This window comes from Hevea brasiliensis, chromosome 11, assembly GCF_030052815.1.
Source record: "Hevea brasiliensis isolate MT/VB/25A 57/8 chromosome 11, ASM3005281v1, whole genome shotgun sequence".
Classification (NCBI taxonomy): domain Eukaryota; kingdom Viridiplantae; phylum Streptophyta; class Magnoliopsida; order Malpighiales; family Euphorbiaceae; genus Hevea; species Hevea brasiliensis.
Window position 1 is genome coordinate 26284931 of NC_079503.1, and position 144179 is coordinate 26429109.

At 35.8% G+C, this 144179-nt stretch overlaps 1 non-coding gene across 1 annotated transcript; it reads left to right on the forward strand.

Moving 5' to 3' along the window:
• The first annotated feature begins 137354 nt into the window (after window positions 1-137354).
• LOC131170831 (small nucleolar RNA R71) lies at window positions 137355-137461 on the forward strand. Its single transcript, XR_009141598.1, has one exon. It is a non-coding gene; the product is annotated as a small nucleolar RNA R71 (small nucleolar RNA).
• Window positions 137462-144179: the final 6718 nt, after the last annotated feature.

Consider the following 144179-nt stretch of genomic DNA (forward strand, 5'->3'; position numbering starts at 1 on the left):
TAGGGATTTGCATTAGAATCAGCTTTGTATATTCTGAATAGGATTCCATCAAAATCAGTTTCTTCCACACCTTATGAGATATGGCATGAAAGAAAACCAAGTCTTAAGCATGTTAAGATTTGGGGTTGTCCTTATATCAAAATCTTTGAACAACGATAAATTGGAGACGGATCGAGAAAAGGGTCGATTTGTTGGATATCCAAAAGATAGTTTTGGATATTATTTTTATTTGCCTACTTCACAAAAGGTTGAGATAAGTAGAGATGCCACATTTCTTGAACAACAGTTTATTCAAGAAGGACGCAAAGGAAGGCAGATAGAGTTGGAATTGGAGAATTCTGACCAATCAACAGATCATATGGATATAGATCCATCTAGTCATCTTACACCCATTAATGAAACATCTACAGCTGTTCCTCATAGAACAACCAGGGTATCTCACCCACCAGTGAGATATGGTTTCCTTCATGAAGAAGAACAAGAGTTGTCTACTCATAAAGAATTAGATCACGGAGATGATCCACTTACCTATGAAGAAGCTATATCAGATATAGACTCTTCAAAATGGATTGATGCTATGAAATCAAAGATTGATTCCATGTATAAGAATCAAGTTTGGGATCTTCTTGACCCACCTGAAGGTATTGTACCTATAGGGAATAAATGGGTTTTCAAGAAGAAAATTGGTTCTGATGGAAAGGTAGAGACCTATAAGGCAAGGCTAGTAGCGAAAGGGTTTCGCCAAAGGCAAGGAATCGACTAAGAGGAGACTTTCTCGCTTGTTGCCATGCTTAAATCAATTAAGATTCTATTAGCAATAGCTGCATACTATGATTATGAGATTTGGCATATGGATGTCAAAACTTTTCTCAATGGATACATTGAAGAAAACATTTTCATGGAACAACCTAGGGGTTTTAAATTCCAAGATGGTTCCTAAGTATGCAAGCTAAAGCGATCCATTTGTGGGTTGAAGCAAGCTTCGAGGAGTTGGAACATCCGTTTTGATAAAGCCATTAAATCCTTTGGTTTTATCAATAATAAGGATGAGCCATATGTATATAAGAAGGTTAGTGATAGTGCTATCACTTTCCTTATTTTATATGTGGATGACATACTGTTAATGGGTAATGACACAGGTATGTTGACAACTATAAAGGCTTAGTTGTCAAATACATTCTCCATAAAAGACTTAGGGGAGGCAACCTATATTCTTGGGATTTGCATCTATAGAGATAGAGCGAAAAGAATAATTGGTTTATCCCAAAGTGCATGAAAACAGGAGTTAAAGAGGTTTAACATGCTTGATTCCAAGAGAGGATTGTTACCAGTGAGACATGGTATCCATCTTTCTAAAGAGATGTCTCCAAAGACACCTGAAGAAAGAGATAAAATGGCCAGGATTCCATAGGCTTCGGCTATTGGAAGTTTAATGTATACAATGTTGTGTACTTGGCCGGATATTGCATATCTTTATTAGTTTGACTAGTAGGTATCTATCCAATCTAGGTTTGGAACACTGGATAGCTGTCAAGAATATCCTTAAGTACTTGAGAAGAACTAAGGATTTATTCTTGATTTATGGAGGTGGAGAGTTGCAATTGGATGGTTATACTGATTTTGATTTCCAATCAGATATCGATGATAAAAAGTGTACCTCTGGATAGGTGTTCATTTTTAATGGATGTGCGGGTTGGAAGAGTTCCAAGCGAGCACGCATTGCAGATTCCACTCTGAGGTGAGTATATTCTTGCATCGAGATCTTGCAAAGGAAACTGTTTGGATAAAGAAGTTCGTGGCAGAACTTGCAGTAGTTCCTTCCATTGAGTCAACAGTTCCACTACACTGTGACAACAATGGAGTAATCATACAGGCTAAGGAACTAAGGTCTCACCAAAAATCCAAACACATAGAAAGGCGCTACCACATTATTAGAGAAATAGTTAGGCGAGGCGATGTAGCCATGCAGAAAATAGCATCAGCTGAAAATCCAGCTGACCCATTCACTAAGCCTATGTCACAGACTTCCTAGGCCGACATCTTGAGAAGATGGGTCTAAGATATTATAATGAATGGCTCTAGTGCTAGTGGGAGATTGTTAGTAGTATGCCCTAGAGCATATCATTTAGTATGTATCTTGTACATATTTTTATTAATAAAAGGCATTTCCACTTTTCCATTTACATAAGATATTTATGTGTAATAGAAAAGGTCCATTGATATTTTGTTAGAAATTCTATTCTTAAGTTGTTAAGAATATGAGTGATAGTATTTCTAGTACAAAGTATCATAAATAGGTTCACAATCGAGGATACTTCATAATAAGGACATGACTTATCGGAAAAATTGTATTCATGTTTGTTCCCAAGTTATTTATATGAGATATAAATAAGATGGAATGGTGAATCTCATGTCATATGCAAACATGATAGGCACTTATACATGATAAGTAGGCCAAACCAGTGACGCTTATGACAAGCACATAGAGTTTACTCTTGTCAATGTTTTGTCATAAATCATATCAGTGCATATAATCTTTAGACCTGAGATAGCACAGTTATCTTGTATATAGGTAGTTTGAGTTTGATACTGCTTTCATATTTATACTGTGTATGGGTATATGGGCATGTGTTGGCTCCTACTAGTTATATATGGAGGTAGGTGTTGATCAAGATGGAATCTGTTCCTCTAAGTAAATAGAGATAAAATCCTATGTTCATTTAATTATTCTTGATGTTTCAAGTTCCTGGTCAGGACAGATAAGATTTATTCAGAAAAGAGTTTCTAATGAGAAAATCTTTTTAATCAAGAACTGGAATTAAAAAAGAACATAATATTCATAGCAAATGGAGTTTGACATAAACCATGACTCCAGCTTGACTTGGGATTTTGTAATAGAGAGATTCCAATGCATGGTAACATATGATTATAGGTTCATTTAAGGTAAACCTTATTACTAATTGGGTGACAATGCCATGCTATGCTAGGTGTTAACCATGGTCTATGAGGTGCATTAAATGATTTAGTGAAATCATTTATAATAAGAAAGAGTTTTGATGATATTAAGAGTTGATATCATATCTCATTGCCAATTAGTGATGAGCCTAGTAAGTCACACATATACACAAGTTATCAACTAATTAAATATGATTTAATTAATTAATTAAGAGTTTAATTGATTAATTAAATAGGTTTGGTTTGCAATTGGATTGCAAAGTCCCTAGCATGACTTGAAACCAAATCTAGATTATTGGACGTACAGTATAAGTTAAATTTATATTTAAAGTGTTTAAATATGAATTTAATTAATGAGAAATTAATTAATAGAGACTAATCAATTAATTTGTATTTCATATAAATTAATTAGAAGAAGAGAAATACTTATTTTGGGTTAAGAACTTACAATTAAGACACAGGGGCATTTTGGTCATTTCACAGTGTGACATGTGGCACCATGAGATGGTGATACATGGCATTACACATAAGCCTTCCAAATGTCTTTTAATCATGTAAGATGATTAAAATTAAGATTAAATATAGGTTTGACACTTGGCACAATGTGATTAGGTCACTTAAACCTAGAGCTAATCAAAGGGTGACATGTGGCAAGGGTTTAATGTGTTAACCTAGCTATATAAGTGTTGTTATGAGAAAAAATAAAACATAAGCAGCAGTCACTCCTTTGTGCCACCACCTTGGTGTGCAATTCTCTCCTCTTCTCTTCTTCTCTCATCAATCTAAGAGATTAGAAAAATAATCTCTTGAATTAAGAACACCAGAAATTATTTCTAGTGTCCTGTTAACATCTCTAATCCTTTAAAAGACAGAACTTGATTTTCTAATTAATAAAAAAAGCTTTAGAAGCTGTTCAAGGACTGCCATAGGTGTTCTTGGTGTGGACAAACTAGAGGGACAACATTTGGTGTCCTGAAGACGAATCTCAAAAGCGCAAATACACTGCAGTGCATCAAGAGGTTTGTGTGTTTGTTCTTCATTTAATCTATGATTCTAAAATTAATCTGTCACACCCTACCCGTCTGTAAGGCATAACATGGTCCCGTAGTATACCTAATGAATTACCAACTCCGTCTACTGTAACATCCTCCCGGTAGCAATTCCGTATATTCTACTGTTCCGGTGACCAGTGTCGGTCCGGACAGCTAGACCTTTTGGAAAAATATTTAAACTAAAGTCAGGAATCATAATTAACTCAAATATTAATAAGAAACACTTAGTAAAAATTTTAGAAATAAAATACAACCAAGTTAAGCAGGGGTGCCTAGCGAGGTAACCAGAGGAAAGTTGCGGTTCGCAGCGAGGAGCCCTAGACCCGGGGTAAAAATTATAAAATAATTTTTGGGACTCCAGAGAAGGTTCATTGAGGTTCCTATGGCATTAGAATGCCAAGAAAATATTTAGAAAAATTTTTCAATCGGTACAGACAATTTTGACCCGTTAAGCCAAACGGAGGGCATTTTGGTCATTTCGCCTTCAGAGGTGATATTTGGCCGACTTGTCTAGTTAAGTAAATAATTATTATGATCTTAAATATGAATAAATATTGCTAAAAATTAAATTGAAATGTGGTAGAAAAAAAAAGAAAAGAAAAATCAAAAATTAAGCAAATAATGACATCACATGATGTCACTCACTTACTCCCACCCAATCACCACTTGACAAAACTAATAAAAGAGATAAAATGAACTTAAAATGAGATAAAAAAAGCAAAAGAACCAGCAGTTTCCTTCTTCATACGGGCTGGAATAAGAGAGAAAGAGAGAGAAAAGGAAAAGAAAGAAAGAAAGAAAGGAAGAAGGAGAAGGAGAAGTAGCAGAAATAGGGGTTCAGCAGGGCAGCATATTTCTTTTCCGTCCAGGTGAGTTTGGCTCAACATCTAAGGCTGATTTTTGGATATGTTTAAGCTATGTATGTGTGTAAGTTATGGTAAAAATTTGGTGATTGTTCAACGGTTGGATTTGGAGAAACATATTGTTGAACACAGGCTGTCTGTAGGTTGAATTCTGAATTTTGGCTACTGAAATTTGAGAAAAATAAATAGTTAGGATGCTTATAAAATTATGAAATTTGGTACGAATGATATTTGGGATGTTGAGGCTGTTGTGTTAAAATTTGGTGAATTTTAGACTTGTAGTTTATGAGATATAAATTGTTTTGCATGAGCTGTCTGAGTAAGACTGATTTCTGCAAAAATTCAGATTGTGAAGGGTTGGATGAATGTTTTGATATCTCATGATATAGAGACGATTTGATGCTGAAATTTTTACTGATATTGTATAGGGATGTCTTGAATATATGGTATAAATTTGGGATTTATCTAACGGTTAGATCATTATATATAAATTTGAATGCACAAGCTGCCAGATTGGGTATTAATGGGTTAATGGATTTAAGATTTATGATGGGAGTTTAGTCAATTTAAGGGAAATGCTATTGAATTTTTATTGGATATTTAATTTAGGAAAGTGAAGTTATAATTGATTACGATTATTATGATTCTAGAAATCTTGAAGAAAAACAAGCTCAATGATGGTTTCAAAAAGGTTAGTGCCTATTATGCATACATCTTTCTCTTTCCATGATTAGAGACCTAAAATAAGCAAGAATTTGTGAATAAAATGAATGGAATTTATGTGTATGTATACAATGAATTTTGGCAGCCCTAGGGAGGAACAAGATTAAGTGTTTTTGATGGACTTAGAGTGGACTAAAGATGATGTTTAAGGTATATATATATATATATATATATATATATATGTATGATGAATTGGTGTGCTAACTAAGGTAATTGGTGTAATCCTTGAAAATGAGCTAGGGTTTGGGAGTGAAACTTGGATTTAGCTTATGAAATTGTGAAAGAACATTTTAATGGTCAATTAGTGACCATTTGAGGCAAGTTCGCCATAATTTGAAGAGATTTAGAGTGATGCAAAGTGAATGTGTAGGCTGCCTAGGGATAGCAGCAGGGTGACTAAAATTTCAGTCCACTTGGACAGCCATAACTTTGGCTGTGTAAGTTCAATTGGTTTTTGGCCAATTGGACATGAAACTAGGCTTATAATGGCACATTTTTGCTGAAGAAACCATGCCCAAAAGACCAAAGCAAGAGGACCAAAAATTGGCCCCAATCCGGATACCCTGCAAACAGCCCCTGCAGAATGACCAAATGAACAGTAACTGTTCATTTGGCCATAACTCACTGTAGAATGGTCAAATTGACCTGAAATTTTTACAGCAACAAGATATGATATAGACAAACAACTTTCATGAAGAACATTACCCCAAATTATGCCATTAACCCATTCAAATTATTGGGCAAAGTTAAGTTATCAAACCTGCAACTCTGCAGATTTTCACTTGAGCAGTAATGTTTGGATGGCTATAACTCTCTCTAGAAAACTCGGATTTAGGCGATTCTTGAACCGATGGAAACCTAAGGTATGGTAGAACATTTCATATGAAGAAAGTTAGACCAAATTATGAACCTAACTTGATCAAATTATTGACCAAAGTTGGACCAAAAATCTGCCAGACCCAAAATCTCAGCATGAACAGTGCACGTGAACAGTAAACTTATTTTGGCCATAACTTGAGCTACAAAACTCCGATTGAGGTGATCCAAAAGTGAGAATACACTTAAGACAATAAGGAACATTTTCTATGAAGGAAGTTTTGTCAAATTCCAACAGTAAATCGACCAATGGAACAGTGCAACTTGAGCACTAAAGCGCAAATTGGCAATTTTGCCAAAATGACCTAAGCTTTGAGAAAGTGACCAAAACCAACAAGTTTTAAATGCAAAATGTGGTACATTGGGAGTGTTAAAACCAATGCACCTATTGTCTATGCAAAAGTCAACATTTTAGTTTACTAATGAAGTGAATAGTGACATGAAAACTTGAAATTCAAAAATGTGAAACTTAAAAATGCAAAATGCCCTAGTAGGCCTAATGTGATTGGTTTGGATAGTTTGGCATGCCAATAGGGTATTATTTTAGCAGTACTGCGAAAGGCTTTATGCTGTGTTCATGGCTTTATGCGTATTCATGGCTTTTATGCGTATTTATGGCTTTTATGCCCGATTATGTGATATCATGGCTTTTTAGCCATCATTGCATCGTGGTAGGCGTTACTGCGTCCCATGGTATGACGCCCGAGGCACGCGGTGTCAATGCCAACGACCCGTTATCCAGTCCAGTCATCCAGTATAGGTTACTTGGGCATGGAAAAGTATAACTGTGGTTGCACTGATTATTAAAGAAAATACGAAAATTAAGTATCAGGAATGATTACAAAAATACAAAGAAGCTCAAGATCACGAAGAAAATAATTAATGAAATGCATGAAGAAGTTAATATCATAAAACATGATTAGCCCTCGACTAAACAATAAGTTAGTAATTAGTCAATTCTTATGAACGCAATAGCAAGGAAATTATTATTTTTATTTGCATATTATATTTTCTTGTATTATTGGCACCACTAAGCTTTATGCTTAGCGTCGCTTGCAACAGCGTAAGTCTGAAGATTTGGACAGAGGGCCCAGTAGACCACAGATTCGGTAAGGCAGTTCACAGTTCTGCATAGTGTCCGTGTCACCTCACCTTCCACAGTGCATTGGTAGGACACTAGATTTCATTTTGATATTTTGTAACTAATTTCTATTTTCTCATATGTATTTGAACTTATGTAATGAATTTTGATATTCATGTAAATAATGAAAATTGTATTTGTGAATGGAAGAGTGAATGTCTATTTATGACTTGTACATGATTAATAAATGAGATGAATGATTGAAAGCGAATGGTTGAAAAATATTGAGATTTTGATATTGGAGTTTGTGAATGGATGAATATGATTATTAGAAGTGTTTTCACAGTTCGAAGAAGCTGTTTTCTCCATTTTAGCAGGTACTCTGCGGATTTTCTTTAAAATTTTCGGAACCTCAAATAAATAATAATTTCGATAAATGGTTTAAATAAATTATATTTCATAAATTATATTCAAAACTACGATAAAAATGAATTAAGATAAAATAGAGTGCTCCGGCACACTGAGTGGCATAACTTGCTCGGCTACACTGTAGGCGGGTAAGGGGTGTCACATTTAGTGGTATCAGAGCGCGGTTTAGGCGTTTCTGGACCTAGATAGATTGCATATCATGCATTGCATTCATAAGAGTCGAGGTGACACAATTGCAGATCTGTATTTCCTGTTTATTTTAGGTTAAGGTATGAAATAAGAGAGTGAAGAGACAATGAGATAGCGAATGGAGATGAGAAGGAGACTATATTTAAGATGAAAAAGGATGAGTACATAACTGTTTGAGGATAGGATTGAGACTAGGAGAAAGTGAAGTATGATAACACAGAAAGGTGAAGAAACAAGGAGGTAGCAACTCCCCGATTACTTAAGTCAGGTAAATTTCGAGGACGAAATTTAAATAAGAGGGGAAGAGTTGTAACATCCTCCGTGTAACAATTAGTACATTCTCTTTATTAGGTGACCAGTGTCGGTCCGGACAGCTAGACCTTCTGGAAAAATATTTAAACTAAAGTCAGAAATCATAATTAACTCAAATATTAAGAAGAAACACTTAGTAAAAATTTTAGAAATAAAATACAACCAAGTTAAACGAGCCGGTGCCCTAGCGAGGGGTAACCCAGAGGAAAGTTGCGGTTCTAGCGAGGAGCCCTAGACAGGGAAAAAATTATAAAATAATTTTGGGACTCTAGAGAAGGTTCATTGAGGTTCCTATGGCATTAGAATGCCAAGAAAATATTTAGAAAAATTTTTCAATCAGTGCACAATTTTGACCGTTAAGCCAAGCGGAGGGCATTTTGGTCATTTCGCCTTGAGGTGATATTTGGCCGACTTGTCTAGTTAAGTAAATAATTATTATGATCTTAAATATGAATAAATATTGCTAAAAATTAAATTGAAATGTGGTAGAAAAAAAAAGAAAAGAAAAATCAAAAATTAAGCAAATAATGACATCACATGATGTCACTCACTTACTCCCACCCAATCACCACTTGACAAAACTAATAAAAAGAGATAAAATGAACTTAAAATGAGATAAAAAAAAGCAAAAGAACCAGCAGTTTCCTTCTTCATACGGGCTGGAATAAGAGAGAAAGAGAGAGAAAAGGAAAAGAAAGAAAGAAAGAAAGGAAGAAGGAGAAGGAGAAGTAGCAGAAATAGGGGTTCAGCAGGGCAGCATATTTCTTTTCCGTCCAGGTGAGTTTGGCTCAACATCTAAGGCTGATTTTTGGATATGTTTAAGCTATGTATGTGTGTAAGTTATGGTAAAAATTTGGTGATTGTTCAACGGTTGGATTTGGAGAAACTTATTGTTGAACACAGGCTGTCTGTAGGTTGAATTCTGAATTTTGGCTACTGAAATTTGAGAAAAATAAATAGTTAGGATGCTTATAAAATTATGAAATTTGGTACGAATGATATTTGGGATGTTGAGGCTGTTGTGTTAAAATTTGGTGAATTTTAGACTTGTGGTTTATGAGATATAAATTGTTTTGCATGAGCTGTCTGAGTAAGACTGATTTCTGCAAAAATTCAGATTGTGAAGGGTTGGATGAATGTTTTGATATCTCATGATATAGAGACGATTTGATGCTGAAATTTTTACTGATATTGTATAGGGATGTCTTGAATATATGGTATAAATTTGGGATTTATCTAATGGTTAGATCATTATATATAAATTTGAATGCACAAGCTGCCAGATTGGGTATTAATGGGTTGTGGATTTAAGATTTATGATGGGAGTTTAGTCCAATTTAAGGGGAAATGCTATTGAATTTTTATTGGATATTTAATTTAGGAAAGTGAAGTTATAATTGATTACGATTATTATGATTCTAGGGGAAATCTTGAAGAATAACAAGCTCAAGGTTGGTTTCAAAAAGGTTAGTGCCTATTATGCATACATCTTTCTCTTTCCATGATTAGAGACCTAAAATAAGCAAGAATTTGTGAATAAAATGAATGGAATTTATGTGTATGTATACAATGAATTTTGGCAGCCCTAGGGAGGAACAAGATTAAGTGTTTTTGATGGACTTAGAGTGGACTAAAGATGATGTTTAAGGTATATATATATATATATATATATGTATGATGAATTGGTGTGCTAACTAAGGTAATTGGTGTAATCCTTGAAAATGAGCTAGGGTTTGGGAGTGAAACTTGGATTTAGCTTATGAAATTGTGAAAGAACATTTTAATGGTCAATTAGTGACCATTTGAGGCAAGTTCGCCATAATTTGAAGAGATTTAGAGTGATGCAAAGTGAATGTGTAGGCTGCCTAGGGATAGCAGCAGGGTGACTAAAATTTCAGTCCACTTGGACAGCCATAACTTTGGCTGTGTAAGTTCAATTGGTTTTTGGCCAATTGGACATGAAACTAGGCTTACAATGGCACATTTTTTCTGAAGAAACCATGCCCAAAAGACCAAATTAAGAGGACCAAAAATTGGCCCCAATCCGGATACCCTGCAAACAGCCCCTGCAGAATGACCAAATGAACAGTAACTGTTCATTTGGCCATAACTCACTGTAGAATGGTCAAATTGACCTGAAAATTTTACAGCAACAATATATGATATAGACAAACAACTTTCATGAAGAACATTACCCCAAATTATGCCATTAACCCATTCAAATTATTGGGCAAAGTTAAGTTATCAAACCTGCAACTCTACAGATTTTCACTTGAGCAGTAATGTTTGGATGGCTATAACTCTCTCTAGAAAACTCGGATTTAGGCGATTCTTGAACCGATGGAAACCTAAGGTATGGTAGAACATTTCATATGAAGAAAGTTAGACCAAATTATGAACCTAACTTGATCAAATTATTGACCAAAGTTGGACCAAAAATCTGCGGACCAAAATCTCGGCATGAGCGATTGCGTGAGCGATAAACTTATTTTGGCCATAACTTGAGCGACAAAACTCCGATTGAGGTGATCCAAAAGTGAGAATACACTTAAGACAAGAAGGAACATTTTCTATGAAGGAAGTTTTGTCAAATTCCAACAGTAAATCGACCAATGGAACAGTGCAACTTCGGAGCACTAAAGCGCAAATTGGCAATTTTGCCAAAATGACCTAAGCTTTGAGAAAGTGACCAAAACCAACAAGTTTTAAATGCAAAATGTGGTACATTGGGAGTGTTAAAACCAATGCACCTATTGTCTATGCAAAAGTCAACATTTTAGTTTACTAATGAAGTGAATAGTGACATGAAAACTTGAAATTCAAAAATGTGAAACTTAAAAATGCAAAATGCCCTAGTAGGCCTAATGTGATTGGTTTGGATAGTTTGGCATGCCAAGAGGGTATTATTTTAGCGATCTTGCGAAAGGCTTTATGCTGTGTTCATGGCTTTATGCGTATTCATGGCTTTTATGCGTATTTATGGCTTTTATGCGATTATGTGATATCATGGCTTTTTAGCCATCTTATTGCATCACGTGGTAGGCGTTCTGCGTCCCATGGTATAATGACCGAGGCACGCGGTGTCAATGCCAACAACCCGTTATCGATCCGGTCATCGATTATAGGTTACTTGGGCATGGAAAAGTATAAGCGTGGTTGCTTGATTATTAAAGAAAATACGAAAATTAAGTATCAGGAATGATTACAAAAATACAAAGAAGCTCAAGATCACGAAGAAAATAATTAATGAAATGCATGAAGAAGTTAATATCATAAAACATGATTAGCCCTCGACTAAACAATAAGTTAGTAATTAGTCAATTCTTATGAACGCAATAGCAAGGAAATTATTATTTTTATTTGTATATTATATTTTCTTGTATTATTGGCACCACTAAGCTTTATGCTTTGCGCGTCGCTTTGCAGCGTGAGGTAAAAGATTTGGACAGAGGGCCCAGTAGACCACAGATTCGGTAAGGCAGTTCACAGTTCTGCATAGTATCCGTGTCACCTCACCTTCCACAGTGCATTGGTAGGACACTAGATTTCATTTTGATATTTTGTAACTAATTTCTATTTTCTCATATGTATTTGAACTTATGTAATAAATTTTGATATTCATGTAAATAATGAAAATTGTATTTGTGAATGGAAGAGTGAATGTCTATTTATGACTTGTACATGATTAATAAATGAGATGAATGATTGAAAGCGAATGGTTGAAAAATATTGAGATTTTGATATTGGAGTTTGTGAATGGATGAATATGATTATTAGAAGTGTTTTTCACAGTTAGAAGAAGCTGTTTTCTATTTTTAGTACGGTACTCTGCCGGATTTTCTTTAAAATTTTCGGAACCTCAAATAAATAATAATTTCGATAAATGGTTTAAATAAATTATATTTCATAAATTATATTCAAAACTACGATAAAAATGAATTAAGATAAAATAGAGTGCTCCGGCACACTGAGTGTCATAACTTGCTCGGCTGCTTGTGGCGGGTAAGGGGTGTCACATTTAGTGGTATCAGAGCGCGGTTTAGGCGTTTCTGGACCTAGATAGATTGCATATCATGCATTGCATTTATAAGAGTCGAGGTGACACAATTGCAGATCTGTATTTCCTGTTTATTTTAGGTTAAGGTATGAAATAAGAGAGTGAAGAGACAATGAGATAGCGAATGGAGATGAGAAGGAGACTATATTTAAGATGAAAAAGGATGAGTACATAACTGTTTGAGGATAGGATTGAGACTAGGAGAAAGTGAAGTATGATAACACAGAAAGGTGAAGAAACAAGGAGGTAGCAACTCCCCGATTACTTAAGTCAGGTAAATTTCGAGGACGAAATTTAAATAAGAGGGGAAGAGTTGTAACATCCTCCGTAACAATTCAGTACATTCTCATTCGGTGACGATGTCGGTCGGACAGCTAGACCTTCTGGAAAAATATTTAAACTAAAGTCAGGAATCATAATTAACTCAAATATTAAGAAGAAACACTTAGTAAAAATTTTAAAAATAAAATACAACCAAGTTAAACGAGCCGGTGCCCTAGCGAGGGGTAACCCAGAGGAAAGTTGCGGTTCTCGCAACGAGGAGCCCTAGACCCGGGGAAAAAATTATAAAATAATTTTTGGGACTCTAGAGAAGGTTCATTGAGGTTCCTATGGCATTATAATGCCAAGAAAATATTTAGAAAAATTTTTCAATCGGTACAGACAATTTTGACCCGTTAAGCCAAACGGAGGGCATTTTGGTCATTTCGCCTTGAGGTGATTTTTGGCGACTTGTCCAGTTAAGTAAATAATTATTATGATCTTAAATATGAATAAATATTGCTAAAAATTAAATTGAAATGTGGTAGAAAAGAAAAGAAAAGAAAAATAAAAAATTAAGCAAATAATGACATCACATGATGTCACTCACTTACTCCCACCCAATCACCACTTGACAAAACAAATAAAAAGAGATAAAATGAACTTAAAATGAGATAAAAAAACAAAAGAACCAGCAGTTTCCTTCTTCATACGGGCTGGAATAAGAGAGAAAGAGAGAGAAAAGGAAAAGAAAGAAAGAAAGAAAGGAAGAAGGAGAAGGAGAAGTAGCAGAAATAGGGGTTCAGCAGGGCAGCATATTTCTTTTCCGTCCAGGTGAGTTTGGCTCAACATCTAAGGCTGATTTTTGGATATGTTTAAGCTATGTATGTGTGGAAGTTATGGTAAAAATTTGGTGATTGTTCAACAGTTGGATTTGGAGAAACATATTGTTGAACACAGGCTGTCTGTAGGTTGAATTCTGAATTTTGGCTACTGAAATTTGAGAAAAATAAATAGTTAGGATGCTTATAAAATTATGAAATTTGGTACGAATGATATTTGGGATGTTGAGGCTGTTGTGTTAAAATTTGGTGAATTTTAGACTTGTGGTTTATGAGATATAAATTGTTTTGCATGAGCTGTCTGAGTAAGACTGATTTCTGCAAAAATTCAGATTGTGAAGGGTTGGATGAATGTTTTGATATCTCATGATATAGAGATGATTTGATGCTGAAATTTTTACTGATATTGTATAGGGATGTCTTGAATATATGGTATAAATTTGGGATTTATCTAACGGTTAGATCATTATATATAAATTTGAATGCACAAGCTGCCAGATTGGGTATTAATGGGTTGTGGATTTAAGATTTATGATGGGAGTTTAGTCCAATTTAAGGGGAAATGCTATTGAATTTTTATTGGATATTTAATTTAGGAAAGTGAAGTTATAATTGATTACGATTATTATGATTCTGGGGGAAATCTTGAAGAATAACAAGCTCAAGGTTGGTTTCAAAAAGGTTAGTGCCTATTATGCATACATCTTTCTCTTTCCATGATTAGAGACCTAAAATAAGCAAGAATTTGTGAATAAAATGAATGGAATTTATGTGTATGTATACAATGAATTTTGGCAGACCTAGGGAGGAACAAGATTAAGTGTTTTTGATGGACTTAGAGTGGACTAAAGATGATGTTTAAGGTATATATATATATATGTATGATGAATTGGTGTGCTAACTAAGGTAATTGGTGTAATCCTTGAAAATGAGCTAGGGTTTGGGAGTGAAACTTGGATTTAGCTTATGAAATTGTGAAAGAACATTTTAATGGTCAATTAGTGACCATTTGAGGCAAGTTCGCCATAATTTGAAGAGATTTAGAGTGATGCAAAGTGAATGTGTAGGCTGCCTAGGGATAGCAGCAGGGTGACTGAAATTTCAGTCCACTTGGACAGCCATAACTTTGGCTGTGTAAGTTCAATTGGTTTTTGGCCAATTGGACATGAAACTAGGCTTATAATGGCACATTTTTGCTGAAGAAACCATGCCCAAAAGACCAAATTAAGAGGACCAAAAATTGGCCCCAATCCGGATACCCTGCAAACAGCCCCTGCAGAATGACCAAATGAACAGTAACTGTTCATTTGGCCATAACTCACTGTAGAATGGTCAAATTGACCTGAAAATTTTACAGCAACAAGATATGATATAGACAAACAACTTTCATGAAGAACATTACCCCAAATTATGCCATTAACCCATTCAAATTATTGGGCAAAGTTAAGTTATCAAACCTGCAACTCTGCAGATTTTCACTTGAGCAGTAATGTTTGGATGGTTATAACTCTCTCTAGAAAACTCGGATTTAGGCGATTCTTGAACCGATGGAAACCTAAGGTATGGTAGAACATTTCATATGAAGAAAGTTAGACCAAATTATGAACCTAACTTGATCAAATTATTGACCAAAGTTGGACCAAAAATCTGCCAGACCCAAAATCTCAGCATGAATAGTGCACGTGAACAGTAAACTTATTTTGACCATAACTTGAGCTACAAAACTCCGATTGAGGTGATCCAAAAGTGAGAATACACTTAAGAAAATAAGGAACATTTTCTATGAAGGAAGTTTTGTCAAATTCCAACAGTAAATCGACCAATGGAACAGTGCAACTTCGGAGCACTAAAACCGCAAATTGGCAATTTTGCCAAAATGACCTAAGCTTTGAGAAAGTGACCAAAACCAACAAGTTTTAAATGCAAAATGTGGTACATTGGGAGTGTTAAAACCAATGCACCTATTGTCTATGCAAAAGTCAACATTTTAGTTTACTAATGAAGTGAATAGTGACATGAAAACTTGAAATTCAAAAATGTGAAACTTAAAAATGCAAAATGCCCTAGTAGGCCTAATGTGATTGGTTTGGATTGTTTGGCATGCCAATAGGGTATTATTTTAGCAGTACTGCGAAAGGCTTTATGCCTGTGTTCATGGCTTTATGCCCGTATTCATGGCTTTTATGCCCGTATTTATGGCTTTTATGCCCGATTATGTGATATCATGGCTTTTTAGCCATACTGACTGCATACGTGGTAGACGTTCTGCGTCCCATGGTATGACGGCCCGAGGCACCGCGGTGTCCAGTGCCAACGACCCGTTATCGATCGAGTCATCGATAGGTTACTTGGGCATGGAAAAGTATAACTGTGGTTGCACTGATTATTAAAGAAAATACGAAAATTAAGTATCAGGAATGATTACAAAAATACAAAGAAGCTCAAGATCATGAAGAAAATAATTAATGAAATGCATGAAGAAGTTAATATCATAAAACATGATTAGCCCTCGACTAAACAATAAGTTAGTAATTAGTCAATTCTTATGAACACAATAGCAAGGAAATTATTATTTTTATTTGCATATTATATTTTCTTGTATTATTGGCACCACTAAGCTTTATGCTTAGCGCGTCGCTTTGCACTTGGCGTAGTGCTTGAATATTTGGACAGAGGGCCTAGTAGACCACAGATTCGGTAAGGCAGTTCACAGTTCTGCATAGTGTCCGTGTCACCTCACCTTCCACAGTGCATTGGTAGGACACTAGATTTCATTTTGATATTTTGTAACTAATTTCTATTTTCTCATATGTATTTGAACTTATGTAATGAATTTTGATATTCATGTAAATAATGAAAATTGTATTTGTGAATGGAAGAGTGAATGTCTATTTATGACTTGTACATGATTAATAAATGAGATGAATGATTGAGAAACGAATGGTTGAAAAATATTGAGATTTTGATATTGGAGTTTGTGAATGGATGAATATGATTATTAGAAGTGTTTTTCACAGGTTCCGAAGAACTGTTTTCTCCATTTTTAGCCGGTACTCTGCCGGATTTTCTTTAAAATTTTCGGAACCTCAAATAAATAATAATTTCGATAAATGGTTTAAATAAATTATATTTCATAAATTATATTCAAAACTACGATAAAAATGAATTAAGATAAAATAGAGTGCTCCGGCACACTGAGTGGCATAACTTGCTCGGCTACACTGTAGGCGGGTAAGGGGTGTCACATTTAGTGGTATCAGAGCGCGGTTTAGGCGTGAGTTATGGCCTAAGACTTGTAGGTATGGGTCTTAACTATTCATGGTTAAAATTTCAGGTCAATTGGACCTGTTTTGAGTGAGTTATGGCCTAAACACTAACTGCTGCCCAAATGGTCAGTTTTTAGGTCTCAATTGCATCTAATCCGAATTGGTCATTTTTTTATGTCACCTTGCAAGCAGAATTTTGGTATGCTTTCTCAATGAAAGTTGGCACATTTTGTGCCTAGTTTCACCTCCAATTGGTCTCATACCAATTGAGGTTACACATCTAAAGTTATTGACTAAAATGCATACTGCCCTTAACTACCATGCTTAAACACACATCAATTACACATGTACCTTACTATATGTTCACTTCCCTTACCATTTCTATTTTGGTTCATTACTAAAACCATATCCCACTTTACATTAACATCACTTTGGGCAGATTATAAACATCCTTAATACACCAATTAAAGCTCACATTTACAAAGTCTAATTACAATCACATACACACCTAAACATCACTAATTCTTACATACACTTTACACAATCAATCTTTACACATATCCATAAATTCTCAAGGTCAATATTCTGCCAACACCTTCATGAACACACACATTTATCCAAGTGTCCCAAGGCTGCCGAAAATGTTTCTCAATACCAAAGTGCCCTACAAATCATTAATTTCCATCCAAGTGCAAAAATCACTATATACATATGAAGCAATTTACTAGGATATTAAATCACCATAACTAACCTCATTTCTCATCAAATATATGCACAATTATTTCATCAATTACATGACTCCATGGCTGTCCAAAATGAATATCTCAATAACTCTTCAAACCTAAAAATTTTCTTCACAAAACCAACACCCATAACATGAACACAAAGTTTAACAAAGCTATCTTCAAAAATGCTAACTTACCTTATGGTTGGAACTTGCTAAACCTTCACCAAACTTCTTGAATTTGGTATCAAACTCTTCCTTGTGATGTGTAGACAATTTTTCATGAAGGAACCTAAGTGTTTAGAGGTGAAATGAGGGAGTGGATGAAGGTTGCATGAAAACGCCCATGGAGGTTTTCTCCTTTCCTTCAATTCGGCAATGTTGAATTCAAGTGAGAAAGATGAATTGCAGATGATAAAATGAGTGTACACCTGCCCCATTATCTTTAATTTATTCCTTTAGTGGTCCACTTACTTAGGTTAAATCATATTTTATGTTTAACTTTCACTTATTCCACATTAATCCTTAATTCTTGCTATTCACTTTAGGTACCACCAATTTAATTTTTCATTTCATTTTCTAAGTGTAATATTATTTATTTTTAATGGACATTTAGGTCAAAAGACAATTCGGGATGTCAAATGACCATAATGCCCATGTTCGGGTTGCATTCAGATTTTTAATATCTAAGGTTTTGTCTGTTTTTCGATTTCTCACTTTTCTTTGTACTAATTATTTAATTTTTCTTTGATCTTTCTATTGATATTTATTCTTTAATAAGGGTCTATTTAAGTCCTAAAAATATTTTCTAGGGTTCCCCGTAGTCCAGGGCTAGTCAACAGTCCACGCCGTGACTTCCCGGTGCGGTCTCCCATCGCTAGGGTTCCCGGCTCGCTTAACTTGGTTACATTTCTTTGCTATTATTTTTCCTTTGTTTTTTCTTGTATTTTCTTTTCTTGTATTTCATTATTTTATGTCTCCTCACTCATATTGAAGTGTAGTTCTAGGCATCCTAGCTGTCCGGACAACACTGGTCACCAGAACAGCAGAACGCACTATCGAACTTTGGGGTGTTACATAATCTGATTAATTTGAAAATCTTAAATGGCAAATACAGATCCAAAAAACATATTAAAAGAGTTTTAATATGTTGTTTATCATTGAAATCAAATAGATAAAAATAAATCTTGCATTATGTATATGACCCTAGGTGAAAATTTTTGAATTCAATGGTATAAACTTGTGTTTTTCACGCTTCCGTTCCTTCAGTGATTATGTTCATAAAAAAAAGAATAATTACTAACTTATTGTTTAGTTGAGGGCTAATTACATTTTATGATATTAACTCCTTCTAGCATTGTCGACACCATATTTTGGCCGATCCCCAGAATTAATAAACTTTGAAATCGATCCCCAGTACTAAATCTCTCTGTGCTAGATAACCACATTTCCGATCTCTCCTCACAAGGAATTGAATCAATGCTAAGTCCTCACATCAGTCAAAGCCTTACCGGTCTATTAAATCACTCACCGATCTCTCAAACCCATTGTCGAATCTCCTGACCAGTCAAGTATATTCCTGATCTCTGTTGACAAACGAAATTGAACTGACACTAGATCTTTGTTACCATTTTTGTTGCCAATCTCCCTTTCAAAAGTTTAAGAATAATCAAAGGTTCCGTTCCGGTTTAATGATGATCCCGATCTTAAATGTTCAAGCCCAAATTTCTAATTTTAATCAAGTCCCGTTTAGCGTTGGTTCCCTACCGATCTCATGCTCATTGTGTTTTCCGATCTCTCACACTTAGGTTAATAATCACTTTCAGTTATTTCAACATACTCAGACAATCAAGTGTTTAAATAATTTAGAAATTTTCTGATCACAACCATTCATCGAACAAAAGAGGCATTCCATTTCATTTCATTTCAAGAATTTGTACAAGTTATTGGTGTGGAGGATCGCTTCACTGATCTACATCTTGTCCGTCCCCTATCTCACCCTCAGCCTCCTCCTCACTCTCCTCACCTTCATCATCGAGAGCCAGGTTGGCCATCCAGGAGAAGTCCTCCTCAGGGTAACGCTTCTTGAGCTCAGCCAAGAGATCTCTGTGAGCATTCACATAAGTGCCGGCCACTCCAGTCACTATCTCTTCTTCTTTCACCTTGAGTTCCTCAGCAAGGTGAGCGAGTTGAGCAGCTTCATCGGCCTAGAGCACTTGCACTTCTTCAAAAGCGTGAGCTTGCTCAACCAGCTTGTCCTCATAGAACTTCATTCGCCCCTCAATTTGAGATATGTAGCCCTGAGCGGATGAAAGTTGAGATCGGAGGGAGGCTGCCTCATGACCCATCCTCTCGACCTCTTTACCCAGGCGATGCGCCTTCTCCCGTATGATGTGCTGGTTCACCAGGCACTCCACGTTCAAGCTCATGGATCGGGTCAAGATATCATCAAGGTTATCCGGAGACAGCCTATCCCAATCTTCTCGAAGACAGATAGAGGACGCCAAGACCTTAGCGAAACCAGGGTTTTCTCGAACCGTATGATTCTTCTCCAGTGAGTGGACTAAGACTTAGGCACCGCGGGAGATAGTCCTCACATTAGGTTGAGAAGAACCCTCTTCTGCATTCGAAGCAACTGGAGGAGGTGGAGGCGGCTCTTCCCGACGAGGAGGGGATCGGACCACTTCTGCGATCACCGGTCCCGAAGGTTGAGATGAGCCTTCTTGTATTTCCCCGGGCTCATGCCTGGGTGTCTGCATTTCCTCAACTCGTTTCATCTCCCGTACCTTCCGGGAGATCTCCCTCTTTCACTTCCGGCTCTCCTTGGAGGCTTCGCCGCTGGCCATACCTGCACAAAGAAGAGGTCAGTGAGATCGCTAAGGTCCTGAGATCTGAGATGTAGAAAATACCGATGCCGAGGTCAGAGAGCTGGAGTCCGCGATCTTTGCCGGTGATCAATTCCATAGTCCAATGGTGCAGCTCGGCGGTCACTACATCCAAGCAAGAGAACTTCTCTCTGGACGCCTGCTCCTTCAACTCCATCACCATGGCGCCCTCTTCCCTATTCAACAGGAGACGCTTCGGAATTAAAGGGCCTTGGTGTAGCCAGCTATGAGGGAAACCCTCAAAGCCATTCGGAATTTTGCTCCTTAGAATGAAAAAGCGGTTCTTCCAATTTTTTAGGGAGGAGGGCAGATCGATGAAGAGCCCGCAATGTGGCTTCGCCTGGAAAAACCAGTACTCGTCGTCCTTTCGACGAGTTAACCTATGCAGTTCGACGAATACCTTAGGCATAGGACGGAATCCCTTAGCTCGGCAGAGGCCTCGAAAGGCTAATAAGATCCACCACGAGTTCGAGTGAACTTGAGCTATGCACACTTGGAAAAATTTTAAGACTTCCTTAAAGAAGTCGTCAAGAGGGAACCGCAGCTCGGCTTTCAACTATTCTTCGTATACCATAATCATGTCGTTCTCTTTGAAGAAATGATCGGCCCGGAGATCGCTGTGACACCGGATAAGTTCATATGAATCGGGCTCAATGTTATACTCCTGGCTGAATGACTGCAAATCGGTTTCTTGAAGGACTGATGGTAGCTCATCCATGGGAAGATTCTCTCTCCCTGAAGAAGGCGCATGCCTTGATGACGTCACTTGTTCCCGAGCTGGGACGGAGACTCTAGGAGGTTCAGGTCACGCCCTTGGCCGGACCACCTCTACTTCATCAGATGACCACGAGAACTGGATGGAAGGAGGACTCGCCACTCTCTGACCTTCGGCGCCGCTCATTTTCAAAGGAAATAAAGAATTTAAACTAAAAGAAGGATCTGAACCCTTACCGGAGCTTGATCGGAGTCGGAAGAGCTTGAGAAAACGAGATAATTTCAAAGTTGTTCACGAGAAACTAAAAATGACACAAGAGAGCAAATGGCTAACCCCCACCCCTATTTATACTCGTTCGAGCATTTAATGCTCACGGCATCCCAAGCGGTGCATCGGTCAGCGAGATCTGCCAGCTGTTTCTGACACATCTCATAAATATTCTGGAAATTCCATAAAGAGATCGGCTGACTAGAGATCGACAGATTAAGATAAATATTTTGAATTGCGGATCATTTAGGGTCATTTAAATTAAAGGTCAGATGGGTAAATACTTCAGAGATCGAAAAATAATTAATGCAATAATAATAAGATGATAATTGACAAAATAAAATCTTTATTTCCAGAAGATCGGATTACATCATTTGGGCGATCTCTAGAGATCAGATTGCATTAAAATTGGACTACATCATTTCTGTGATCTCTAGAGAGCAGATTACATTGAAAATAAAATACATCATTTGGGCGATCTCAGAGACCGGTGGAACATCCCATCTAAAGGGCTTATGTCAAAGCCCACATTGTGACTGATCCAAAGGATGTCATTGACGGGAACCGAGCCGCTGTCGGAACACCCAATGTGGAGGAAAGCCGCTGTCGGAACACCCAGTGTGGTGAGAAGTCGAATAAACTTGGAAGAGCAACCGCCAAGGGTCTGCGGAACATTAGCAGTCTTCTCGGCCGAAATTGGTTCATCGATTATACCGATCGAACGACTCGAGATCGGCACGATCGAGGTCCGCGATCTAGATCGGTTAATTGTTCCAGTTCTCTCACCATCATCAGACAAGGTTATCACGATTATTCGAGCACCGGGGTCGTAAATTTTCAGTTGGGGAATAAAGAGGTCCATCAGAAAGGGATCAACAGCCACAATCATGGCCGGAACTTCTGCCGGAGCAGCTAGAACTGAAAAGTAAGAAGGAAGAGAGGAAAATTGAATAAAGAAAGTCTCTTTTGTCAGGGGTATATATAGGGGAAAATCGGGCATTTATTGCTAAGCAGAAAATGAAGCGGACGCTTCGGGAATTGAGGGGAATTAATGCCTTGACCGGACCGGGCCTGGTTAAGGGAAATATTGGAATAATAGAGATCGGAAGAGGAGAGACCGGTATGAAAGATCGGAGAAGGATCATGTTAAGAAGATCGGAAAGGAAGAGAGAGCAGAAAACAAAAAGAATAAGGCGCCTACCGCCATCACCATAATCAGAGCCGAGGTAGTTAAAGCGTTCCAGGTAAAATCTCAACCGCACGCCCCAGAATCGCCCGCATTTCTGACATGCGTATGTCAGGACAGCGCTGTACATTCTAATCTCCACCGTTGATCTTACTTGTAAGGATGAGCTTGGAGCCCTTGGATCGAGAAAGAAAACGACAAGATCAACGCCTTTCATTCCCAGCCCTCGGATCACCCCGGATAAGAGAATTTGGGACCGTCAGATTAGAAGAAGAAAATGACAAATATTCTAAAGGGGATCTCAGTCGTCCGTTCTGATCCTCTTTAATTCCTGAGCCTCAGATCATGTCCTTCGAAATCCTGACCCTCCATCTCCCTCAAAATAGATCCTGACCCTTCATGGGGAGCACCCGGTTCCTATAAATACCTGCATAAAAACTATTCATAGAAAGGGAACGAAAAAGAAGGAAGTTACGATAGCGGAAGAACTCTGAAATTTAATTCAGATCATTACTTAGCTTTCATAAGAAGAACTTTTGAAACTAGTTTTCTGAAGTATTTTCTTAAAAAGATTTTGAACACTGAAACTTTCCATTTTCAGCTCGTTTATCATCCCGCAGCGTTCAAATTTTGCAGTTCCTTGTTATCTTTATATTCACTTCCACCGTCCATGTTCGATCTCGTTTAAACTCGGGTATAATTCTGACTCGATAGCATTTAGTGAAGCACTCTTTGTTCTAAGGCGAATCTTATTCTACTGGCTATCAACTTGCAATCTTATTGCATTTTGTGATTCTCGGTTAGTTCACTAGAATCGACTCCTTACAGGTCAGTATTTATGTTGCCATTTTATTAAGTTTAGTTCTTGTTTTACGCATTTCCATTTTTCTTTCTTTACGTATGTTATTTTCTTTAAGTTCATATCACGCTAGAAAGATACAGAGAAAGGTTGTGCTCTAGTTTATATCCGTGTCGATACCTTTGTTAATCTTTATTATTTCTAAGCGTAAGTCATCTAGTTCCAAGCGATACATAAGTGGTTGGATGAGATGTGGGTAACGGCAACTTAAGAGTCCTTTTGAAATAATGAAAGGTCTGAATAATAAGCCTGGAAAATGGTAAAGCTGAGTCACTAGAATGACTCAGTAGGTCATAGGGCAAGACGTCATAAGACAGAGTAAAACCAAACCCTGGATAACTAAATGGAATAGATCGGCTACCAAAAATGCTGGTGAGGCGACCATATAGGAAGGTCGGAGGATTCGTTTTGGAATCCCCTGCCCAGTCCTAAGGTACCAATAAGTTAAAGAAATCTTGCGCAGACCCCCTGACACCTTTGAACGTCAGAACCCTTAGCCTTAGGTCCTCTCGATAGGTAAAATTTAGAGAGATCGGAAAGACCCTTATCTGACTACCGTTTAAATAGAAGAGATCAGAAAGGAGTCTTTATCCGATCCTCAACCAGAATTTCAGCAAATATTTAAAAGAGATCGGAGGAGAGTTTTTATCCGATTCTCAAGCTTAAAAATTTTAAAGAGATCGGAGGAGAGTTCTTATCCGTTTCTCAAGCTTAAAAATTTTAATAAATATTAAAGAGATCGGACGAGAGTTCTTATCCGTTTCTCAAGCTTAAAAATTTTAATAAATATTAAAAGAGATCGGAGGAGAGTTCTTATCCGGTTCTCAATCTAAAATTCAAATAAATATTAAAAGAGATCGGAGGAGAGTTCTTATCCGGTTCTCAATCTAAAATTTAAATAAATATTCAAAAGAGATTGGAGGAGAGTTCTCATCCAATTTCAAAAATTGGATTCTAATAAAATAGCCCTTCAAACAAAGCTAATATACAACAGTAACTCACTAAGGTTATCTCATTTACTTATGTATCTGGGTAATCCAAACTTAGTGAAAAATTAAATATTTCTTTTTGTTAAAAGGATTAACATTTCCAATTCAAGCCCTCCTAACTAATTTATAAAAAAATGCGAAGTTAAATCTACTTACCCTTATTAAGGGACGAGGTGGGGTGCCTAACACCTTCCCCACCTGTTTACGGACCCCGAACTTAGAATCTCTGTTTTGAAGTGGTTTTCTTTCAATTTGTCTTCACAAATGGTTTTCTTTAGTTTCCCTCAAAACTAAAGTGGCGACTCCTCATTCTTTTCCACTTCGGTGAGGGTTCGTTCAGGCGACCGCAAAATCCCTTGCGACAGCTTGGCGACTCCACTGGGGAGTTTTGACTTGACCCCGGTCCAGAGGTCCAAGAGTAGATCTAATTTCTCAATCAAATTATAGTTAGGTGGGCTCACCCGGTAATATTTTATGAGTTAATTTTTATTTATTCCTACTAACTGTTTTGCTTGTTTTGCTTGTTTTACTCCTTGCAGTACTCTTTGTTTGAAAAAAAAAAGAAAAAAATAAAAAAAGAAAATAAAATCCCCCTGAATTGGGAAGAGGTAAAGATGTCCCTTCACACACTGAACACTCACACAATGTCCTCACACACTTCAGCCCTATACCTGGGCTTTCTTACCTTTTTAGGAAAGTAGGAGGGGGTCATGTAGCGGTACCCGTGGGTTCTACCCCGTTAGTATCTGTGAAGGCTTCTGCTCAAATTGAAACTCGTTCTATTCACTGTGATATCCATGGAATTTTCCCGACAATATCATGGGGATAGAATGAGGCTCTACTGTTTACAGTAGGGACAATTTGGGAACCTGTGGCTCTTAGAAAACTAGATCCTGAGCTAAACTATCACGATAGCTGAAAGCTGTAGTAAGATACCTTATAAGATAGAACTATCCAATTAGGTAGCACTCATCCGGTATCAGGAGTCTCCCTATCCTAGGACAAAAGGGGCATACTTACTCTTACCCTATTCTGTTAATTTTATTTTGTTCTTATTTTTAAAGGTAATCTTGAATCATATTGTTAAGAAAACCTACACATTTTCCTACTTTGATGAATGTGTAGGTACTACTCTGCCAACAATATAATACAAGATTACCTGAATTTATCCTGCTAACGAGTTTTTCCACAGGCATCACCAAACCAAAAGTCTGTAAAAAGGATAGGCATCATTTTTATCATGGCATCCTTGAGTCAGTCGGCAGAAGAAGTTCAGAATGCTAAACTTTGGTCCAAATCAGCTCATACTCCAGTACCCCCGCAAAATGATGTTTCCAAGTCACATGCTAGCTTGTTACCTTCATTGGATCTGAATAAAATTGAGGTCAGAATGAACAGCCTCGAGGGTCTGTCTAACGGTTGGAGGTCGCTTCCCTATCAGGTTAAGGCACGATTTGAGAAGAAGTACGGGAGGATTGCAACCCTAATGCGAGTCAATGTCCAAATCCCGGCATTAAAGGCCATGTTGTCAGTTTGGAGTCCTAAGTACGGAGTATTCTCTTTCAATGATATTGATACAGTTCCCACTATGGAAGAATATCAGACATTACTAGAGATTCCTTACCTGACGCAAAATCGGATTTACCTTCATCTAGAGCATAGGCAGGCTTGGAAACGATTGACACATATGATTGGTATTTCCCCAGAAGAAGTAAAGTCAAAAGAAACCGTCAAAGGAAACACGCATGGTTGGTATTGGACACATCTCAAGAAATGGTTAGATCAATACATCCAAGAGAAACAGTGGGATCGAGCTTCAATGACACTCGCCTTGGGAATCTATGGCCTGATTTTGTTCCCGGGACCATCGGGAATCATAACCCGCAAAGACGGTGGAAGTATTGCAGGCGTAGAAAGCGGAGGTCAATCCGATATCGGCAATTCTTGCGGAGACCTTATTAACCCTTACCTACTACAGACAACAGGGCAAAGGGTCCATTAAGTGTTGTTCTCAATTGTTGTACCTCTGGATTATCAGTCACATGTGTCCTGTGGAGATAGAAGGATTGACTTGGTACCTTGACCAGCCTCCCATCGAGAAGATGACCCGGTTGTTAATCAGTCCGAAGAATGAACAGCAGTGGCGGGAACGGATTTTGAGTTTCAATAGCCATGATTACTGTTGGAGGAAACTATGGGCGTCAGGCCAATCCATTTTGATCAGCACGGGAGGTAATCAGTCGGTATCCCTAATCGGAGTGACCGGATACACAAGTTACACTCCGGCATTGGTAATTAGGCAGTTTGGCTCAACACAGTCCAAAATCAACATTGAAGAATACCACCAAGGTCATTTCTACCATGAGATCAAGGAAGAGGAAGGGTTGAAAATGGCTCACAGATCTTGGGAAAACATCTCTCTGATGGAAAGGTCGCCTAAAGGTCCAAGTGCCACACACGATTATCTTGAATGGAGGGCTGACCGAGACCGAGAACACTCAACTGCAGAATTCGAAGACAGTGACCCTCGCCGAAACGTCCTATTAGAAGAAGCTGATAATCGTCTGGCTGACTCACTACAAAAAGCAAATACCGAGAACTCACAATTGCAAGAACAAATGAAACCGTTGGAGAACCAACAGCGGAACCTTAAAAGAAAGGTGAGAAGACTCAGGGAAGAGGCAAGGGCCGAAAAGATAGGGTTCGAAGAGCAAGAGGAACAATGGGAAAAGGAAAAAGACTCTCTCCAAGCTATGGTAAAAGAAGTAGAAATACAAAATAGTAAGCTTCAGAAAAAAATAAAATACCAAGAAATACTCGTTGAGGAGTATAAACAAGAAAACAAAAAGAAGAAGCTCGAATTGAAAGAACAGGCACTACTCATCAAAGATATCTTGAAAGAATGCGCTAAGGAAAGGAAGGAGAAAGAAAGACAAGCTGCTCCTTATCAAGAGCTGAAAGAGAATGTTGACCAGCTGGAGAGAACAATAGCACAGGGAAAACAAGAACTATTACCTGAATCCGAGTATGCTCTGAAAGCTTTTGACCCTGCCAAACAAGAAGAAAGGTTATATGAGTATCTCAGAAAATGTCATCTCATTATAAAGAACCTCCCAGAGCCTAGGCCGATGTAAAGAATACGGTGTACAAATTATTCAGTTAATGAAATAATTTTTGAACCATTGTTTAGCAAATTTGTGAATGAATAATATGACTCCCGTAGGAACTCCCTCGCTAGGGTTATATGAAAATTGAATGGGCTATATGGACAGGTATCATAAATGCGCATTCAATCCAGTCATTCACAGTCAGACTATCGAATGATGCCATGATAAAGTTGATGCAACCATCCTTTCGCGGATTTTATTCTGGCTCCCAAATGCCACTGTATCCTTCGTCCGGACCAGGACTTTTAGTTTTTTTTTTACGAAATTCTAAATTTGTTAAAACCTTTTTTTTTTTTTTTTGACTCCTTACAGAAAATCAACATTGCTTCAAACAAGGCAAGCCTGACCAAGCACACGGTTCAACCCAAGCGAGTGTACTTAACAAGATCCCGAACAAAGAAGATAATGGAAGATCAGGAACAAGTACAGAACCTACAAGGGCAGGTTTTTGAATTGAAGGATCAGGTCTCAGAACTTATGAGACTAATGAGGGAAATGTCCCAGAATAAACCTGCTTCAGAACCTAACTTACCACTACCTCCTCCACCTCCTACAACAATGGATCCCTTTCAGTCGCCTATCCCGGACCATGAATAATGACCTACCTTACTCTCATTACCCAACCGTTTCAAACACCGACCCATACCCTTCAATTCTAATCCCTCCAGTTCACTCCACCCCTCACCTCCCAACTGGGGGAGCATTTCATGCAGTGGGAAGAGAAAATATAACGAGAGAAAACGAGAAACTATTTGCTCTAGAAGAGAGATTGAGAGCGATCGAAGGACTGAATATGTATGGTTCAGTCGATGTGGCATCGCTCAGATTGGTTCCTGATGTGGTGGTGCCGCCCAAGTTCAAAGTCCCTGATTTCGACAAGTACACTGGGAATTCTGACCCTCGCATTCACTTGGCCACCTATATCGCCAAGATGTCCACTCTGATAGATGATGACAGACTGCTAGTCCACTTCTTTCATGAGAGCCTCTCCGGGGCAGCCCTGAGGTGGTGCATTCTGTTGGACGGGAGCAAACTGCGCTCCTGGAAGGATTTAGCTGATGCCTTCTTAAGACAGTACAAATTTAATTGTGATGTGGCCCCTACAAGAAGGGACCTCCAGAACCTGGTGTAGAAAGACAGGGAAAGCTTCAAGGAGTATGCCCAGAGATGGAGAGAAAAGGCGGCAGAAGTACACCCCCCTGTGATCGATAATGAGCTATGCTCTCTGTTCATCGAGACTTTGAAAGCTCCTTACTTCAACTTGATGATTGGAAACACTTCCAACAGCTTCTCCGACATCATCCAGGCCGGTGAAAGAATAGAGGCCAATTTAAGAATGGGACGACTGCAGGAGTTGGCTGAGAACCCTGCAAAGAAGACTGCCAATTTTGGCAAGAAAAAGGAGGGTGATGTGCATTCCATCACCCGGCAGAATAATTACTCTCCACTTCCCCAAAATAACTACCGGCCATATCCTTCCCCTCATGGCCAAACCGTCGCGAACATTCCACCTCCTTTCCCAAATTATCCACACCCGCGCCCACAATACCCACCACTTGCAAATTATTAACCTAGACCACCTCCTCCACCTACCCAACCCAGACCGCCTCAAAATAACCCCAGACCCCTAAGAAATCCGGATCCACCCCTTCCCTTCCCACTCAGTGAAATATACCGATACCTCGTCGGTATAAACCAGATAGTACCCGTTCCCCTAGACCCAATTCAGCCACCCTACCCCAGGTGGTATGATGCCACTGCCCGTTGTGAATATCATGGAGGCGCACAAGGGCATTCGACTGACAACTGCGGGGCACTCAGAGGGAGAGTGCACGCTTTAATCCGGAACGGGTGGTTGAAGATTGAGGGAAATGGTTCCCTCCCCAATGTTACCTCAAACCCGTTGCCCAATCATAATGCGGGCAATGGAGTAAATATGATAGAACCTGGGGAGGAATGCAAAGGGTCTCCTCTAGAACCATCCATTGATGTCATCCACCTGGATTCCTTGTATGAGGCTCTGGTCTCGCCAATAGCTAAGGGGCAAGAACTAGACAACTGGACACCAGAGGACATCCCTGTACTCAATCTCGAGTAAAGTACCTTTGGTTATCTACACTTGATCATTTTGTCCATGGTGGCAAGTGTAACTCTGTAAATGGACCTTTTTCTTATGGCATAAATATTAATGAATTAATAGCGCATTTTAAATCCAATTCTCTCTTTCTTTCCTTTTGAATTCCATCCTTATAATATGTTCTATTTTCATTCATTCAGGACCATTCATCAATTAACACCTAATAATTCAATAGACTCAGAAATTCCTCTGGTTAATTTTGAAATCCCCATGACTGCCATTACTTCAAGTGAATCTGAGGAAGATCTTACAGAAGAAAGAGGTGAAAAGGATGAACCTTCCCTATTGCCTTGTGGAGACAAAACACGCACCATGAACTTAGGTACTGAAGAAGTAAAAAGGGAGCTTAAGATAGTGGAGAGTGAAGAATCGGGAGACATGATCAGTTTTCTTAGAGAATTCCTGGATGTATTTTCCTGGACCTATGATGATATGGTTGGTTTAGACCCCCAGATAGTGACGCACAAAATTCCCCTTATTTCGGGGACAATCCCAGTGAAACAGAAACTAAGAAGAATGAATCCCGACACACTGCTCAAAGTTCGGGATGAAGTCAAGAAACAGTATGATGCTGGGTTCCTGGAAGTAGTCAAATATCCCCAATGGATAGCTAACGTTGTCCCGGTTATGAAGAAGGACGGGAGAGTTAGGGTGTGCATTGATTACAGGGATCTTAATAGAGCAAGCTTAAAGGATGATTTCCCTCTCCCCCACATTGATGTGTTAGTAGACAATGCTGCGGGATTGGTCAGATGTTCATGCATTGATGGGGCATCTGGGTACAATCAAATCCCAATGGATGAGGAAGACAAAGAGAAAACCGCTTTCATCACTCAATGGGGAGTATTTTGCTATCGGGTCATGCCTTTCGGGTTGAAGAATGCCGGTGCTACCTATCAACGCGCTATGGTCACATTATTCCACGATATGATGCACAAAGAAGTGGAGGTATACGTGGATGATATGATCATCAAATCTAGGGGAGAAGAGAGCCACGTACAGGTGGTAAGGAAAGTATTTGAGAGACTCAGAAAATATCAGTTGAAACTGAATCCCACCAAATGCATATTCGGAGCTAGGTCAGGGAAATTATTGGGATTCATAGTGAGCGAGAAGGGAATAGAGGTAGATCCCGATAAAGTTCGAGCTATTCAAGAGATGCCATCCCCAAGAACAGAAAGGGAGGTGCGCAGCTTCCTGGGAAAATTGAACTATATATCAAGGTTTATTTCCAATCTCACCGCTAAGGCCGAGCCTATTTTCAGACTGCTCCGAAAGAACAACACCACTCAATGGGATTCAGTTTGTCAAGAGGCTTTCGAGACAATCAAGCAGTATCTGTCAAGCCCACCAGTATTGGTTCCACCCGTGGCGGGGAGGCCTCTGATCTTGTATATGGCAGTCCAACAGAACTCGATGGGATGTGTTTTGGGACAACATGATGACACTGGCAAAAAAGAGAGGGCCATCTATTACTTAAGTAAAAAGTTCAATGATTGTGATTCGAGGTACTCTTTCTTAGAGAAGACTTACTGCGCGTTAGCCTGGACAGCAAACCGCCTCAAGCACTACATGTTGAATCACAAGACATGGCTCATCTCCAGGATGGATCATATCAAATATGTATTCGAAAGCCCATTCGTACCAGGCAGGATAGCCAAGTGGCAGGTCATACTCTCCCAATATGACATAGTCTATATTACCAGGAAGGCGGTGAAAGGTAGCGTGATCGCTGACCTTCTAATAAAAAATCCTATCCAGGATTATGAAGCCCTGGATTTTGAGTTCCCTGATGAGCATATTAATGAAGTAGACTGCGAAGAAGAGAGGCCAGCCGATGTATGGGAAATGTATTTCGACGGAGCTGTCAATTTGTCCGGTAATGGAATTGGAGCTGTGTTAATATCCCCGGATGGAAAACACTTTCTGATAGCTATCAAGTTGAGATTTGACTGCACCAACAACGTCGCAGAATACGAAGCTTGTGTGATGGGTCTACAGGCTGCCATTGAAATGAAAATCAGGAAGTTAAAGGTATATGGAGACTCAGCCCTGATCATCTATCAAGTCAAGGGAGAATGGCAAACTAAGGATCCTAAACTAATCCCGTATCAGAAGTACTTACTGGAGCTGATTAAGAAATTCGAAGAAAACTCTCTTTCACTCATCTTGGCAGAGATAAGAATCAATTTGCTGATGCCTTAGCTACTCTAGCTGTTATGGCTCAAATCGAAGAAGGGCAGATGACTCAGATACTGAAGATTAAGACAAGGAATGAGCCAGCTTATTGCTTCGTGATTGAAGAAGAACCTGATGATGAACCTTGGTATCATGACATCTTGGTCTACTGAAAAACCAGAGAATTCCCTTCGGGAGCAAGCAAAAATGAAAAGACGATGATTCGGAGATTAGCATTGGGATACTTCCCCAGTGGAGAGAGCCTATACAAGAGGAGCTCCAACGGCGAATTGTTGAGATGTGTGGATGCAAAAGAGGCGAAGAGAATCCTTTTTGAGACTCATGAGGGAAACTGTGCCACCCATACTAATGGACATATGATGGCTAAGCAAATCATGCGACGGATATTTACGACCACCATGGAAAAGGACTGCATCGAATATTTCCGAAAATGCCATAAGTGTCAGATCTACGCAGATCCGATAAATGTTCCACCTCACAAATTGTTCAACCTCGTTTCGCCATGGCCTTTCGAAATGTGGGGCATTGACGTGATTGGTCCCATCAACCCTAAGGCATCCAATGGGCACAGATTTATCCTGGTAGCAATCGACTATTTTTCTAAATGGGTCAAAGCCACATCATACGCCCATATTACACAGAACACGTTTCTCAAATTCCTCAGAAACAATATCATATGCCAGCATGGTCTCCCCAATGAAATCGTCACTAATAACACCAAGAATCTGAATGGTCCTAAGATTCAGAAATTGTGTGATCAATACAAGATCCGACATCTCAATTCCTCCCCATACCGTCCCCAGATGAATGGAGTGGTGGAAGCCGCAAACAAAAATCTCAAAAAAATAATTCGGAAAATGACAGTCACATATAGGGATTGGCATGATATGCTTCCCTATGCTCTACACGCATACCGGACTTCTGTAAGAACCTCAACCGGGGCAACTCCATACTCACTGGTTTAAGGGATGGAAGTAGTATTACCTATTGAAGTTGAAATTCCTTCCTTAAGGATTCTGAAGGAATCGGGGATTGATGAGTCAGAATGGATCCAGTCAAGGTTGGATCAATTAAACTTGCTGGACGAGAAAAGGTTAGCAGCAGCATGTCATGGACAATTGTACCAGAAGAGAATGGCTAGGGCATTTGACAAAAGCATTCGCCCACGCGAATTCCAACCCGGGGACCTAGTTCTGAAGAAAATGCTGCCAAATCAAAGCGATCCCCAGGGCAAATGGTCACCAACCTACGAGGGACCCTATGTGGTTAAAAAGGCATTTTCTGGAGGAGCCTTGATCTTGACCCACATGGACGGTGAAGAATTGCCAAGACCTGTGAATGCTGACACCGTCAAGAGATACTATGCCTAAAAAAAAAAAAAAAAAAAAAGGGTAGGAGTGAAAACCCGAAAGGGCGCTCCCAGCAAAATGTGTGAAAGAAGGCGAAAACCCCAAAGGGGCGCTTTCTGTAAAATGAGTGAAGGATGAAAACCCGAAAGGGCGTCTTGAAAGAGTGAGCAAAAAAAAAAAAACAAAAAAAAAGGGGCGCCCCTGGAACCAAAAAATGGAGAAATAAGGGAGAAGCACGAAACCGAGAAAGGAAATGAATCATCACGACATGAAACTTCAGAAATGTTTGAAATAATGGCAGTTAAGGGATTTCAAAGCCAGCCACAAGGAATATGTGATATCTATCCTTGTACCCTTTTCCTTTGAAATTCTATCTTTGTTTTTATTAAAGCTATAATAAAGTCATATTTCGTTCCCTATGCTTTTATCTTCCCTTTACACTCACTCTTTAACATTATCTCTCTGCAATCTCGTTATTTAATGCGCTATTAATCTGTTAAAATTTTTTGCCATAAGATTAGGATTTGACAATTGATAACCCCACGTACTCTACTATGAGATTTGCAGGGAATGACTTGGAGAAAAGGGGGTAGGGGTGAAAACCCGAAAGGGCATCCTAAAAAAAAAAAAAAAAAAAATACGGGTGAAAACTCGGAAGGGCGCTTCTAGTCATATAGACGAAGGGGAAGTGAAAACCCGCAAGGGCACTTTTCGGGAGAAAGTCGAAAAAAAAACAGAAATGAGGCATTGGAAGAAATGAGGCCATAGGTCAAGTCTTGCAACTCGTCCTCCATTCATCATCGGCCTTAAGGATTCTGTTAAGTACACTTCATTGGGTAAGAACTTCTTGTGTCCGGATTAGGCTTGCTTTGTAAGTGCAATTTACATTTCCTGTTATCAACCTCTGGTTACTTGATCTAAGTTGATTTTAATTTTCTGCAATTTACATTTCCTGTTATCAACCTCTGGTTCCTTGATCTAAGTTGATTTTAATTTCCTGCAATTTACATTTCCTGTTATCAACCTCTGGTTCCTTGATCTAAGTTGATTTTAATTTCATGCAATTTAAATTTCCTGTTATCAACTTCTGGTTCCTTGATCTAAGTTGATTTTAATTTCCTGCAATTTACATTTCCTGTTATCAACCTCTGGTTCCTTGATCTAAGTTGATTTTAATTTTCTGCAATTTACATTTCCTGTTATCAACCTCTGGTTCCTTGATCTAAGTTGATTTTAATTTCCTGCAATCTACATTTCCTGTTATCAACCTCTGGTTCCTTGATCTAAGTTGATTTTAATTTCCTGCAATCTACATTTCCTGTTATCAACCTCTGGTTCCTTGATCTAAGTTGATTTTAATTTCCTGCAATCTATATTTCCTGTTATCAACCTCTGGTTCCTTGATCTAAGTTGATTTTAATTTCCTGTAATCTACATTTTCTGTTATCAACCTCTGGTTCCTTGATCTAAGTTGATTTTAATTTCATGCATTTAAATTTCCTGTTATTAACCTCTGGTTCCTTGATCTAAGTTGATTTTAATTTCATGCAATTTAAATTTCCTGTTATCAACCTCTGGTTCCTTGATCTAAGTTGATTTTAATTTTCTAGTGTTTTAACTTCTGTTGCCGATCTCTAGGTCACTAACTTAGGTATGCCTTAGTTCCCAAACTTCGAACACCTAATCGTCCAAAATATGGGTCTGAATCTTTACATAATTCCTACACGGGAAAATTTTTCCCTTTAATAGAAATTATGTAAAGAGGGGCAGCTGTCGACACCATATTTTGGCTGATCCCCAGAATTAATAAACTTTGAAACCGATCCCCAGTACTAAATCTCTCTGTGCTAGATAACCACATTTCCGATCTCTCCTCACAAGGAATTGAATCAATGCTAAGTCCTCACATCAGTCAAAGCCTTACCGGTCTATTAAATCACTCACCGATCTCTCAAACCCATTGTCGAATCTCCGACTACCAAGTATATTCCTGATCTCTGTTGACAAACGAAATTGAACTGACACTAGATCTTTGTTACCATTTTTGTTGCCAATCTCCCTTTCAAAAGTTTAAGAATAATCAAAGGTTCCGTTCCGGTTTAATGATGATCCCGATCTTAAATGTTCAAGCCCAAATTTCTAATTTTAATCAAGTCCCGTTTAGCGTTGGTTCCCTACCGATCTCATGCTCATTGTGTTTTCCGATCTCTCACACTTAGGTTAATAATCACTTTCAGTTATTTCAACATACTCAGACAATCAAGTGTTTAAATAATTTAGAAATTTTCCGATCACAACCATTCATCGAACAAAAGAGGCATTCCATTTCATTTCATTTCAAGAATTTGTACAAGTTATTTAGCTGGAGGATCGCCCCCAGACTGATCTACATCTTGTCTGTCCCCTCTCTCACCCTCAGCCTCCTCCTCACTCTCCTCACCTTCATCATCGGGAGCCAGGTTGGCCATCCAGGAGAAGTCCTCCTCAGGGTAACGCTTCTTGAGCTCAGCCAAGAGATCTCTGTGAGCATTCACATAAGTGCCGGCCACTCCAGTCACTATCTCTTTTTCTTTCACCTTGAGTTCCTCAGCAAGGTGAGCGAGTTGAGCAGCTTCATCGGCCCGGAGCGCTTGCACTTCTTCAAAAGCGTGAGCTTGCTCAGCCAGCTTGTCCTCATAGAACTTCATTCGCCCCTCAATTTGAGATATGTAGCCCTGAGCGGATGAAAGTTGAGATTGGAGGGAGGCTGCCTCATGACCCATCCTCTCGACCTCTTTACCCAGGCGATGCGCCTTCTCCCGTATGATGTGCTGGTTCACCAGGCACTCCACGTTCAAGCTCATGGATCGGGTCAAGATATCATCAAGGTTATCCGGAGACAGCCTATCCCGATCTTCTCGAAGACAGATAGAGAACGCCAAGACCTTAGCGAAACCAGGGTTTTCTCGAACCGTACGATTCTTCTCCAGTGAGTGGACTAAGACTTGGGCACCGCGGGAGATAGTCCTCACATTAGGTTGAGAAGAACCCTCTTCTGCATTCGGAGCAACTGGAGGAGGTGGAGGCGGCTCTTCCCGGCAAGGAGGGGATCGGACTACTTCTGCGATCACCAGTCCCGAAGGTTGAGATGAGCCTTCTTGTATTTCCCCGAGCTCATACCTGGGTGTCTGCATTTCCTCAACTCGCTTCATCTCCCGTACCTTCCGGGAGATCTCCCTCTTTCACTTCCGGCTCTCCTTGGAGGCTTCGCCGCTGGCCATACCTGCACAAAGAAGAGGTCAGTTTGATCGCTAAGGTCCTGAGATCTGAGATGTAGAAAATACCGATGCCGAGGTCAGAGAGCTGGAGTCCTCGATCTTTGCCGGTGATCAATTCCATAGTCAAATGGTGCATTTCGTGATCCATCTTGCATCCAAGCAAGAGAACTTCTTTCTGGACGCCTGCTCCTTCAACTCCATCACCATGGCGCCCTCTTCCCTATTCAACAGGAGACGCTTCGGGATTAAAGGGCCTTGGTGTAGCCAGCTACGAGGGAAACCCTCAAAGCCGTTCGGAATTTTGCTCCTTAGAATGAAAAAGCGGTTCTTCCAGTTTTTCAGGGAGGAGGGCAGATCGATGAAGAGCCCGCAATGTGGCTTCGCCTGGAAAAACCAGTACTCGTCGTCCTTTCGACGAGTTAACCTATGCAGTTCGACGAATACCTTAGGCGTAGGACAGAATCCCTTAGCTCGGCAGAGGCCTCGGAAGGCTAATAAGATCCGCCACGAGTTCGAGTGAACTTGAGCTATGCACACTTGGAAAAATTTTAAGACTTCCTTAAAGAAGTCGTCAAGAGGGAACCGCAGCCCTACTTTCAACTGTTCTTCGTATACCATAATCATGTCGTTCTCTTCGAAGAAATGATCGGCCCGGAGATCGCCGTGACACCGGATAAGTTCATATGAATCGGGCTCAATGTTATACTCCTGGCTGAATGACTGCAAATCGGTTTCTTGAAGGACTGATGGCAGCTCATCCATGGGAAGATTCTCTCTCCCTGAAGAAGGCGCATGCCTTGATGACGTCACTTGTTCCCGAGCTGGGACGGAGACTCAAGGAGGTTCAGGTCGCGCCCTTGGCCGGACCACCTCTACTTCATCAGATGACCACGAGAACTGGATGGAAGGAGGACTCGCCGCTCTCTGACCTTCAGCGCCGCTCATTTTCAAAGGAAATAAAGAATTTAAACTAAAAGAAGGATCTAAACCCTTACCGGAGCTTGATCGGAGTCGGAAGAGCTTGAGAAAACGAGAGAATTTCGAAGTTGTTCACGAGAAACTGAAAATGACACAAGAGTGCAAATGGCTAACCCCCACCCCTATTTATACTTGTCCGAGCATTCAATGCTCACGGCATCCCAAGCGGTGCATCGGTCAGCGAGATCTGCCAGCTGTTTCTGACACATCTCATAAATATTCCGAAAATTCCATAAAGAGATCGGCTGACTAGAGATCGGCAGATTAAGATAAATCTTTTGAATTGCGGATCATTTAGGGTCATTTAAATTAAAGGTCAGATCGGGTAAATACTTCAGAGATCAAAAAATAATTAATGCAATAATAATAAGATGATAATTGACAAAATAAAATCTTTATTTCCAAAAGATCGGATTACATCATTTGGGCTATCTCTAGAGATCAGATTGCATTAAAATTGGACTACATCATTTCTGTGATCTCTAGAGAGCATATTACATTGAAAATAAAATACATCATTTGGGCGATCTCAGAGACCGGTGGAACATCCCATCTAAAGGGCTTATGTCAAAGCCCACATTGTGACTGATACAAAGGATGTCATCGACGGGAACCGAGCCGCTGTCGGAACACCCAATGTGGAGGAAAGCCGCTGTCGAAACACCCAGTGTGGTGAGAAGTCGAATAAACTTGGAAGAGCAACCGCCAAGGGTCTACGGAACATTAGCAGTCTTCTCGGCCGAAATTGGTTCGCCGATTATACCGGTCGAACGACTCGAGATCGGCACGATCGAGGTCCGCGATCTAGATCGATTAATTGTTCCAGTTCTCTCACCATCATCAGACAAGGTTATCACGATTATTCGAGCACCGGGGTCGTAAATTTTCAGTTGGGGAATAAAGAGGTCCATCGGAAAGGGATCAACAGCCACAATCATGGCCGGAACTTCTGCCGGAGCAGCTAGAACTGGAAAGTAAGAAGGAAGAGAGGAAAATTGAATGAAGAAAGTCTCTTCTGTCAGGGGTATATATAGGGGAAAATCGGGCATTTATTGCTAAGCAGAAAATGAAGCGGACGCTTCGGGAATCGAGGGGAATTAATGCCTTGACCGGACCGGGCCTGGTTAAGGGAAATATTGGAATAATAGAGATCAGAAGAGGAGAGACCGGTATGAAAGATCGGAGAAGGATCATGTTAAGAAGATCGGAAAGGAAGAGAGAGCAGAAAACAAAGAGAATAAGGCGCCTACCGCCGTCACCATAATCAGAGCCGAGGTAGTTAAAGCGTTCCAGGTAAAATACCCAAAATCACCCACATTTCTGACATGCGTATGTCAGGACAGCGCTGTACATTCTAATCTCCACCGTTGATCTTACTTGTAAGGATGAGCTTGGAGCCCTCGAATCGAGGAAGAAAACGACAAGATCAGCGCCTTTCATTCCCAGCCCTCGGATCACCCCGGACAAGAGAATTTGGGATCGTCAGATTAGAAGAAGAAAATGACAAATATTCTGAAGGGGATCTCAGCCGTCCGTTCTGATCCTCTTTAATTCCTGAGCCTCAGATCATGTCCTTCGAAATCCTGACCCTCCATCTCCCTCAAAATAGATCCTGACCCTTCATGGGGAGCACCCGGTTCCTATAAATACCTGCATAAAAACTATTCAAAGAAAGGGAACGAAAAAGAAGGAAGTTACGATAGCGAAAGAACTCTGAAATTTAATTCAGATCGTTACTTAGCTTTCATAAGAAGAACTTTTGAAACTAGTTTTCTGAAGTATTTTCTTAAAAAGATTTTGAACACTGAAAGTTTCCATTTTTAGCTCGTTCATCATCCCGCAGCGTTCACATTTTGCAGTTCCTTGTTATCTTTATATTCACTTCCACCGTCCATGTTCGATCTCGTTTAAACTCGGGTATAAATCTGACTCGATAGCATTTAGTGAAGCACTCTTTGTTCTAAGGCGAATCTTATTCTACTGGCTATCAACTTGCAATCATATTGCGTTTTGCGATTCTCGGTTAGTTCACTAGAATCGACTCCTTACAGGTCAGTATTTATGCTGCCATTTTATTAAGTTTAGTTCTTGTTTTACGCATTTCCATTTTTCTTTCTTTACGTATGTTATTTTCTTTAAGTTCATATCACGCTAGAAAGATACAGAGAAAGGTTGTGCTCTAGTTTATATCCGTGTCGATACCTTTGTTAATCTTTATTATTTCTGAGCGTAAGTCATCTAGTTCCAAGCGATACATAAGTGGTTGGATGAGATGTGGGTAACGGCAACTTAAGAGTCCTTTTGAAATAATGAAAGGTCTAAATAATAAGCCTGAAAAATGGTAAAGCTGAGTCACTAGAATGACTCAGTAGGTCATAGGGCAAGACGTCATAAGACAGAGTAAAACCAAACCCTAGATAACTAAATGGAATAGATCGGCTACCAAAAATGCTGGTGAGGCGACCATATAGGAAGGTCGGAGGATTCGTTTTGGAATCCCCTGCCCAGTCCTAAGGTACCAATAAGTTAAAGAAGTCTTGCGCAGACCCCCTGACACCTTTGAACGTCAGAACCCTTAGCCTTAGGTCCTCTCGATAGGTAAAATTTAGAGAGATCGGAAAGACCCTTATCTGACTATCGTTTAAATAGAAGAGATCAGAAAGGAGTCTTTATCCGATCCTCAACCAGAATTTCAGCAAATATTTAAAAGAGATCGGAGGAGAGTTTTTATCCGGTTCTCAAGCTTAAAAATTTTAAAGAGATCAGAGGAGAGTTCTTATCCGTTTCTCAAGCTTAAAAATTTTAATAAATATTAAAGAGATCGAACGAGAGTTCTTATCCGTTTCTCAAGCTTAAAAATTTTAATAAATATTAAAAGAGATCGGAGGAGAGTTCTTATCCGGTTCTCAATCTAAAATTCAAATAAATATTAAAAGAGATCGGATGAGAGTTCTTATCCGGTTCTCAATCTAAAATTTAAATAAATATTCAAAAGAGATTGGAGGAGAGTTCTCATCCAATTTCAAAAATTGGATTCTAATAAAATAGCCCTTCAAACAAAACTAATATACAACAGTAACTCACTAAGGTTATCTCATTTACTTATGTATCTGGGTAATCCAAACTTAGTGAAAATTTAAATATTTCTTTTTGTTAAAAGGATTAACATTTCCAATTCAAGCCCTCCTAACTAATTTATAAAAAAATGCGAAGTTAAATCTACTTACCCTTATTAAGGGACGAGGTGGGGTGCTTAACACCTTCCCCACCTGTTTACGGACCCCGAACTTAGAATCTCTTTTTTGAAGTGGTTTTCTTTCAATTTGTCTTCACAAATGGTTTTCTTTAGTTTCCCTCAAAACTAAAGTGGCGACTCCTCATTCTTTTCCACTTCGGTGAGGGTTCGTTCAGGCGACCGCAAAATCCCTTGCGACAGCTTGGCGACTCCACTGGGGAGTTTTGACTTGACCCCGGTCCAGAGGTCCAAGAGTAGATCTAATTTCTCAATCAAATTATAGTTAGGTGGGCTCACCCGGTAATATTTTATGTGTTAATTTTTGTTTATTCCTACTAACTGTTTTGCTTGTTTTGCTTGTTTTACTCCTTGCAGTACTCTTTGTTTGAAAAAAAAAAAAGAAAAAAAGAAAAAAAGAAAATAAAATCCCCCTGAATTGGGAAGAGGTAAAGATGTCCCTTCACACACTGAACACTCACACAATGTCCTCAGACACTTCAGCCCTATACTCGGGCTTTCTTACCTTTTTAGGAAAGTAGGAGGGGGTCATGTAGCGGTACCCGTGGGTTCTACCCCGTTAGTATCCGTGAAGGCTTCTGCTCAAATTGAAACTCGTTCTATTCACTGTGATATCCGTGGAATTTTCCCGACAATATCATGGGGATAGAATGAGGCTCTACTGTTTACAGTAGGGACAATTTGGGAACCTGTGGCTCTTAGAAAACTAGATCCTGAGCTAAACTATCACGATAGCTGAAAGCCATAGTAAGCTACCTTATAAGATAGAACTATCCAATTAGGTAGCACTCATTCGGTATCAGGAGTCTCCCTATCCTAGGACAAAAAGGGCATACTTACTCTTACCCTATTCTGTTAATTTTATTTTGTTCTTATTTTTAAAGGTAATCTTGAATCATATTGTTAAGAAAACCTACACATTTTCCTACTTTGATGAATGTGTAGGCACCACTCTGCCAACAATATAATACAAGACTACCTAAATTTATCCTGCTAACGAGTTTTTCCACAGGCATCACCAAACCAAAAGTCTGTAAAAAGGATAGGCATCATTTTTATCATGGCATCCTCGAGTCAGTCGGCAGAAGAAGTTTAGAATGCTAAACTTTGGTCCAAATCAGCTCATACTCCAGTACCCCCACAAAATGATGTTTCCAAGTCACATGCTAGCTTGTTACTTTCATTGGATCTGGATAAAATTGAGGTCAGAATGAACAGCCTCGACGGTCTGTCTAACGGTTGGAGGTCGCTTCCCGATCAGGTTAAGGCACGATTTGAGAAGAAGTACGGGAGGATTGCAACCCTAATGCGAGTCAATGTCCAAATCCCGGCATTAAAAGCCATGTTGTCAGTTTGGAGTCCTAAGTACGGAGTATTCTCTTTCAATGATATTGATACAGTTCCCACTATGGAAGAATATCAGACATTACTAGAGATTCCTTGCCTGACGCAAAATCGGATTTACCTTCATCTCGAGCATAGGCAGGCTTTGAAACGATTGACACATATGATTGGTATTTCCCCAGAAGAAGTAAAGTCAAAAGAAACCGTCAAAGGAAACACGCATGGTTGGTATTGGACACATCTCAAGAAATGGTTAGATCAATACATCCAAGAGAAACAGTGGGATCGAGCTTCAATGACACTCGCCTTGGGAATCTATGGCCTGATTTTGTTCCCGGGACCATCGGGAATCATAACCCGCAGCACGGTGGAAGTATTCTGGGCGGTAGAAAAGCAGGAGGTCAATCCGATACTGGCAATTCTTGCGGAGACCTTATTAACCCTTACCTACTGCAGACAACAGGGCAAAGGGTCCATTAAGTGTTGTTCTCAATTGTTGTACCTCTGGATTATCAGTCACATGTGTCCTGTGGAGACAAAAGGATTGACTTGGTACCTTGACCAGCCTCCCATCGAGAAGATGACCCGATTGGTAATCAGTCCGAAGAATGAACAGCAGTGGCGGGAACGGATTTTGAGTTTCAATAGCCATGATTACTGTTGGAGGAAACTATGGGCGTCAGGCCAATCCATTTTGATCAGCACGGGAGGTAATCAGTCGGTATCCCTAATCGGAGTGACCGGATACACAAGTTACACTCCGGCATTGGTAATTAGGCAGTTTGGCTCAACACAGTCCAAAATCAACATTGAAGAATACCACCAAGGTCATTTCTACCATGAGATCAAGGAAGAGGAAGGGTTGAAAATGGCTCACAGATCTTGGGAAAACATCTCTCTGATGGAAAGGACGCCTAAAGGTCCAAGTGCCACACACGATTATCTTGAATGGAGGGCTGACCGGGGCCGAGAACACTCAACTGCAGAATTCGAAGACAGCAACCCTCGCCGAAACGTCCTATTAGAAGAAGCTGATAATCGTCTGGCTGACTCACTACAAAAAGCAAATACCGAGAACTCACAATTGCAAGAACAAATGAAACAGTTGGAGAACCAACAGCGGAACCTTAAAAGAAAGGTGAGAAGACTCAGGGAAGAGGCAAGGGCCGAAAAGATAGGGTTCGAAGAGCAAGAGGAACAATGGGAAAAGGAAAAAGACTCTCTCCAAGCTATGGTAAAAGAAGTAGAAATACAAAATAGTAAGCTTCAGAAAAAAATAAAATACCAAGAAATACTCGTTGAGGAGTATAAACAAGAAAACAAAAAGAAGAAGCTCGAATTGAAAGAACAGGCACTACTCATCAAAGATATCTTGAAAGAATGCGCTAAGGAAAGGAAGGAGAAAGAAAGACAAGCTGCTCCTTATTAAGAGCTGAAAGAGAATGTTGACCAGCTGGAGAGAACAATAGCACAGGGAAAACAAGAACTATTACCTGAATCCGAGTATGCTCTGAATGGTTTTGACCCTGCCAAACAAGAAGAAAGGTTATATGAGTATCTCAGAAAATGTCATCTCATTATAAAGAACCTCCCAGAGCCTAGGCCGATGTAAAGAATACGGTGTACAAATTATTCAGTTAATGAAATGATTTTTGGACCATTGTTTAGCAAATTTGTGAATGAATAATATGACTCCCGTAGGAACTCCCTCGCTAGGGTTATATGAAAATTGAATGGGCTATATGGACAGGTATGATAAATGCGCAGTCAATCCAGTCATTCACAGTCAGACTATCGAATGATGCCATGATAAAGTTGATGCAACCATCCTTTCGCGGATTTCATTCTGGTTCCCAAATGCCACTGTATCCTTCGTCCGGACCAGGACTTTTAGTTTTTTTTTTACGAAATTCTAAATTTGTTAAAACCTTTTTTTTTTTTTTGACTTCTTACAGAAAATCAACATTGCTTCAAACAAGGCAAGCCTGACCAAGCACACGGTTCAACCCAAGCGAGTGTACTTAACAAGATCCCGAACAAAGAAGATAATGGAAGATCAGGAACAAGTACAGAACCTACAAGGGCAGGTTTTCAAATTGAAGGATCAGGTCTCAGAACTTATGAGACTAATGAGGGAAATGTCCCAGAATAAACCTGCTTCAGAACCTAACTTGCCACTACCTCCTCCACCTCCTACAACAATGGATCCCTTTCAATCGCCTATCCCGGACCCGACAATCACTGTCAATCCGGTTACCATGAATAATGACCTACCTTACTCTCATTACCCAACTGTTTCAAACACCGACCCATACCCTTCAATTCTAATCCCTCCAGTTCACTCCACCCCTCACCTCCCAACTGGGGGAGCATTTCATGCAGTGGGAAGAGAAAATAAGACGAGAGAAAACAAGAAACTATTTGCTCTAGAAGAGAGATTGAGAGCGATCGAAGGACTGAATATGTATGGTTCAGTCGATGTGGCATCGCTCAGATTGGTTCCTGATGTGGTGGTGCCGCCCAAGTTCAAAGTCCCTAATTTCGACAAGTACACTGGGAATTCTGACCCTCGCATTCACTTGGCCACCTATATCGCCAAGATGTCCACTCTGATAGATGATGACAGACTGCTAGTCCACTTCTTTCATGAGAGCCTCTCCGGGGCAGCCCTGAGGTGGTGCATTTAGTTGGACAGGAGCAAACTGCGCTCCTGGAAGGATTTAGCTGATGCCTTCTTAAGACAGTACAAATTTAATTGTGATGTGGCCCCTACAAGAAGGGACCTCTAGAACCTGGTGTAGAAAGACAGGGAAAGCTTCAAGGAGTATGCCCAGAGATGGAGACAAAAGGCGGCAGAAGTACACCCCCCGGTGACCGACAATGAGCTATGCTCTCTGTTCATCGAGACTTTGAAAGCTCCTTACTTCAACTTGATGATTGGAAACACTTCCAACAGCTTCTCTGACATCATCCAGGCCGGTGAAAGAATAGAGGCCAATTTAAGAATGGGACAACTGCAGGAGTTGGCTGAGAACCCTGCAAAGAAGACTGCCAATTTTGGCAAGAAAAAGGAGGGTGATGTGCATTCCATCACCCGGCAGAATAATTACTCCCCACTTCCCCAAAATAACTACTGGCCATATCCTTCCCCTCATGGCCAAACCGTCGCGAACATTCCACCTCCTTTCCCAAATTATCCACACCCGCGCCCACAATACCCACCACTTGCAAATTATCAACCTAGACCACCTCCTCCACCTCCCAACCCAGACCGCCTCAAAATAACCCCAGACCCCCAAGAAATCCGGATCCACCCCTTCCCTTCCCACTCAGTGAAATATACTGATACCTCGTCGGTATAAACCAGATAGTACCCGTTCCCCTAGACCCAATTCAGCCACCCTACCCCAGGTGGTATTATGCTACTGCCCGTTGTGAATATCATGGAGGGGCACAAGGGCATTCAACTGACAACTGCGGGGCACTCAGAGGGAGAGTGCACGCTTTAATTCGGAACGGGTGGTTGAAGATTGAGGGAAATGGTTCCCTCCCCAATGTTACCTCAAACCCGTTGCCCAATCATAATGCGAGCAATGGAGTAAATATGATAGAACCTGGGGAGGAATGCAAAGGGTCTCCTCTAGAACCATCCATTGATGTCGTCCACCTGGATTCCTTGTATGAGGCTCTGGTCTCGCCAATAGCTAAGGGGCAAGAACTAGACAACTGGACACCAGAGGACATCCCTGTACTCAATCTCGAGTAAAGTACCTTTGGTTATCTACACTTGATCATTTTGTCCATGGTGGCAAGTGTAACTCTGTAAATGGACCTTTTTCTTATGGCATAAATATTAATGAATTAATAGCGCATTTTAAATCCAATTCTCTCTTTCTTTCCTTTTGAATTCCATCCTTATAATATGTTCTATTTTCATTCATTCAGGACCATTCATCAATTAACACCTAATAATTCAATAGACTCAGAAATTCCTCTGGTTAATTTTGAAATCCCCATGACTGCCATTACTTCAAGTGAATCTGAGGAAGATCTTACAGAAGAAAGAGGTGAAAAGGATGAACCTTCCCTAGTGCCTTGTGGAGACAAAACACGCACCATGAACTTAGGTACTGAAGAAGTAAAAAGGGAGCTTAAGATAGTGGAGAGTGAAGAATCGGGAGACATGATCAGTTTGCTTAGAGAATTCCTGGACGTATTTTCCTGGAGCTATGATGATATGGTTGGTTTAGACCCCCAGATAGTGACGCACAAAATTCCCCTTATTCCGGGGACAATCCCGGTGAAACAGAAACTAAGAAGAATGAATCTAAACACACTGCTCAAAGTTCGGGATGAAGTCAAGAAACAGTATGATGCTGGGTTCCTGGTAGTCAAATATCCCCAATGGATAGCTAACGTTGTCCCGGTTATGAAGAAGGACGGGAGAGTTAGGGTGTGCATTGATTACAGGGATCTTAATAGAGCAAGCTTAAAGGATGATTTACCTCTCCCCCACATTGATGTGTTAGTAGACAATGCTGCGGGATTGGTCAGATGTTCATGCATTGATGGGCATCTGGGTACAATCAAATCCCAATGGATGAGGAAGACAAAGAGAAAACCGCTTTTACACTCAATGGGGAGTATTTTGCTATCGGGTCATGCCTTTCGAGTTGAAGAATGCCGGTGCTACCTATCAACGCGCTATGGTCACATTATTCCACGATATGATGCACAAAGAAGTGGAGGTATACGTGGATGATATGATCATCAAATCTAGGGGAGAAGAGAGCCACGTACAGGTGGTAAGGAAAGTATTTGAGAGACTCAGAAAATATCAGTTGAAACTGAATCCCGCCAAATGCATATTCGGAGCTAGGTCAGGGAAATTGTTGGGATTCATAGTGAGCGAGAAGGGAATAGAGGTAGATCCCGATAAAGTTCGAGCTATTCAAGAGATGCCATCCCCAAGAACAGAAAGGGAGGTGCGCAGCTTCCTGGGAAAATTGAACTATATATCAAGGTTTATTTCCAATCTCACCGCTAAGGCCGAGCCTATTTTCAGACTGCTCCGAAAGAAAGGGAGGTGCGCAGTATTTATGTTGCCATTTTATTAAGTTTAGTTCTTGTTTTACGCATTTCCATTTTTCTTTCTTTACGTATGTTATTTTCTTTAAGTTCATATCACGCTAGAAAGATACAGAGAAAGGTTGTGCTCTAGTTTATTTCCGTGTCGATACCTTTGTTAATCTTTATTATTTCTGAGCGTAAGTCATCTAGTTCCAAGCGATACATAAGTGGTTGGATGAGATGTGGGTAACGGCAACTTAAGAGTCCTTTTGAAATAATGAAAGGTCTGAATAATAAGCCTGGAAAATGGTAAAGCTGAGTCACTAGAATGACTCAGTAGGTCATAGGGCAAGACGTCATAAGACAGAGTAAAACTAAACCCTGGATAACTAAATGGAATAGATCGGCTATCAAAAATGCTGGTGAGGCGACCATATAGGAAGGTCGGAGGATTCGGTTTGGAATCCCCTGCCCAGTCCTAAGGTACCAATAAGTTAAAGAAGTCTTGCGCAGACCCCCTGACACCTTTGAACGTCAGAACCCTTAGCCTTAGGTCCTCTCGATAGGTAAAATTTAGAGAGATCGGAAAGACCCTTATCTGACTACCGTTTAAATAGAAGAGATCAGAAAGGAGTCTTTATCCGATCCTCAACCAGAATTTCAGCAAATATTTAAAAGAGATCGGAGGAGAGTTTTTATCCGGTTCTCAAGCTTAAAAATTTTAAAGAGATCGGAGGAGAGTTCTTATCCGTTTCTCAAGCTTAAAAATTTTAATAAATATTAAAGAGATCGGACGAGAGTTCATATCCGTTTCTCAAGCTTAAAAATTTTAATAAATATTAAAAGAGATCGGAGGAGAGTTCTTATCCGGTTCTCAATCTAAAATTCAAATAAATATTAAAAGAGATCGGAGGAGAATTCTTATCCAGTTCTCAATCTAAAATTTAAATAAATATTCAAAAGAGATTGGAGGAGAGTTCTCATCCAATTTCAAAAATTGGATTCTAATAAAATAGCCCTTCAAACAAAACTAATATACAACAGTAACTCACTAAGGTTATCTCATTTACTTATGTATCTGGGTAATCCAAACTTAGTGAAAAATTAAATATTCCTTTTTGTTAAAAGGATTAACATTTCCATTCAAGCCCTCCTAACTAATTTATAAAAAAATGCGAAGTTAAATCTACTTACCCTTATTAAGGGACGAGGTGGGGTGCCTAACACCTTCCCCACCCGTTTACGAACCCTAAACTTAGAATCTCTGTTTTGAAGTGGTTTTCTTTCAATTTTTCTTCACAAATGGTTTTCTTTAGTTTCCCTCAAAACTAAGGTGGCGACTCCTCATTCTTTTCCACTTCGGTGAGGGTTCATTCAGGCGACTGCAAAATCCCTTGCGACAAGCATTTTGTTAGTCGTTTTCTTGATGATTTTGAGCTTGTTTATTTTATTGTAATCATTCTTGATCTTTATCTTAATATTTAATTTCTGTATTTTCTTTAATAATCAGTTCAATTACAATTATACTTTTCCATGCCCAAGTAACCTATACAAATTGACCGGACTGGATAAATGGGTAAACTAGCACTGGATACCAGGTACCTCGAGCCGTCACACCATCAGTCACAATGTGTCTCCCGGTGTGCAAACAGAATGGCTAATAAGCCATAAAAGCAATAAGGCATAAAGCCAAGTTAACATCATAATCAGTATAGCCATAGACTATCACTTCACAGAATGGCATGAAGCCATACATCATACGCAGTACTGCTATCAGAACCCTATTGGTATGCCAACCTATCCAAACCAATCACAATAGGTCTACTAGGGCATATTACAAAGTCATTTCTTGAATATTTGTACTTTACATGTAGGATTACTATTCATTTCATTAGTCAACTAAAATGTTGACTTTTTCATAGATAATAGGCATATTGGTTTAAATATCACCAACATACCACATTTTGTATTCTAAAGTTGTTGGCATTGGTTGCCAATTTCATTTCAAAGCTTAGTGTTAGTTATTCACAATTTTCAGATTTAAAGCATTAAGTTTACTGTTCTATTGGTCATTTGTACAGTAGGAATTTGCAAAATTGTCTTCATGAAAGTTGTTTCTTATTGTGTCTAGTTACATTTTTTTTTTGAATCACTGCATTTGGAGTTTTGTAGCTCAAGTTATGGCCTAAATACCATAACTGGCCGAATTACAAATTTTCCAGATTTTCTAGACAGAACCAAATTTATAGTGTTTTGTACACTGACTGCAGGTCCATTTTTGAATATGTTATGATTAAAATTTGGGTTTGGCTTCTTCATAAAAGTTGTAGGTCTATGTCTCAGCTTTATTCTGGTAAACTTTCAAGTTAATTGGACCTTTCTGCACTGAGTTATGACCAAATGAGTAGATACTATTTATTTGGTCATTTTGCCTAGGCACAATGCAAGTCGTCCAGATTAGGGAAATTTTTAGGTCAACTTGGTTTGGTTTTCTGGGCAGGATTTCTTCACCAAAGTTGTGCCATTATGTGTCTAGTTTCACGTCCAATTGGCTTTGCACCAATTGAACCTATACAACTCCATTTATACCCACCCAAACCTGCTAGACTCACAACCAGTCCTGCAGGTCACCAAGGGCAGCATGCCTAAGTTCCACTCCAACATCCTTACTCACTTCAATTCCTTCTCATACACATTCAAATGGTCACTACTTAACCATTACAAGGTTAACATACCATTACATGAGCAAACCCTAATGTTATTCAAATGTCCAAGTTCTCAAGTTCATTCATGCACTATACTTGCATTTCACTTACACAATCATGTTCCAGCACTCATCTCATGCTATGGGAAGCTCATAAACACTTTACTTCAATTAAATTCATCAAACCCTAACCACCCCTAGGCTGCTGAAATTTATAGGGATGGATACACATAATTTTTATTTTGTTTTTCTTACATTTTCTACTTATCTCATGGCATTAAGCATGAATCAAGTAAAAGTGCTAAGAGATTGGACACTAACCTTGTTGGAGCTACTCCCAAGCTTGCCAAAACCTTTCTTTTTCCTCTTCAAATTGCTATCTAAGGCTTGCTCTAGTGGTAGGGACAATTTTTCAGAAAGAGAAGTTAGGGTTTAGAGGTGATTTGGTGGGTTGTCTCAAGCTTGCCTTAAGCTTTCATGGAGGAATGGGTTAGGGAGAGGAAAGATGAGAGAGTCACGGCTGGAATTGGGAAAGGGAAGAAATAGATTGGTTTCTTTAATTTTTCTACCCATTTTATGCTTTTTAAGTGGTTTATGGACATGTGTGACAATGTGATTGGGTGGGAGTGCTTTAGTAACATCATGTGATGTCATAATTTCAAATTTCCTTCATTTTCTTTCCTTTTCTTTTCTACTCATTTTCAATTTAATTTTTGGCAATATTTATTCACATTTCATTTCATAATAATTATTTACTTAAATGGACAAGTCAGCCAAAAATCACCTCTAAAGGCGAAATGATCAAAATGCCCTCCGTTTGGCTTAACAGACTAAAATTGTCTATACTGATTGAAAAATTTTTCTAAGTATTTTCTTGGCATTCTAATACTATAAAACCCTCAATGACTCTTCTCTGGAATCTCAAAAATTATTTTATGAATTTTCTCCTGGGTCTAGGGCTCCTAGTTGTGAGGATCGTAACTTCCCACTGGGTTACCCATCGCTAGGGCACCGACTCACTTAACTTGGTTGTATTTTATTTCTAAAATTTTTCCTACATTTTTCTTATTAATCTTTGAGTTAATTATAGTTCCTCACTTTAGTTTAAATATTTTTTTCTAGACGTTCTAGCTGTCCGAACCGACACCAGTCATCGAAACAGTAGAATATATGGAATGGTTCCAGTGAGTGTGTTACATATTAAATACCCCAAAACTCAAACTTTTGCTTGTCCTCAAGCAAATCAAAACTATTTTGAAACACTTTTTAGGGAAAACTTAGAAACATAACCAAAATTTCAATATGCAAACAATTGAAATCCTCCCATCGAAATCATACCAATTTTGTCACACCCTACACCTCCGTAAGGCATAACATGATCCCGTAGTATACCTAATGAATTACCAACTTCATCTACTGATAACCCATTAAATACACTACAAGGGATTTTAAAACTTTCTTACTTCTTTTTACAGTGGTGAGCACTATTGACAGGTGTTAAAAATTTTCGTTTACTAAAGTGAAACCAAATAATACATTTGAAGTATTAAAAATTTCTATAAAAATTTTGACAGAGTGTCATCTGTATTTTGAATAAACTGTTCTTCAAAAACCTATAAAAAGCACTTCAAATATATAATTCCTTAATCCCAAACTCCAATAATTTGTTTAACACAATAAATTTCTCAACATTATCAACTCAGTTCAACAATCAATCTTCCAGTGTTTCAAAAAAAAAAAAAAAAAAAAACTGAGATAAGATAAATTTATCACAATACTTTTACAGGCCAAATAGTTTACAATTTTAGTTTACAACTGCTCAAGGCCAAGTACAATATATACATACAGTGCACATACATTACAACAAAAATTACAAAATATGGTATACTCAATATACCCAGCGAATCTCAAAATGTGGTACAAGCAACCTACTCTGCTGCTCTGTCCGTCTGTCTACCTGTGACAGCAATGAAAAAGCTATCGCTGAGTAAAATTTACTCAGTGGTACACAATAACAATTTAAAATGCCGTATGTAAAACTTATATTGACAATTTACAATCCAAACAATTCACAATTTTTCAAAGCTCATATAACACAAATTTGATCAACAACTGAATAACACAGTGTTGCCAATCAATAACACAATTTGATCAAATAACTGAATAACACAGTGTTGCCAATCAATAATGCAATTTAGGCCATGACACAAATTTTTTCGAACATGCCGTGTACATCACGACAAGGCACACTCACCCCACTAATCGAAATCAATGAGGGTGGAAGCTAGCTAGATAATGAGTACTCATCCACACTCACCTCAGACTGGCAAGTCAAAGAGGGAGGAATATAATCACACTCACCCCATAAATAGAGGAGAAACATAGTAATTGTCATGCCAAGTGTGAATCAAAACAATTTCAAATCACAATATTTCATACCAAACACAAATCACATTTTATCTCAAAATTTCCATTTGCAAAGTAGGCAACACAATAATTTCCAAATAATATTCCCAAAGCTAAAATAATTAAAAATTATTCATAACTCATTTCTCCAAATAAATTTTCTGGTAAAAGCAGTGAATATAAAAAGTATTGTGCACAGACCTCTAATATATGCCTCTTGGCCCTGACTCAGTGTTCCTTATGCTTATCAATATCCTTTTCAGCTGACACACACAATTTAAATTGTTTTAGTACTCAATGAATTTGTTTCTAACAATAAAATCTAATATTTAAATTTTCTTGGTACTATTCCCTTCAATTCATTTCATTAGTCAACCTATAATGTTGACCCTTAATGCACTCTAAGTGAATTAGGTTTAATGTTACCAATATATCACATTTTATAGCCTTTCAGTGTTGGTACATGTTACCAAATTCATTTTCAAGTATATTGCATTTTATTGCAATTTGCCAGATTTCGGTATACTGATTTGACCTAGTCGGATGACTTAGTTCCCTCGATTTTCGGGTTTTGGTCGAAACTACAAACTTGTATGTCTATGTCTTATTGTAAGCGAGGCAAAATTTTAGGTCATTTTGAGTTGTGAAGACCAAGTTATGGTCAATTTACCAATGCTGGATAGAATGCACTAAAATGGTAACTTTAGGTCATTTTTAGTTCACTTTTGGTTCAGCTAGTTTTGGTACCTGAATTTGTGCAAGCTATTTGGCTTGGTTCTGGCTATTTATGGGCTCTAGTGTCTTCATAAGAATTGTAGATATATTTCTAAAATATTCATGGTAAAAATTTCAGGTCAATTGGACTTATTTTGAGTAAGTTATGGTCAAAATACTAAATACTGCCCAAATGGTCAATTTTCAGGCTTTCGAGCCACTAATCCGGATTTAGTTATTTTGCAAGTCACCTTCTAGGCAGAATTTTGGTAAGCTTCCTTCATGAAAGTTGGCACATTTTGTGCCTAGTTTCACCTCCAATTGGTCTCATACCAATTGGAGTCACACACTAAAGGTTCTAAGCCAAAACACACACTGCCCTACTACACACTTCTCATCACTTACCAATTACATATTCAACATTTACCAAACTACTTCCTTCATGCCAATTCTGGTTTGTACCTTACCATTAACACATTTAACAACACATTTTGGTCATTTTGGACAGCTTGTAACCATTCTCAATATGCACACTATAATATAAAATTTTCCAAAGTCCATTTACACCATTTAACCACATGAACATACCCCATTTACATACCCAATTCCAAACCACTATACACATATCCATGCTACCATCAATAACAACATCTTAAACAACTATAAACAAGTAAAAACAAGCTACATATACTGAATTTCCATGGCTGCCAAAATGTACATCTCCATTAAAACATCAAACTTCAAAAATTCTTCCATAAATCAACTACCCACAACCTTGGTTACACTTTTAATGAAACAAGAATTAAAAACACTCACTTACCACTTTTTGAAGCTTGATCAAAACCTCACTAAACTTCTTAAAATTGCTACCAAACTCTTTCTTGCAAGGTGAGGAGCAAAGTTAATGAAGGAACCTAGTGGAAAAAGTGGCTAGAACATGCTTGCATGGAGCTCTCATCATGGACGGCCATGGAGTTTTCTCTCAATATTGATTTCTGCTGGTTCTCTTCCTAAGGTTGAAGATGACAGAATTTTCTATCCAAAGGCTGATTCAAGGTCCACTTTGAAGATGTTAGTGGAGCACTAAATCAATTAAAAGGTTTGTTTATTCCAACATTTCCAATTTCCCACATTTTCCTCCTATCTTTTGCTATTTAGATTATGTGCCACTATTTTAACTTTTCATGACATTTTCCAAGTGTAATATCATTTTTTTTTAATGGATATTTAGGTCAAAAGGCATCTTGGGATGTCAAATGACCACAATGTCCCTATTCGGATTGCATTCCCAATTTTTCGGTAACACCGAGTTTTATCGTTTTCTCGATTTCTCGTTTTTCTTTGTACTAATTAATTAATTTTTCTTTAATATTTCTATGGACATTTATACTTCAATAGATATTTATTTAAATCTTAAAAATATTTTCCAGGGTTTCCCGCGGTCCAGGGCTAGTCAACGGTCCACTCCGTAACTTCCCGGTGCGGTCACCCATCGCTAAAGTTTTCGGCTCGTTTAACTTGGTTTCATTTCATTGCTATTATTTTTCCTTTGTTTTTCTTGTATTTTCCTTTCTTGTATTTTATTATTTTATGTCTCCTCACTACTTTTAAATGTAGTTCTAGGCATCCTAGCTGTCCGGACAACACTGGTCACCGGAACAGTAGAACGCACTACCGAACATAGGGGTGTTACAAATTTTCCTCTTTCAAGGCATAGAGAACTCAACAGCTGACTGTTTAGAGCTTCACCCCCTTCAAGCTTCATATGGAGGCATCCCAATGCTTGATTGGTAGCTGTTATTGTAAGCAAACTCAATCAAAGGCAAGTGTGTATCCCAACTGCCCTCAAACTCAATCACGAAAGCCCGTAGCATGTCCTCCAAGATCTGAATTACTTTCTCAGACTGGCCATCTGTCTGTGGGTGGAATGCAGTACTGAAGTTCAATCTAGTTCCTAGGGCTCTCTGAAGACTACCCCAGAATCTAGAAGTGAACCTAGGATCTCTGTCTGATACAATAGATACTGGCACTCCATGAAGTCTCACAATCTCATAGATGTACAACCTGGCCAATCTGTCTAAACTTGAGTCCATTCAGACTGGCAAGAAATGAGCAGACTTAGTCAGTCTGTCGATAATGACCCATACTGCATCAAGACTCTTCTGTGTCTTTGGAAGTCCCATCACAAAATCCATTGTTATTCTCTCCCATTTCCATTCTGGCACTGGTAGTGGATGTAACAACTCAGTGGGTACTTGATGCTCTGCCTTTACTTGCTGACAAGTTAGGCATTTGGAAACAAACTCTGCCACATCTCTTTTCATACCCATCCACCAGTAATGCTCCTTTAGCCCTCTATACATTTTTGTACCACCAGGGTGCATGGCAAAAAGAGACTCATGTGCTTCTTTCAAAATGATCTGCCTCAAATCAACATCATTAGGAATACACATTTTGCCCTGGTGTAGCAATAGACCATCATCTCTTATTGAGAATTTTAGTTCTTACCCTGCTGGACTTCTTCCAATAGTCTTTGATACTTCTGATCATTCTGAGCAGCCATTCTAATCTGATCAATCAATACTGGCTGTACATGCCATGCAACTGTTGTCTGCCCCTCATCATTAATCTCTAAACTGGCATTTAATGATCTCAACTCATGTACCATAGACAAAGGAGTAACCCGTAGACTTGCCATAGTCTTGCGACTTAAGGCATCAGCCACAATATTAGCTTTCCCTGGCTGATAGTCTATCAGACAATCATAGTCTTTTATCAACTCTAACCATCTTCTCTGTCTTGAGTTGAACTCTTTCTGGGTGCCCAAATACTTCAAACTCTTATGATCTGTGTAGATGTAACACTTTTCCCCATACAAATAGTGTCTCTAGATCTTAAGAGCAAACACAATAGCTGCAAGCTCCAAATCATGTGTTGGATAATTCTTCTCATGCGGTTTTAGCTGGCGTGATGCATAGGCAATGACATTTCAATCTTGCATCAATACACAGCCTAACCCATTGTGAGAAGCATCACTATAAACTATGTATTCTTTACCCGGGGTAGGTAAAATCAGGACTGGAGCTTCAGTCAAACATTTCTTCAATTCATCAAAACTCTGTTGGCATTTATCCGTCCACTGAAATTTCACATCTTTTCTAAGTAGCTTGGTCAATAGAGATGCCAACATGGAGAATCCCTTCACAAATCTACGGTAGTATCCAGCTAAATCCAGAAAACTGCGAATCTCTATGATATTTTGGGGTGGCCTCCAATTAAGGACAACTTCAATCTTACTTGGATCTACCTTAATGCCCTCTTCTGATACTACATGCCCCAAGAAAGATATTTCCTTCAGCCAAAATTCACATTTCGATAATTTGGCGTATAGTTGTTTCTCCCTCAAAATCTGTAGTACAATCCGCAGATGTCTATCATGCTCTTCTGCATTCCTCGAATAGACCAATATATCATCTATGAATACCACAACAAACTGGTCAAGGTATGGTCTGAAGATAGTGTTCATCAGATCCATAAAAGCAGCCGGAGCATTAGTCAACCCGAATAGCATGACCAAGAACTCATAATGGCCATAGCGGGTTCTGAAGGCAGTTTTAGGGATACTCTGCTCTTGTACTTTCAGCTGATAATAACCTGATCTCATATCAATTTTGGAGAACACAGCTGCACCCCTTAATTGATCAAAGAAGTCATCAATGCGGGGTAATGGATATCAATTCTTTATTGTCACCTTATTCAACTATCGATAATCAATACACAAATGGAGAGTTCCATCCTTCTTCTTAACAAACAATACTGGCGCTCCCCAAGGTGACACACTAGGGCAGATAAAGCCCTTATCAAGCAGCTCTTGCAACTGCACTTTCAACTCTTTTAGTTCTACAGGTGCCATTCTATATGGTGTTATGGGGATTGGGTCCACACTAGGCATAACATCAATCTCAAACTGCACCTCTCTTTCTGGAGGTAATCCTGGCAACTCATCAGGAAACACATTCAAAAAGTCACATACAGTAGGGATGTCCCTTAGTGCTGGACTCCCCACTTGGGTGTCTATCACATGTGCCAAGTATACTTCACACCCCTTTCTGATCATCCTTCTGGCTAGTGCAGCCGAAATGATGTTTGATGGCAGTAAATGCCTCTCCCCATGTATTACCACACCACCGTACAGAGGGAGACCAAAAGTGACAGTCTTCAGTCTACAGTCAATCGTGGCATGATGCCTAGCTAGCCAATCCATGCCCAAGATGATATCATAATCTCTGAAGGGCATTTCAATCAAATCTGATAGAAAAACATGTCCTTGGATCACCAAAGGACAGTCCCTATAAATTCTGTTGACCCGGACCTCTTGTCCTAACGGACTAGTTACTAGCACTTCAAAACCCATTTGCACACATGGAACAGCAAGTGAATTGACTATGCTAGCACTAACATATGAATGGGCTGAACCCAGATCAAACAACACAAATACTTATTGATCAGAGATAGAAAATGTACAAGCTACCACATCAAAAGTCTCAGCCTCTTCTCGCTGTCTCATTATGTAGACTCTAGCTGAAGCACTCCCTTGTGCCGACTGACCAACCGTGCCTTGACTGCCAGAAGCAGTGCCTCTACCTCTGCCTCTTCCTCTACCAACTGATTGTGAACCTCTGGGAGTAGGACTCTGAGTAGATCCCTCAGCAGTAGTAGGAGCTAGACCATATCTCGAAGACGGAGCACTAGTGCAGTCTCTTGCTAAATGACCCTTGCCTCCACAGTTAAAGCAGGCTCCAGTGGCCCAATAACACTCCCCCCCATGAATTTTGCCACAAGTCTCACAGGGGGGAGCAGAATGTGAACCCCTGCTCGACTGCAGACTAGACCTAGGGGGTCTCTGTCCAGAGAATCGGCCCCTACCAAATCTTCCACCTCGACCCCTGCTGGGTCCACTAAATTTCTTCTTGTTCCTAGAAGTCCCACCAGAACTCAGCTGTACTGATTTTTTCCCCCTTGTCTTTCTCTGATTTCTCAGCTTTCTCTAATTTTTCTTTCACTGGGGTTGCTTCTGATTCAATCCTTTCTAGCTCAAGTGCTTGAGACATGAGTTCTGAGAAGTTACTATGTTAGAATCCTACAACTTGCATCCTTATACTGGGCTTCAAACCCGTATCAAATCTCTTGCACCTTGCCTTACTGGTGGAAAGGAGACTCCCAGCATAATGACTTAAGCAGGAGAACTCCCTCTCATACTCTACCACTGTTCTGTTGCCTTGTTTTAGACTCAGAAACTCTTGTAACTTCTGATCAACATATGCATCTGGGATGTATTTCTGTCTGAACTCTCTGATGAAGTCATCCCATGTCAACACTGGTGGTTCAGCCAAGCTGTGGGGGATGGTCTTCCACCAATCATACGCATCCCCTTGCAGTAGAGACACAGAGTACTCAAACTTCAGTTCATCTTGGCAGTGCAGCTTCTTAAATACTATGTCCATTCTTTCAAGCCATTGCTCTGCCTCTAAAGGGTCCACTGTACCTTTAAATTCTGCAGCCCCATACTTCAGTAATTTATCACATTATCTGGCTGGAGGCAGTGGTTGTGCCACAGGTGTCTGGGGTGGAGCTTGAACAGGCATACCCCCAGCCATTTGTTGAAACATCACAGCCATCTACTATGCAAACTGTGTAGGAAACTGTGGCATTTGTGGGGCTGGTGCTACTGACCCACTGACATTCGGTAAAGCTGGGACTTCCCCTTGTGCCTCAGCTTCAACAGATTGCTCGACTGAGTGATCCCCTTCTTCCATTTTAGTCTGAAGTCAGGGTATCTCCTGAATAAATAACACGTGGAGATTTCCCTCCGTTAGTTCATATTTATGATGTAATGCACTGTATGTAACAAATATGGACATTGAGCAGTTGTACTTAACAAGGAAAGACACAAATTCTCAAGTCAAAACATGCTTAAAAAATTTTGCTCTGATACCACTAAAACATGTCACGCCTTAGCCCTCTGTAAGGCATAACATTATCCCGTAGAATACCTAATGAACTACCGCACTTCACCTACCGATAACTCATTAAGTACCCTACAAGGGATTTTAAAACAATTTTCTTATTTTTGATAAGTGGTGAGCATTTTCTAATAGGTATTTAAAACATTTAGTTAAAATTAAAACTAGTTAATATTTTTGGCCCATTTTATTTTTCTGCAAGTTTTATAAAAATTTTGATAGAGTTCCATCTGTATTTTGAGAAAACAACTCTTCAAATACCTGTAAAAAAGCATTTCTAAAAATTATTCTCAACCACTACTTCAAATTCTCAATCAATCTCAAATTTCAAGATTTCACAATCAACATTTCTCAATTTCCAAAATTCAATAATCCTCAAAATACTAGCAATTCATCTCATTCAAATTAAATAAAATAGTTCCACTCATATTTCATTAGAGACAAAAAAAATTTATATATATACATCATTACAAAATTTACATAAAAGGAAATTCAAACTAAATTTTTATTACAAACTTCATACAAACTTTTTACAAGCTGCTCAAGACCCATTTTACATATCTATACATTTATGTGCAATACATACATCAAAAGAAATATTTACAGTTAGGGTATAAATTATACCCGATGACCTCAAGCTGATAGCTCCTCACACTTCAGCAGCTCAGTCTGCTGCTCCTGTAATCTCTAAATCTGCGATAGCAATAAAAGCTATCGCTGAGTACTAGGACTCAGTGGTGCACAACATACTAAAATAATCTTTATATAGAATTTAAATCATATTTATTCAAAAATTTGACTGAACATGAGAATTAAATACAATCATGCATCATGAGATTTTAATCCCAAATAATTTCATTTTGAAGTACCAAATCACATTTCATAAAACCCATAGTTAGATCATGCCATTCGAAACAAACAGAATCTCAATAGCCAGAGGCTAAAGAGAAATCACATCACAAGGCTAGCTAGCTCAAATATATGGATATCCATTCAAATCCTCTTCTACTGGCACACCTCAACACTTCTCCAGAGAAGGAATCAAAATTCGAAACTAATTACCCCCCACTAGTCGTGCTAGTGGGGTGTTCAAATATATGGTCATGACACTGTGGTTTCAAAACTTATCTTAACAATTTGCTAAACATTGTCATTTTAAATATACATAATAACTTTCAACAATTTAAATCAAACATAATAAGAATGCCATAATCCAATATTTCACATTATTCAAAATAGTACGCAAAAGATAATTTACAAAAAGTATACGTTGTGCACAAACCTCAAGCGAGTCACCTCTTGGCCTTGAATTTTTAAGATCGGTACAGTCAGTTTTGGCTTCTTAAGCCAAACGGAGGGCATTTTGGTCATTTCAACTTCAGAGACGATTTTTGACCAACTTGTCCAATTAAGTAAATAAATTATATGACATAAAATATAAATAAAAAAAGTGATAAAAAATTAAATTAAAAATGAATAGAAAAGAAAAGAAATTGAAATAAAAATTTGACTTATGACATAAGCCATGATGTCATAAAGCTTAAATTAAAATTTACAATAAATTAAATTGCCAACCAATGGGAGTTTGACAAGAATTTTAAAAGGATTAAAAACTAAAGGAAATGAAAAATTTTCTGCTCATCTTCTCCTCCAATTTCGGTAGCCCTATTCCTCTCAACCTCCATTAGAGTTTTCTTATTTCTCTCTCTTCATAACCTTAATTTCACACCATAAAACCCATTTCTATCTTCACTAAAATTGATCCTTACCACTAGAGCAAGCTTGAGGCAGCAATTTGAAGAAGAAATTGAGAAGAATTACAAGCTCAAGTTAGCTCATCAAAAGGTTAGTGCTATATTTCTTCATTTTTCTCTTTAAATTTGAAGTTAGGTGTATGGATTTAGTTAGAAATTCATGAAATTAAAAGAACATATCCATGTATGGACCATGTCACACCTTAACCCTCTGCAAGGCATAGCATAATCTCGTAGAATACTTAATGAACTATCAAACTTCACCTACCGATAACTCATTAAGTACCCTACAAGGGATTTTAAAATCATTTTCTTACTTTTTAGAAGTGGTGAGCATTTTCTAATAGGTATTAAAACATTTTATTAGAGTTTGAAAATTAGTTAAATTTTTGTCCCTCTTTATTTTTCAGCAAATTTTAAAAAAATTTTAGCATAGTGCCGTCTGTATTTTGATAAAACAGTTCTTCAAATACCTGTGAAAAGCACTTCCAATGATTTATCTCATCAACTTCATCAAATCAACCTCCATCACAACCAATTTCAACATCATTTCTCAAATTCCAAAAATTCAAAACAGTAATTTCCAATTCAAATAACATCCTAAATAATACTAAGTAATTTCATTCAAATTAAAATAAAATACTTTCATTCATACTTCATTAAAATTAAAACAAATTACATTCATCCAAAATTTACATTAGAAAAATCTAAACTAATATTATTACAAACTTTATATAACTACTCTTAACAATTTTCTACATTTACATACATTTACATACATCAACATAATTTTTACAATCAGGGTATAAAATATACCTGATAAAACTTCAGGGAAGGTGGCTTCACAATCCTTAGCAGATCACTCTGCTGCTCCTCTAGTCTCTATATCTGCGACAGCAATAACAGCCACCGCTGAGTACTATGACTCAATGGTGCACAACATACTAAAATAATATTTATGCAGAATTTAAAATCATATTTATTCAAAAATTAAACTGAACATGAGATATAAATTGAAAACATGACTTATAAAATTTTAATCCAAACAATTTCATTTCGAAAGTCTCAAAACAAATTTCATAAAAACACATAGTTATATCATGCCATTCGAAACAATAATCATCTCAATAGCCAGAGGCTTATGAGAAGTCACATCACAAGGCTAGCTAGCTCAAATATATAGATATCTATTCAATTTCTTCTACTAGCACACATCTCAACTGTGACACCCCTTACCCGTCTACAGTATAGCCGAGCAAGATATGCTACACAGTGTACCGAAACACCATAACTTATCTCATTGATATATATCAGTTCTTAATTTATTTATTATAGTTATTAAGTGAAATTTATGAAATTGATCTCATTTAGATCATTTATTGAAATTATAAATTAATTTGGACTCCAAAAATTTTATAGAAAATAAGGCAGAGTGCCGGCTAAAAATTGGAGAAAACAGTTCTTCAGAACCGGTGAAAAACACTTCCAATATTTTTCAATCATTCTTAAACTCCATTTGTATCACATCAATTCACAACAATTTCTTAACAATTCCTCCATTTGTCATTCATTCATTTCACATCATCATTAGGCTCAAATCATAAATAAATTCTCATATGTTATTTATAATCACAAGTTACAAGTACTTACATTAATACAAAATCATATTACACTTGTTTCAAATACACATGATAAAATACGAGTTTAATTACAAAATTTACAAAAATCACAAAATACAAAATGGGACCTAGTGTCCTACCAATGCACTGTAGTCTGTGAGGTGACACAGACACTATGCAGAACTGTGAACGGCCTTATCCAATCTGTGGTCTACTGGGCCCTCAGTCCAAATCTTCAGTACCTACACATTGCAAAAGCGATGCGCTAAGCATAAAGCTTAGTGGTGCCAATAATACAAAAAAAATATAATATGCAAATAAAAATAATAATTTCCTAGTTATTATGTTCATAAAAAAAAATAATTACTAACTTTTTATTTAGTCGAAGGCTAATTATATTTTATGATATTAACTTCTTCATGCATTTTGTTAATTGTTTTCTTGATGATTTTGAGCTTCTTTGTATTTATTGTAATCATTCTTGATATTTAATTTTTGTATTTTCTTTAATAATCAGTTCAATTACAATTATACTTTTTCATGCCCAAGTAACCTATACAAATCGACCGGACTGGATAAACGGGTAAACTAGCACTGGGTACCAGGTACCTCGGGCCGTCACACCATCGGTCACAATGTGTCTCTCGGTGTGCAAATAGAATGGCTAATAAGCCATAAAAGCAATAAGGCATAAAGCCAAGTAAAACATCATAACCAGTATAGCCATAGGCTATCACATCACAGAATGGCAATGAAGCCATACATCATACGCAGTACTGTTATCAAAACCCTATTGGCATGCCAACCTATCCAAACCATTCACATTAGGCCTACTAGGGCATTTGCACTTTTAAGTTTCACAATTTTTGAAATTCAAGTTTGAATGTTACTATTCATTTCATTAGTCAACTAAAATATTGACTTTTGTATAAATAATAGGTACATTAGTTTTAATACTCCCAACATACCACATTTTGCATTCAAAATTTGTTAGTATTGGTTTCCAATACCATTTCTAAGCTTAATGTTAACTGGGCAGAATTTTCAGTTTTCATGCTTTGTTTTTACTATTTCATTATTCATTTTTACAATGGGAATTTGGCAAAATGATCAATATGAAAGTTGTCCCTTATTTTATCTAGTTGCATCCTTTTTTTAATCACTCCATTAGGAGTTTTTTAGCTCAAGTTATAGCTCAAAAACCACAACTGGCTGGATTGAAATTTTGTCCAGAATTTCTGGACTGACCAAATCAACAGTACTTGGAACAACAACTGCAACTCACTTTTTGAATATGTTCTGGTCATAATTTGGGTCAGGTTTCTTCATGAAATTTGTAGATCTATATCTCAGCTCGTTGCTGGTAAAATTTCAGGTCAATTGGACCTTTCTACACTGAGTTATGGCCAAATGACAAAACACTATTCATTTGGTCATTTTGCCCAGGCAGAATGCTGGTCACCCGGATTTGGGCAATCTTTTGGTCCACTAAACTTGGTTTTCTGGGCATGGTTTCTTCACCAAAGTCGTGCCATTATGTGTCTAGTTTCATGTCCAATTAGCCTTGCACCAATTGAACCTCTACAATTCAAGTTATTGCTGCACAAACCTACTGGACTCATGACCAGTCTTGCAGGTCACCAAGGGCAGCCTATTCACTAAATTTCCTCATGTCACTCATTTCTGGACCTGAAATGGGACTCCACCTTATTAATTTCTACATGTAACTTCATTAAATCAAAGCATGCTTAATCATTTTTCCTCTAAAATATCTAGCTCATGCAATATACATGTTACTAGAATGAATAGTGCACTCAGTGCACAATCCGCATGCAGAAACAAGGTGCAAAAATAATCACCATAATTTATAGAAACAATATTTCAATACCACATTTTCTAGAAAACAACCGTCATATGTTTATCTCAATCTCCAACTGGAATCACATCAAAATCAGATCGGAAATTGTAGAACTAATTAAAAAGGTGCAACCTGTCTAGAATCCAGTACATGCAGGATAGTAGTAAGGAAATGCAAAAATATCAACTAGCAGCTACCACAATTAGCTCTTGGCCATAACTACAAGGTTTTAGAGCATTCAATAAGCGTTTCAAGGACTCAAGAATCACATCATTTCGAGTTTTTTGGCTCCAGTTATGACTTATTGAATGTGGCTGTCCTGTTGCAGGAAATCAGCAGAACAAAGTCCACATCTGAGCAATAAAATGTTTTGTCCTCAAACCCTAACCTAACATTAGAATCAGGTCTTCCATAAAACTACAAAGTTTTAGAACATTTCTTAAGGTTTCTTTTGACATAAAAATCACCTTGATCCAAAATCCCTAACTCCAGTTATGAATTTTTAAAATTTACTGTTCACTCATATACTATACAGTTTCCAGATTTTCACTCATCTATAATTTCCTATGGCATCATTAGGCTCAAATCATAAATAAATTCTCATATGTTATTTATAATCACAAGTTACAAGTACTTACATTAATACAAAATCATATTACACTTGTTTCAAATACACATGATAAAATAAGAGTTTAATTACAAAATTTACAAAAATCACAAAATACAAAATGGGACCTAGTGTCCTACCAATGCACTGTAGTCTGTGAGGTGACATGGACACTATGCAGAATTGTGAACGGCCTTATCCAATCTGTGGTCTACTGGGCCCTCTATCCAAATCTTCAGTACTTACGCATTGCAAAAGCGATGCGCTAAGCATAAAGCTTAGTGGTGCCAATAATACAAGAAAATATAATATGCAAATAAAAATAATAATTTCCTAGTTATTGTGTTCATAAAAAAAAAATAATTACTAACTTTTTATTTTAAAATTTACTGTTCACGCATATACTATACAGTTTCCAGATTTTCACTCATCTATAATTTCCTATGGCATCATTAGGCTCAAATCATAAATAAATTCTCATATGTTATTTATAATCACAAGTTACAAGTACTTACATTAATACAAAATCATATTACACTTGTTTCAAATACACATGATAAAATAAGAGTTTAATTACAAAATTTACAAAAATCACAAAATACAAAATGGGACCTAGTGTCCTACCAATGCACTATAGTCTGTGAGGTGACACGGACACTATGCAGAACTGTGAACGGCCTTATCCAATCTGTGGTCTACTGGGCCCTCTATCCAAATCTTCAGTACTTACGCATTGCAAAAGCGATGCGCTAAGCATAAAGCTTAGTGGTGCCAATAATACAAGAAAATATAATATGCAAATAAAAATAATAATTTCCTAGTTATTGTGTTCATAAAAAAAAATAATTACTAACTTTTTATTTAGTCGAAGGCTAATTATATTTTATGATATTAACTTCTTCATGCATTTTGTTAATTGTTTTCTTGATGATTTTGAGCTTCTCTGTATTTTATTGTAATCATTCTTGATATTTAATTTCCGTATTTTCTTTAATAATCAGTTCAATTATAATTATACTTTTCCATGCCCAAGTAACCTATACAAATTGACCGAACTAGATAAACGGGTAAACTAGTACTGGGTACCAGGTACCTCGGGCCGTCACACCATCGGTCACAATGTGTCTCCCGGTGTGCAAACAGAATGGCTAATAAGCCATAAAAGCAATAAGGCATAAAGCCAAGTAAAACATCATAATTAGTATAGCCATAGGCTATCACATCACAGAATGGCAATGAAGCCATACATCATACGCAGTACTGCTATCAAAACCCTATTGGCATGCCAACCTATCCAAACCAATCATATTAGGCCTACTAGGGCATTTTGCACTTTTAAGTTTCATAATTTTTGAATTTCAAGTTTGAATGTTACTATTCATTTCATTAGTCAACTAAAATGTTGACTTTTGCATAGACAATAGGTACATTGGTTTTCATACTCCCAACATACCACATTTTGCATTCAAAATTTATTGGTATTGGTTGCCAATACCATTTCTAAGCTTAATGCTAATTGGGCAGAATTTTCAGTTTTCATGCTTTGTTTTACTGTTCCATTATTCATTTTTGCAGTAGGAATTTGGCAAAATGATCAACATAAAAGTTGTTCCTTATTTTGTCTAGTTGCATTTTCTTTTTTTAATCACTCCATTTGGAGTTTTTTAGCCCAAGTTACGGCTCAAAAACCACAACTGGCCAGATTAAAATTTTGTCCAGAATTTCTGGACTGACCAAATCTATAGTACTTGGAATAGTGATTACAACTCACTTTTGAATATGTTCTGGTCATAATTTGGGTTAGATTTCTTCATGAAAGTTGTATATCTATACCTCAGCTTGTTGCTGGTAAAATTTCAGGTCAATTGGACCTTTCTACACTGAGTTATGGCCAAATTACCAAACACTATTCATTTGGTCATTTTGCCCAGGCAGAATGCAGGTCACTCGGATTAGGGCAATCTTTTGGTCCACTAAACTTGGTTTTCTGGGCATGGTTTCTTCACCAAAGTCGTGCCATTATGTGTCTAGTTTCATGTACAATTAGCCTTGCACCAATTGAACCTCTACAATTCAAGTTATTGCTGCCCAAACCTGCTGGACTCATGACCAGTCTTGCAGGTCAACAAGGGCAGCCTATTCACTAAATTTCCTCATTTCACTCATTTCTGGACCTGAAATGGGCCTCCACCTTATTAATTTCTACATGTAACTTCATTAAATCAAAGCATGCTTAATCGTTTTTCCTCTAAACTTTCTAGCTCATGCAATATACATGTTACTAGAATGAATAGTGCACTCAGTGCACAATCCACATGCAGAAACAAGGTGCAAAAATAATCACCATAATTTATAGAAACAAGATTTCAATACCATATTTTCTAGAAATCAACCGTCATATGTTTATCTCAATCTCCAATTGGAATCACATCAAGATCAGATCGGAAATCGCATAACTAATTAAAAAGGTGCAACCTGTCCAGAATCTAGTACACGCAGGATAGTAGTAAGGAAATGCAAAAATATCAACCAGCAGCTACCACAATTAGCTCTTGGCCATAACTACAAGGTTTTAGAGCATTCAATAAGCATTTCAAGGACTTAAGAATCACATCATTTCGATTTTTTGGCTCCAGTTATGATTTATTGAAGGTGGCTGTCCTGTTGCAGGAAATCAGCAGAACATAGTCCATATCTGAGCAATAAAATGTTTTGTCCTCAAACCCTAACCTGACAATAGAATCAGGTCTGCCATAAAACCACAAAGTTTTAGAACATTCCTTTAGGTTTCTTTTGACATAAAAATCACCCTAATCTGAAATCCCTAACTCCAGTTATGAATTTTTAAAATTTACTATTCACGCATATACTGTACAGATTCCATATTTTCACTCATCTATAATTTCCTATGGCACCTAGTTGTAGGATTTACTAATTTTTTTTCATAAAACACAGAAATAAATATAAGTTAAAGCACTAACCTTTGTGTGTGTCAACCCAAGCTTGAAGAAAAATCTTTCTCTCCTCTTTTTTTGCTGCCTTAGGCTTGTTCTAGTTGCAAGGAGCAATTTTTGTGTAATCAACAAGTGATTTTATGGTGTGTTTACAAGGAACTATTAGAGAGAAGTAAAGGCATCCATGGAGAATAGAGAGGGAGAGAGTTTTAGCTGGTTGAAGAAGATGGGCAGCAGATTGTTGTTTTTCATTTTATCCCTTTTTAATTAGTTTATAAGGTGTGTGTTGCAATATGATTGGTGGAAGACTTTTAATGACACAATAATGATGCCATAATTTATATTTTATTTCATTTTCTTATCTACTCATTTTCAATTAAATTTTTAACAATATTTATTCACATTTTATGTCATATAAATTATTTACTTAACTGGACAAGTTGGCCAAAAATCATCTCTGAAAATGAAATGACCAAAATGCCCTCCATTTGGCTTAACGAGCCAAAATTATCTGTACCGATTGAAAAATTTTCTAAGCATTTCCTTGGCATTCTAATACCATAAGAACCTCAATGACCCTTCTCTGGAGTCCCAAAAATTATTTTATAATTTTTCCCCCGGGTCTAGGGCTACTAGTTGCGAGAACCGCAACTTCTTACTAGGTTACTCATCGCTAGGGCACCGGCTCATTTAACTTGGTTGTATTTTATTTTTAAAATTTTTTTCTAAATTTTTCTTATTAATATTTGAGTTAATTATGGTTCCTCACTTTATTTTAAATATTTTTCCGGACGTTCTAGCTGTCCGGATCGACACTGGTCACCGAAACAGTAGACTGTACGGACTACCTAAAGTGAGAATGTTACAAATCTTCCCCTCTAATAAAAATTTCTTCCTCGAAATTTACTTAACTTAAGTAATCGTGGAGTTGCTACCTCCTTGTTTCTTCACTTCCTTGTATCGCCTCATCAGTGTCTGGGTTTGGCTCTTCCTGAGCTTCCATAGCATATACTTATGGTGCCACCCTGACTTCGGGCTTTTCAACTCTCAGAAACAATCTTCTGTGAAATGTCAGCCGTTTCTGCTCTACCCGATCTTTTACCCCTTTGAACTGTAGGGGAAGGTCTATCAACTTGTACTGCAGCTATTGAACCACTCATCTGAGGGCAATCTCTTATGAAATGATCCGTAGCCCCACACTTGAAACACTCTCCAGTTAATAGTCGACACTCCCCTCTGTGTCTCCTACCACAATGCATACATTCAGGCACTGGGGCTGATCCCCTTGTTATTGTGCCCAGGGAGCTAGCTATAGATATTTCAATCTGGCCTCTATGGCCCTCTGTCTGATCTTGTGAACCAGAACCCTTAAACTTCTTACTATCAGTCGGTATACTTGACTGTCCTGGTCCAAATTCCCTTACGTTGCCTATCTTTCCTATTTTGTTCATTTATTCGGACCCTTTCCACTTTTGATGCAGCATCAACTAGTTTAGCAAAATCTGTGATCTCCAATGCTGTTATCATAACTTTGATATTATCATTGAGCCCTTCTTCAAACCTTCTGCACCTCTCTGCCTTTGTAGGTACTATCTCCCTCCCATATCTACTCAGTCTGACAAACTCACGCTCATATTCTACCACTGATAATTGCCTTTATCTCAGACTGATAAATTATCTTCTTCGCTCTTCTAAATACACTTTGCTAACATATTTCTTTCTGAACTCTGTGAGGAAGAATTCCCAGGTGATCCATTCAGGTTGCACCTTACTAGTTACTGTGTCCCACCACTGATATGCATCATCCTGAAATAGGGACATAGCACCTTCCAGGTTCTGCTCGGGGGTGCGGTTAAGCTGTTTCAACACTCTGATGGTTCTATCCAGCCAGTTTTCTATGGTCATGGGATCATCCTTCCTCTTCCCAAAGAAGTCCACAGCCCCATGCTTTCGCAGTTTCTCCATATGGAACTTCTGTGGTGCTGGTGGAGGTTGTGGTGGTGGAATTGCCCCCATCATTTGCCGGTAAAATTCAGTCATTTGATGAAATTGTGCAAATTGAGGTTGGGCAGGTGCCTCAGCTGCTGGTGGAGCAGATTCTCCACTGCCCCCAAATTCAGCCCTTGCTGGAGCATGACTCTCCACCTCTTCATCAACTGCTCTTTGCGAAGCAGGATCCATATCCTAATCAAAATAAGAAAACAACCAGATCTGCATCAGTGTCACCTCAACTCTTACAAATGCAATGCATGGTATGGACTCGATCTAGACCCAGAAATGCCTAAATCGTGCTCTGATACCACTAAATGTGACACCCTTTACCCGTCCACAATTTAGCCGAGCAAGATATGCTACACAGTGTACCGGAACACCATAACTTATCTCATTGATATATATCAATTCTTAATTTATTTATTATAGTTATTAAGTGAAATTTATGAAATTGATCTCATTTAGATCATTTATTGAAATTATAAATTAATTTAGACTCCAAAAATTTTATAGAAAATCCGGCAGAGTGCCGGCTAAAAATTGGTGAAAACAGTTCTTCAGAACCTGTGAAAAACACTTCCAATAATTTCTAATCATTCTCAAACTCCATTTGTATCACATCAATTTACAACAATTTCTTAACAATTCTTCCATTTGTCATTCATTCATTTCACATCATCATTAGGCTCAAATCATAAATAAATTCTCATATGTTATTTATAATCACAAGTTACAAGTACTTACATTAATACAAAATCATATTACACTTGTTTCAAATACACATGATAAAATAAGAGTTTAATTACAAAATTTACAAAAATCACAAAATACAAAATGGGACCTAGTGTCCTACCAATGCACTGTAGTCTGTGAGGTGACACGAATACTATGCAGAACTGTGAACGGCCTTATCCAATCTGTGGTCTACTGGGCCCTTAGTCCAAATCTTCAGTACCTATGCGTTGCAAAAGATATGCACTAAGCATAAAGCTTAGTGGTGCCGATAATATAAGAAAATATAATATGCAAATAAAAATAATAATTTCCTAGTTATTATGTTCATAAAAAAATTATAATTACTAACCTTTATTTAGTCGAAGGCTAATTATATTTTATGATATTAACTTCTTCATGCTTTTTATTAATTATTTTCTTGATGATTTTGAGCTTCTTTGTATTTTATTGTAATCATTCTTGATATTTAATTTTCGTATTTTCTTTAATAATCAGTTCAATTACAATTATACTGTCAAAGACTAATTATATTTTATGATATTAACTTCTTCATGCATTTTGTTAATTGTTTTCTTAATGATTTTGAGCTTCTTTGTATTTTGTTGTAATCATTCTTGATATTTAATTTTCGTATTTTCTTTAATAATCAGTTCAATTACAATTATAATTTTCCATGCCCAAGTAACCTATACAAATTGACCGGACTGGATAAACGGGTAAACTAGCACTGGGTACCAGGTACCTCGGGCTGTCACACCATCGGCCACAATGTCTCCCGGTGTGCAAACAGAATGGATAATAAGCCATAAAAGCAATAAGGCATAAAGCCAAGTAAAACATCATAATCAGTATAGCCATAGGCTATCACATCATAGAATGGCAATGAAGCCATACATCATACGCAGTACTGCTATCAAAACCCTATTGGCATGCCAACCTATCCAAACCAATCACATTAGGCCTCCTAGGGCATTTTGCGCTTTTAAGTTTCACAATTTTTGAATTTCAAGTTTGAATGTTACTATTCATTTGATTAGTCAACTAAAATGTTGACTTTTGCATAGACAATAGGTACATTGGTTTTAATACTCCCAACATACCACATTTTACATTCAAAATTTGTTGGTATTGGTTGCCAATACCATTTCTAAGCTTAATGTTAATTGGGCATAATTTTCAGTTTTTATGCTTTGTTTTTACTGTTCCATTATTCATTTTTGCAGTGGCAATTTGGCAAAATGATCAATATAAAAGTTGTTCCTTATTTTGTCTATTTGCATTTCATTTTTTAATTCACTCCATTTGGAGTTTTTTAGCTCAAGTTATGGCTCAAAAACCACAACTAGCCGGATTGAAATTTTGTCCAGAATTTCTAGACTGACCAAATCTATAGTACTTGGAATAGTGACTGCAACTCACTTTTTGAATATGTTCTGGTCATAATTTGGGTTAGGTTTCTTATGAAATTTGTAGATCTAAATCTCAGCTTGTTGCTGGTAAAATTCCAGGTCAATTGGACCTTTCTACACTGAGTTATAGCCAAATGACCAAATACTATTCATTTGGTCATTTTGCCCAGGTAGAATGCAAGTCACCCAGATTAGGGCAATCATTTGTTCCACTAAACTTGGTTTTCTGGGCATGTTTTCTTCACTAAAGTCATGCCATTATGTGTCTAATTTTATGTCCAATTGGCCTTGCACCAATTGAACCTCTACAATTCAAGTTATTGCTGCCCAAATTTGCTAGACTCATGACCAGTCATGCAGGTCACCAAGGGCAGCCTATTCACTCAATTTCCTCATGTCACTCATTTCTGGACCTGAAATGGGCCTCCACCTTATTAATTTCTACATGTAACTTCATTAAATCAAAGCATGCTTAATCATTTTTCCTCTAAAATTTCTAGCTCATGCAATATACATGTTACTAGAATGAATAGTGCACTCAGTGCACAATCCGCATGCAGAAACAGGGTGTAAAAATAATCACCATAATTTATAGAAACAAGATTTCAGGACCATATTTTCTAGAAATCAACCTTCATATGTTTAACTCAATCTCCAATTGGAATCACATCAAAATCAGATCGGAAATTGCAGAACTAATTAAAAAGGTGCAACCTGTCCAGAATCCAGTGCATGCAGGATAGTAGTAAGGAAATGCAAAAATATCAACCAGCAGCTACCACAATTAGCTCTTGGCCATAACTACAAGGTTTTAGAGCATTCAATAAGCGTTTCAAGTACTCAAGAATCACATCATTTGGAGTTTTGTGGCTCTAGTTATGATTTATTGAAGGTGGCTGTCCTGTTGTAGGAAATCAGCAGAACAGAGTCCACATCTGAGCAATAAAATGTTTTGTCCTCAAACCCTAACCTAACAATAGAATCAGGTCTGCCATAAAACCACAAAGTTTTAGAACATTCCTTTAGGTTTCTTTTGACATAAAAATCACCCTGATCTGAAATCCCTAGCTCCAGTTATGAATTTTTAAAATTTACTGTTCACTCATATACTGTACAGATTCCATATTTTCACTCATCTATAATTTCCTATGGCACCTAGTTGTAGGGTTTACTAATTTTTTTCATAAAACACAGAAATAAATATAAGTTAAAGCACTAACCTTTGTGTTTGTCCACCCAAGCTTGAAGAAAAATCTTTCTCTCCTCTTCTTTTGCTGCCTTAGGCTTGCTCTAGTTGCAAGGAGCAATTTTTGTGAAATCAACACGTGATTTTATGGTGTTTTTACAAGGAACTTTTAGAGAGAAGTAAAAGCATCCATAGAGAATAGAGAGAGAGAGAGTTTCAGCTGGTTGAAGAAGATGGGCAGCAGATTGTTGTTTTTCATTTTATCCCTTTTTAATTAGTTTATAAGGTGTGTGTTGCAATATGATTGGTGGAGGACTTTTAATAACACAATAATGATGTCATAATTTATATTTTATTTCATTTTCTTATCTACTCATTTTCAATTAAATTTTTAACAATATTTATTCACATTTTATATCATATAAATTATTTACTTAACTGGACAAGTTGGCCAAAAATCGTCTCTGAAGACGAAATGACCAAAATGCCCTCCGTTTGGCTTAACGAGCCAAAAATGTCTGTACCGATTGAAAAATTTTTCTAAGTATTTCCTTGGCATTCTAATGCCATAAGAACCTCAATGACCCTTCTCTGGAGTCCCAAAAATTATTTTATAATTTTCCCCCCAGGTCTAGGGGTCCTAGTTGCGGGAACCGCAACTTCTCACTAGGTTACCCATTGCTAGGGCACCGGCTCGTTTAACTTGGTTGTATTTTATTTCTAAAATTTTTTTCTAAATTTTTCTTATTAATATTTGAGTTAATTATGGTTCCTCACTTTAGTTTAAATATTTTTCCGGACGTTCTAGTTGTCCGGACCGACACTGGTCACCGGAACAGTGTACGAACTAGCTAAAGTGAGTATGTTACATCAACACTTCAGCCAGAGAAGGAATCAAAATTTAAAACTAATATCTCCCACTAGTCATGATCGTGAGGTATTCAAATATATGGTCATGAGCTCTTGTTTCAAAACTATCTTAACAATTTATCAAACATTTATTGTAATTTCAGACACAAACAATTTATCTTTCAATAATTTAAATCAAAGCAAAATAAACATTTTAATCTAATTGTGTCACAATTTAATATCTCAATTCATTCAAAAATAATTTACAGAAGAAAATTTATAGAAATTCTATGTTGTGCACAAACTTTATACGAGTCACCTCTTCGCCTTGTCTTAATGCCTCGGGTTATTTCCCGATATTCCTTTCCACTGAAACACACAGTTTCATAGTGTTTCAGTATCACAATTTATCATAACTTCAAAAATAAATTCAAATCTACTTATACCTAGCTTTAATATGCTAAACTTGACGTTCTTTAAAATTTGTATTTCGGGGTTACTATTCACGATACTATTTAAGTCAATTTGTTGACTTTCCAATGCTTAATAGGTATGGAAATTCTAATTTCACTCACATACCACATTTTGGTTACCTAATTTGTTGGTTTTGGTTGTTTTCTCAAATTTTAAGTCTTCTAGGCAAAATTATAAATTTTCAATTTTAGTGTCATATTTTGCACTATTCCATTGGTCATGTTGCTGTTATAATTTGGCTAAGTTTTCTTCATAGAAGTTGTTCTTTATTGTCTTAACTTTATTTTCCTTTTTGAATCACTCCATTTGGAGTTTTGTAGCTCAAGTTATAGCCATTTGAACATGGCTGGCCGGATTTGGTTTTACCCAGAATTCTGGGCAAATTCTGGTTTTGGCAGTTTTGGGTCACTAATTTTGGGTGGCTAAATGACTTGGTTAAGTGCATAATTTGGAATTGTATTCATGAAAGTTGTAGGGCTATGTCTCAGATTTCTACTGGTAAAATTTCTGGTCATTTGGACTTACCTAGCCCAAGTTATGGCCTTCATTTGGTCATTTTTGTATAGGTCAGATTGCCTAATCCGGATTTGGCCAATTTGTTCACTATGCTATGGTCACTTTCTGGGCATGATTCCTGAATGAAAAATGTGCCATTTTGTGTCTAGTTTCATTCCCAATTGGCCTTACACCAATTGGGTTGGTAAATTTTCAGTTTTGATCCCTGAAATGGACCTTGGTCATGCTGCCTGCAGAATGTCCATAACCAATCTGAATTTCCATTTGGTTCCAACACTTCCAACACACCACAATTGGTCATACATGACCATTTTTCAGTTCAAACAAGGTCAAACACACCATTTGACAAATTTTCAAAATTTTATCTCCTAAACCCTAGGTCCAAAACCCTAACTCACAAATTGTTACATTTTACTAAATCAAAGCATATAAACATAATCACTCAACTCATTCAAGCTCATGTTCACCTTTAATTCAATCAAACTCATGCAAATCATACCCCTACATAGGCTGGCCGAATTTCCCTTTGGTCCCCTAAGTTTTGCTTTGATTGTAAGTTAATTTCTAGGTTACTTAAACTAAGAACACATGTATTAAACTAAGATTTCAATTAAAAGAACTAACCTCACTTTGATGTTTAATCTTCAATTTTCCTCTTCTTTTCTTCTTTTTTTCTTGATCAATCTTCTTCTCAAGTGAGGTTAATAAGTTTTAACTAAGGAGGTTACACTTCTATGGCTGAATTTGTGGTTTTTTTCAACCTCAAAAATGAGCTTTCATGGAGGTGAAGTGTAACACCCCTATTTGCATAGCCTGGTATATTTCATTGTTCCGGAGACCGGAGTCGGTCTGGACAATTAAGGGGATTAGAACCATACTTAAGACAACTAGATAAACCATAAACACAAATAATTAGTAATGTCCAATTAGTTAAGTATAAACAAGAAAAACTGAACATAAAAAGTTAAACGAGCCGAGAGTCACAACGATGGGTGACCTTCTCGGGAATGACTGCAAAGTCGATTTAAACTCAAATTTTGAACCGTAAAATGTGACTCTGCGATCCTTAGGACCCTTATAAACACAGTGGAAAAGAGAAAATCATGAAAAAGAACTGTTAAGCCGGTCAAATAATTAGGTCAGGGAGCCGAAAGAAATACTAAATTATTTGCAAACTAGGATGAACCGGCGAGGGGCAATTTGGTCAATTGACCCCGAGAGCTGACTCCTGACCTAACTGTCAAATAAAATTGGAGAAAAGAAAATTTCGGAATCAAAAATTAAATTAAAGAACTAATAGAAAAATAAATAAATAAAAAAAGAAAATGGAAAAGTAAAAAGGTGATGACATCATGCATGACCTCATGCATGATGCCATAAAGAATAAAATTAATTTATTTACTTATTTAGACTTTTGGGTCTTCCATAAGGATAAAAACAAAATAAAGAAAAGGAAAACAAAAAAAAAGCCAAAAGTCTTCTTCTTCCTTGCTCCCTTGCCACCCTCACTCTCCCTCATTTCCCCATGGATATCCTCCATTAAAGCTTGCACTCAAGCTTACAATCCTTCATTAAACCTCAATAGCTTCCATAGAAATTTCATAAAAACTTGTTCTAGTCACTTGGGAAGGAGATTGGTCATCAAAGAAAGAGGAAAAAAGGAAAGCTCAAAGACACCTAACAAGGTTAGTGATTTAAGATGTGAAGTTAGTTTAATTATTGCATTTTTAGCTTGATTAAATTGTAAATAAACTTAAAATGGAAAGAAAATTTATTGAGGGACCAAACTGAAATTCGGCCAGCATGAAGGGGGAGGGTGATTTGCATGATTTGAATGGTTTAAATGGGTTTAGAAACTTAAATTAGTGAGTGATTATGATTAAAGACCTTGAAAGTAGCTAAATGCAACAAATGACATGAATTAGGGTTTTGGACATTAGGGTTAGAGACCAAAAATGTGAAAAACTTGTAAATGGTGTCTTTGACCTAATGTGAAGTGAAAAATGGTCATTTATGACCTAATTAAGTGTGTTAGAAGTGTTTAAATCAAAGTCAAATTCGGATTGGGTATGAAGCATGACGAAAAGTCAACTTTGAGGGACCAAAATGAAATTTTACAAGTCCAATTAATATGGGACTAATTGGGAATGAAAATAGGCACTAAATGACACAATTTTCATTTAGGAAGCATGCCCAAAAAGTGACTAAAACCTAGTGAATAAATTGACCAAAGTTAGAAAATCTCAGTCTGTCCTTGTATAAACTGACCAAATGAACAGTATTTATTCATTTGGTCATAACTCGAGCTAGGCAGGTCAAAATAACCTCAAATTTTACCAGTAGTTAGATGAGATATAGACCTAAAACTTTCATGAAGGACACAAACCCAAATTATGCCATTAACCTAATCAAATTACTGAGCAAATTTGGGTCACTGAATCTGCAGAACTGCAGATTTGCCATATGAACAGTAAAGTTTCAATGGCTATAACTCTCTCTAGAAAACTCCGATTTAGGTGATTCTTCAACCGATGAAACCTAAGACATAGTAGAACATTTTGTATGAAGAAAGTTAGACCAAATTATGGACGTAACTTGATCAAATTACTAAACGAAGTTGGATTGATAATCTGCCAGAACCAAAATCTGCAGTATGAGCAGTGCACGTAAATAGTAATTGTATTTTGGCTATAACTTGAGCTACAAAACTCCAATTGGGGTGATTCAAAAAGGAAAATAAACTTAAGACAATGGGGAACATTTTCTATGAAGAAAGTTTTGCCAAATTCCAACAATAAAGTGACCAATGGAATAGTGCAACTTAAGACTCCAAAACTAAAATTTACCAAATTTGCCTAAAAGACTTAGAATTTGAGTAAACAACTAAAACCAACAAGTTTGGTGACCAAAATGTGGTATGTAGGTGAAGTTGGAATTCCCCTACTTATTAAGCCTTAGAAAGTCAACAATTTGACTTGAATAGTGTAATGAATAGTAACTCCGAAATGAAAATTTCCAAGAACGTTAGTTTAAGCATATTTGGGCTAGAATTAAGTATTTATGAATTAATTATTGGATTTATGCTAAGTTATGATACTGAAACACTGTGAAACTATGCGTTTCAGTGGAGAAGAACATCGGGAAAGAACCCGAGGAATTGAGTCAAGGCCGATAGGCGACTCGCATCAGGTTTGTGCACAAAAATTTATAAATTATAGTTTTCACAATGAAAATTGATTTGTTATACATTGTGAATATGTTTATTTTATTATGAATTTCGAGAATGTTGTGATACCTATTTTACAATGGAGATTTGAAATGAAGCTTGTTTAATTTTCTGCATTGTGAAATTTTTGTGTTAATTATGGGTTTTAAGTACTACGGTGTTGCCACTTGTGAATGAAAATTTGACGTTAGAAATTGATTGTGTTTCACATAAAATATTTGAATAACTTGATTTAAATTGTTTTAATTCACACTTGGCATGGTAATATTAAAATGTTCCTCATCCACTTGTGGGGTAATTTTGATATTTGATCAGTTTCCTCTCTCTCTGGCTTCCCAGTCTGAGGGGTGAGTGTGGATGAGTACTCATTAGCTAGCTAGCCACCTCCCTCATTAATTTCGATTAGTGAGGGTGTTTGCCTTGTCGTGATGTACACACGGCATGTTCAGAAATTTTGTGTCATGGCCTAAGTTGTGTTATTGATTGGCAACACTATCTTTATTGAATTATTTGATCAAAGTTGTGTTGTGTTAAACTTTGAAAATTATGATTTGTTATAAATGTGATTTGAAAAATTGAAATATGATTGTGAAATATTTGAATTATGAATTGTTCATGAATGTTTTAAATTATACATTTTATGTTTTATTGTGCACCACTGAGTATCTTTATACTCAGCAATAGCTTTAACTTGCTATCGCAGATAGAGAAAAGGACATAGCAGTAGAGTGAGCTGCTACAGTCAGAGAGGAGCACGGTTGAAGAAATTCTGTATGGGTATTGTCTATACCCTGGTAGTTTAGTTTGATGTAAATATGATAGTATGCATATGTATCTCTGTAGTTTGAGCAGTTGTACAGATAAAATTATAATAATATTATTTTTGAGATTTTGTATTTGTAAATTAAATAGTGAATGTAAATTAAATATTTAAAATGCAACGTGCATGAGTTATGAAATGTTTTGAGATATTAAATCTTGATTTGAAATTTAGATTTTGAATTGAAGTGTTGCCATTATTGTGATTTGAAGTTTGGTGGTTACAAATGAAGTTGTGATTAAGAATTATATTGGAAGTGTTTTTATTTTCAGGTTTTGAAGAACTGTTTTATCAAAATATAGACGGCACTCTGCCGAAATTTTTGTAAAAATTGCGAAGATTTTAAATATCCAAAAATTTGATTTATGTTGGACTCTAAATGAAGGTTTTTAATAATTGAAAAACTTTTACCCACCAATTCTAAAATGAACGAAAATTGTTTTAAAATCTCTTATAGTATATTTAATGGGTTACCAGTAGGTGAAGTACGGTAATTCATTAGGTGTACTACGGGAACATGTTATATTTTACGAGGAGTAGGGTGTGACATAAAGTGAGGGAGCTTTGGGAGAGAGAGAGACGGCTTGGGTGAGGGAAAAAGACAACATAAAACCTTTTTTTTTTCTTTTCTTTTATGTGTTTTTAATCTAAATTAATTCACAATTATCCAATGATAATTTCAAATTTTTAATTATTAAGTTTATTGCATCATGCACGATGTCATGCATTATATAATAAACTTTTTCACTTTTTTAACTTTTTCTTTTTCTCTTTTTTTTTCATTTATTTTTCTTTAGTTCTTTAATTTAATTCTTGATCCCATAATTTTCTTTTCTCCGATTTTATTGGACAGTTAGGTCAAGAGTCAGCTTTAGGGGTGAATTAAACAAATTGCCCCTAGCCGGTTCGACCCAGTTTGCAAATAATTCAATATTTCTTTCGGATCCCTGACCTAATTATTTGTGTTAGTAGTATGCCCTAGAACATATCATTTAGTATGTATCTTGTACATATTTTATTAATAAATGGCATTTCCACTATTCTGTTTATATAATATATTTATGTGTAATAGAAAAGGTCCATTGATATTTTGTTAGAAATATTATTCTTAAGTTGTTAAGAATATGAGTGACAATATTTCTAGCACAAAGTATCATAAATAGGTTCACAATCGAGGATACTTCATAATAAGGACATGACTTATCCAGAAAGATTGTATTCATGTTTGTTCCTAAGTTATTTATATGAGATATAAATAAGATGGAATGGTGAGTCTCATGCCATATAACAAACATGATAGGCACTTATAAATGATAAGTAGGCCGAACCAGTGACACTTATGACAAGCACATGGAGTTTACTCTTGTCAATGTTTTGTCATAAATCATATCAGTGCATATAATCTTTAGACACGAGATAGCACGATTATCTTGTGTATAGGTAGTTTGAGTTTGATCTCGCTTTCATACTTGTACTGTATGGGTATATGGGCATGTGTTGGCTCCTACTAGTTATATATGGAGGTAGGTGTTGATCAAGATGGAATCTGTTCCTCTAAGTAAATAGAGATAAAATCCTATGTTCATTTAATTGTTCTTGATGTTTCAAGTTCCTGGCCAGGACAGATAGATTTATTCAGAAAAGAGTTTCTGATGAGAAAATCTTTTTAATCAAGAACTGGAATTAAAAGAGAACATAATATTCATAGCAAATGGAGTTTGACATAAACCATGACTCCAGCTTGAGTTGGGATTTTGTAACAGAGAGATTCTAGTGCATGGTAACATATGATTATAGGTTCATTTAAGGTAAACCTTATTACTAATTGGGTGGCCATGGCATGCTATGCTAGGTATTAACCATGGTCTATGAGGTTCATAAAATGATTTAGAGAAATCATTTATGGTAAGAAAGAGTTCTAATGATATTAAGAGTTGATATCATGTCTCATTGCCAATTAGTGATGAGCCTAGTAAGTCACACACATACACAAGTTATCACCTATTTAAATATGATTTAATTAATTAATTAAAGAGTTTAATTGATTAATTAAATAGGTTTGGTTTGCAATTAGATTGCAAAGTCCCTAGCATGACTTGAAACCAAATCTAGATTATTGGATGTATAATATAAGTTAAATTTATATTTAAAATGTTTAAATATGAATTTAATTAATGAGAAATTAATTAATAGAGATTAATTAATTAATTTATATTTGATATAAATTAATTAGAAGAAGAAAATAATTATTTTGGGTTAAGAACTCAAAATTAAGACACAGGGGTATTTCGGTCATTTTGCAGTGTGACACGTGGCACCATGAGATGGTGACACATGGCATAACACATAAGCTTGCCAAATGTTTTTTAAGCATGTAAGATGATTAAAATCAAGATTAAATATAGGTTTGACACTTAGCACAATGTGATTGGGTCACTTAAACCTAGAGCTAATCAAAGGGTGACATGTGGCAAGGGTTTAATGTGTTAACCTAACTATTTAAGTGTTGTTATGAGAAAATAAAACACAACCAGCAGCCACACTCCTTTGTCATGCCACTTTGAGGGTTTTCTTCTCTTCTTCTTCATCTCTCATCAATTCAAAGAGATTAGCCATCAATCTCTTGAATTAAGAACACTAGAAATTGTTTCTAGTGTCCTGTTTACATCTTTAATCTCTTAAAAGGCAGAACTTAATTTTCTAATTAATAGAAAAAGCTTTAGAAGCTATTCAAGGGCTGCCATAGGTGTTCTTGGTGTGGACAAGCTAGAGGGACAACATCTGGTGTCCTGAAGACGAATCTCAAAGGCGCAGACACGCTGCAGTGCATCAAGAGGTTAGTGTAATCGTTCTTGATTTAATCTAGGGTTCTAAAATTAATCTGATTAATTTTAAAATCTTAAATGGCAAATACAGATCCAAAAACATATTAAAAGAGTTTTAATATGTTGTTTATCATTGAAATCAAATAGATAAAAATAAATCTTGCGTGATGCATGTGACCCTAGATGAAAATTTTTGAATTCAATGGTATAAACTTGTGTTTTTCATGCTTCCGTTCCTTCAATTGGTATCAGAGCCACTATATTTGCCATTTAGATTGTTGATTATATATTTAATTGTGTGTTTTGATCATGAGATGATTTATCCATTGCTGGTTGCAATGGAGGTGTGGCGGCATGCTTGAAAAAATACCATCAATGGTGCGCATGGTTTGGCTTCCATGGGTGGTTTAAGGTTTGGCTTTTAATTCTGCAATTGTTGTATGATCTAAGGCCTATTCTTTAACTAATTAAAATGTTTAATTAGTAGTTTTTATCACACAATTAAATTATGATTCAAATCAGAATTTTAAAAATTGTTTGAATGTGATTCAAATCTGAATTTTAAAAGTTGTTTGAATGTGATTCAAATCTGAATTTTTAAAGCTGTTTGAATCATATTTAAATCTGATTTTTTAAAATTGATTGAATAAAATTCAGATCTGATTTTTTAAAAAATGTTTGAATGTGATTCAAATCTGATTTTTTAAAAAATGTTTGAATGTGATTCAAATCTGAATTTTTGAAGTTGTTTGAATGTGATTCAAATCTGAATTTTTAAATTTATTTGAATGAGATTCAAATCTGAATTTTTAAATTTATTTGAATCATATTCAAATCTGGATTTTTAAGTTGAATATGAGATATTCAATTTAATTTAAGTATGTATGTTTTATTTAATTGTTAAATAGTGATATGCATGATGGATGATCATGGACTATAAAAGACCAATGTGATTAGATTTATTTCTTTTATGTTTCTTTGGGATTGTAAATTAATTAATTTATTTTAATTTTTTTTTGGGCATGTATTATTAAGTTTGTAATAATTTTTGGGTTGTAATTTCATTTATTTAAGTTCTTGTAAATTCGCCTTGGTATGCCAAGGATTACTATGTAATATTGGATTGCAAGAAGTTCAAGGAGGTCAAGAGCATTGGTGGGACCAGTGGGAGGAATTCAAGATCAAGTGTTGATTATGTACTCCTTCAGCAACTCTTGTAAAATGAATGAATGAAATGCACCTATGTATTCCCTTATTCAATTCTTGGTGGCTCAGAATTGAATACCTTAGAAAGTCCATGTCATACCATAGTTCCTGCTTATCCATGAATGCATGAGATGTATGGGAATGTATGCAATTATATGATATATGCATGCTAAATGGATAATGTGCAAAGTGAGACCTTAATAGTAAATAGAATGACCATAAAATCTTCCAAACAAATGATTAAGTTAGAAATGCTATAATTAAAGTAATTATAACATAGGCCCTCCATTGGGGCAATTATTTTAAGAAATTTTAAATAGTTGCATAAGATGCAATTTATTTAAGAGATTTTCTTAAGAATAATTGTTAAGCATGAGATGTTTTAAATATGTAAATGGTTTAGTGGCCAATATTGGATGTACCTGAGGACATTAAAATTATTTGCATAATTACTGGCTCAATGGGATCAATTTAACTAATGCAAGATAAGTCAATAATGGATGTACCTGAGATTTTGAGCATTAGGGGCTAGGTAAAGGATTGAACCTCACATGAGATGTGATGGGCAAAGAGTAGCTCACTTATAGTTTATTGTAATTCCAATAATGGATGTACCTGAGGATGATCAATAGAATTATAAGAATTCAATCACCCACTAGAAATCCATCCAACTAGGATTTCCGTTTTCTACTTTGGAAGTGTAGGATTCGCTAAGTTAGTGGGAGGACCAATTTGATTAATAGACCATAATCATTTTGGTTAATTACATGATACATTTACTAATTAATCTGGTTGTTTTCTGCAGTTAATTTTTTGATAAAAATGAGCGCAAAACAACCACCACCATCCAATATCCTTGCAAGCATACTTAATCACAATAGGTTGACAGGACCTAATCTATCTGATTGGCTAAGAAATTTGAAACTTGTCCTGAACCTTGAACAAATAGGATATGTTCTAGATTCAAATGTTCCTGGTCCCTTACCTCCAGAGGCCACACAAGAGGAACATGAAACTTTGGACAAGTGGAAGGAGCATGATATGAGAGCTAAGTGTTACATACTTGCTTCCATGAGTAATAAGTTACGGAAGCAACATGAGAACATGCAGAGTGCGAGTGAGATCCTCCTTCACCTACAAGAGTTGTATGGTGAGCACAGCAGGAATGCTAGGTATGAGATATCTAGACAGCTATTCCGTATGAGGATGTCTGAGAGACAGAATGTTGGGGATCATGTCCACAAGATGATTCGGCTGATTGAGCAGTTGGAACATCTTGACTTCAACATGGATTTCCAACTACAGACGGATTTGATCCTTCAGTCCCTTCCTGAGTCTTTTGGGAATTTTGTGACAAATTTCCATATGACTAAACAGGAATGCACCTTAGCTAGTTTACTCAACATGCTGGTTATTGCCCAAAAGAATATGCTAGGAAATAAAGGAAAAGAGGTAGCTTTGGTTGCATCTTCTTTTGCTGGAAAGTCCAACAAGAAGAAGGGCAATAAGAAAAAGAAACCTCAGATTCCTGGTCCTTCCAAGAAAATAGCTAAACAGAAAAGGAAGACTAAAGCTGATAAAGGCAAAGGAAAGTGTCTCCACTGCCAACAGGAAAGTGTTTCCATTACCAACAGGAAAGTGTTTCCATTGCCAGTAAGAAAATGTTTCCACTGGCCAGAGTATAGCAATCTAAAAGAATGTAATGCCGTGGGGAAAACCAACTCAAGTTCAAAATATATTTGGCACTTAAGGTTATGTCATGTTGCAGAAGATAGGATTACAAAATTGGAGAAAATGGGGATTCTATCCTTATTGGACTTTGAGCCTACTCCAACTTGTGAATCTTGCCTTCAGGGCAAAATGACTAGATCACCCTTTGTTGGACAGGGGCTAAGAGCTGAAAATATTTTGGAGCTAATACATAATGATGTATGTGGTCCATTTAAAGAAATGGCTAGAAGGGGCTTTCATTATTTTATTACCTTTACTGATGATAAATCAAGGTTTGGGTATTTGTATTTGATGAAATACAAACATAAATCTTTTGAAAAGTTCAAAGAATTTAAATCTGAAGTAGAAAATCAAACAGGAAAGAGTATTAAAGCTCTTCGATCAGATCGTGGAGGTGAATATTTGAGTACTAAATTTGATGAATACTTGAGAGAGCCTGGCATTGTTTCTCAGCTGACTCCTCCAGGAATGCCACAGCTTAATGGTGTATCTGAAAGGAGAAATCGTACCCTATTGGATATGGTACGTAGTATGATGAGCTATACTGATATGCCAATCTCCTTTTGGGGATTTGCATTAGAATCAGCTTTGTATATTCTGAATAGGATTCCATCAAAATCAGTTTCTTCCACACCTTATGAGATATGGCATGGAAGAAAACCAAGTCTTAAGCATGTTAAGATTTGGGGTTGTCCAGCTTATATCAAAAAGCTGAACACTGATAAATTGGAGACCAGATCAGAAAAAGGTCGATTTGTTGGATATCCAAAAGATAGTTTTGGATATTATTTTATTTGCCTACTTCACAAAAGTTGTGATAAGTAGAGATGCCACATTTCTTGAACAACAATTTGTCCAAGAAGGAGGCAAAGGAAGGCAAATAGAGTTAGAATTGGAGAATTCTGACCAACCAACAGATCAGATGGATATAGATCCATCTAGTCAACCTATACCCATTGATGAAACATCTACAGCTGTTCCTCGTAGAACAACCAGGGTATCTCACCCACCAGTGAGATATGGTTTTCTTCATGAAGAAGAACAAGAGTTGTCTACTCATGAAGAAGTAGATCATGAAGATGATCCACTTACCTATGAAGAAGCTATATCAGATATAGACTCTTCAAAATGGATTGATGCTATGAAATCTGAGATTGATTCCATGTATAAGAATCAAGTTTGGGATCTTGTTGACCCACCTGAAGGTATTGTACCTATAGGGAACAAATGGGTTTTCAAGAAGAAAATTGGTTCTGATGGAAAGGTAGAGACCTATAAAGCAAGGCTAGTAGCGAAAGGGTTTCGCCAAAGGCAAGGAATCGACTATGAGGAGACTTTCTCGCCTTGCCATGCTTAAATCAATTAGGATTTTATTAGCAATAGCTGCGTACTATGATTATGAGATTTGGCAGATGGATGTCAAAACAGCTTTTCTCAATGGATACATTGAAGAAAACATTTTCATGGAACAACCTAAGGGTTTTGAATCCCAAAATGGTTCCAAGGTATGCAAGCTAAAGCGATCCATTTATGGGTTGAAACAAGCTTCGAGGAGTTGGAACATCCGTTTTGATGAAGCCATTAAATCCTTTGGTTTTATCAAAAATGAGGATGAGCCATGTGTATATAAGAAGGTTAGTGACAGTGCTATCACTTTCCCTGTCTTATATGTGGATGACATACTGTTGATGGGTAATGACACAGGTATGTTGACGACTATAAAGGTATGGTTGTCAAATACATTCTCCATGAAAGACTTAGGGGAGGCAACCTATATTCTTGGGATTCGCATCTATAGAGATAGAGCGAAACGAATAATTGGTTTATCCCAATGTCTATAATTGGTTTAACATGCTTGATTCCAAGAGAGGATTGTTACCAGTGAGACATGGTATCCATCTTTCTAAAGAGATGTCTCCAAAGACACCTGAAGAAAGAGATAAGATGGCCAGGATTCCATGTGCTTCGGCTATTGGAAGTTTAATGTATGCAATGTTGTGTACTAGGCCGGATATCGCATATGCTGTTAGTTTGACTAGCAGGTATCAATCCAATCCAGGTTTGGAACACTGGATAGCTGTCAAGAATATTCTTAAGTACTTGAGAAGAACTAAGGATTTATTCTTGATTTATGGAGGTGGAGACTTACAATTGGATGGTTATACTGATTCTAATTTCCAATCAGATATCGATGATAGAAAGTCTACCTCTAGATATGTGTTCATTTGTAATGGAGGTGCAGTCAGTTGGAAGAGTTCCAAATAGAGCACGACTGCAGATTCCACTACAGGTGAGTATATTCTTTGCATCGAGATCTTTGCAAAGGAAGCTGTTTGGATTAAAAAGTTCGTGACAGAACTTACAGTAGTTCCTTCCATTGAGTCAGCAGTTCCATTACACTATGACAACAATGGAGTAGTCATATAGGCTAAGGAACTAAGGTCTCACCCAAAATCCAAACACATAGAAAGACACTACCACATTATCAGAGATATAGTTGGGCAAGGCGATTTAGCCATGCAGAAAATAGCATCAGCTGAAAATCCAGCTGATCCATTCACTAAGCCTATGTCACAGACTCAGTTAGACCGACATCTTGAGAAGATAGGTCTAAGATATTGTAATGAATGGCTCTAGTGCTAGTGGGAGATTGTTAGTAGTATGCCCTAGAACATATCATTTAGTATGTATCTTGTACATATTTTATTAATAAATGGCATTTCCACTTTTCTGTTTATATAATATATTTATGTGTAATAGAAAAGGTCCATTGATATTTTGTTAGAAATATTATTCTTAAGTTGTTAAGAATATGAGTGACAATATTTCTAGCACAAAGTATCATAAATAGGTTCACAATCGAGGATACTTCATAATAAGGACATGACTTATCCAGAAAGATTGTATTCATGTTTGTTCCCAAGTTATTTATATGAGATATAAATAAGATGGAATGGTGAGTCTCATGCCATATAACAAACATGATAGGCACTTATAAATGATAAGTAGGCCGAACCAGTGACACTTATGACAAGCACATGGAGTTTACTCTTGTCAATGTTTTGTCATAAATCATATCGATGCATATAATCTTTAGACTGAGATAGCACGATTTATCTTGTGTATAGGTAGTTTGAGTTTGATCGCTTTCATACTTGTACTGTGTATGGGTATATGGGCATGTGTTGGCTCCTACTAGTTATATATGGAGGTAGGTGTTGATCAAGATGGAATCTGTTCCTCTAAGTAAATAGAGATAAAATCCTATGTTCATTTAATTGTTCTTGATGTTTCAAGTTTCTGGCCAGGACAGATAGATTTATTCAGAAAAGAGTTTCTGATGAGAAAATCTTTTTAATCAAGAACTGGAATTAAAAGAGAACATAATATTCATAGCAAATGGAGTTTGACATAAACCATAACTCCAGCTTGAGTTAGGATTTTGTAACAGAGAGATTCTAGTGCATGGTAACATATAATTATAGGTTCATTTAAGGTAAACCTTATTACTAATTGGGTGGCCATGGCATGCTATGCTAGGTGTTAACCATGGTCTATGAGGTTCATAAAATGATTTAGAGAAATCATTTATGGTAAGAAAGAGTTCTAATGATATTAAGAGTTGATATCATGTCTCATTGCCAATTAGTGATGAGCCTAGTAAGCCACACACATACACAAGTTATCACCTATTTAAATATGATTTAATTAATTAATTAAAGAGTTTAATTGATTAATTAAATAGGTTTGGTTTGCAATTAGATTGCAAAGTCCCTAGCATGACTTGAAACCAAATCTAGATTATTGGATGTATAATATAAGTTATATTTATATTTAAAGTGTTTAAATATGAATTTAATTAATGAGAAATTAATTAATAGAGATTAATTAATTAATTTATATTTGATATAAATTAATTAGAAGAAGAAAATAATTATTTTGGGTTAAGAACTCAAAATTAAGACACAGGGGCATTTCGGTCATTTTGCAGTGTGACACGTGGCACTATGAGATGGTGACACATGGCATAATACATAAGCTTGCCAAATGTTTTTTAATTATGTAAAATGATTAAAATCAAGATTAAATATAGGTTTGACACTTGGCACAATATGATTGGGTCACTTAAACCTAGAGCTAATCAAAGGGTGACATGTGGCAAGGGTTTAATGTGTTAACCTAGCTATTTAAGTGTTGTTATGAGAAAATAAAACACAACCAGCAGCCACACTCCTTTGTCACGCCACTTTGAGGGTTTTCTTCTCTTCTTCTTCATCTCTCATCAATTCAAAGAGATTAGCCATCAATCTCTTGAATTAAGAACACTAGAAATTGTTTCTAGTGTCCTGTTTACATCTTTAATCTCTTAAAAGGCAGAACTTGATTTTCTAATTAATAGAAAAAGCTTTAGAAGCTATTCAAGGGCTGCCATAGGTGTTCTTGGTGTGGACAAGCTAGAGGGACAACATCTGGTGTCCTGAAGACGAATCTCAAAGGCGCAGACACGCTGCAGTGCATGAAGAGGTTAGTGTAATCGTTCTTGATTTAATCTAAGGTTCTAAAATTAATCTGATTAATTTTAAAATCTTAAATGGCAAATACAGATCCAAAAACATATTAAAAGAGTTTTAATATGTTGTTTATCATTGAAATCAAATAGATAAAAAATAAATCTTGCATGATGCATGTGACCCTAGATGAAAATTTTTGAATTCAATGGTATAAACTTGTGTTTTTCACGCTTCCGTTCCTTCAATTTGATCGGCTTAACAATTCTTTTCATGATTTTCTCTTTTTCACTGTGTTCGCAATAGTCCTAAGGACTGCGGCGTCACATTTTACAATTCGAAATTTGAGTTTAAATCGACCTTGCAGTCCTTCCCAAGAAGGTCACCCATTGCTGTGACTCTCGGCTCATTTCTTATTTATACTTAACTATTTGACACTTACTAATTATTTGTTTTTAGGGCTTATCTAGTTGTCTAAGATGTGATTCTAATCCCCTTAATTATCCGGACCAACACCGGTCACTGGAACAGTGAAATATACCAGGCTATACAAATAGGGGTGCTACAGACCAACTAAAATTTTCAGCAGCCTTAGTGATGGAAGTGTTGATGAGTTTTGAATGAATTTAAGTTGTATATGGGTGGTCTTGAACATGAATATCAGACTTATAACATCATTAAGTATGTTGAATTGATGTATGTGCATGAATTGAAATTTAAGAATTAGGGTTCTTGAGCTAAATTGGGGGATTTGTGCTTTGAGGATGAATTAGTGTTTTAATGGTCAATTAGTGACCATTTATGATGAATCGAACTTAAATTGGAATGAGTTGTGGCATTAAGAAGTGAATTGGTATGCTGCCTCTTAAGGTGCCAGAATACTGTACTTGAGTTCAGTGTGTTCCTAGGGATTTAACTTGAGCTATGTTGCTCCAATTGGTGCAAGGCCAATTGGGCATGAAACTAGAAAAATAATGACACCACTTTTATGAAGAAAAAATAAACTTAGAATACCCTAAAAATTGCCCAAATTCAGGTAACCAATTCTAGACCTGGTAAAAGTGACCAAATGAACAATGTTTGTCTATTTGCCATAACTCAGTGTAGAAATACCCAATTGACCTGAATTTTATATCAATGGAAAGCTTAGACAATTTAGAACAACATTCATGTAGAACACAAACTCAAATTCTGGACTTAACCTAATGGAATTGTCCACTAAAGTCAGGACACCAAATCTGGCAGAACCAATTCTGCCCAGAATTCTAGGTATAGGTCAATCTGGCCAGTTATGGTAAAATAGTCATAACTTGAGTTACAAAACTCCAAATCAAGTGATTCAAAACAAGAATTAAAGAAGACACAATAAGGAAAAACTTTCATGAAGAAAGTTTTATTAAATTTTTACTGCAGCCAGGTCCACTGAAACAGTGAATTTGGACCTCAAATTCTGAAAATTTGAAATAAAACCTAGGAGGCTAGGAATTGAGATTTGGCAATCAATGCCAACAAAAATAAAATGCAAAATGTGGTATCTTGGTGAACTTAGGTTTAACAAATCTATTATGAATTAAAAAGTCAACTTTAAAGGAAAATGGTTAAGTGAATAGTAACCCCAATGATATAGGAAATGGTATACTAAATTAGAAAAACTATTAGGATGGTTAATATAGATAATGTGATAAATGAATTTAAATTCTTAAAGTTGAGTGACTCTAGGATTTAAGAAAAATTTAGTTAAATTTGAAATCTATGAAATGTTCATGGATTACTTGAAATATGAATGATAATTTATATACATAGTGTAATGAATAAATGAATATATGAATGAGACTTTAGTTCTCATTATTGGAGAAAGGATAAGAAAAAATCCTTTGAACACAGTTACACATGAAAACAATTGTTATAAATTGTTATAAATTGTTATCACTATGAATGACATAATGAATCAATAAAAGGATGAATGCATAATTTAGGTAGAATTGTAGTTTAGACATTTACACTTCTGCTAGGAATAAAAATTGAAATGTTATAAATTATAATTGGAACATATAATGAAAAAAATGATACTTATGAACCCTTAAAGATACTAATGTGCCCATGTATTACTTAGACACGTGTGTCACATTGGATAGATTGGCATGCCAATAGTGTATTATTTTAGCAGTACTACGTAAGGCTTTATGCTTGTATTTATGGCTTTATGCCCGAACTCATGGCTTTTATGCCCGATTGCTTCTTATCATAGCTTTTAGCCATACTGATATGTTATTATGGCTTTTAGCCATACTGATTGCATACGTGATTAACGTTTCGTATTTAACACCTCATGGTATGACGGCCCGAGGCACCGCGGTACCCAGTGCCCATGAGCGGCTTATCCAGTTTAGTCAGCCTGTCATAGGTTACTTGGGCAGTGAAATTTATTAAGGATAATGTGATTAAATGAATGAATAAGAAAGAAACTAGAATTAATTTTAAAATTTTATTTACTATGCAATGATTCAAAACACCTAGAAATAAATTAGTAAATGATAAGAAGATTTGCAAAAGAAGTAAAATGTTAATAAATATTACAAATGCATCTCTCATAATAAATTAAGACTAAATTTAATATTATTAAATAATTGAATGTTGTATATATTATTACTGTAAAGTTTATACACTAAGAATTTTCAAAGAAGGATAAATTAGGATAACTAAAAATTAATATTAGTAATCTCACATGAAATTAAATTAATTCTTAAGCATCTAAATATTACTTTGGTTTTATCTTTATTTTATATTATTTTCTTTGTTATATTATCGCACCACTAAGCAGCAATGCTTAGCGCGATGGATTTGTTTCCTCGCGCAGATACTGAAGATAAAGCTCAGTGGATATTAGACTGGAATTTTGGAGTTCTAATCTGCAGAATGTTCAAGTTTGTCACCTCCTCAGTAATGCATGTAGATAGGGCTCACATTAGTTTGGCTATTTCATATGTAATCAATTTATACATCATATAAATTATGAGATTATGTAATTATTTTGTAAATTATGTAAATTAATGAAATTTGAAAATTTTGCTTTTGTGATCTGAGCATGAATGAGATTGTATGGATCTGAATACGGAATTGAAACATATGGATGATATTCTAAATGACGAAACTTTTATTGTAAAATATTATTAAAAATTTCAAGCAGATGAATAATAAAATACACCAACTGGTTATAAAACAGAGGAAACTCCGCTAGTTTCTCCTTAGAAAAATAATTGATATTAAAATATAATGAGAACAAATTATTAAAAGAATAAGTAAGATAAGATAGGGTACTCCGGCACCGAGTGTCACATGTCTTGCTTGGCTACACTATAAACGGATATGGGGTGTCACATTTATTGGTATCAAAGCACGGTTTAGGCATTTCTAGGCAATAATGGATAGAATAAGATTGTGTGCATAACATGCATTGCATTCATATGAGTCGAGGTGACACTAATGCAGATCTGTTTTCTTTGGTAAGGTGAAGAAATAAAGAGATAGCAGCTCCTTAACTATTTAAACCAGGTAAATTTTGAGGACAAAATTTAAATTAGAAGGGAAGAATTGTGATATCCTCACTTTAGGTAGTTCGTACATTCTACTGTTCCGGTAACCAATGGCTATCCAGAGAGCTAGAATGTTTGAAACTATATTTAGACTAGAGTGAGAAGTCATAAATAGACCAAATAATAGTAAGAAAAATTAAGAAAAAATTTTAGAAATGAAATACAACAAAGTTAAATGAGCCGGTGACCCGGTGATGGGCGACCTAACGGGAAGTTACAGTGAATACAGCTAGTAACCCTAAACCCGAGGGAAATCTTGTGAAATAATTTCTGGGACGTTAGAGAAGAGTCACAGCGCCCTAGGTAGCATTAGAATGCCAAAAAAAGTTTAGAAGAATTTTTAAGATCGGTACAAATAGTTTTCGCTCCTTAAGCCAAGCGGAGAACATTTTGGTCATTTCAACTTCAGAGACGATTTTTAACTAACTTGTCCAATTAATTAAATAATTTATATGACATAAAATATGAATAAAAAAATGATAAAAATTAAATTAAAAATGATTAGAAAATAAAAAAAATTGAAATAAAAATTTGACTTATGACATAAGCCATGATGTCATAAAGCTTGAATTAAAATTTATAATAAATTAAATTGCCAACCAATGGGACTTTGACAAGTATTTTAAAAGGATTAAAAACTAAAGGAAATGAAAAATTTTCTGCTCATCTTCTCCTCCAATTTCGGCAGCCCTATTCCTCCCAACCCCCATTAGAGTTTTCTCATTTCTCTCTCTTCATAACCTTAATTTCACACCATAAAACCCCTTCCTATCATCACTAAAATTAATCCTTACCACTAGAGCAAGCTTGAGGCAGCAATTTAAAGAAGAAATTGAGAAGAATTACAAGCTCAAGTTAGCTCATCAAAAGGCTAGTGCTATATCTCTCCATTTTTCTCTTTAAATTTGAAGTTAGGTGGATGGATTTAGTTAGAAATTCATGAAATTAAAAGAACATATCCATGTATGGACCAACTAAAATTTTCGGCAGCCTTAGTGATGGAAGTGTTGATGAGTTTTGAATGAATTTAAGTTGTATATGGGTGGTCTTGAACATGAGTATGAGACTTATAACATTATTAAGTATGTTAAAATGATGTATGTACATGAATTGAAATTTGAGAATTAGGGTTCATTAGCTAAACTGGGGGATTTGTGATTTGAGGATGAATTAGTGTTTTAATGGTCAATTAGTGACCATTTATGGTGAATTGAACTTAAATTGGAATGAGTTGTGGCATTAAGAAGTGAATTGGTATGCTGCCTATTAAGGTGTTAGAATACTAGACTTGAGTCTAGTGTGTTCCTAGGGTTATAACTTGAGCTATGTTGCTCCAATTGGTGCAAGGCCAATTGGACGTGAAACTAGACACATAATGGCACAACTTAGATGCAGAAACCTTGCCTAGAAAATAAACTTATAATACCCTAAAAATTGACCAAATACGGGTAACCAATTCTAGACCTGGTAAAAGCAACCAAATTGTTCATTTAGCCATAACTCAGAGTAGAAATATCCAATTGACCCGAATCTTATATCAATTGAAAGCTTAGACAATTTAGAACAACCTTCATGTAGAACACAAACTCAAATTCTAGACTTAACCTAATGGAATTGTTCACCAAATTCAAGACACTAAATCTGGCAGAACCAATTCTGCCCAGAATTCTGGGTACAGGTTAATCCGGCTAGTTATGGTAAAATGGTCATAACTTGAGCTACAAAACTCCAAATCGAGTGATTCAAAAAGGAAATTAAAGAAGACACAATAAGGAACAACTTTCATGAAGAAAGTTTTATCAAATTTTTACTGCAGCTAGGTCCAATGGAATAGTGAATTTGGACCTCAAATTCTAAAAATTTGAAATAAAACCTAGGAGGCTAGGAATTGAGTTTGGCAATCAATGCCAACAAAAATAAAATGCAAAATGTGGTATCTTGGTGAACTTAGGTTTAACAAATCTATTATGAATTAAAAATTCAACCTTTGAAGGGAAATGGTCAAGTGAATAGTAACCCCAATGATATAGGAAATGGTATACTAAATTAGAAAAACTATTAGGATGGTTAATATAGATAATGTGATAAATGAATTTAAATTCTTGAAGTTGAGTGACTCTAGGGTTTAAGGAAAATTTAGTTAAATTTGAAATCTATGAAATATTTATGGATTACTTGAAATATGAATGATAATTTATATACATAGTGTAATGAATAAATGAATATATGAATGAGACTTTAGTTCTCATTATTGGAGAGAGGATAAGGAAAAATCCTTTGAATACAGTTACACATGAAAACAATTGTTATAAATTGTTATAAATTGTTATCACTATGAATGACGTAATGAATCAATAAAAGGATGAATGCATAATTTAGGTAGAATTGTATTTTAGGCATTTACACTTCTGCTAGGAATAAAAATTGAAATATTATAAATTATAATTTGAACATATAATGAAAAAAATGATACTTATAAACCCTTAAAGGTACTAATGTACCCATGTATTGTCTAGACACGTGTGTCAGATTGGATAGGTTGGCATGCTAATAGGTTATTGTTTTAGCAGTACTGCGTAAGGCTTTATGCCTATATTTATGGCTTTATGCCCACACTCATGGTTTTTATGCCCGATTACTTGTTATCATGGCTTTTAGCCATACTAATTGCATACGTCGTTGACGTTTTGTATTTCACGTCCCATGGTATGACGGCCCGAGGCACCGTGGTGCCCAGTGCCTATAACCCACTTATCCAGTTTAGTCAACCTATCATAGGTTACTTGGGCAGTGAAATTTGTTAAGGATAATGTGAATTAAATAAATAAATAAGAAAGAAACTAGAATTAGTTTTAAAATTTTATTTACTATGCAATGATTCAAAATACCTAGAAATAAATTAGTGAAATGATAAGAAGATTTGCAAAAGAAGTAGAATGTAAATAAATATTATAAATGCGTCTCTCATAATAAATTAAGACTAAATTTAATATTGTTAAATAATTGAATGTTGCATACATTATTACTGCAAAGTTTATACACTAAGCATTTTCAAAGAATGATAAATTAGGATAACTGAAAATTAATATTAGTAATCTCACATGAAATTAAATTAATTCTTGAGCATCCAAATATTACTTTAGTTTTATCTTTATTGCATATTATTTTCTTTGTTATATTATTACACCACTAAGCAGCAATGCTTAGTGCGATGGATTTATTTCCTTGCGCAAGTGCTAAAGATAAAGCTCAATGGATATTAGACTGGGATTTTAGAGTTCTAATCTGCAGAGTATTCAAGGTTGTCACCTCCTCAGCAATGCATATAGATAGGGCTCACATTTGTTTGGCTATTTCATATGTAATCAATTTATAAATCATGTAAATTATAAGATTATGTAATTATTTTGTAAATTATGTAAATTAATGAAATTTGAAAATTTTGCTTATGTGATTTGAGCATGAATGAGATTGTATGGATTTGAATACGGAATTGAAATATATGGATAATATTCTAAACGACGAGATTTTTATTATAAAATATTATTGAAAATTTCAAGCAGTTAAATAGTAAAATACACTAACTGGTAATAAAATAAGGGAAACTCCGTTGGTTTCTCCTTAGAAAAATAATTGATATTAAAATATAATAAGAACAAATTATTAAAAGAATAAGTAAGATAAGATAGGGTGCCCCGGCACCGAGTATGACATGTCTTGCTCGGCTACACTTTAAACACACAAGAAGTGTCATATTTATTGGTATCAGAGCACGGTTTAGGCATTCCTAGGCATCGATAGATAGAATAAGATTGTTTGCATAACATGCATTGCATTCATTTGAGTCGAGGTGACACTAATGTAGAACTGTTTTCTCTAGTAAGGTGAAGAAATAAGGAGGTAGCAGCTCCTGGACTATTTGCACCGGGTAAATTTCGATGACAAAATTTAAATTAGAGGGGAAGAATTGTGACATCCTCACTTTAGGTAGTCCGTACATTCTACTGTTTCGGTAACCAATGGCTGTCTAGAGAGCTAAAATGTTTAGAACTATATTTAGACTAGAGTGAGGAGTCTTAAATAGACTAAATAATGGTAAGAAAAATTAAGGAAAAATTTTAAAAATGAAATACAATAAAGGTAAACGAGCCGGTGCCCCGGTGATGGGTGACCTAATGGGAAGTTGCGATGAAAATAGCTAGTAACCCTAAACCCGAGAAATATCTCTTGAAATAATTTCTAGGACGTCAGAGAAGAGTTACAGCGCCCTAGGTAGCATTAGAATGCCAAGAAAAGGTTAGGAGAATTTTTAAGAATGGTACAGATAGTTTTGGCTCCTTAAGCCAAATGGAGGGCATTTTGGTCATTTCAACTTCAGAGACGATTTTTGGCCAACTTGTCCAATTAAGTAAATAATTTATATGACATAAAATATGAATAAAAAAAGTGATAAAAATTAAATAAAAAATGAGTAGAAAAGAAAAGAAATTGAAATAAAAATTGGACTTATGACATAAGCCATGATGTCATAAAGCTTAAATTAAAATTTACAATAAGTTAAATTGCCAACCAATGGGGAGTTTGACAAGCATTTTAAAAGGATTGAAAACTAAAGGAAATGAAAAATTTTCTGCTCATCTTCTTCTCCAATTTCAGCAACCCTATTCCTATCAACCTCCATTAGAGTTTTCTCATTTCTCTCGCTTCATAACCTTAATTTCACACCATAAAACCTCTTCCTATCTTCACTAAAATTAATCCTTACCACTAGAGCAAGCTTGAGGCAACAATTTTGAAGAAGAAATTGAGAAGAATTACAAGCTCAAGTTAGCTCATCAAAAGGTTAGTGCTATATCTCTCCATTTTTCTCTTTAAATTTGAAGTTAGGTGTATAGATTTAGTTAGAAATTCATGAAATTAAAAGAACACATCCATGTATGGACCAACTAAAAATTTTGGCAGCCTTAGTGATGGAAGTGTTGATGAGTTTTGAATGAATTTAAGTTGTATATGGGTGGTCTTGAACATGAGCATAAGACTTATAACATCATTAAGTATGTTGAATTGATGTATGTGCATGAATTGAAATTTGAGAATTAGGGTTCTTGAGCTAAATTGGGGGATTTGTGATTTCAGGATGAATTAGTGTTTTAATGGTCAATTAGAGACCATTTATGGTGAATTGGACTTAAATTGGAATGATTTGTGGCAGTAAGAAGTGAATTGGTATGCTGCCTCATAAGGTGCCAGAATACTAAACTTGAGTCCAGTGTGTTCCTAGGGTTATAACTTGAGATATGTTGCTCCAATTGGTGCCAGGCCAATTGGACATGAAATTAGACACATAATGTCACAACTTTGATGGAGAAACCTTGCTCAAAAAACAAACTTAGAATACCATAAAAATTAACCAAATCTGAGTAACCAATTCTGAACCTGGTAAAAGTGACCAAATAGCCATAACTCAGTGTAGAAATATCTAATTGACCTGAATTTTATAACAATGGAAAGCTTAGAAAATTTAGAACAACCTTCATGCGGAACACAAACTCAAATTCTGAACTTAACCTAATGGAATTGTCCACCAAAATCAGGACACCAAATCTAGCAGAACCAATTCTGCCTAGAATTCTGGGTATAGGTCAATCCGGCCAGTTATGGTAAAATGGCCATAACTTGAGCTACAAAACTCCAAATGGAGTGATTCAAAAAGGGAATTAAAGAATACACAATAAGGAACAACTTTTATGAATAAAGTTTTATTAAATTTTTAATGCAGCCAGGTCCAATGGAACAGTGAATTTTGACCTCAAATTCTGAAAATTTGAAATAAAACCTAGGAGCCTAGAAATTGAGTTTGGCAATCAATGCCAACAAAAATAAAATGCAAATTATGGTATCTTTGTGAACTTAGGTTCAACAAATCTATTATGAATTAAATAGTCAACTTTTAAAGAGAAATGGTTAAGTGAATAGTAACCCCAATGATATAGGAAATGGTATACTAAATTAGAAAAACTATTAGGATGGTTAATATAGATAATGTGATTAATGAATTTAAATTCTTGAAGTTGAGCGACTCTAGGATTTAAGAAAATTTTAGTTAAATTTCAAATCCATAAAATGGTCATGGATCACATGAAATATGAATGATAATTTATGTACATATTGTAATGAATAAATGAATATATGAATGAGACTTTAGTTCTCATTGTTGTAGAAAGGATAAGGAAAAACATGCTTTGAATACAATTACACATGAAAATAATTGTTATAAATTGTGATGAATATGAATGACATAATGAATGAATAAAAGGATGAATGCATAATTTAGGTAGAATTGTATTTTAGACATTTACACTTCTGCTAAGAATAAAAATTGAAATGTTATAAATTATAATTGGAACATATAATTAAAAAAATGATACTCATGAACCCTTAAAGATACTAATGTGCCAATGTATTTCCTAGACACATGTATCAGATTGGATAGATTGGCATGCCAAGAGGATATTATTTTAGCAGTACTATGTAAGGTTTTACGCCTATATTTATGGCTTTATACCCATACTCATGGCTTTTATGCCCGATTACTTGTTATCATGGCTTTTAGCCATACTAATTGCATACGTGGTTGACATTCCATATTTCACATCCCATGGTATGGCGGCCCAAGGCACCGCGATGCCCAGTGCCCACGACCCGCTTATCCAGTTTAGTCAGCCTATCATAGGTTACTTGGGCAACGAAATTTGTTAAGGATAATGTGAATTAAATGAATGAATAAGAAAGAAACTATAATTAGTTTTAAAATTTTATTTACTATACAATGATTCAAAATACCTAAAAATAAATTAGTGAAATGATAAGAAGATTTACAAAAGAAGTAGAACGTAAATAAATATTACAAATGCGTCTCTCATAATAAATTAAGACTAAATTTAATATTGTTAAATAATTGAATGTTGTATATATTATTACTGTAAGGTTTATACACTATGCATTTTCAAAGAAGGATAAATTAGGATAACTAAAAATTAATATTAGTAATCTCACACGATATTAAATTAATTCTTGAGCATCCAAATATTACTTTGGTTTTATCTTTATTGCATATTATTCTCTTTGTTATATTATTGCACCACTAAGCAACAATGCTTAGAGTGATGGATTTGTTTCCTCGCGCAGGTACTAAAGATAAAGCTCAGCGGATATTAGGCTGGGATTTTTTGAGTTCTGATCTGTAGACTGTTCAAGGTTGTCACCTCCTCAGCAATGCATGTAGATAGGACTCACATTAGTTTGGCTATTTCATAAGTAATCAATTTATACATCATGTAAATTATGAGATTATGTAATTATTTTTTAAATTATGTAAATTAATGAAATTTGAAAATTTTGCTTATGTGATTTGAGCATGAATGAGATTGTATGGATTTGAACACGAAATTGAAATATATGGATGATATTCCAAATGACGAAATTTTTATTGCAAAATATTATTGAAATTTCAAGCAGGTGAATAGTGAGATACGCCAACTGGTAATAAAATAGGGGAAACTCCGCTGGTTTCTCCTTAGAAAAATAATTGATATTAAAATATAACAAGAATAAATTATTAAAAGAATAAGTAAGATAAGATAGGGTGCTCTGGCACCGAGTGTGAAATGTCCTGCTCGGCTAAACTGTAGACGGGTAGGGGGTGTCACAGAAAACATATACTTATCATGCTTACTCCATTCACCCTTTGTCTTTGGCACATGCTCACCAGCTACTACTTTGATAGGAATGAAGGGACCATTTTCAATTATATCCCATAAATCCACTCCTTCTGATTTTGAGGAAGTAATACATCCTATTCTTCCAATAGAGAAAATCATGTTCATCAAAGAAAGGGGGTTTTACTATTGATTGACCTTCTTGTGCATTGAGGTTGCCATTGATCTTTGCTCCAAGATGATTAAGTCTTTGAATGGAGACCAGCTCTGACACCACTTATTGTCCCTTGTAGCAACCCAAAAGGGGGAGAGGTCAATTGGGTTTAATTGCAAAATTAAAGATTAAAAGAAATTTAAACACAAAGAAGAGAAAAGGAAGAATGATAACACAAGAGATTTATAGAGGTTCAACTATCCCAAGCCTACGTCCTCTCCTCAAGGCCCTTTTTAAGAGTTAACTCTACTAAAATTCTTCTTTGGGTGAAGAATAAATCCCTTACAATCACCACAAGAGCAAATCCTTGCTCTTTTACAAATCCCTTTACACTCAAGAGCTATTTAAAGCTCTATCACACTCAAAATTATAATAAGTGCTCACAACAACTTTGAAGGAACTCTCAGAACAATGAATTTACAACTCAAATATCAAGTTCTCAATATTAACTATGGTAGCTCAAGTTCTAGAGAGAAAGAATGAAGAAAATCTTTAGAACCCAACAAATTTCCAAAAGATTATTGTTGTCTAAACTTGTTTCCAGTCATAAATAGTGCTTATTTGTAGTTTTTGCAAGAAAATAGCCGTTGGGGGTGCATTAAATGTAAAACTAGTTGTTCAACCACCCAAAGCTCTATTTTATTGAGTTGCAGAAACCCAAGCTCGACTGCTAGAGTTATTCACTTCGGCTGCCAAAGGTTGCAGAGCCAAAAAAAAAAAATTTAAAAAGTCACTTTCAGCTGCCGAAGTTCCTACTTTCGGCTGTAGGAGTGCTCTCTAAACAAAATGACTTTTAATGCTCAAAAACCATGATTTAAAGAGTTAACTTTGACTATCAAACTTTCCACTTTCGGCTGCCAAACTTCCCACTTTCGGCTACCAAAGTGCTCTTTGGACAGAAAGTGTCAAAAGGGCACTTAGGCTTCGAAAATGCATAACTTTTTGACTGGAACTCGGATTTTTGATCTGTTTGAACCATTGGAAAGCTAATTTGATAAACTTTTCAATTAAAGCACTTTCAAAAACAAATTTGCATTTCTCAAATATGAAAATTTCATTTTAGTCCCCATTGGTCAAGAAAAAGTTATAAGTAAAGACACTAAGAAATTAAAAGTTTAAAAACTCATAACTTTTTTATTCGAATTCAGATTTTTGATCCGTTTGAACCATTGGAAAGCTAATTCAATATATTTTGAAACTAAAATACTTTTCAAATTAATTTTGCATTTTTGAAAAATTTATTTAATTTTCCCTTGATAAAAAATTAAGTAAAAACTAAGTTGAATAAGATATTCTTAGTACCACCTAGACTTGAGCCAACATAATTAATAAAATGAGATTTACAAGACATAAAATAAATAAAAGTTACATTGTAAGTTCCCATAAATGTTTACTTCCTTATGTTGCTCTTTTTTAACCTTGATTTGAAGCAATTTAGTAATTTTGAATGTAGGGCCTACAAACTCAGCACAAACACTTTCAAAGTATATTAGTAGCACACCAATTATTTATTATCATCAAAACATGGGTTAAGACACCTAGGTCCAACAATTATGATTATGTTCCCCATTAATAACGGTTAGTGGGATGAGATTATATGAGTACTCATTAGCTAGCTAGCCCTTCCCTCATTAATAACGGTTAGTGAGGTTGATTTGCTTTGTCGTGGTGTACAACACGGCATTGATCTTGAAATTTTGTGTCATGGTCTAAACTGTATGTTGTTGTTGGCAACACTTTTGATTTGTTATTTATGATTTGTGAATTATGATTTCTTAATTGAAGGGTGATTTCAATAAATGGTTGTTATGGACTTAGAAATTATTGTGATGTTGTTATGATTATGGAAAAATGTGATTTATTAAATTTTGACAAGTTATGCTTTATTTTAAGTTTTAAAATTTTTAATTGTGCACCACTAAGTGATATACTCAGCGATAGCTTATTTATACTATCACAGGTAAGGGAAAGGAGAAGGCTACAGAGTGAGAGACTTGAAAGCAGCATTTTGTATTAACTGTGGGTATATACAGTAGGTATACCCCTGTAATTTCCTTTTAATGTATTTTTTAACTATATGTATGGATGTACGGACATTGAACAGTTTGTATTAAAAAGCATTACAATGTTATAACATTTTGAGTTTGTAAATATTTGTATTTCCTTTCGAGACTAATGTAAATGTAAAAATTTTATGTCATGAAATGGATTGAAGAAAATCTTTGACTTGACTTATATTATGCTTTCAACAGGTTATATATTTGGGCTAAAGTTTTAACTATCACCACGCAGTTTTTCGCAAAATAATAATAATAATAATAATAATAATAATAATAATGATAAGATAAAAAGCTATAATTTGTTCAAAATCCCTTGTAGCATATTTAATAGGTTATCGATAAGTGTAGTTTGGTAATTAATTAGGTATGGTACGGGAACATGTCATGCCTTACAAGGGATAAGTTGTGACAGAAGGACCAATGGTTAAAAGCAAATAAAAGCAACGTTATCCTCTTTCTCCCATTTCAGCCAGCCATTCACTCTTCTTCTTTCTCTTTCTTTTGTTTTCATTTCAACAGGCCCAAATTCTCTTGAATTGATGAGGAAATTTCAAGTAAAAACCCTAGATCAACTCATTTTTAGAGGCTAAAGCAAAGGGAGCTAGAGATTTGGTGAAACAAGCTTGAAGAACCCCTAACTCCTAAAAGGGTTTAGTGGAGATTTGAAGGAAGAAGGAGGGGTAGCCGCTAGTTCATAACTAAGGTTACTGCTATAACCTTTATTTTGATCATTTTTGAATAGGGATATGTCTAGGGATAAGGGAGAAATGCAAGATAGTAAAAAGGATAGCTATTATGTGTGATGGAACTTTTGTTCTGCCAATAGGCTGTAGGATTAGTCATGTTTAGAAATTCATAACTTAAGCTAGGAAAATTGGATTACTGTGATCTTTATGTCAATGAAAACTTTGATAATGCCCTAAAACTTTGTAGTTTTGTGCCAGACCTAATTTCCTTGTTAAGTTGGTGTTTGAAGGCAAAACTTTTTATTGCTTAAATTTGGAAAACTGACCTAATGATTTCTAGAAGCAGGATAATCAAATTTCAAAATTCATATCTTATGCTACAGAGCTCAAAATATTGTGATTTTTGAACCTTTTAAAAGCTTAATGAATTCCCTAAAACTTTGTAGTTATGGCCAAGAATTGATTTTATCGGCTACCTAGTGATATTGTTACATGTCCTATCATTGCTCTGGATGTGACTAAAGTCTAGAGCAGGTTACACATTTTTGTTCATAACTTGAGATGTAGACCTGATTTTAATGTCATTCAAATTGGATATTGAAACAGACATATGAAAGTTGAATTATGAAAAATATGGCAATAAAACTCTATTTTTATGATTTTTGGTAGAATATTAAACTTACTGCCCTATTTACCAGAATTGACTAGAAAATGTAATTGTGTGTTTTTAATGATATTGATAGTGAATGAGTTATGAATAAAAAGGGAAATTGGCAAGCATGTCTTGATTGAATAAATTACATGTAATATTGATAATGTGTATGCCCATTACAAGTCTAAAAATAGGTGGCATGAGGAAATTGACTAGTCAATTGCTGAAATTGTGACACCCCTCACCCGTCTACAGTGTAGCCGAGCAAGGCATGTCACACTCGATGTCAGAACACTCTATCTTATCTTATCTCAATTTATTACTTCTTAATTATCACATTCAATTTTCATTAAATTTTTGTGGAAAAACTGATGGAGTTTCCCCTCATTTCTTAATAATTTGACGATTTCCCATTTGTGTGAAACAATTACAATTATCTTTATATATGTTCTCAAATTCGCTTTCTCATTCAGAATATCAATAAGTTTCACTCATATAAATACATAAGAAATTCAAATCATTTTCATACATACACAATTCAAATTTGAAATTTGAAACTGTATTAATTTACATCATGTGCACATTTAATGTACAAAAATACATAATTTACATTACATATCCAAAATTTAATTACAATGATAAAAAATATAACACAAGCTGGCGGACACTACCAAAATATGCACTGCTGAGGAGGTGACACTCGGGACCCAAATACAGATCAAAACTTCAAATCTCCCAGTCTATGGTCTACTGGGTTCTCTAGCCAAATCTTCAGTACCTACGCGTTGCAAAAGCAACGCGCTAAGCATAAAGCTTAGTGGTGCCAATAGTACAAGAAAATATAATATACAAATAAAAGTAAAAATTTCCTAGTTATTATGCTTATAAGAAATAAATAATTACTAACTTATTGTTTAGTCGAAGGCTAATTACATCTTATGATATTAACTCTTCCTAGCATTATATTAATCGTTCTCATGATGATTTTGAGCCTCTTTTTATTGAAATCATTCTTGTTCTTTATCTCGATATTTAATTTTCTTACTTCCTTTAATAATCAATTCAATTACACTTATGCTTTTCCATGCCCAAGTAACCTATACAAATTGACTGGACTGGATAAATGGGTAAACTAGCACTGCGTACTAGGTACCTCGGGCCGTCACACCATCAGTCACAATGTGTCTCCCAGTGTGCAGACAGAATGGCTAATAAGCCATAAAAGCAATAAGGCATAAAGCCAAGTATAACATCATAATCAGCATAGCCATAGGCTATCATATCATAGAATGGCATGAAGCCATACGCAGTACTGCTATCAGAACCCTATTGGCATGCCAACCTATCCAAACCAATCACACTAGGCCTACTAGGGCATATTATAATTTTAAATATGAAATTCCTTGCAATTGAAGTTCAATCGTTACTATTTATCCCATTAGTCCACTAAAATATTGACTTTTTCATAGACAATAGGTATATTAGTCCTAATATCACCAGTATACCACATTTTATATCCTAAAATTGTTGGCATTGGTTCCTAATACCATTTCAAAGCTTATTGTTTGTTATTTGAAATTTTTAGATTTTATGCCTTAAGTTTACTGTTCCATTGGTCTAAGCTACAATGATAATTTAGCTAACTTATCTTCATAAAAGTTGTTCCTTTATGTGTCTTCTTTAATTCCCTTTTTGAATCACTTTATTTGGAGTTTTGTAGCTCAATTTATGGTCATTTTACCATAACTGGCCAGATTGACCTATACCCAGAATTTCTGGGCAATTCTGGTTCTGCCAGATTTGGCAGGTCAATTTTGGCTAGCAATTTCATTTGGTTAAGTCCAGAATTTGAGTTTGTGTTCTACATAAAAGTTGTTCTAAATCGTCTAAACTTTTCATTGATATAAATTTTAGGTCAATTGAACTTTTCTACACTGAGTTATTACCAATGAATGAATACTGCTCATTTGGTCATTTTGCCCAGGCAGAATGTGTGTTACCCGGATTTGGTAAATTTTTAGGTCAGTCTATTGCAGTTTTCTGAGCAGGGTTCCTTCATCAAAGTTGTGCCATTATGTATCTAATTTCATGTCGAATTGGCCTTGCACTAAATGAACCTACACAACTCCAGTTATAGCTACCCAAATCTGCTGGATTCACACCCAGTCCTGCAGGTCACACTAGGCAGCATACCTAACTTCAATTCCCATGGCACAAATCACTTCACTTCCTAATTACAAATATCCAAATGGTCACTAATTGACCATTAGATATTCCTTTCACCAATACATGAGCAAATCTCAAATTTGTGCCTCAAACCCTAACCCCAACCATTTCAATTCTTCAAACATATACACTTAATAGATCAATTCATAATTCTAATGATGCATACACAAAGTTTAAAGGATTAATTGACACTAACCTTGACTTAGCCAATCTCCAAGACTTGAAAACTCCACTCTTTCTCTTTTTAATGGCTGCCTATAGGTACTTTAAGGTGTGCAGTGAAGTTTTAATGAAGAGAGGTTAGGGTTTTGTGGTGAAATAAGGTGGGAATCAAGCTTGTGAAATGAGTTTCAATGGAGATTGAGAGAGAAGAGAGAGGCTGCTGATTCTTTTGGAGAAGAAGAATAGAATTTGTTTGATTTTTAACTCATTTTTCTTTTTTAATTGATTTAAGAGTGGTTGTTTAAAGGTCATTGGAGGAGCTCTTTTTAATGACATCATAATGATATTATAATTCATGTTTTCCTTTATTTTTCTTTTTTTTCTTTTCTACCCAATTTCAATTCAATTTTTACCAATATTTATTTATATTTTATGTCATATAAATTATTTATTTAACTGAATAAGTTGGCCAAAAATCATCTCTGAAGACGAAATGACCAAAATGCCCTCCTTTTAGCTTATTGAGCCAAAATCATCTGTACAGATCTAAAAATTTTCTAAGCATTTTCTTGGCATTCTAATGCCATCGAAACCTCATGACTCTTCTGTGGAGTCTCAAAAATTATTTCATAAATTTTTTCCTGGGTTTAGGGCTCCTAGCTGTGAGGACCGCAACTTCCCATTGGGTTACCCTTCGCTAGGGCACCGGCTCATTTAACTTGATTGTATTTTATTTTTAAAATCTTACCTAAATTTTTCTTATTATCATTTGAGTTATTTATGACTACTCACTTTAGTCTAGATAGAGTTCTAGACATTTTGGCTGTCCAGACTGACACCGGTCACTAGAACAGTAAAATGTACGAAAAGGCTATAATGAGGGTGTTACAGAAATTGTGCACAATAACTTGGCTTTATGCCATGATGAGGTTACTTGGCTTTATGCCATGATAAGTGTCACACCTTATCCCTTGTAAGGTATGACATGTTCCCGTAGCATACCTAATGAATTACTGAACTAAACCTACCGATAACCAATTAAATATACTACAAGGGATTTTAAACAAAACATAGTATTTTATTTTAGTTTTATATTGCGGAAACTGCATTGTGGTGGTTCAAACTTTAGCAAACCCAAAACTCATTTACATTTCAAGTAAACATTCATTGGAAATAATAATAATAAACTAAATATTACAAAAGTTACATTTCCATAAGTCTCAAAATAAAATTTCAAATATTTACAATCCCAAAATGCTTTAGAAATGTAATGCTTTTTAATACAAAATGCTCAATGTTCATACATTCATACATATAGCTACAAAATACATCAAAAGGAAATTACAGGGGTATACCTACTATATACCCACAATCAATACAAAATGCTGCTTTCAAGTCTCTCACTCGGTAGCCTTCTCCTTTCCCTTACCTACGACAGCATAAATAAACTAGAGTTAAGTATATCACTCAGTGGTGCACAACTAATAACTTTAAAACTTAAAATAAAGCACAATTTGTCAAAACATAATAAATTATATTTTCCATAAGCATGAAAACATCACAATAGTTCTAAGTCCATAAGAACAATTTATTGAAATCACCTTTCAAATGAGAAATCATACTTCACAAATCACAATTTACAAAGCATAAGTATTGCTAACATTAACACACAGTTTAGGCCATGGCGCAAAATTTCACGATCAAGCTGTGTTGTACACCATGACAAAGCAAATCAACCTCACTAACCGTTATTAATGAGGGAAGGGCTGGCTAGCTAATGAGTAATCATATAGTCTCAGCCCACTAACTATTATTAATGGGAGACATAATCATAATCAAATATCAAATCCCAAGTAACCATTACTACTAGGGAATTCCGAAAGGGATTGTCATGCTAACTGTGGCTTTAAAACAATTTTCAAAAGTTTCTCAATCAACAATCACATTTGCAAATCAATAAACAAATTCAAATCATCATAAGACTCTTATAGAGGTGGCAACACACAAATTTCTCAAATGCAAGAGAAAAACCATATCTCATTCAAAATAAACTCATTCAAATCAATTTACAACGTTAAAACAAAGAAAAAGATTAGTTGTGCACAAACCTTCAATAATTCTCCTTTCTTGTTACTTACTTCTCCTTGCCGTCCTAACTTCTTTATCTACTGAAAACACACAAATAGAATACCTCAATACTCATCTCAATTGCTGCCAAGTATTCATTACATGAATGTCTAATGCATCCCAAATTAGCTTTATAAATTTTAAAGAGTTTTGGATTTTGGACAGCTTGGTGCCCCAATTTTTGAACTAAATTTTTACCTAGTTTCCATCATAATTTGGCGAGGTGTTCTTCATGAAAACTATTCCTCTAGGTCTCAAATTTATTTTCTTTTTTGAATCATCTAATTTGGAGTTCTATAGCTCAAGTTATAATTAAATCAATAGTTACTATTCACATGGGTAGATTCTGATAGATTTGTTGACTCAACTTTACTCAGTAATTTGATTGAGTTAAGTTCATAATTTGGCCTTAAGTTCTTCATATGAAATATTCTACTATGTTTTAGGTTTCCATTGGTTTAAGAATCACCTAAATTAGAGTTTTCTAGAGTGAGTTATGACAATTCAAAGTTTACTTTTTACGTGTACCAATTCTGTAGCTTTTAGGTTTTGGCAGATTGGTTGACCCAACTTTTTCTCAGCAATTTAGTTAGGTTAAGTTCATAATTTTGTAACACCCTCCCTGTAGCAACCCCGTACATTCTACTGTTCCGGTGACCAGTGTCGGACTGGACAGCTAGAACGTTCAGAAAAAAATATTTAAACTAAAGTGAGGAACCATAATTAACTCAAATATTAATAAGAAAAATTTAGGAAAAATTTTAGAAATAAAATACAATCAAGTTAAATGAGCCGGTGCCCTAGCGATAGGTAACCTAGTGGGAAGTTGCGGTTCTAGCAACTAGGAGCCCTAGACCCGGGAAAAAATTCATAAAATAATTTTTGGGACTCTAGAGAAGGGTCATTGAGGTTCCTATGGCATTAGAATTGTAACACCCTCACTGTAGCAACTCCGTACATTCTACTGTTCCGGTGACCGGTGTCAGTCTGGACAGCTAGAACGTCCGGAAAAATATTTAAACTAAAGTCAGGAACCATAATTAACTCAAATATTAATAAGAAAAATTTAGTAAAAATTTTAGAAATAAAATACAACCAAGTTAAATGAGCCGGTGCCCTAGCGATAGGTAACTAGAGGGAAGTTGCGGTTCTCGCAACGAGGAGCCCTAGACACGGGGGAAAAATTATAAAATAATTTTTGGGACTCCAGAGAAGGGTTATTGAGATTCCCATGGCATTATAATGCCAAGAAAATACCTAGAAAAATTTTTCAATCGGTACAGACAATTTTGACCCGTTAAGCCAAACGGAGGGCATTTTGGTCATTTCGCCTTCAGAGGTGATTTTTGGCCGACTTGTCCAGTTGAGTAAATAATTAATATGACATAAAATATGAATAAACATTACTAGAATTTAAATTGAAATTGAGTAGTGATGAAAAGAAAAGAAAAATCAAAGAAAAGCTCATTTATGACATCTTGATGATGTCATTTAAAATTGCCAACCAATCACCATTAAGTAACCATTTGACTAACTAATAAAAGAGCTAAATAAAGACCAAGGAAGATCAAAAACCAGCTGCCTTCTCTTCAGCCAAAAACGTGAGTTTCTCTTCTTCCTCCCTCCATTGATGTTCAATCAAGCAAGCTTAATTTCCTACCTTGTTGCACCACTAAACCCTAACCCCTTTCATTAAACCTTGACCATATCACTTGGGGAAGCTTTTGGCAGCCAAGAAGAAGAAGGAAAGTGAAGTTTTAGCTTGAAGAGATCTGCCCTACAAGAGGTTAAAGTGAGGTTAGTGCTATCCTTTCACTCTCACTCCTTTAATCCTTGTTAGAGCATCATTTTAAGTTAAGAAATTGTAAGAATTTGAAGTAAATTATATGTGTTAGGGCATCTTCAATTTTTGGCAGCCCTAAGGAAGGATGTGGTTGATTGTTTTAATGAATTTAGAATGGATAGAAATGATGTTTAAGGTATGAATATGCATGGATGTTGAATTAGTGTGCTAATTGAGGTTTATGGGTAATTTAAATTGGACATTAGGGTTTTCAGAAGTGAAACTTGGATTTAGCTTATGAAATTGTGAAAGAACATTATAAGGGTCAATTAGTGACCATTTTAGGTATGTTGACCATGAATTGGACTGAAAAATAGTATAGCCAAGTGAATGTGTAGGCTGCCTTCTTAGTGCAGCAGAGTGACTGAAATTTCAGTCCACTTGCACAGCCATAACTTTGGCTGTGTAGGTCTAATTGATTTTTGGCCAATTGGACATGAAACTAGGCTTATAATGGCACATTTTTGCTGAAGAAACCATGCCCAAAAGACCAAAGCAAGAGGACCAAAACTTGGCCCCAATCCAGACACACTGCAACAGCCCCTGCAGAATTGACCAAATGAACACTGTTCATTTGGCCATAACTCACTGTAGATTTGGTCAATTGACCTGAAATTTTTACAGCAACAAGTTAAGACATAGAAAAACAACTTTTATGAAGAAACCTACCCCAAATTAAGGCCAGAACCTAACCCAAATAGCAGTCACAGTCACTGTTCATGTTACTGTAGATTTGGTAATTCTACAGTTTTGGCAATCCGGCCAGCTATGGTTTTTGGACCATATCTGGAGCTACAAAACTCCAAATGGAGTGATTCAAAAAATGAAATTCAACTAGACAAAATAAGGAACAACTTTCATGTTTACCATTTCCTCAAATTCCCACTGCAACAGGGCTTAATGGAACAGTAAAGTTAGGCTTCAAAAACTGAAAATTCTGCCCTTTTGGTTTTAAGCATAGAAATGGTAATGGCAATCAATTCCAACAAGTTTTAAATACAAAATGTGGTATGTTTGGGGTGTTAAAACCAATACACCTATTTTCTATCCAAAAGTCAACATTTTTGTTGACCAATGAGGTGAATAGTGACACCAAAACTTGAAATTCAAAATTTGAAATTAGAAATGCATTCAGGGGACTTTAAATTGCAATTGGCAATTAATACTAGCAAATGTAAAACTCAAAATGTGGGATCTTGGTGTAATTAGAATTAACATATCCCTTAAGTATGAAAAAGTCAACATTTTGGTTGACTAGTAAGGTGAATAGTAATCAAAATGAGTAACAAACTAAGATGAAAACCTAGAACCAATTCTAAGCTTAAATGCTTAGAATTGTATGACAAATGTGGACTATGCATCTTAGTCAAAACTGTTAAAAGGAAATTAAGAGCATAAATTTGAAATCCATGAAATTTTCATGGATTACTTGAAACATGATAAATAAGTCACCTAATTGATGTGAATAGATAGTTAGGGCTTATATGCCCATCACAAGTGGAATTCATAAAATATTAGTAACTCAACTTGAAATATAAAATTTGTAATTACATAAGTAGATTCTTAAATGTATAAATGAGAAAGGAAAATGTTTTGAATACAATGGTACAGGTGAACCATTGTTTAGAATTGTGATCAATATGAATAACATAATGAATGAATAAATGAACTATATTAATGTATGAATGAGACATTAGTTCTCATTATTATAGAAAGGAGAAGTATTTTGAGTACAATGGTATAAAAGGATAATTGATGTGAATTGTGATCATATAAATGATCAAATGAATGTATGAATTATAATTGAAAGTTCTCATGAAATAATGAATTCATAAAACACAATATATTAATATTTAATGATATTATGTGCCCTTGTATTGCCTAGACACGTGTGTCAGATTGGATAGATTGGCATGCCAATAGGGTATTGTTTTAGCAGTTCTGCGAAAGGCTTTATGCCTGTATTCATGGCTTTATGCCCGTATTCATGGCTTTATGCCAACATTCATGGCTTTTATGTCCGATTATGTGTTATCATGGCTTTTTAGCCATACTGACTGCATACGTGGTTGACGTTCTGCGTCCCATGGTATGACGGCCCGAGGCATCGCGGTGTCCAGTGCCAACGACCCGTTATCCAGTTTAGTCAGCCTGTCGTAGGTTACTTGGGCAGTGTAAATTATTGAGATAAGTTAAGAATATTAGCAATTAAAAATATTAGAAATTAAATAAAATAAATGAGTAAGATGACCTAAAATAAATTAGGATAGTTATTTATTAGAAAGAATCGAAATGAACTGGACAGATATCAAAATTTACTTATTATGAAATAATCTGAGACAACCTAGCAAGTATAGAGAAAATGCTAAAAGATTAGCAAAGAAAATTATAACATAAATAAATATTGCAAATGTGCTTATATAACAATATAAGCATAAATTTATTATTTTCAAATCATTTTTCTTTGTACATTATTACTGTACATTGGCAAATAAACACTTTCAAAGAAGACTAAATTAGGATATAACACATTAAATTTTAGAAACCGCATGTGAAGTATAAATAAATCTTGATTATTTGAATTATGTTTTATGTCTATCTTTATTTGTATATTATTTTCTTGTTATATTATTGCACCACTAAGCAGCAATGCTTAGCGCGATGGAATTGTTTCTCGCAGTAATCAAGCTAGAACCCACTGGACGTTTGACTGGAAATTTTGAGAGTTCAGATCTGCAGAGTGTCAAAGGTTGTCACCTCCTCAGCAATGCATGTAGATAGGGCTCACATTAACCATATCATGTATTTTATGTATGTTAATTATTTCTTATATTGTAATATAAATTAGCAAATTGTAATTAATTTGTATATCATGTAAATTATGAAATTTTGTAATTAAATTGTAAATTATGTAAATTAAGGAAATTTGAAAATTTTGCTTATGTAATTTGAGAATGTTTACATACGAATTGAGTATGCATGGAAATGATTATGAAATTGAAATGTATGAATGAGATTTGAAATATGAGAAAATTATGAGAATGATTGATGAGATAATTATGATTAGCATGGATAAGACTTTATTCTGAAAATATTGTTGAAACTTTCAAACAGGTAAATAGTAAAACACGTCAACTGGTAATAAAATAGGGGAAACTCCTCTGGTTTCTCCGTCAAAAAAATAATTAATATTAAAATATAATGAGATCAAATTATGAAAGGAATAAAGTAAGATAAGATAGGGTGCTCCGGCACCGAATGTAGCACACTTTGCTCGGCTACACTGTAGTCGGGTGAGGGGTGTTACAAGAATGCCAAGAAAATATTTAGAAAAATTTTTCAATCGGTACAGACAATTTTGACCCGTTAAGCCAAACGGAGGGCATTTTGGTCATTTCGCCTTCAGAGGTAATTTTTGGCCGACTTATCCAGTTAAGTAAATAATTATTATGACATAAAATGTGAATAAACATTACTAAAAATTAAATTGAAAATGAGTAGAGATGAAAAGAAAAGAAAATGAAAGAAAATACCTAATAATGACATCATATGATGTCATTAAAAACCTATCCACCAATCACAATTTGTTAAACTCATTAAAAGAGATAAAAGAGACCAAAAAATTGAAAAACCAATCTGCATCTTCAACCTTTGGGCATCCAAAAACGTTGAGAGAGAGAGAGAGAGAAGAGGTTCCACCATTAAAGCTCCCTTAAGCTTCATTTCCCACTTCAATTCACCTTAAAAACTTATCCTCCCTTCACTAAAAATTTCCCTTACCACTAGAGCAAGACTTGGGCAGCAATTAGAAGAAGAGAAAGTGGAAGAAAGTGAGGTATGAACAAGCTTAGAAAATCACCAAAGAGGTTAGTGCCATATTCTTTGCTTTACATCTTTCTAATCATGAATTTGAGCTAAGTTAAGTTAAAAATTTGATAAAAATTGAATTAATGAAGCATGGTTATATTCCATGAAATTTTGGCAGCCTTGACATGAGTTAGAGTTAGGAGAATTCTTTGGTTTAAAGTGACTTATTAGCTGCCCCTCTTATAAATTATATGATTAGTATAGCAAATTAGGAGTAAGATGCATGAATTGGAGGCTTGGTCAATTAGGGTTAGGGTTTTGAAATTTAATTTTGGTGGTGGATGAAAATGGACATAAACTAAAGTTTTAATGGTCAATTACTGATCATTTGGCTACTGGTAAACAAGAAATGAAGTGTGTTTAGTGATAGGATTTAGATTTAGTGTGGCTGCCCTAGGTGACCTGCAGAATTGGACATGAGTCCAGCAGGTTTGGGCCACCATAACTTGAATTGTAGAGGTTCAATTGGTGTTTGTCCATTTTGACATGAAACTAGACACATAATGGCACAACTTTGGTGAAGAAACCATGCCCATAAGACCAAACCAAGTTGACCAAAAACTTGCCCCAATCCGGGTGTCCTGCAACCTGTTTCTGCAGAATGACCAAATGAACAGTAATTGTTCATTTGGCCATAACTTAGTGTAGAATGACCCAATTGACCTGAAATTTTACCAGAAATAAGCTAAGATATATACCAACAACTTTCATGAAGAAACCCACCCCAAATTATGACCAGAACCTATCCAACAAGGCAGTTGCAGTTACTGTTCACTGCATTGTAGATATGGTCAGTCCAGAAAAATTCCAATCCGCCCAGTTGTGATTTTTGGACCATAACTTGAGCTACAAAACTCCAAATGGAGTGATTCAAAAAAAAGAAATTCAACTAGAAAAAATAAGGAACAACTTTCATGTTTATTATTTTTCCAAATTCCCACTGCAATAGTAACTAATGGAACAGTAAAAATAAGGTATCAAAACTGAAAATTCTACCCCCTTAACTGTAAACTTAGAAATGGTATTGGCAACCAATACCAACAAATTTGAATGCAAAATGTGGAATGTTGGGATTATTAAAACCAATGTATCTATTGTCTATGCAAAAGTCAACATTTTTGTCGACTAATGAAGGGAATAGTAACACTAAATCTTGAAATTCAAAAATTGTAAAACTCAAAAGTGTCAAATGTCCTAGTATACCTAACAAGATTGGTTTGGATAGCTTGGCATGCTAATAGGGTTCAGTTAGCAGTACTGCACATGGCATTATGCCATTCTGTGATTTCATGGCTTTTAGCCATTCTGACTTTGCGTTGAGACTTGGCCTTGTGCCTAATGTTATTACAGCTTATTAGTCGCTGCACCGGGAGATACATATGTGACCGATGGTGTGACGGCCCGAGGTACTTGATACCCAGTGCCAGTTTACCCGTTTATTCAGTCCAGTAATCCAGTATAGGTTACTTGGGCAACCAAAAATGAAAGTGGATAAATTTAATGAAATAATGAATATAACAAGTACAAAATAAGTAAATCTACAAATACTCAACGAAAATTTATTTGCAATGAGATATCAATACATTCACTGCATATTTATTTTCTGTTATGTATTTTTATTTTATTATTGGCACCACTAAGCATTATTGCTTAGCGCGTTGCTTTTGCCATGCGTAGGTTCTGGAGATACTGACCGAGAGCCCAGTAGACCACAGACTGGGTGAGAGCTCCTGCAGCTCTGCATAGTGTCCGTGTCACCTAACCATCTTCAGTGCATTGGTAGGACACTAGGTTTCATTTTGGTATTTTGTAACTAACTTTTATTTTCTCATATGTAATTGAAACTTATGTAATGTATTTTGGTATTAATGTATATAGTGGAAATTGTGTTTGTGAATGAAAAAGTGAATATTTATTTATGACTTGTACATGATTATCATATGAGACGAATGATTGAGAAATGAAAATGTTGTTAAAAAACATATTGAGATTTTGTTGATGAAATGGAGTTTGGGATTGATTGGAAATTATTATTGGAAGTGTTTTTCACAGGTTCCGAAGAACTGTTTTCTCCATTTTTAGCCGGTACTCTACCGGATTTTCTATAAAATTTTCGGAACCTCAAATAAATTATAATTTCAATAAATGATTTAAATGAATTATATTTCATAAATTATATTCAAAACTATGATAAAAATAAATTAAGGAAGAATCAAAATGATTAAGATAAAATAGAGTGTTCCGGTACACCGTGTAACATATCTTACTCGGATATACTGTAGACGGGTAAGGGGTGTCACAAATTTGGTCTTAAGTTCTTCATATGAATTATTCTAATATGTTTCAGGTTTCCATCAGTTCAAGAATCACCTAAATTAGACTTTTCTAGAGAGAGTTATGATAACGCAAATTTTACTGTTCATGTGGTCACACTACCAGTGTCTAGAATTCCACCTCCAGGTTCAAGGCTCATTTAGGGTAGCTTATGGTCATTTTTTGGGTAGGATATCTTCATTAAAATTCTAGCTTTATGTCTTAAGTTTCATTTCAATTGGTTTCACACCAATTGGAGTTGTGTAGCTCAACTTATGGCTGTCTAAACATGCTGGACTCATAGTCTAGAAATTTCAACAACTTATCCCTTTTTAATTCCCTTAACTCCTCCCACCAACCAACTTTAATACATGGTCAAACTATCTCAAATGATCACTAATAGACCTTAACTACCTCATTTGAGTATTATATCAGTAAGTTCCCAAATTTTCATGCAAAACCCTAACCTCCGTGATCACATTTCATGCAACTTATAACAAATCAACATATACACATCTAATACCATTTCTAAGCTATTTTAATATCAATTACTCATCATACTCTCATACATCAAGGCTGTCAAATTTCACCATCCCTAAGTACTTATCAATTTCTTAAATTTTCATGGATCAATTCCACATGCTTTAAAAGATGAAAGAAGAGAGCTAAGTAGCACTTCACTCACCAAAATCAAATCAAATTTAATTCACTCCAAATGACTATAATTTGACATTAATACATCCTTAGCACTTCATTTTCCAAAACCCCTAAATTTTTCAAAATCCTAGTTTGCAATTTTCCCAATCCATACCATTTCATTACTTCCATTCATCTTATAAATGTTAATTCACCTTCAAGGCACCTCAAATGACCATAATTAGGTCCTATAAACCTCAATTGCATAGCACCATATAAAAGCCATAATTTCCCATGAACCCTAATCTTCCATTTTCTAATTTATGAAATTCCCATAAAATTTCACTACCCCAAACATGTATACTACTTCAATTAAACTTGAATTCATCATCAATTGAGTTAAAACACATCAAACCCTAATTTTTCCCAAAGTGGACCAAAATTTCATGGTGTAAATTTCAATCAATAATTCTTTCATTTTTCATGTTATTTTCACTAGTTCAACCTTAATTCCATGAGCGTAAGCTAATTTAGGTTAGAAGGGAGACTTACCTCTAATTGAGCTTTTCCAATCTTCAATTTCTCTTCCAAATCTCTTATTCTTCTTGCTTAAATCCTTCAATCAAAGAGCACTTTGTTGTTTTCTACTAGTTAAGTAGAAAACCCATGGATGAAAGGTGGGAAATCAAGGGTTGAGAGGGATTGTTGATGGTGGATTGAAGAAAAGAGAGAGAGTGTGTGGGAGAGGGTGGCGGCACATGAAGGAAAGAAGAAGGGAAATGGCTTTTTTTTTTATTTTAGTTAATTGTCTTGTCTCTTATATATTTATCTCCCAAAATTAGTTTATTTAAATTAAAATTTTAATTGTGTCATAAAGGTAATTAAACTTAAGTTTTTATTTCTTTTCTTTTCTTTTTACATTTACACTTAATTTTTCCTCAAAATTTCTTCATAATTCAATATATTATTTTCATTTAATTTAATTGACATTTTGGTCAAAAATCAACTCTTGAAGTGAATTGACCAAAATGCCTCTCATCAAGTCATAATCCTTCTTTTTCATAATACCCGATGAGTCCTTAGGTCTTTGGTTCACTTGAATTTTTACTGTATTTATCTCAATTAATTTTCCTTTTATTTTTGATCCTCAAAGTGTCTTTGAACAATACTAGTCACATACCAAAAATGATACTATTCAGAGCTCGGAGCTTTGGGGTGTTACAATAAGGTTACTTGGCTTTATGCCATGATGAGGATACTTGTCACTTAAATTGTCTGGACATTGTAATTGGGCTAAGAAAATAAATGGAAAGGGATATGTGATAAAGGTTATTCATAAAATGCTATGCACCTTGATTTTATATGTTATTAATTTGATCATGCAAGAATTTTATGAAATTAAAAAGTTGTATCATATCACTATCAAATTGTGTAGGATTGCACATGTATTATTGAAATGAAATTTTTAGAAACATGATTCATGAGATCATGCATGATTGACTTGCATATATGTTGTGTTACATAATATAATTAAGTTATAGCACCACTACACAAGTTACTTAGCGAAGAGTTGTTTAAACTTTCCGCAGGTAATAAAAATAAAAATAAGGAGCCAACAAGGGAGTAAAGGTGAATAAATGACGTTTTGCTCAAGACTCAAGAAGACAATAGATTTTTTTGTGCACATTTAGAGATTACAATGTATAGGCATTTTGATATGTAATGTAGTCCTTTAATGTGTAGCCATTTAAATTTCACAAACTACATAGATGTTGTAACAAGTCTTACATTTTATAAACACTGTCACATGTATATATTGTAAATTTCTAAATATGAGGATTTATCCTAATTGATGAGATGTGTATTGAAGGAGCAGAAGCATGGAAATTGATTCATTAGAGCATTGAATTTAAAAAATTTCTTCTAGGGTTTCATGCATCATGCCACTTCTCTTATGTGCCTAATTAATTTCAATGTTCAATTGCATATTAAAACACTTTTAATATGTATTAGGATCTTCATTTGCCATTTAAGATTATGAATTAACAAATTAATTCAATTAAACCCTAGTTTAAAAGAGAAGTTTGGGCACTAACCTCTTTGATGCACTATGGATGCAATTGGCACATTTAGGAAGCACCTAGGACCTCAAGTGTTATCCCTCTAGCTTGTCCACACCAAGATCACCAATGGGCAGCCCCCAAATCAGCTTCTCAAGCCTTGCCAACCAATTATAATTTGGGTTTTTGCCTTTAGATAGGGTATATGTGTGTATAGGACACTAGAAACAATTTCTAGCAATTTTTAATTCAAAGGAATTAGGGTTATTCTCTTTGAAATGATGAGAAAGCAAGAATAAGAGAGGGAGAGAAAAGGTGTTGCCACACTTGTGACAAGAGAGAGTGTTATTTGTTTCTTCTTTTCTTTTTCCTTTTATAATTAGGTCAAGTAATCACTTAAACCCTTTGCTACATGTTACCACCACATTGCATCTTATTTTTAATTGACTTAATCACATTAAGCCAAGTGTCAAAGTTAGACTTAATCTTGACTTTGATCATCTTACATGATAAAAAGACAAATGGCAAGCTTACATGGTGCCATGTGTCACCATCTCATGATGCCACATGTCACCATGTCAAATGACCAAATTACCCTTATGTTGTAATTTTGAGTTATCAACCCAAAATCATTATTTCTCTTATTCTAATCAATTTATGTCAAATATAAATCAATTAATTAATCTCTATTAATTAATTTCTCACAATTAAATTCATATTTAAACACTTTAAATATAAATTTAACTTATACTATACATCCAATAACCTAGATTTGGTTTCAAGCCATGCTAGGGACTTTGCAATCTTATTGCAAACCAAACCTATTTAATTAATCAATTAAACTCTTTAATTAATCAATTAAATCACATTTTACTTGGTGATTAACTTGTGTATGTGTGTGACTCACTAGGCTTATCACTAATTAGCAATGAGATATGATATTAACTCTTAATATCATCAGAACACTTTCTTACCATAAATGATTTCTCTAAATCATTTTAGGCATCTCATAGACCATGGTTGACACCTAACATAGCGTGCCATGGCCACCCAATCAGTAACAAGGAATAGCTTAAATGAACCTATAATCATATGTTACCATGCACTAGAATCTCTCTGTTACAAAATCCCAATTCGAGCTAGAGTCATGGTTAATGTCAAACCACATTTGCAATGAATATTATATTCTCTTTTAATTCCAGTTCTTGATTAATTAGATTTTCTTGTCAGAAACTCTTTTCTGACTAAATCTATCTGTCCTGGCAAGGAACTTAAAACATCAAAAACAATTAAATGAACATAGGATTTTATCCATATTTACTTGGGATAACAGATTTCATCTTGATCAACACCTATCTCCATATATAACTAGTAGGAGCCAACGCATGCCCATATACCCATACACAGTACAAGTATGAAAGCAGTATCAAACTCAAACCACCTGTATACAAGATAACTATGTTATCTTAGGTCTAAAGATTATATGCACTGATATGATATATGACAATGCATTGACAAGAGTAAACTCCATGTACTTGTCATATGCATCACTAGTTCGGCCTACTTATCATGTATAAGTGCCTATCATGTTTGTTATATGGCATGAGACTCACCATTCCATCTTATTTATATATCATATAAATACCTTGGAAACAAACATGAATACAATTTTTCTAGATAAGTCATGTCCTGTGTGAACTATCCTCGATTGTGAACCAATTTATGATATTTTGTGCTAGCAATACTATCACTCATATTCTTAACAACTTAAGAATAGAATTTTTAACAAAATATCAATGGACCTTTTCTATTATACATAAATATATTATGTAAATGGAAAAGTGAAATTGTCTTTTATTATTAAAAAGTGTACTAGATACATACAAATTGATATGCTCTAGGGCATACTACTAACAATCTCCCACTTGCACTAGAGCCATTCATTACAATATCTTATACCCATCTTCTCAAGATGTCAGTCTAACTGAGTTTGTGACATAGGCTTCATGAATGGATCAGCTGGATTTTTAGCTACTGCTATTTCTGCAAGGCTATATCGCCTCGCCCAACTATCTCTTTGATAATATGGTAGCGCCTTTCCATGTGTTTATATTTCTGGTGAGACCGGGGTTCCTTGGCCTGTACGACCGCTCCATTATTGTCACAATAGAGAGTAACTACTGACTCAATGGGAGGAACTACTGCAAGTTCTGTCACGAACTTCTTTATCCAAATAGCCTCTTTTGCAGCATCTGATGTAGCAATGTACTCAGCCTCTGTAGTGGAATCAGCAGTCGTACTCTGTTTGGAACTCTTCTAACTTACTGAACCTCCATTACAAATAAACACAAACCCAGAGGTAGACTTTCTATCATCGATATCTGATTGGAAATCAGAATCAGTATAACCATCCAATTATAAGTCACCACCTCCATAAATCAAGAATAAATCCTTAGTTCTTCTTAAGTACTTAAGGATATTCTTGACAGCTATCCAGTGTTCCAAACTTGGATTGGATTGAAACCTGCTAGTCAAACTAACAGCATATGCAATATCCAGCCTAGTACACATCATTGCATACATCAAACTTCCAATAGTCAAAGCATATGGAATCCTAGTCATTTTATCTCTTTCTTCAGGTGTCTTTAAAGACATCTCTATAAAAAGGTGGATACCATGTCTTATTGGTAACAATCCTTTCTTGGAATCAAGCATGTTAAACCTCTTTAACACCTTTTCCAAGTATAGACTTTGGGATAAACCAATTATTCTTTTCGCTCTATCTCTATAGATGCGAATTCCAAGGATATAGGTTGCCTCTCTTAAGTCTTTCATGGAGAATGTATTTGACAACCATACCTTGATAGTTGTCAACATACCTATGTCATTACCTTTCAACAGAATGTCATCCACATATAAGACAAGGAAAGTGATAGCACTATCACTAACCTTTTTATATACAAATGGTTCATCCACATTTTTTATAAAACCAAATGACTTAATGGCTTCATCAAAACGAATGTTCCAACTCCTCGAAGCTTGTTTTAACCCATAAATGGATCACTTTAGCTTGCATACCTTGGAACCATCTTGGGATTCAAAACCCTTAGGTTGTTCCATGAAAATGTTTTTTTCAATGTATCCATTGAGAAAAGCTATTTTGACATCCATCTGCCAAATCTCATAATCATAGTATGCAGTTATTGCTAATAGAATCCTAATTGATTTAAGCATGGCAACAGGCGAGAAAGTCTCCTCATAATCGATTCCTTGCCTTTGGCGAAACCCTTTCACTACTAGCCTTGCTTTATAGGTCTCTACCTTTCCATCAAAACCAATTTTTCTTCTTGAAAATCCATTTATTCCCTATAGGTACAATACCTTCAGGTGGGTCAACAAGGTCCCAAACTTGGTTCTTATACATGGAATCAATTTCGAATTTCATAGCTTTAATCCATTTTGAAGAATCTATATCTGATATAGCTTCTTCCTCCATGATCTACTTCTTCATGAGTGAACAATTCTTGTTCATCTTCATGAAGAAAACCAGATCTCACTGGTGGGTGAGATATCCTGGTCGATCTGCGAGGAATTACTGTAGATGTTTCATTAATAGGTGTAGGTTGACTAGATGGATCTATATCTATTTGATCTGTTGGTTGGTCAAAATTCTCCAATTCTAACTCTATTTGCCTTCCTTTGCCACCTTCTTCAATGAACTATTGTTCAAAAAATATGGCATCTCTGCTTACCACAACCTTTTGTGATGTAGGCAAATAAAATTAATATCCAAAACTTTCTTTTGGATATCCAACAAATCGATCTTTTTCTGATCTGGTTTTCAATTTATCAATGTTCAACTTTTAATATAAGCTGGACAACCCCAAATCTTAACATGCTTAAGACTCGGTTTTCTTCCATGCCATATCTCATAAGGTGAGGAAGAAACTGATTTTGATGGAATCCTATTAAGAATATGCAAAGCTGATTCTAATACAAATCCCTAAAAGGATATTGGCATATTAGTATAGCTCATCATACTGCATACCATATCTAATAGGGTACGATTTCTCCTTTCAAATACACCATTCAATTGTGGTATTCCTGGAGGAGTCAGCTGGGAAACAATGCCATGCTCTTTCAAGTATTTATCAAATTTAGTACTTAAGTATTCACCTCCACGATCTGATCGAAGAGTTTTAATACTTTTTCCTGTTTGATTTTCTACTTCAGATTTAAATTCTTTGAACTTTTCAAAGGATTCATGTTTGTATTTCATCAAATACAAATACCCAAACCTTGATTTATCATCAGTAAAGGTAATAAAGTAATGAAAACTGACTCTAGCCATTTCCTTAAATGGACCACATACATCACTATGTATTAGCTCCAAAATATTTTCAGCTCTTAGTCCTTATCCAACAAAGGGTGATCTAGTCATTTTGCCCTGAAGGCAGAATTCACAAGATGGATTAGGTTTAGAACCTAATGAGGATAAAATCCCCATTTTCTCCAATTTTGTAATCCTATCTTCTATAACATGACCTAATCTTAAGTGCCAAATATATTTTGAACTTGAGTTGATTTTTATCAGGGCATAACATTCATTTAGATTGCTATACTTCAAGCAGTTCCTCTTCCAGTGCCCATCCTTCTAGTAGTGGAAACACCTTCCCTTGCCTCTGTCAGCTTTGGTCTTGCCCTTCTGTTTGGCTATCTTCTTGGAAGGTCCTAGAACTTGAGGTTATTGCCCTTCTTCTTGTTGGACTTTCTAGCAGAAGAAGATGCAATCAAAGCTGCCTCTTTTCCTTTATTGCCCGGCATATTCTTTTGGGTAATAACCAGCATGTTAAGTAAACCAGCCAAGGTGTATTCCTGCTTAGTCATATGGAAATTTGTAACAAAATTTCCAAATGACTCAGGTAGGGATTGAAGGATCAAATCCGTCTGCAGTTGGAAATCCATGTTAAAGTCAAGATGTTCCAGCTACTCTATAAGCCAAATTATCTTGTGAACATAATCTCTAACATTCTGTCCCTTAGACATCCTCATTCGAAATAGCTAACTAGATATCTCATACTTAGTATTCCTACTATGCTCATCATACAACTCTTGTAGGTGGAGGAGAATCTCACTTACATTCTACACATTCTCATGCTACTTCTATAACTCATTACTCATAAAAGTAAGCATGTAACATTTGGCTCTCATATCATGCTCTTTCCACTTGTCCAAAGTATCATGTTCCTCTTGAGTGGCCTCTGGAGGTAAGGGACCAAGAACCTTTGAGTCTAGAACATATCCAATACATTCTAGGTTTAGGACAAGTTTTAAATTTCTTAGCCAATCAGAAAGATTTGGTCCCATCAACCTATTGTGATGACATATGCTCACAAGAATATTGGATGGTGGTGGTTGTTGTATGCTCATTATTATCAGAAAATTAACTATAGAAAATAACTAGATTAATTATTAAATGTATCAAGTAATTAACCAAAATGATTATGGTCTTTTAATCAAATTGGTCCTCCCACTAACTTGGCGAATCCTACACTTCCAAAGTAGGAAACAGAAATCCTAGTTGGATGGATTTCTAGTGGGTGATTGAATTCTTATAGTCTTATTGATCATTCTCAGGCACATCCATTATTGGAATTATAATAAACTATAAGTGAGTAACTCTTAGCCCATCACATCTCATGTGAGGCTCAATCATTTATCTAGCCCCTAATGCTAAAAATCTCAAGCACATCCATTATTGATTTATCTTGCATTAGTTAAGTTGATCCCATTGAGCTAGTAAACATGCAAATAATTTTAATGTCCTCAGGCACATTCATTATTGGCCATCAACTATTTATATATTTATAACATCTAATGCTTAACAATTATTCTTAAGAAAATCTCTTAAATTAAATGCATCACATACAAGTATTTAAAATTTCTTAAAATAATTGCCTCAATGGAGGGCCCATGACATAATTACTTTAATTAGACCATTTCTAACTTAATCATTTGTTTGGAAGATTTAGCGGTAGGCTTAATTACTATTATGGTCTCACTTTGCACATTATCCAATTAGCATGCATATATCATATACTTGCATACATTCCCATACATCTCATGCATACATGGATAAACAATTAGTATGGTATGATCAAGGACTTTCTAAGGGATTCAATTCTGAGCCACCAAGAATTGAATCAGGGCATTTCTAGATGTATTTCATTCATTTATTTTACAAGAGTTGCTGAATGTAACACCTCTAAGTTCGGTAGTGTGTTCTACTGTTCTGGTGACCAGTGTTGTCCGGACAGTTAGAATGCCTAGAACTACACTTCGATATGAATGAGGAGACATTAAATAATGAAATACAAGAAAAGAAAATACAAGAAAAACAAAGGAAAAATAATAGTAAAGAAATGCAACCAAGTTAAGCGAGCCGAGAACCCTAGCGATGGGTGACCGCACGGGGAAGTCACGGCGTGGACCGTTGACTAGCCCTAGACCGCGGGAAACCCTGAAAAATATTTTTAAGACTTAAAGAGACACCTATTGAAGTATAAATATCATAAGAAATATTAAAGAAAAATTAAATCATTAGTATACAGAAAAGTGAGAAATCGAAAAACGGACAAAACTTCAGATACTGAAAAATCGAATGGAATGCAACGAGCAGGGCATTGTGGTCATTTGACACCTCGAGTTGTCTTTTGACTTAAATGTCCATTAAAAATACATGATATTACACTTGGAAAATGTCATGAAAAATTAAATTGGTGGTACCTAAAGTAAATAGAAAAAATTGGGAGCTTAATGTGAGAAATTGGGAATTTAAGATTAAATAAATATTTAATCGCCCATGGTGCTCCACTAACTCACCTAAGTGGACCACTACATCCTCATTTTTGGACAGATTGTCATCTTCTTCAACCTTCCCAAACAGCAGCCGATTTGCTCCCAAGAAGAACTCCATGGCCAAAGCATCCAAGCTCCATGCATGAACTCCAATCTTCACTTTCAAGCCATAATTTCTTGTAAGTCTCTCCATTAAAAGTGATCCTTACACAATGGGCAGTAGATAGGCAGCAAGAAGACCAAGTTTTGGAGGAGTTTTGAAGAATTTCCAAAGTGGTAAGTTTGTATTTTTGAATATTGCTTTGTTAAAGTTTGTAAGCATGTTATGGGTGTTTGAATTATGAAGAAATTTTTGAGGTTTGATGTTGAATGGGAATGTGTAATTTTGGCAGCCATGGAAATACCTTGAAGGCAGGTTATTTGTGCTTGTAAATGGTGGATTAAATGTATATTGTGTAGGAAATTGTTTAGGTGTTGTATACTTAGTATATGTAAATGTAAAATGAAATTTAAAGCTTGGAAAGTAATGGAATGTAAGTGTACCATTGTGGCAGTTTGTTAACTCTTGAAGAATGTTGGAATTCATGCTTGGTTTATGGAATAATGATGTTAAAATGTGTTGGTTGTTATGGCAGTTTGAATGTATGTATAGTGGTGTGAAGGTTGGACATGTGAATGAGCTTGGTTATAGAGTTAAATTGTTGTAAATTGAGTTGGGCAAATTCTGCACTTGTTGGTGCACATTGAATGTAATTGTAAGCTGCCAAAATGACCTATAATGTGTTGTGAATTATGTTTAGGTCATGGTAGAACCAGAATTAGTTTGAATGTTAAGTTTGGTAAGTGTTAAAAGTGATGTTTGATATGTATGCAAGAATTGCAATAAGACAGTTTGTGTTTTAGGCCTATAACTTTAAGTGTGTGGCTCCAATTGGTATGAGACCAATTGGAGGTGAAAATAGGCACAAAATGTGCCAACTTTCATGAAGGAAGCTTGCCAAAATTCTGATTGCAAGGTAGCTTGAAAAAATGACCAAATCCAGATTAAGTGCAATTGAGGCCTGAAAACTGACCATTTGGGCAGCAGTTAGTATTTAGGCCATAACTCACTCAAAACAGGTCCAATTGACCTGAAATTTTAACCATGAATAGTTAAGACCCATATCTACAAGTCTTATGAAGACACCAAAGCCCAGAAATGACCATAAGCAAGTCAAACAGCTTGCACAAGTTCGGGTCCAAAAACTGGCCGAACCTAAAATGACCAATTTTGATGCAATTTGACCAGCAATAGTAAAATGACCATAACTTGGTCTACATAACTCAGAATAACCTGAAATTTTGCCCCGCGTGCAATAAGACATAGATCTACAAGTTTGTAGTTTTGACCGAAACCCGAAAACCGAGGGAACTAGGTCGTCCGGCTAGGTCAAACTAGTATCCCGGAATCCAGCAAATCGCAAGAAAATGCAGTATACACGGAAATGAATTTGGTAACATGTACCAACCCTAAAAGACTATCGAATGTGACATATTAATGACATTAAAACCTAAATTACCTAGAATGTACCAAGGATCGACATAGTAGGTTGACTAAGCGAATAAATGAATTCAGTGAATTAATTATCAAGCATTATCGTTAGAGACAGTTTAAATGAGTACTGAAACACTTCAAATTGTGTTTCTCCGTTGGCAAAGACTCAGGGATGGGAAGGAAACACTGAGTCAGAGCCAAGAGACAGTTATCAGAGTTTGTGCACAACGGCTATTTCTTTTGAATTTTTCAATTGAAATAAATTATGATTATTTCTATGTTATTATTTTAAATTGTGTTTGTGCACAATAAGTATTTCTTTTGAATTTTTTTTCAATTGAAATAAATTACGATTATTTATATGTTATTGTTTTAAATTGTGTTTGTGCACAATATTTATTTCTTTTTAATTTTTCAATTGAAATTAATTATGATTATTTGTACGTTATTGTTTTAAATTGTGTTTGTGCACAATAATTTTGACTTCTCATTTTGTACTAAAAAATTTAATTGAACATTATAGTTTTAAATTGTGTCCGTGCACAATACTTTTATATTCACTGCTTTTACTAGTAAATTTATTTGGCGAAATGAGTTATGAATAATTTTTTATTGCTTTGGTTTTAGGAATATTATTTGGAACTTATTGTATTGTCCAACTTTGCAAATGGAAATTTTGAGATAAAATGTAATTTATGGTTTGTATGAAATATTGTGATTTGAAATTGTTTTGATTCACACTTGGCATGACACTGTTACTATGTTCCTCCCTCATTGATTTCGATTATTGGGGTGAGTGTGTCTTGTCGTGGTGTACAACACGGCATGTGTGGAAAAATTGTGTCATGGCCTAAATTATGTTATCGATTGGCAACATTGTATTATTCAGTTATTTGATCGAATTGTGTTATTGATTTGCAAAACGGTATTATTCAATTACTTGATCAAATTTGTGTTAGATGAATTTTGTAAATTGTGAAATGGAATTGTGAATCATTTGATTTGTGAATTGTCAATAAAAGATTTATATATCGCATTTCAAATTGTTATTGTGCACCACTGAGTAAATTTTACTCGTGATAGCTTTCATTCTTTGTCATGAGATGAAATTGACAGAGCGATGGAGATTAGGCTGCTAGTACTACATTGAGAGATCATCGGGTATATTGAGTATACCACATTTTGCATTTTGTACTGTAATGTATGTTCACTGTATGTATATATTGTTCTTGGTTTTGAGCAGTTGTAAAATAAAATTGTACATTAAAGTTGTAAAATAAATTATGAGTTATTTTGACTTGTAAAAATTGTATTATATTTTTTGTATCTCAGTTTTTGAAAAATTACTATGGATTTGAGTTGAGAAATATGTTGTGTTGAATTATGCTAGAGTTTGAGATTGAGAAAAATATTGAAGTGCTTTTTACAGGTTTTTGAAGAACTGTTTTATCCAAATTACGGAGGGCACTCTGCCAAAATTTTCTGAGAAATTACTAATAGTCTAAATGTGTTAGTTAATTCACCTCAGTTCAAAAAGGTTTTTAACACCTGTAAATAGTGCTCACCACTGTAAAAGAAGTAAGAAAAGTTTTTGAAAATCCCTTGTAGTGTATTTAATGGGTTATCAGTAGGCGAAGTTAGTAATTCATTAGGTATACTATGGGATCATGTTATGCCTTACAGAGGGGTAGGGTGTGACACTGAAGGAGTACATAATCAACACTTGATCTTGATTTCCTCCCACTGGTCCCACCAATGCTGCTAACCTCTTTGATCTTCTTGCAATCTAATTACATTGTAATCCTTGGCATACCAAGGCAAATTTACAAGAATATGGACTTTAAAGTCCTCAAATAAATGAAATTACAACCCAAATTATTACAACACTTATAATACATGCCACTAAAATAAAATTAATTATTTTACAACCCAAAGAAAAATAAAAAAAAATAAATCCAATTACATTGGTCTTTTATTGTCCATGATCATCCATCATGCATATTAAAATTTAACAATTAAATAAAATATACATACTAGAAAATAAATTGAATATCACATATTCAACCAAAAAATTTAGATTTGAATCTCATTCAAATAAATTTAAATTTAGAAACTCTTTCCAAATTTAATACCTTGAAAACAATTTTCAAAAATTAATTTTATGATTAAAATTCCTAATTAAACAATTTAATTAAGCATGGGCCTAATTATGGGCCTTAAAGTATACAACAATTGTATAATAAGGCCCAAACCATGCACACCCATTGATGGGTGTCGAATCCACCAGAAATTAAATTAACTGAAATCACCAATTATGAAATATTTTCTGCAGTAAGTGGTAAATCCGGGTCGAACCCTAGAGACTGAATTGTTGGATTTTCATGCACTTGTGTAATGGAAAAAAAGAAATAAAGGTTTGGGGGGGGGGGGGGGCGCGTAATTCGCAATCCAAAGAAAAAATCAACAATTCAAAATTAAGATCTAAAAATAAATAAGAAACTCTCAAATTAAACAAACTTCAGTCCAAGGCAATTCTCATTCCAATGCATTGATTTGATCATAGACAAAAGAAATACAATTATCTCTTATTGAATACTTAACGTAGATTTACCAAACAGCGAGATAAACCCCTGCCTTCCCTATACTCATCAATTCGAGCCCAGCACTCTTATTGACTCTAATTATTAACTGAGTTGGTATTAAGCAATCTTCATCAAATTAATAAATGCTTTAAGACAAGGAAGTAGTTAAGCTGAACAACAATTTATGAAGCATAAATCATTTAATCCACCCTATTGTTTCCTTAGGTTATTATCAAAAATTGGGATTATAATCAATAAAACCTAATTGCTACTCATGTTCAATCTTACACAACAATTATGGATTATGAAGATGAACTAGCAATTGATCTCATCAAACAATTAACTAATAGGCCTTTTTAGCAAATCATTCAATAGATCAAAGATAAAGAAATCAGAAAACAATAGATATTCAAAAAGACATAAATTAAATTAAGAACCTGGTCTCACAAATCAAGCAAAAGAACTTGAATCCCTTGAACTAATTTAAAAACTTAGCCACTCATGTTCATGGCTTACAGAAAATTAAAGAAGAAAAAGAAGAATTCTAAAAGACGAATGGAGAGGTTATTGAATTGGGATCGCTTGTGTTGGCTACTGCCTTTTCTATTTATAATAAATGGTCTAGGGTTAGTTTTTTTTTAGAGTCTCTATCAAAAACTGCAACTGGAGCAAAATCAAAAAACTGATTGTCGACAGATACACGGCCCGTGTATCATTACACGGCCCAGGGCCGTGTAACTTACTGGAGCTAAATGGGTATGTTTAGTATTGGCAAAAAAAGTTACATGGGTCTCCAAATTTACACGGGTCAAGTTACACGGCCCGTGTACTTTGTTTCTTCCTCGATTCTCTGGATTTCTTCTGGCAGAATGTTACAAGGGTCTGTGGTTGTGCTTACACGACCTGTGTACTTTGTATCAATGACGTTTCTAAATCCTTCGACCTTTCTAAGTTTTCTTCCACACTTCTATGTTTTGGGACTTCACCAAAACCTTGAAAAATGTAGCAAGAGTCAAATTAATGCAAATGCTAAAAATTTCTCCATTTAACACAATTATTTCAACAACTCTCTAAACATATGTCTAATAGATAATTATACTCTAATCAACTGAATTAGGCTTAAAGATACTCTAGAAACACTAAAAGTGATAGAAGTAAAATTAATAAATTATGCACTTATCAAATTCCCCCACACTTATTCCATGCTTATTCTCAAGCATGACTTAAATTCTCAATCAACTCAACTTAGAAGTTCCTTAACTTCACCCTATCACAACATTCTCTAACAAAAAATTAAAAGTTTGAAAGAAGAGGCAAGTAAGGTAATAACCATCACAACAATTTCCATCAACACCATACCAATATATCAACAATTTTCCAACATAAAACAAAAGGCTTAAAATCAATTAAGCTCACACAATTAAAGTTTCATAAAATTTTAAATCAATACATACCAAAACACAAGGTTAATTTATCAAGGCACAACAATTATAGCTCTTTGCAAATCTTAGGAGAGATAGAAATGCCCTTTATTTATATTTGAAATTGGTACTTCTCTCTTGTCACAGTTTTTTTTTTATTTTTTTATTTCAACCGTCACCTTCAAAAAAGTACCTTGCTCATATCCTAGCTAGCTTTTATCCTGAGAATTGACACGGGGTTCATGAAGACCCCTGGTTAGTTTGTTTAACTAAAATAGCAGAGCAATTTTCAAGTTCAACCTTTTATTTCTCCCAATTTATACATCTACATATTATAAAGTGCCCTGATAGATTAAACAAAGTTCTGAAATATGCATAATACTAGTTTAAAGCACACATAACTAATCATTTCACCATTAAATCAAGCCTAAATGATTTATGCAGAAAAAAATTTCTCTATGGTATGGAGAATAGGGAAAATCCATCATTAGAGTTACTATTACCTTGCCTAAAGTCTAAAAAATTTAATCTAAAGTAGAAAAGTTATTTCAAAGACAAAGCACTTCTCTCCGGAAAACAATATAGAATCATGAATCAAGCTTATAAGAACAAATTTATTATTTTTTTTTAAACAATTAAAAAGATTGCAAAAGAAAAGAAAAGAAAAGAAAAGAAAACCAAAAAAAAATGCTAGAAAATAAAATAAAATAAAGGAAAGAAAACAAATATGATTGTGGCTAACAAGCCACCCATGGGTTGCCTCCCAAGTAGCACATTTGTTTAATGTTGTTAGCTCGACATGGCAAAGCTCCTTAATCCTCATAAATTGGGTTACTCAATTTGAGTTCCTCCACTGTATGCTCCTGAAACCCTTCATAAAATGGCTTGAGTCTATGACCGTTGACCTTGAATACCTTATTAGTTCCTAAACTTTGAATTTCAACTGCACCATAAGGAAATACATTAGTAATAATGAAGGGTCCAATCCAACGAGAACACAACTTACCAGGCATCAGCTTCAATATGGAATTATACAAAAAACTTTTTGCCCAATTACAAACTACTTCCTTAGTTTGTCATGGAATGCCTTTGTCTTTTCTTTATAGATCTTAGAGTTCTCATAAGCCTCAAGTCGAATTTCTTCTAATTCCTGTAATTGTAATTTTCTTTCCACACTAGCATTATCCAAATCCAAATTACATTGTCTAACAACCCAATAAGCCTTATTTTCTAACTCCACAGGAAGGTGACACAACTTACCAAATACCAATCTGAAAGGGGACACACCTATGGGTGTCTTATAAGCAGTCCTATAAGCCCACAATGCATCATCAAGTCTAAGGCTCCAATCCTTTTTATTTGGCTTCACTGTTTTTTCCAAAATAGACTTGATCTCTCTATTAGACACCTCTGCTTGCCCACTTGTTTGAGGATAATAAGCTGTAGATATTCTATGAAAAATACCATATCTCCTCAATAATGCCTCAATAATTCTATTACAAAAATGTGTGCCCCGGTCACTAATCAAAGCTCTAGGAATTCCAAACCTGCTAAAAATGTTTGACTTGATAAAACCTACAATAGCTTTAGAATCATCAGTCCTGGTGGCTTTGGCTTCCACCCATTTCGAAACATAATCAACAGTAAGTAATATATAAACAAAGCCAAAAGAAGAAGGAAATGGACCCATAAAATCAATACCCCACATATCAAAAATCTCACAAACAAGTATTGGATTCTGAATCATCTCATTCCTACGGTTTAAACTTCCTGTTCTTTGACATTGTTCACAATTTTTGCAAATCAAATATGAATCACGAAATATAGTGGGCCAGTAAAAACTACAATCTAATTTTTTTTTACCTGTTCTCCTGGGTCCAAATTGACCTCCACATGCATAGGCATGACAAAAAGCAAGAATAGATTGAATCTCATTATCAAGAACACATCTCCTAATAATTTGATCTGAATAAAATTTCCACAAATACGGGTCATCCCACACATAGTACTTAGCCTCACTTTTCAATTTCTCTTTCTTAGCTCTACTCAAATCAAAAGGCACAACCTTAATAACCAAATAATTCACCAAATCAACATACCAAGGGATCATACCTTGCAATTTAAATAATTGCTCATCAGGAAAAAGTTTCTGTAAAAGAAGTGGATCTTCTTGTGTCACTAACTTACTCAAATGATCTGCTACCAAGTTCTCAACTCCCTTCTTATCCTCGATTTGAAGATTAAATTCTTGCAGCAGAAGGATCCATCTAATCAACCTTGGTTTTGCTTCCTTCTTTTCCAAGAGATACTTCAACGCTGCATGATCAGAGAAGATAATTATTTTAGAACAAGCAAATATGATCAAAATTTATCTAAAGCAAAAACTATAGCTAAAAACTCTTTTTCAGTCGTAAAATAATTGCATTGAGCTGAATTGAGTGTTTTAGATGCATAATAAATCACATGAAATAGCTTCCCAACACGCTACGCTAAAACTACTCCCATTGCATAATTACTCGCGTCACATATAATTTCAAATGGTATTGTCCAATCAGGAGCCTGGATAATAGGGGGTGATGTCAATGCAGATTTTAATTTGTCAAACGCCTCCTTGCACTCTTCACTGAACTCAAAAGAAACATCTTTTTGCAAGAGTCTAGACAAAGGCAATGCTATCTTAGAGAAATCCTTAATGAACCTACGACAGAAACCTGCATGACCAAGGAAAGATCGTACTTCCCTCACAATTGTGGGGTAGGGTAAGTTCATAATTAAATCAATTTTAGATATATCCACCTTAATACCCCTATTAGAGATAACATGACCCAAAACAATCCCCTGTTCCATCATAAAATGACACTTCTCATAATTTAAAACAAGATTTTTCTCAATGAATCTCTCAATAATAGAATTTAAATGATGTAAACATGCATCAAATGAATCACCATGCATAGTAAAATCATCCATGAACACCTCAATGCAAGTATCAGTGTAATCTGAAAATATGCTTACCATGTATCTCTGAAATGTGGCAGGTACATTACAAAGCTCGAAGGGCATCCTTCTAAAAGAAAAAGTTCCAAAAGGGCAAGTGAAGGTAGTCTTCTCTTGATCCTCTGGTGCAATCACAATTTGATTATATCCAAGAAAGCCATCAAGAAAATTGAAATAAGACTTTCCTACTAACCGCTCAAGCATCTGATCAATGAATGGTAGTGGGAAGTGGTCCTTCCTTGTTGTTGAATTCAGCTTGCGGTAGTCTATGCACATTCACCATCCACTCTAAATCCTTGTTGGAACAAGTTCATTATCTTGATTTGCTAGCACAGTGACTCCTGATTTTTTTGGCACTACTTGGATTGGACTTACCATTTGCTGTCTGAAATTGGGTAAATAACTCTTGCATCCAGTAGCCTTAAAATCTCCTTCTTCACAACCTCCATCATCTGTGGGTTCAATCTCCTTTGAGCTTCTCTACTTGGTTTAGCCTCATCCTCCAGTAAAATCCTGTGCATGCACACTGATGGACTTATACCTTTGATGTCAGCTATTGTCCATCTAATTGCTTCCTTGTGTACTCTTAGAACCCTAGTCAATCTTTCTTCTTGAATCTTTGTTAAATTACTTAAGATGATAACTGAAAGTGTCTCATTGTCTCCCAAGTAAATATACTTCAAATGCTTAGGTAGAGGCTTGAGTTCAAGAACTGGTGCCTGCACCACAGAAGGTAATAATTTTGTGTGAGATACAGGTAAATCAATCTTTGATACTTCATACCTTTTTTGAACAGGAGGTAATGACTGTAATGCCATTACTGCCTCTTGAACCTCTACACTTAATGGTTGATTGGTACTAATTTCTTGAATTCCTTGACTAATCACCACTTCTAACGCATCCTCCATGCTTAACTCAAAAACATCTTGCACAATTGTATCAATAATATCAATAGAAAAAACTGAATGGTCATCAGCAGGATACTTCATGGCATCAAAGATATTAAATTTTACAGTCTCTCCATCAAACTTTATAGTTAAGGTACCATCATCCACATCAATTTTTGTGTTTGTAGTTTTTAGGAAAGGTCTTCCAAACAAAATCAAAGCTGAATTTGATGAGAGAGCACTATCATCCTCCATATCCAGAATGTAAAAATCTGTAGGAAAAATCAATCCTCTAACCTGCACCAACACATCGTCAACAACTCCCAATGGATAAGCATTAGAACGATCAGCTAACTGAATAATGACATTGGTTTCTTTCAAAGGACCCAAATTTAAAGTTTGAAAAACTGAATTTGACATAACATTAATAGAAGCTCCTAAATCTGCCATTGCACTTTCAAATCTAGAATCACATATTCTGCAGGGAATAGAAAACAAACCTGGATCCTTACATTTAGGGGGTAATTTTTGCTAAATTAATGCCGACACATTTTCCCCCACACTGATCTTCTCATTATTCCTCAACTTGCGCTTTGTAGTGTATAGTTCCTTAAGGAATTTAGCATACTTGGGAACTTGTTTGATTGCATCAAGTAAAGGTGTATTGACCTCTACCTTCCTGAAAGTCTCCAAAATTTCTTTCTCTTGTTCTTCTTTCTTAATTTTAGCTAACCTGCATGGGAATGGAGGAAGAACCGAATTATTAACCTTATTCAGTTTAGGTTCAGTATTTACCTCAACTTCAGGAATTTCAGACTCTGTTGCTCCTTGCTTCTTCTTTTTTATTGGCTCATGTGGAGTCTAATTATCAACTTCTTTCCCACTCCGCAACAGTATTGCACTTGCATTTTCTCTATGGTTCATTACTATTTCTGATGGGAGCTTTCCAGAACCTTGAGCTTCCAGCTTGATTTGAGGGAGGCGAAGGTGGAGGTGGTTGTGGTTGTGGTTGATTCACTTGTGGTCTTTGCTGGTGGTATCAGCTTTGCACCGGTTGATTCCCATAGCTCAAATTGGGATGATCTCGTCATCCTGGATTTTAAGTACTAGAATAGGGATCATACATGCGTTGTGGCTGTCCATAATGTCCTACTGCATTAGCATGTTGCATTGATTCATCCTCTTGTAATGTAGGACACATGTCAGTAACATGACCCAAAGTCGAACAAATTCCACATACCTTAAAAGTTTGCATGTTCCCTACAGGTAACTGCCTCACCAAAGAAGTTAAATCAGAAATATGTTTCTCAAGGTTAGATGTACTTACCTCATTAACCTTCATGGGTGTGTGATCCATTCTCATTCCAAACTGTTAAGAATTTTCTACCATGTTAGCAATCAGCCTCCTTGCCTCTTCTGGTGTCTTGTCAACCAAAGCTCCTCCATTAGCAGCATCTATCATACTGCAGTCCATTGGTAAAAGTCCCTCATAGAAATACTGAATCAAAAGCTGCTCACTTATTTGATGATGGGGACAGCTTGCACACCGCTTCTTAAATCTCTCCTAATACTCATACAAACTCTCTCCATTGTACTGTCGGATGCCACAAATTTCTTTTCTTATTTTGATAGCACGGGAAGTAGGAAAATGCTTCTCTAGAAATATTTGCTTCATCCCATTCCATGAGTTGACAGATCCAGAAGGGAGGTAATACAACTAATCCTTAACTGTGCCCTCCAGTGAGAAAGGGAAAGCCCAAAGCTTTATCTGATCCTCTGAAACTCCTTAAGGTTTCATGCTGGAACACACAACATGAAATTCTTTTAAATGCTTATGTGGATCCTCACCTGCAAGACCATGAAACTTAGACAACAAATGGATTAGTCCAGATTTCAACTCAAAAGCAACATTTAAAGTAGGGTATTGAATACACAAAGGTTGTTGGTTTAGATTAGGAGCAGCCAACTCTTTCAAAGTTCTAGCAGCCATGGTTTCGTTTTTGGAATTTGAATCCAAATCCAAATCTGAACTTAACTCCCTTGGAGATTAGACTCCTTTAGATAGACTCGGAATCTGCTTAGCCTGCTTAACCAATTTTCTCAACTATTTAGCTGTTTTTTCTACTTCTAGATCAAAGATCAACTCACCAGATTGAGAAGTTCTTATCATAAACAAAAAGAAATCAAAATAACAACAGAAAAAATGCCTCAAAACCCTAGAAAACAATCAAATTTGGCCTCAAGAGGGTGGGGCCAAGGAATCCTATGGATTGATTAGTCTTGATCAGAGTGTCGTTTCCTTCAAAATAGGTATGAGCCACCCTCCAAATTCAACCAAAATTCTTAATAAATAGTAACATCGTAATTTTTTTTTTCCAAAAACCTGAAAATAGCAATAACTCACAAACAAAATTAATAACAAAATACCCTAACAAAAGAAACACAAAATCCAATAAATTTTAATCCCCGGCAATGGCACCAAAATTCTTGATGGGTGTCGAATCCACCAGAAATTAAATTAACTAAAATCACCAATTATGAAATATTTTCTGCAGTAAGTGGTAAATCCAGGTCGAACCCTAGAGACTGAATTGTTGGATTTTCGTGCACTTGTGTAATGGAAAGAAAGAAATAAAGGTTGGGGGGGGGGGGGTTAATTCGCAATCCAAAGAAAAAATCAACAATTCAAAATTAAGATCTAAAATTAAATAAGAAACTCTCAAATTAAATAAACTTCAATCCAAGGTAATTCTCATTCGAATGCATTGATTTGATCATAGACAAAAGAAATACAATTATCTCTTATTGAATACTTAACGTAAATTTATCAAACAACGAGATAAACCCCTAACTTCCCTATACTCATCAATTCGAGCCCAGCACTCTTATTGACTCTAATTATTAACTGAGTTGGTATTAAGCAATCCTCATTAAATTAATAACTGCTTTAAGAAAAGGAAGTAGTTAAGTTGAACAACTATTTATGAAGCATAAATCATTTAATCCACCCTATTGTTTCCTTAGGTTATTATCGAAAACTAGGATCATAATCAATAAAACCTAATTGCTACTCTTGTTCAATCTTACACAACTATTATGGATTATGAAGATGAAATAGCAATTGATCTCATTAAACAATTAACTAATAGGCCTTTTTAGCAAATCATTCAATAGATCAAAGACAAAGAAATCAGAAAACAATAGATAATCAAAAAGACATAAATTAAATTAAGAACCTGGTCTCACAAATCAAGCAAAAGAACTTGAATCCCTTGAACTGAATTAAAAACTTAGCCACTCATGTTCATGGCTTACAAAAAATTAAAGAAGAATTCTAAAAGATGAATAAAGAGGTTGCTGAATTGGGATCCCTTGTGTTGGCTACTGCCTCTTCTATTTATAATAAATGGTCTAGGGTTAGGTTTTTTTAGAGTCTTTGTCAAAAACTCAACTAGAGTAAAATCAGGAAACTAATTGTCGACGGATACACGGCCCGTGTATCACTACACGGCCCAGGGTTGTGTAACTTACTGGAGATAAATGGGTATGTTTTGTATTAGCACAGAAAGTGACACGGGTCTCCAGGATTTACACGGGTCAAGTTACACGGACCGTGTACTTTGTTTCTTCCTCGATTCTCTGGATTTCTTCTGGCAGAATGTTACACATGTTTGTGGTTGTGCTTACACGACCCGTGTACTTTGTATCAACAATGTTTCTCAATCCTTCGACCTTTCCAAGTTTCCTTCCACACTTCTATATTCTGGGGCTTCACCAAAACCTTGATAAATACAATAAGAGCCAAATTAATGCAAATGCTGAAAATTTTTCTATTTAACACATTATTTCAACAACTCTCTAAACATATGCCTAATAAATAATTATACTCTAATCAGCTAAATTAGACGTAAAGATACCCTGAAAACACTAAAAGTGATGGAAGTAAAATTAATAAATTATGCACTTATTACCCATAGAGTTATCAAACATGGCCCAAACCATGCGCACCCATGGAGTTATCAAACATGGCCCAAACCATGCGCACCCATGGAGTTATCAAACATGCCACCACAATGGGAGCACCAAACAACTTTGAATTAATCAACATTTGATACAAACACACAATTAAACCTCAGTAAACAATCCTAATGGCAAATATAGTGGCTCTGATACTAATTGAAGGAGAAAAAGCATGAAAATTGATTCATTAGAGCGTTGAATTTAAAAAATTTCTTCTAGGGTTTTATGCATCATTCCACTCCTCTTATGTGCCTAATTAATTTCAATGCTCAATTGCATATTAAAACACTTTTAATATGTATTAGGATCTTCATTTGCAATTTAAGATTGTGACTTAACAAATTAATTCAATTAAACCCTAGTTTAAAAGAGAAGTTGGGGCACTAACCTCTTTGATGCACTATGGATGCAATTGGCACCTTTAGGAAGCACTTAGGACCCCAAGTGTTGTCCCTCTAACTTGTCCACACCAAGATCTGTAACACCCCTCACCCGTCTACAGTATAGCCGAGCAAGACATGCTACACGGCGTGCCGGAACACCTAGTCTGTGATTATCTCATTTCTTGAACTCAATTTGATTTTAAGAAGTCATTTACATAATATTCATATCATGTTTATACTATTGTCATACTTTGTTAAAATCAGTGTTTCAAGATTGGTAATAAAAATTTGGCAAGGTGCCGTCTATAATTAGGACAAACTGTCCTTCCAACCTGTTGAAAATATTTTAATATTATGATATCAAAATCTCAAATATTTCACAGTCTCTATTTCTCAGTAAAGTCAATAGACTTTTACAGTCATTAAACAGTTCCATAATATAGTCCATAATAATTTAAATATATACAGAAAATCTCCATGTTATTTAATATGTACAAAATATTATAAACTTTAAAGCTTTTATAATATTACAAAATACAAGGCCAAATTTCAAATATACAATAAAAGTACAAAATACAAGATATCCTAAGTCCTACCATGTATGCAATGTAGTGCAGATGACTCTGGACTCCTGTGCAGATCTGATGTCTCACCCGGTAGTAGGTCTGCTGGGCTCCCCAGCTGTGTCTCCAATACCTACGCGTTACAAAAGCAACGCGCTAAGCAATTTTGCTTAGTGGTGCCAAATGTAAAGAAATATACACTAAAATAAAGTAAATAAAGTGTTTACAAATTTTTGGTGGTGCTGTATGTCACTAGATTGGATTTAGGTATTTGAATTTAATAGTACTTGAATTACTGCCCGTGTAGCCTATATACTGACCAGACTGGATAAACGGATATACTGGCACTGGTTACCTAGTACCTCGGGCCGTCACACCATCGGGCACAAAGTGTCTCCCGGTGTGCAAATAGCGTGGCTAAAAGGTCATATAGTCAATCTGGCGATAAGCCAAAAATAAATACACAATATGTATAGCCGTAGGCTATTAAAGTCACAGTGCGGCATAATAGGCCATAAAAACACAGTATGGCATAAAGCCATTTACAGAACAGCTGTCAGAATCCTATTGGCATGCCAACCTATCCATACTAGTCAACTAGGCAAACTAGGGCACATTATTAATTAATTGTTTAATTCTTCAATTTTTGGAGTTTACTAACTATTATATAATTCACAAGTCAATGCATATGTTGACCTTTTTAGGTAATATGGATAAGTTGTTTCTAGCATCAATATGTCACAATTTATATCTCAATATGCTGCCAATATAGTGCAATTTACCATTTTTACAAGTTGGCATTCATTGCCAAAATGCTTCAAGCATCATTGTATGCAAAATGTCAAATTCTCAATTTTTGTGTGCTAGATTGGTCTAGCTTAAAGTCCTATTTCCCTTGGTTTTTAGCTTCTGGTCAAAGAAGCAAAATTGTAGCTCTATGTCTTATTGCACGCGGGGCAAAATTTCAGGTCATTCTGAGTTGTGTAGACCAAGATATTGTCAATTTGCTAAAGCTGGACATATTGCACTTTTAGTGCACAATTTGGTCAAATTTTAGGTCACTTTTGGTTCGGCAGTTTTTGTGCCCGAACTTGTGAAAGCCATTTGACTTGGTTCTGGTCATTTCTGGGCTTTGGTGTCTTCATAATACTTTTAGATATAGGTCTTAACTATTCATGGTCAAAATTTCAGGTCAATTGGACCTGTTTTGAGTGAGTTATGGCCTAAACACTAACTGCTGCCCAAATGGTCAGTTTTCAGGCCTCAAATGCACTAATCCGGATTTGGTCACTTTTTAAGGTCAGTTTCTAGGCAGAATTTTGGCAACCTTTCTACATGAAAGTTAGCCTATTTGGTGTCTAGTTTCACCACATATTGGCCTCATACCAATTGGGTTCATAGTTTGGCACTTATGGCCTCAGTTAGGTGCTGCCTTCAATACACAACCTGCACAAAGCTCATACACTTCCAATTTAATGTTCCTCCTCCTCCTCATTACTGCAATATTCAATCAACAACACTTCTATACATATATTGTACACAATTTCAGCAACAATTCTGGGCAGAATGTTCAAGTGCTCAATGCACACAATCCATCATTAAGTTCAACATTCACTTCCACCAAAATTCAACATACTTCAATGTTAATATTACACATATACTTCAACATATTCATACTTCAACATCACTTACACTTGCTGCCCACAAATTGACATTAACAATTATCATTAATAACCATATATTCACACACAAATTCATGCTATTAGGGGCTGTCAAACATGGCAGTTTGCTCAAGGCTTCAAGGTTCCATTTCACACCTTTAATCTAAACACTACATGTACATACTTGTGCACAAACTTACTCTAACTTTCATTTGAATCAATCAACCTTCATTTTCATTCATTAGAAGTAAAAATAACTCAAGCTCAACAAGGGTTCATGGCTGCCAAAAATGGACAAATTCATTTCTCACTATTTCTTTTATTTCTCTTCACCAAAACACTCACCTCAACCTAAACACAAGCTTTACCAAAGCAAGGGAGGGATTTTGGACACTTACAACTTTTGATGCTTATCAAAACTTCACCAAATCTGGTTTTTCTTGTTGCCAATATCTTCCCCAAGGTAAGTAGGCAAGCTTTAATGAAGGAAAGAAGTGGAAAGGATGGCTTGATCATGCACCCATGGAGATTGCATGTGGGGTGGCCATGGTGATTTCCATGGTGGAATTCATTACGGCAAAGTAAAATGGGCTGATGAAGAAGATGATGGTGAGTGTTATCTGCTGTCCCAAGGCTGTGATAAGGGTCCCAATATCCAAGTTAGTGGAGCACTAACTTGGATTTTAATGTTAATTATTCAAAGTTTCATAAATTGGATTTTATCCCCCATTTCTTTAACTATTCTTATAATGTATCACAATTTAATTTTTTCATGACATTTTCTAAGTGTAATATCATTTATTTTTAATGGAGATTGAGGTCAAAAGGCAACACTATGTGTCAAATGACCAAAATACCCCACTTCGGTTTATATTCCTGATTTTTCGGTAACACCGATTTTTGTCTGTTTCTTGATTTTTCATTTTTCTTTGTACTAATTTATTAATTTTTCTTTGATATTTCTGGTGTCAATTACATTTCAATAAATCTTTATTTATGTCTCAAAATTATATTCAGAGGGTTCCCCGTGGTCCTAGGGTCGGCAATGGCCTTCTCGGTGCGGTCACCCATCGCTGTGGTGCCGGCTCGTTTAACTTAGCATCATTTTCTCTCTTTCATTTTTGTTTAATTTTTCTTGTATTTTCTTTTTATTTATTTCATCATTATATGTCTGTTCACTATCACCGAAGTGTAGTTCCAGACATACTGACTTGCCTGGACTGTTATTTGACTACTGGAGCAATTGAACGTACAGAACACGTGCAATGGGGATGTTACAACTCTTCCCCTCTAAATAAAAATTTCGTCCTCGAAATTTACCTGATGTGAAGAGCTGAGAGAACTATTGTCTCATTGTCTCCTCGCTCTCCCATGTTGCCTCTTCCGTTTTGTGGTGTCTCCATAGGATTTTCACTAGTGGAATTGTCTTATTTCTGAGCTCTTTTACCTCTCATGCCAAGATTTTAATTGGTTCTTCTTCATATGTCAGGTCAGGTTGTACCATAATTTCTTCTGCTGAGATGACATGTGAAGGATTTGATCTGTATCTTCTGAGCATCGAGACATGGAACACATTATGTCTCTTGTCCAGCTCAGGTGGTAAGGCTAATCGGTAGGCTACTGGTCCCACACGTTCAATAACTTCATATGGGCCAATAAACCTAGGGCTTAATTTTCCCTTTTTCCCGAATCTCAACACTTTCTTCCACGGTGATACT